Below are 124,077 nucleotides of genomic sequence, written 5' to 3' on the forward strand. Positions count from 1 at the left end.
TCCACCTTACAGTTTCCCTCCTCAAATCTTCTTTTCTCCCTCTCATTTATAATTATTGTTTCTATTTATAATTGTATTTCATTTATTGTATTCTATTTGTGATTGTATTTTATTTATTATAGTACCTATGCTTTCTGTGACTGTAAAGTGTCCTTGAAATTTTATTTTAAGCGCCTTTGAAAGGCACTTAAAATAAAATTTATTATTATTATTATTATTATTATTATTATTATTATTATTATTATTATTATGAGTCGACTGCTTGGCTGGAAGGAAGTTTCTGAAGTTGATGCTCCTGTCATCGTTTTATTTGTAGATTTATGATTTGCCACTAGCCAAATTAGATATGCCTCCTAATGTGTCTAATTCTGTCCGTTTGTAGTTTAGCAGAGCGGAATGCAGATCGACTTGAATCAAGCCGCTCTTAGATGAAAGGAAAGTCCCGATGACGTACATCATTGTGTAATAATACTGCTCTGGTGTGCACGTGAATGACTCGGAGCTGGAGTGAACTAGTACTGACCCCCCCACGGCTTCTTCAGACACCCTATTTTTTTTTTTTTACTCCAAAGCTTTTTAAATATAAAGCGAGTGTTTATGAATCTTTTATTGGTTCCTGTCTGATTGGGTATCTCGGGAGAACCCTTAAAAACACATCGCTCTTAAGAGATTCTCTTTGTTTTTTTTTTTTATATACCCCTCTTCACTTTCCGCCATTCCTGAAGTGACAAGACACAGAAAAGCAGACCGTTTAGCCGTGTCTGATTGTAGCTCGGCAAAGCGCGCAAATACTTTTTGATAACGTCAGTAATGCAGAAATACCCGAAAGGCTGTCATGTATCGTCAGTTTTGTTCTACTTTTGGTTGTCGAGACATGAAGCGTCACAATTTTAGCCATTCTGTTTCTCCACAAGTATTCTTTTCATTCATTTTACGGTTTTAATTGACTTCTATGTTGGCTTTCTTGTTTTGTTTTTGGAGCTGGGTAATTTAAAGGACAACTGACGTCTCCGGACAAGTTGTGTCCATAATTTGTAAAATGGCTTCAAATGACTTCTACTGAGCGTATTTTACAAAGATTCCACCACATATAGCTATATTTTACGTTTTAAGACTCACGCTGAATATTCAGGAAGTCTTGTTTTTGAGTTGGTGACTATTCCGTACGTGACGTCATTAAAGGAACGCACCACACCGAAAAAAAGACACATTGTAGCAGTGTATTATCTTATTTTAAAAGTAAACTTTGATTACAAGCGCCAAGAAATATAATTAATAAATATAAAATAGAAAAATAATTCAAAAAACAGTTCAGTAATTGCAAAATTGCTCCTTATTGTGAAGTTGAATTGAGTTTACAGCTTTCAGAGGAGTCACTCATCGCAAGGCACCAACGTATTCCATCTTTATTTTCATGTTATGACTTTTGTCTCATGATATTACTTTTTTGATCTCATGAATTCATATTATGTCATCCAGCAGATCATTTTTTTCACTCCCTCTTTGCTGTCAATTTAGTTCTTGCACTGCATCTTCCTTCTCTGATGCTTTTGCTCACTTCAGTCCAGTCAGCCCACATCCATTCGGCCCCCTCCTCCTTGTTTCAAGTCATATAGGAGAATTGAAATCAATAACGCATTAGTCTCGCCCGGAAACTCTTGTGGAATTAAATATGAATGACTGAGATTGCAGCTCTACCTGCTGCTCACAGAGATGCATGATGGCCCTCGGGAATATGGATGGATCACCCCCCCCCCCTCCTCCTCTTCCTCAACAGGCCATTTTGTGCTCTTCTTAGCTTCGCATGTTTGTTTAGGAATCAAACGGCAGACACTGTGTCGGGCTTGTCGGTGTGATTTGATGATGTCCACATATATCACAGTGTACACCCATCCAGCCACCCACTATCACTCCATTTTATTTGAAACATCTTGGTTATGAGCTATTCGTGGAGATCAGGACCATGCCAGTCCATAAATAGTCAAAATGCATCTACAGTTGAATCTGTCTATCCGTCCATCCATCGAGCTATCTGTCGAGCTATCTAACTTTATAGCTATCTATCGAGCTCTCTAGCTATTTAGCAAGATAGCTAGCTAGCTATAGATAGATATGGAGTGGAATAAAAATATAGGTCTGTCTCTATCTATCTATCTATCTATCTATCTATCTATCTATCTATCTATCTATCTATCTATCTATCTATCTATCTATCTATCTATCTATCTATCTATCTATCTATCTATCTATCTATCTATCTATCTATCTATCTATCGAGATCTCTAGCTATTTAGCAAGATAGCTAGCTAGCTAGCTATAGATAGATATGGAGTGGAATAAAAATATAGGTCTGTCTCTATCTATCTATCTATCTATCTATCTATCTATCTATCTATCTATCTATCTATCTATCTATCTATCTATCTATCTATCTATCTATCTATCTATCTATCTATCTATCTATCTATCTATCTATCTATCTAGATCTCTAGCTATTTAGCAAGATAGCTAGCTAGCTAGCTATAGATAGATATGGAGTGGAATAAAAATATAGGTCTGTCTCTATCTATCTATCTATCTATCTATCTATCTATCTATCTATCTATCTATCTATCTATCTATCTATCTATCTATCTATCTATCTATCTATCTATCTATCTATCTATCTATCTATCTATCTACCGTATAATGTAAATACAAAAAATAAAAATATATAGGTCTATCGATATAGATGGATGGATGTGTACATATCTATTTTTCATATCATATAATATTATTCATATCTATATATGTTTTCTTTTTTTTCTGTTTGGCGCCATTGCCACTTGTGGGGGAGAATCCAATCTATGTTGTTTAGCTCCAAGTGTGATTTGCAAGGCGGTTGGCGAGTTCTCGCTGGTGGGTGTACGGTAATACGATACGAGACGCCACTCGCTATACAGTCCCGCTTCTGGGACTTGCAGTAAGCTAATACGTGCAGATGATATCGAGGCGGATGTATTGGCGAGCTATATTTCATTTCGTCTGAGATGAAACGCGCTGTGACAGATGGAGTGATATTGTTGCTCCCGTCAGGCCCAAGAGCACGGCGGCCCCTCCTGCGTTCCCTCTCTGACAGATGTAGGGGGAGGACCGTAGTGCACTCTTCTTTCTTTCAATTGATTTGGGTGCTCGTGCCCTTAGGGACCAGAAAATGCTGGTGTGGTGGTTGCGATGGTGGGGTTGCGGGGAGCGGGGGAGTGGGGCAGATAAAGTGATTGAGAAGCAGGGGCCTTAGTCATTTCCTGCAGCCTAGGTGGCCTGCAAAATGTCCAGAGCGAGTACTGTCAAGACGTCATAAATACGTCATACGCAGACATCTGCACAGATTTATAACTTAAAGCACGCTAATACAGCGTGCCGTGCTCATTTAGCGGGATTTTACCTAAAATGTTGGTGAATGACTGAGAGTCTCAAATGTAATGCAGGCATGAAGTGCGGCTTGCTCACGTATAGTTTTTTTAAAGTTGTTATTAATTTGTAATAAATGATATTTGGCCGCTTGAAGATACTTATGGAGTTAATAATTCCTCACCGTTATTCTCAAGAATTTCATTAGATGGCAAACGGATGAAGAGGCCTATACCAAAACTCCAGTGGCGGGCCGTGGATCACTCCTAGGCCTTCAGTAGTGCTATGTCTGAATCAATCAGCTGTGAGTGTGGTGTTATATTACTACACATCCACTCGGGGGTGCCATTGGCCAAGAAATGACTTGTGAATTGAATTGACTTTAATACTGTCATTAAACTGTTCGAATTTTTGCAATGGACGTGTGGATTTATGATAACTTCATAAAATTGCAATATTATTTGCTATTTTTTTGAGTCCAACCTTAATGTTTGTCCATCTATTTTTGAAAAGTCTGTCTTAAAAATGGCTTTAACAGTATATCTGCAACCAAGTCCATTTCTTCTCCTCCTTCAGCCATTTTGGATTGACAAAACCACCAATAAATAATAATAATAATAATAATAATAATAATAATAATAATAATAATAATAATAATAATAATAATACATTTCATTTCTAAGCGCCTTTCAAAACAATAATATATTTGCTTATGCAGCTCGCTACAGATACAGTGTGCTAGCTCCGGCTAGTATGTTCTTCACTAGCGGCTAGTGATACTATGATTGGCTAGTTACTAGCCATTCATGTGACTAGTCAATCATAGTTTGCGAAAACTCTGGCGTTTCCAGCGCCTTCCAGCAGGCTTTGGGTTGCCAACTTGAACTCTGGACATATTTTTACAGATGTCTGGCAATGAGTTAGTTAATGACAATACTACCAACACACTAGTGGTGGAAGCATAAAGCATGTTATTGTCAATATCTTTTTAATAATGATAATAATAATAATAATAATAATAATAATATAATAATAATACATTTAATTCATAAGCACCTTGCGAAACTCTCAAGGACACTTTACGGTCAAGTATATTTTTTTCTGTGGGCGAGCAGCGGCAGCCACACACGCCAGCATTCACTCAACCCGGAAGTAACATAAAGTAAAAAAAACGAAAAAAATAATAATTTGTCCACTGCAGTGCCAGGGTTTTTGTCATTATCACTTGAATTCCAGGAGTCACAGAATATTAAGTTGTAGGACCACATGAACATTCAATACAGTGTTAGAAACCAATTGAATTCTTCAAAACTTTTTTTTATTTGGCCTTTAAACTCATTTGTACCTATTTTCTGATTCCAAAGCCGTCTTAAAAACCTGGAAGCAGTCCCTCAGTACAAAAAAAGGGGGGTCATGATTTTATTACTAGTAGTCCAGAGCGGAGTGAGATGGTGGGGGAGAGAAGTGGGGAGGGACCATGGGCGCGTGGCGGCTGAGCAGGTGGATGATGGGCAGCTGAGTAGTGGGCTTTCGGGGTGGATGGGGTCCATTTTTGGAGGACTCTTGGGGTTGAGAGAAACCGTGTTTCAAAAAAAAAAAAAAAAAAAGAAGAAGAAGGGAACCCCATCTGGAAGTGAGGCGGGGGCTGTGGACTGAAAGAGATCTAGTGGGTGTTGTCTGACACTCTCTCCTTTGTTCTTTGCTTGCACAGCAGTGGCGGCGGCCATGGTGGAAGGAGGGAGGAGGATGTCGAAGAGTGTTTGCACGGGGTGGGTAAGGGGGTTGTCATCGTTGTAGTGGGGGCTGGGCAATGGAACAATGGTGTCGGTTGAGGAATTGAAAAACGGCGAGGCAAGGAAGGTGCGGGTAGAAATGTGGAAAAAAAATGGAGGAGGCTGGCTCCGGGGAGGAGGTGGGGCATGCTACTCGTCAGGCGGGCAAGGACGCTGCAATGTCACACAAACATGGCAAGTCGCATTCAGATGCTGTAGAAACAGCATTAAAAGGTCGGGCAGGAACATCACAGCACAGCCAAGAATAGCCGCTGATGCTCAACATGACTTACCTTTGTCCTTGGAATTGTATTTATGCAGATTGAGCAAGATTTTTTTTGTGCTACCGTGCCAAAAAAAAAAGAGACAAAAACATATTTCAGATCAATCAATGTCCTTGAGAAGTAAAATAGTATTATCATGCTTTTTGGACCACTTCAATCTCTTTATCTGTTAGCAGCTCCATACAACATTTACAAGACCAATACATTTAACTGCATCTCCTGCATGCTATATATATCAGTGTCATTTTCTTTATTTTTTCATTTTACATACAGCACTTGCTTACCGCTGCTATCGCTAAAATGCAAAAATGCTAAAATATTCACTGATATTCAAAATTTTATTTGGGAATTGAAAATCATGACCTGGAGCGCCATTGCCGAATTTGTTCGGGTTTTGTTTTTAATTGCGAGGGGATGCATTTCAAGCTTCGGTCAGACCTCTGGCAATGTTTTTCCATAACTTTTGTACAGTCACCCCCATTTCGAGCTCAGATAACTCCAGACACAAATAACTTAGCAATTAACTCTTTTTTTCTGATGAATGTAGAGAGTCTAAGGTTTCTTACGCTGCATTGCATGTTTATGTTGTCCGAAAACTCAATATTCTTTGGGCCCCGCAATTTGAGTGAAAATGACAAAAACCCTGGCACTGGGTAGACGCCATTTGCACATCATCTGGCAGTGAATGAGTATATATATATATATATATATATATATATATATATATATATATATATATATATATATATATATATATATATATATATATATTTTTTTTTTTTTCTTTTCCCCAAAAAAGTTTTTCATTCAAAATGTTTCATTTTTTTAATTTTACACAAATGTTTTTTATTCAATATGTTCATAAATGGAACTGTATAGTGCCACTTAGCAGTTTTTTTTTTTTTTTTTTTTTTTGACAACGATACTAGTGCAGCGTGTTCTACCGGAAACAAATTCCTTGTGTGTTCTACATACTTGGCAATAAAGATGATTCTGATTCTGATTCTGATTCTGATAACAGGCATCAATTATGTACACATGTTTTCTGTACAGTAATCAGATGACATTAGCATAGTGCCAAATGTTAAACGTGGCTGTCCTGTCCTGCCAGCAGCCTGCCTCTGATCTGCTCCCATCGTGTTCCTTCCATCATGGAAAAAGGGCTTTAGAACGTGTAATTTTTTCATGATCATTTTTTTCCCCTCCTCGTCCTCTTTTACTACACCGTTCATGACAGCTTGGGTACCTGCAGACGCTCTCCAGGGTGCTGAATAGTGGGTTAGTAGGAAGATGGGGGGTGCTGCTGCAGCGTGGCTACATTCATTCTTAATAAGTAGCTCTTTGTGAGTGGTGGCGGATATGGAATGAGTTCATCTGGGGATGAGAGACCATTTCTTTTGTCACTGTTGTTCCTTATTTATATGAAAATACATATTTGTAAACTTAATTGCCAATAGGTTGGGATGTTTTTTGTACATATGTGCCATGTGATTCTTGGGTGACCAGTCCAGGGTGTGTAAAGCCTCTCACCAAAAGACAAATCAGATTTCCCAGCCTCCCAAATGAACACGATAGAAAATTGTTTTATTTTGAAATCTAAAGATGTAGTGCATCAATATCAGCCCAGCCATTCTGAAAGCACATTATTATTTTTTATTCTAATAAAAAATGCTTAATTGCAATGTATCTCCGTAAGAGGTCAAAGATGACAACCGTCAACTGCCCCCCCCCCCCACTACCCCGCCCTGGTTATGGTCTACAGCGCCGCCTGCAGGCATTGTCTCGATAAGGCATCCTACGATGACGTTGTCAGCTTCAATGTCGTCGATAGGTGTCGCTATTGAGGAGCCACACAGCGTGACGTGAAAATAAATTACTGTAAACTTGTCTTTTAAGATTTTATGGTTCTATACGGTTGCATCTTGCTCATTGTTTTATATTTATTTTTAAACACGTTTTTCAGGGCTGGAAATTACACGATATACTAATTATAGCATGCTTTCGACACATCCTTTGTGTGTGTGCGTGTATGTTTTGTGAGCGTGTACGTGTGCGCGTATATCAGAATTTATTAGAAATTGACAGGAAATTCCCAAGTGCTTCAAACCGGTCAGGTGAGTTGTTTTGGATATGCAGGTGCCGCGCGGCCGAGAAGGCTCATTCTAAATCGCGAGCAGGCCGGAAGTACAAGAAAATAACAGCTGAAGTACCTGGAGATTACACACAAATACCGTCACTCGTTCTTTGTTTGGATTTATGATTTCACCGGCGTCCCTTCTCAAATTATGCAGCGAATCCGAATAAGAAACCTAAAACGGTTTCGTTTATTCGCTAAATTAAAGGATAAGACGTTACATCGTGTGATTTTTTATTTTTATTTTCAAGCAATACCGGAACTGTATGTATCCACGGTGTGCTTGACTTTGGCTCGCCTCCGGGCCTCGAGGAGGAACAAGGGATCCCGGCCAGGTTCCCAGCGTGGACTCGGAGGAAGCGCTCGCGCTGGTTCTTTTTCCCTCCCCTTACTTACAAAAACACACAACACCGGACGGGACGGGAGTAAAAAGTACAAGAGTCCTCTCTGCTCGTCTTTGACGAGTTACTGTTACATGGGGACACGCCATGACGTCCACAACGAGCGAAAGGCGGGCGTTTGCTCACAAAATCAACCGGTGAGAAGTTATTGTTTGGTTGTGGTGTCTCCTTGTACTTCGTTTTTCTAGGCTGTAGTTCAGTTCAGTTCGCTTATTAACCTCACGAGTTCATTGAACGTTTGGATTTATAGCGTGTAATTAAAAGCTTGAATAGACCGTTTCAGTGTCGCGCGCGAGTGTCATCCTAACTGCACAACTAAAGCTAAGCCGCTAGTGTGACGTCATTTGCTAGTAGCTAATGATGACAGCATATTGTGTTTTTGCACTCGTTGCATCGACGGGCATGGCAACTAGCAATCTCGCTGTCAAAATAAAAATGACCACAGTAGCGTGATTTGAATTGTGTAAGCTATTTACTGCTTCAGTTTCCCATCTGCCAGCATGTGGTTAAGGGGGTTACCTGCAAATCACCTTATCTTCATTCTTAATTGAAGGCTTTGTTTACAGACTTCAGCTTAACCTTCCAGACTTTCCACACAACTAAACAGGAAGCGTCACAATTGATCTCACGACTCTTTGAGTGGTTATTATTCTGCCCTCCTCCTATCACATTAATGCACTTTGTCTAGCACTTCATAGCAGCACAGAGAGATGATCCAGTCAGTGTATTGTTTCCCTGAACCCCGTCTTTCCTTGGCTTGACTATTGTGTTGTTGCCGGATGCAGGAAAGGGTGGGAAGTTATGTACTGGCTATTGACCCTGTGGTCGATAGTGTTTCCTATTTCCTGTTTTAACATGGAGGTGCACAGACTTTTTTGACTATTTTAAGGCCTGTATTGTACACAACGGGCTGAGGGGGTGGCTCAGGAGTATTTATTCATGTCTTTGTGTACATGCCACAACAACAGAGCTCTTGTCTGGAGGTGTGGGAATCTCATATGTGGAGTCTGCATGTTCCAGTGAGCTTCCTTGTACTCCCCCAAAACATGCACGCTGGATTCACTAATGACTCTAAATAAGCTGTAGGTGCACATGTTAATGGTTGTTTGCACCCTGTAATTGTCAGAGGAGCGGTTCAGGTTTTATCCTGTGACCGTAAAGTGTCTTTGAGAGCTTTGAAAGGTGCTTATAAATGAAATGTATTATTATTATTATTATTATTATTATTATTATTATTATTATTATTATTATTATATTATTATTTATATTATTATTTTTACCACTCTCACCCAAAGTCACCTGGAATCAGCTTTAACTCAACTGTGGAATTCTAATGATCACAATCCTTGTTGAAAGTGAATAATTGAATAGTTTTCCGTCCAGGTAACAAAAAGTCAAGAAATGTCAATGTTGGGGGAAAGATTGGTTGACATATGAGCCATATCGGCAAAATTAGGAGGCAGCTGTTTGGTTACTTTCTGGTAACAGCTGCTTTCTGTTTCATTGAGAGGATTGTGATTCACGCACCCCCCCACCACCTCTCTCCCCATTAAAGCCTCTTATTTGTCGTTACTCCGTCAAGGAGACAAGACGGAGCTCTGGCTCCGTGCCCGTAAGCTGGCTTTCCTCGTTTTTTTTTGTGATGATGTGCCTGAATGTCCATAGAGAACATATGTTGGCTGAGCATCCTCTCGTCTAATTCGTAGAAAGATATCAGCAAAGTATGGAATGGCCTTCGAGTGCACGTTAGATAATCAACTTCACTTTTCTTTTCAATCTAAAAACAAAGTTTTGTTCCTTGGTTTTAACAGTTTATTTTTATTTCCAAGGAGTACTTTTGTTTCAGCTGCGTTTAAATTCTGTTAAGTTTTACCCCTCTTTCTTCTTTCTCAGGACCGTCGCTGCAGAGGTTCGGAAGCAAATGTCCCGAGAGTACGGCTCTCCCCTGATGTCCAAAAAGCGAGGAACACTGTACCATCCCGTGAGTCACCCCGTATTTAACTCATTCACTGCCATTCAGGAATTTATTCGGGAAGTGAAAATATGACGTATAACGCCATTCCCGAATTTGTTTGGGTTTTGGTATTTTCTTGCTTGGGTGCCGATAGAGCGCTGGCCAGACCTCTGGCAATGTTTTTTTCCTTCCACAAGGAGGCAGCCTTTCCCTTTTTTCCCCATGTTAGCGCTTTGTTACAGCTTCAGTTGTTGTTAAAGCGCTATACAAACCGATATGTAAGTATTGGATTGTATTTTGGATAGCTGCCCTCATTTCAAGCTCATATAACTCCGCTTTTTCTCATGGGAAAAAAAGAGTCTAAGGTTTCTTATGCTGCATTGAATGTTTATGCGGTCCTAAAACTCAATATTCTGTGGATCCTGGAATTTGAGTGACAGTGACAAAAACCATGGCCCTGGAGTGGACGCATTTTTGCACGTCTTGCAGTGAATGTGTTAACTTTGGTTTCCTGCCACTTGTAAGCTGCAATTAGCGAGTCAATAATGGTAATTTGTGAAACTACTTCAAAGAGATTGACTAAAAATGTGTTATGACTGTTTGTAGAGTCATCTCCCCCATGTTCTCCCCCCCTACACACTCAAGGGAGGATATGCCTGCACGAGTCTTGTTTGATAAGCTTTTTGCATGGACGGATGAACATGGGGATAAAACTGAATGAGGGTTCTTACATAAGACTTTTTTTTGTGAACTTAAATTCCTTGATGGAAGGAGCACAAATGTTTTAAACGAAGCTGACATTCATGGGTGAACACACCAGACATGGTTCGCAGAATAGACATGGTGTAGTCATCACGATCTACAAGGGATAATCAGATAACTCAGAACATCTTGAACCTGAACTGTACAGTAATCCCTCGTTTATCATGGTTAATGCAGACCGGGACCACCCGCGATAGACTCAAAGCCACGATGTAGCGAACCCTACATGCGACAGCAGCATAACTTTCCCTCAGTTTGTCAAGTAATTTTACTTTTTCACTCACTGTCATCATTTTCCTCTTCTTCTTGGGTTCACTGGATGATTTTGAAGGTGTGGGGCGATTGGGAGCCATTGTACCAATGAAAATACGAGAAATACGTACAGTACGTAATCTGAACTAGCGCGATGCGAGAACAGGAGATAACAGGGATAAGCATTCAGGTAGGTTGAATGCTGTCCCGTAGTGTCGTCTCTCGGCCGAGTCAGCACGTAAACAAATGAAAAAAGAAATTTCCAAGTTGATAGTGTGGCATCACATGAATGTAAACAAAGTCAAGATAATTAATTTACAGTAAGCAAAGTGATGAAACATTTCTTTACATTCACTCATTTACAGCCATTCGCAAATTTATTTGGGAATTGAAAATATAACAGAGAGCGGCATTCCCGAATTTGTTTGTGTTTTGGGTTTTCCATGCTTGGGTGCTGATAAAGCACTGGTCAGACCTCTGTCAATGTTTTTTTTTTCCTTTCCTTTTTTTTCCTTTTGCATTTGCCTTTTGTCCATGTTAGCGCTCTTTTCCAGCTTCAGCTGTTGTTCAAGCTCTATATAAACCAATATGTATGTATTGTATTTTGGACAGCCGCCCTCATTTCAAGCTCATATAACTCCAGACCCATATAATTTAGGAATTAACTTTTTTTTTCAGATGAAAGAAGGGACTCTAAGGTTTCTAACACTGTAATGAATCTTTATTTGTTTCTAAAACTCAATATTCTGTGGGTCCTGGATTTTAAGTGACATTGATAAAAACCCTGGCACTCGAATGGACACATTTAGTGTGCTCGCGCTGGCTAGCTGGTTAGCAGGCTAACAAACAGTTCACTAGCCTGTTAGCGCTAGCTTGCAAACTGATAGAATGCGAAAAAAATCCACGATGCATCAAACAAGGGCCGCAATATATTCAAGTGATTTTTCCACCTCTTGTCTCTTCTCCTCAACAGCTACCGCTCACAGAGGTAGTGGAGCCGGTGGATTTTGAGGAATATGTAAGCAGCCATCCTCCTGGGGTGGAGCTTGGCCCACTCAGACAGCTCATGGAGTTCCCCCAGGATGACCTGGAGCTCCACCACACGGACAAAGACTGTACCACGCTGGAGCCTCCGCTGCCTGAGGAGGAATAGTAAGCGCGTAGTCCTTCACACTGTAACATTTGTCACTTTAAGGGGCTATTTTTACTGTAGTCTTGTCAAATGTGACGTCCATTTTGGAACAAAGCATTTCTGTCTGAGACATTGAAGGAACACTCTTCTGAATTATTCATGTGGTTTCCTTACTCAGCTCCCTGGATCCCAGAGTGAGAGATGCCTTGGCTGTCTACACAGATGACTGGCTTGTCATTCAGAGAAAGTAAGGAACCAGTTGAATGCCGTGTTGTAAAATGCTTTTTTTTCCCACCCCTGTACAGTTGTCAGGGTAATCTTTGGGTCTACTCACCCTTTTAGGTATCAGTGCTACAGCACAATTCACAGGCCGCACAGCTCCGAGCGACAGCGGGAGAGACAGAGAGGCCTCCTCAAACAGAACTTTGAACTGGATGACGCCACGGCCGAGCGCCAAGAAGACCAGGTTGCTGATGATCACCCTTTTAGTTTACGCAGAGGCGGTGGCAATTATTGATCCACGTTTTTAATTTCCAATGTAATACTATGTCCTTGTCACACGATCTGACGTAAGTCCGCATGGTTAAATGAAATGAAACTGAGCCCAAGCGCATGGTTCATCTCATTTATCAACATCTGTAGAGAATTCTTGAGTAGAAACACATGATGTCACTTATATCAGGATGACACAAAGCGGCGGTCCGCCTCCATCGATGAGACACCACGGGGAAGCTGGGCATCCAGTATCTTCGACCTGAAGAATTCGGCTCCCGACTTGCTCCTGCCATCCGTGCTGGAGCGCACGGGGCCTGAAGATATGGACTGCCACAATACAGAGGCTCGTCTCCACGGACGCAATAGTGACCTGATGGGTCTCTACCCACCCCCTGATGAGGTATGTTATTGACGACATTAGGATCACTGATCTTGAGGAATAAAACAAGAACCTTGATGGCATTACCGTATTTTCCAGTGTATAGGCGCACCCAAAAGCCTTGATTTTCTTCATAAGATGACCCTGCACCTTACACAGGTGTGCCTTATATGCGGAGTCATATTGAGCCACGACAATGTCTCGCAACGACTGTCTGCAGCCACCGACTCAATTTCCCTCCCGTAGAAGTAGTGCGTAACCCCAGCCTGTACTGTAGCGTAGGTGTGTCAAAGTCATTTTTTGCCGCGGGCCACATTGTAGTTATGGTTTCCTCTCGAGGGCCGTTATGAATTTGGGGAACCCATTATAATGTTTAAATCCCTTCAAATATTACACACAGAGCACACAGCAAATTAATGAATAACTCGTTTTCAAATCTGAAGTCAAGAATAATGACTTTTATTGTGGTTGACATCCAAAAATATGAAATTTTGGCTCAGATTTTAGCAATCATCATGGAAGTTTGATTTGCTTTCACGGGCCGAAAAAAATGATGTGGCGGGCCGGATTTGGCCCGCGGGCCTTGACTTTGACACCTGTGCTGTAGCGCCTTATAATGTGGTGTGCCTTATATTTGGAAAACCTTTATTTATTTATATATTTGTAACACTTTTTTTCATTTATTTAAGGTGCGCCTTCTAGTCCAGTGTGCCTTATGTGTCGAAAAAGTTTGAAAATACACCATTCATTGGGGTGCGCCTTATACACCGGAAAATATGGTAACGTTTTTTTTGTGTTATTAATTTGTAATTAATAATATTCATAATGTGGTGTGCTTTATATTTGGACACTTTTATATATTTATATATTATCTTTGGAAAACATTTCCATTGATTAAAAGTGCGCCTTATATTCTGGTGCGCCTTATACACAGGAAAATACAGTAATCCTAAAACGGTGGTCTGGAAATTTGGTTTTCTCGTGCTGGAGCAAAAAACTTATTGATTTTGAAAGCAGTCCGATTGAAAGGGCAAACTGTTCCATGTCACTGTTTAATCCGTCAATCTTAGTCTACGCTTTTATATGGAGTTCGGCATCCAAGATCAAATCTATTGTTTGGAAGTGCAAATTAGCATGTCTTGGAAAGTTCCTGTGAAATGGAAATAAATGTTTCTAAAATTGGTCACGCCACATAGGTGAGAATTGGGAACAAACCTGCCAAATTTTAATGGTTCAAAAAAGGACAAGAACATAATTTGAAGCTTCAAAATAATGACATGTCATTTTTTTTTCAGGACGAAGCCGTTGAGCGATGCTCTGTCCCCGAAGTGCCCAAAGAACACTGCGGCCAAAGAATCATGGTTAAATGTCTCTCTCTCAAGTGAGCGACATTTGCAATCAGGCAACTTCAGCGTTGCCATTTATTAATTTAACTGTCATATTTACGTTTTCAGATTTGAAATTGAAATCGAACCGATATTTGGATCGCTTGCCCTGTATGATGTCAAAGAAAAGAAAAAGGTATAATCGTATTTTATCAGGGTAATTGCATTATTTTAAAAAACACTGAGCTCATGCTCGCCTGATTGAATTTAGCCCTGCCTTAAAATGCTCTAAGTGACCTTGTGGTTCAAATCAGAAGTCAATTACATCTCCTCAATGTGCATTTTCAATCTCGTTCTCCCATCTCTACCCCCCTACCTCTCGATCCCCCTTCTTTCCCTGACAGATTTCAGAAAATTTTTACTTCGATCTGAACTCTGATCAGATGAAAAGCCTTCTAAAGCCTCACACGCCTCACATCGCCATTTCCACTCTGGCACGCTCAGCCATTTTTTCTATCACATACCCGTCCGCTGATATCTTCTTGGTCATTAAGGTAAAATAGCCGGAAGGGCAATTAATTAACTAAAGCAGAAAATGTGAATATATGCTGACAGTTTTCATTGTCTCACCAATGACGCGTCTCTTCCGATGACGTTGGCTGTGTGTGCTGAATATGAATGCTTCTGCTCTTGCAGCTGGAAAAGGTGCTTCAGCAAGGAGACATCGGAGAGTGCTGTGAACCGTACATGGTCATGAAGGAATCCGACTCTTCTAAGGTAATGTATGCGTCGCAAAGGTCACGGGCTTTCGCCGGCATGCACGTGTGATGCTTTTACTGTCCCATTTGCGCAATTTTGTCTGTCTGGTTGCAATGTTTACCAACTGATTGACTTTCGTAAGAACTGTGGTCTTTTTTTGGCTCTCTTACAATTTTTCATGACGTAATGAACTCTCCTTTGTCGGCTCTACAGCATAAAGAGAAGTTAGAGAAACTGCGTCTGCAGGCAGAGCAATCTTGCCATCGTCTTGGCTGCTTCCGCATGCCTTTCGCATGGACGGCCATTCACCTCATCAACATCGTCAGTAGCGTGGGAAGCCTGGACCGCTTGGACCCCGACTCAGACTGTGGTACGGCACCTGCCATTGCGTGATAGGCACAAATATCCAAACACGCGCTTTCTTGCATCATCTGGCTTTTCTCTCCTCATGTCAGAGCGCAAAGGTCACGGCACATGGAACGAGAAGAAGAAGAGGGGATTTGAGCGGATGAGTGTCAGCGACGACACATGTAATTTTGCCACTTTCCGTCCAGCAACGCTGACCGTCACTAACTTCTTTAAACAGGTTCATTGATTATATTATTGAATACATATTGCTTTGGAACTGTCATGCTGGAGGACCTTTTACAGAGTACCCATAGTTTAAGACAGTTCAGACATTTTGAGGTTGCGAATGTCATGCAGTGCGTTTCCCCTAGAATAGGGGAAATAACAGTACAGCTCCTGTTCTCCATAGAACAGGAGCTGTGTCATATGTAGTAAAAAACTGTTAGCTGTGATAGTCATGGTGTTGGAATACAGTCAAATTAAATATAATACGTTACAAAAAAAATATTGGCGGGTTCTGCAGGGAATAGAGTTATTTTATGTGTTTGACTTCATTTCTACTATCTTTTCTTCAAAATGAAGTGCAGTAAAGTCTTTTGTGATTCCAATTTCCTTTTCTTTGGCAACCAACCAAATTTATACAACTGACTCGCAAGCAGTGCGGCAGCCACGCCGGACAATATTTGCCTCACTCACTGTTTCACAATATTTTATGTTGCATCATTTACATAAAATACAACAGAAATATATTCTAAAAAAAATAACTTTTTTGAGACTCTCGATCTCGAGTAACAGCCATTTTACATGATTGAATCATTGGTAAATCGCAAGCCATCAAAATGCTAAAAAAATTAATTTCTCAATAAATATAACCACATCAACATTAACTCATTCACTGCCATTCTCGAATTTATTCGGGAATTGAAAAGTGTGAGGTTGTGCGCCATTCCCGCATATGTTCGGGTTCGAGTTTTTCTTGCGGGCTGTGCCAATTAAGCGCTGGTCAGACCTCTGGCAATGTTTTTTCCCTTGCCTGTTGTCCAAGTTCGCGCTTTGTTACAGCTTTAGCAATCAATATGTATGCATTGTTGCAAATTGCAAATTTCCCCATTGTAGGAATATTAAACGCTTTCTGATATGGTATTTTGTACAGCCGCCTCGATTTCAACCTCAGATAACTCCAGAACTACATAACTTAGGAATTAACTCTTTTTCTGATGAAAGAAGAGAGTATGCGGTTTCTAACGCTGTATTGTTTAATGTTTATGCAGTCCTACAACTCTGTGCTGTGGGTCTTGCAATTTGAATGAAAATGACAAAAACCCTGGCACTGGAGTGGAATACATTTTTGAACGAGTTATGGTTGTTTCTTGTCATTGCTCCATGAGTCCCAACTGTGATGTTTTTGAAGGAAGGGGACAGGCTGAGTGACGAAGATTTATACAAGTTTCTGGCAGACATGCGGAGACCGTCCTCCGTCCTGCGGCGACTAAGGCCTGTCACAGGTGAACTTAAAAATAGCATTCATGCAATTATTGCATGAATTTCTGCAGTGAACAAAGTCTCATTTCACAATGTCTTTTTTTTCCTCCACACAGCTCAGTTAAAAATTGATATCTCACCGGCGCCGGACTCCCCACATTACTGCCTGTCACCCGAACTGCTCCACGTCAAGCCCTACCCAGACCTGCGGGTTCGTCCTACCAAAGAAGTGCTGGAATTTCCCGCTCGCTATGTATATACACCAAATACCTCCTATAGGTGAGCATTCCCAAAGAAATCACATTCACCACATTCACATTTTTATTGAACTTGTCAATCACTTTGTTGAAGTAGTTGATTATGGAAAGGGAAGAATATTCTCAATTTTTGACATTTTCATGAATCCGTTTATTATATCAATGAATAAAAAGGTATAACGTTTTTCATGATTGTCACTGGAGAGAAAGCAAAATGAATATTTTAGTTTTGCAACAGAAACCAATAACATTGATAGTGTGTTGAACTGGTGAAACGGAGTGCTGTCGGTGTTCAGTGCTGGCGATGTCGATCCTCTTTTTGGAAATGTCATAGCGCTTCACTCTGGAAATCAAGAACGAAAAACAAATTAACCCAACCGAAGACGACTGACAAATTCAATGCATCCCCCATAATTGTGTTGTGACTCACCATCCAATGCAGTTCCGAGAGCTGCTTGCCGTGCTTGTCAATCAGCTGCTTTTGAAAATGGGTCAAATGCTGCAGACCTTTCAAGATACTGCCATTAAAGGTAGCTCGCTCCTAAAATCAAGGAAGCCAACAAAAGATAAACCTCACAGTGAGTCCCGCCCCAATTAAAAAAAATAAAATTGCTCTCTGGCAAGTCTGACAGGAAAAGTTCACTTTACCTGCAGCTCTTTGATGATTGTGGGAATTGTGCTGTTCAGGTGGGCCTCTAATCTTTTCACCTTTGTCCAAAGCACCGCATCTTCCCGCTCAATGTCAGCAAGCTGACTCTCAATTATCTTGGTTTGAGTCTCTTGCTTGAATGTCTCATCCTATCAAAAGAGAATCTGCACATGTTATCTTCAATGTCTAACCATCATCCAAGCTGTCCACCGTATAAGGCGCACCAGAGTATAAGGCGCACCCCCAATGAATGGTGTACTTTCAAACATTTTCCAATTACAGTAAAGTCTCGTTATATCGATATTCAAGGGAGTCCGAAAAAATATCGATATAACCGGGACTATCGATATATCCGACCCTGTTTGCATGTAATTTTCTCCGTGCGTGCATAGAAATAGTATCGATATAACCGAGACTATCGATATATCCGATATCGATATAACGAGACTTTACTGTATTAGAATGATAGTAAAGTCACATACTTATGCCAGTTGTTCGATATACAAACTCTCCCCTACTTACATACTTTCGAGTTATGAACGACGGTACATGTGAACATTTTTGTAGTAACATATGTAGTATTCTCTACAGTTGTACATGTACATATCTTTATAGAGCATTGATTTTATTACCGTAAATGTTTATTTTTCAATACAAACCAATATAGGTTACTTATACAGGCCTTAAACATACTCATATAAACCTTAAAAAAAATGTTCTTTTTTTGATATGAAGTATCCTTGAGAGTTTTGAAAGTTGCTTAGAAATAACATTTATTATTATTATTATTATTATTATTATGAAACGTACTTATATAAGCCTTAAACATACATTCCTTACAAAATATAGCACTCAACTTACGAACAAATTCACCTTATGAACAACCGTTCGGAACATATCTTGTTCGTAAATTGCGGTGCATCTGTACATCTCCATCATCGGTTTTCATCCGTAGCGACATGCTGCTGTGCTTCGTCACAGGTGATAACTAGCATTTACTGAAACTGAGTGTGCACAAGCGTGTTTCTGCTTACCCGCAGCAGCTCTATCACGCTCTTAATCTGTTTCCCTATTTCGCCATCCTGCGCCGTCTGCTCCCTGAGCTGCCCCAGAGCACTTTCGTAGTCCTTCAGAGTCAGCAGAATGTTAGCCACCTTTCCCTCAGTGCTTTTGTACACATTGTTGAGGGACTCGCCCAACTGAATGACGCCATACAGGAGCACGTTGAGGTCCTCGCGCGTGGCGACACTGTCCGCGGTCTTGCCTAACTGCTTGACGGGGCCCGTGTGGACGAATCCGACCCCCCCGGTTAAATATAACAAGCACAGACTCCAGATCATCCCGTTTGAAAGAGATCGCTTGCAAATTATGTCGGTTAAAAGGTGATGACTTTTCTCCTGGCTATAATCCAACCACAATCGGATAATGTCTTGATTCCAAAGTAAGACAAGCAGCGCTATGAAAAAAAATCTCTCACTGGGATACCGCCTGGAAGTTGAAGCATGAGTGAAGCTGACGACCGACCCCTTATATTTGGTGTGTACATGCAAGAATTGGTAAATCATTAGCTCAGTTGTGGTTCAATCCCAGGTCTTGATCTTGGTCTTAGTGACCTTGCAAAGAATGCAACCTCTGAGATGGTTCACCAACAATTGTGTCACTGTTTTCATTTTCACATATCTAATTTTGACTCCCAATACATTTTCTTTACATATCCATTGTGGAATTAACGTAGAAATGGTGGCCGGGTAAATATTTCTTTGGTATGCCCTGAAGTTACCTCGAATGTTAAAACAGGCATAGCTTTGGGTCACGTTCACCAAGCCCAGTTAGTTCTAGGTCATGCTTCTGCGGGGTGTTATGCTGAATACTAGTATATGCATTCGATCAATGTTATTGAAATTCTTTGCGCAAAATTGTAATGATCAATTCAACCTTTGTCCTCTGCCTGTTAGGAACCTGCTTTACGTTTACCCGCAGAGTCTGAACTTTGGCAGCCGCCAGGGCTCGGTGAGAAATATCGCCGTGAAAGTCCAGTTCATGGCGGCAGAGGACCCCAGCCAAGCTTTGCCGGTGAGTCAACGCCATTCTCTGGGAAAAAACGTAATTCCCATCGCAAAAAAACAGCCACAATATTGCATTCGATTGGATTAGCATTTATTAGTCTCACAGTAGAGAAATTTATATTTCACAGCAGCAAAGTGATGAAAACAAGAGGAAGGCAAAGGAAGAAATAGAAAAACAAAATACAGGACCTGCTGTGAAGGCAGCCACTTTTGCAGAGCCATCTTGAAGTCAAAATTACAAAAAAACTCAATAACAAATAGCGTGACACAACACCCTCTTCGTTGTATGAAGCAGTTGTAGAGATAAAGGAGGAGACATCAAAACGTCCTTTTCACCAGTGGATCAGGGACGTCTTGGTGAAATGTGCACGGCTGCTACAGGCTAAATGTTGAATGAAACCAAACACGTAGCTGTAGCATCCATTGACGAAAGGAGACTGTCTCACATCTCAAGTCCCCCGTAAATCCGCTTCAATTCCAAGCTGCGACAGTTCCACATACGCATCTGCGCTCTGCGCTGACGTTCCTTTCTTCCTATCGCGGACTCCTCAAGCCATGCATCCATCCAGCTGTACGGTGGATGTGGAAACAGCTATGTGATATAGAAATCTTTTCCGGAAGATCTTTTTAGTGGTGAAAGAAATTGCGATGTAGGAAGGTTAAGTGATATTTGGTGAGCTTTGTGAACATTGATTAGTTAACTCTACACATAAATGTAAGTTTAGACCCCCCCCCCCCCCATACTTTGAAGAGGCGCTATGTCCGTCAGAAATATTATGTTGCCTTATGTGTGCAGTCTATTGATTGTATTCCACTGTTTTTGTGTTTTTGTGCAGGTCATCTTTGGGAAGTCCAGTTGTGCAGAGTTCACGAAAGAGGCATTCACCCCCATCATCTACCACAACAAGTAGGATTCCCTTTGTTTTTCTGTGCTATGAACTTCGCTCCTTCCAGACTGCTGAATTCCCTTCGGAATTTCTTGGCTAAGCACAATATTAAACTCTTACACCTCCCTTTTTAGATCTCCTGAGTTCTACGAGGAGATGAAGCTGAAAATCCCCGCCAACCTCACAGACAACCACCATCTTCTCTTTACCTTCTACCACATCAGCTGCCAAACCAAACAGAACACTCCTCTGGAGACTCCCGTGGGCTACACTGTGAGAAACCTCAACCCACACAATTTACGTAATGTTTGATATGTAACCTAGCCGTCAGGAAGACATAGATCTCCTTCTCAATCCGCCCACAGTGGATCCCTCTAATGCAGCACGGCCGACTACGCACGGGGTCCTTCAGTTTGCCCGTCTCCGTCGAGAAGCCCCCGCCCAGCTACTCGGTGCTCACTCCCGACGTGAGTGGGTTTCACTACAATAACAAATAGTGCCAGAAAAGCCCACGCTTTGACTGAGATAATTGGGCCGCGTGTTATCCAAACAGGTTCAGCTGCCAGGTATGAAGTGGGTGGATAATCACAAAGGCGTGTTCAACGTGGAGTTGACAGCGGCGTCCTCAGTGCACACACAGGTAGGCCGACATCTCTGATAATGGACCTTCAGTCTTGCTTATTTTACTCTTCTGGTTCTGTTTTGACTTGGCCTGTGAGCAAGAAACGTGCATGGGATTTCTATTCAACACTTGGGAAGTTGGCAGTAGAATTGAGTGTGACTCAACTTTGAAATCTTGAAGTTATGACAAATACTATTTGCCAGTAAATGAGCGTGGGTGTCACAATTTCCGCTGGTTTATTAAAAATGGATCAAAAGGAGGATTTGCATTTGGAATCGTAATCCTCATTTTTATTTATTTTTTTTTGTTCTTCCCGCTTGTTGCCTCCTACGTGAAATGTTAAATGATTAGGTTGAATTGCAATTGCCACATAAAGTACACATAAAGCATCTAAAAATGGCCCATTTATGGGACTATTAATGGCTTTCTGATTCTTTCTGATTATAAATCACCATAATACATTTGTATATTGCACATCACACATTCAACTTTATAACTTAATCATGATTTGCTCTGTGATATGACTCGATTCTCATGGATGAAACCACTGTTGTTGAGTGCTATTGCTCTCTCTAAAGTGGAGAATGTAGTCCCTTCCCGAAATAACCCACAAGATGATTTGATCAAGGCTGCCATTCATTTCTAAATAGCAAGTAGAGGACTTGTTGAGGAAAAAAAAAGTTCTGGCAGTTTTGGGCAACTTTAAGTCATTTTTATTGGTGTTTTGCGTTTAACTAAAAATATCAGCCTATGTGTTTTGGGTATTTTAGATGCTATAAAACGTTTTTCTTGTGTCAGTTAGGAAACAAAAAATGGTGTTGGTTGTCCTGCAGCGTTAGAAATCTTAGACTCTCTTCTTTCATAAAAAAAAAAAATAGTTCATTCCTAAGTTAAATGGGTCTGGAGTTATCTGAGCTTGAAATGCGGTCGGCTGTATAAAATACACTACATACATGTTGATTTAACAACGCTTTAACAACAGCTGAAGCAGCACCAAAGCGCTAACATGGACAAAAGGCAAATCCTGCCCTCTTGTGGAAGGGACAAAAACATTGCCAGATGTCTGACCAGCGATTTTATCGGCAGCTCCCGCAAGAAAAACCAAAACCCAAATAAATTCGGAAATGGCGCTCCACGTCACAATTTTTAATTTCCGAATAAATTCTGGAATGGCAGCGAATGAGTTAATGTGCCATTCCAAACGAATTGTTAAACATAAAAATGACCTCGAATGATTATTATTCTCAAATTAATGAGTTTGATTGAGAGCTGTACGATTGAAAAGTGTGTCCTCTAAAAAAATATCTAAAGATTAATACCGCCTCTCAGGACCCCCATCTGGACAAGTTCTTTACTTTAGTATACGTGCTGGAAGAGTGCTCCTTCCCTTTCCGCCTGAAAGACGTGATCATTACTGAGGCCAACATGGAGGGTGAGCTGAAGGCCAGCATGGCTGCACTGAGGGGGGCTCTGCTGGAGACCTGCGTCAGGTTCCTCCACCAGTTGCTCAACAAATTCATCCAGCTCATCGTCTACCCTCCAGTCATCGCTGGTCAAATTGGTGAGCATGTGTTAACACTGAACTGTGTTTCCACAAAAGTCGGTTTCAGGCATTTATCCTTCCGCCATGTTAAATATTGTTCTTGGCTCGTCCGCAGTAAATCTTGGCCGTGCTGCTTTCGAAGCCATGGCTCTTTTGGTCAACCAGATCCACAAAAATCTGGAGGGCAACCAGGACCAGCATGGGCGCAACAACCTGCTGGCGTCCTACATCCATTATTGCTTCCGACTGCCAACTGCTGAGCCAGCAATGCCGCCGCCAAGTAAGCTGTTAAATCCAAGGAAGAAAAAAAAGCGTCATATCGAGCTTCTTATTCGTTCTCATTTTTTCCCTCCCTTTTCCACGAGCAGCTGGCACGCTCTCCTATGAGATGCCGCTGCAGTACGCCACCTTTTCCAGAGCCACGGGACGTCCGACTAGCCTGAATTTGGCTCGCTCCAAAAGTATTAGCAACTCTGACCCCGATTTGGCGAGCACTCCGGTTTCTCCTGATGAAGAAGTGCAAAGAATCATCGGCAGCAAGGTACCTCACTTTTATTTAGTCAATTGAAGCTCATTTTTAATACTTATTCCATTTTTATTTGATGTCCCATAGTTTGTTTTGTCCCATGACTCGCTTCTTGGTTGTCACAATATATTTGTTTATCTATTTAACTCATTCACTGCCAGACAATGTGCCAAAATGTGTAAACTCCAGTTCCATTTTTTTTTTGTCATTTTCACTAAAACTGGAGGACCCACAGAATATTGAGGTTTAGGACTGCATAAAATTTCAATACAGCGTTAGAAACCTTAGATTCTCTTCTTTCATCAAAAAATAGTTAATTCCTAAATTATATGGATCTGTAGTTATCTGAGCTTGAAATGGGGGAGACTGTACAAAATACAATGCAATACATACCTATTGGTTTATATCGCGCTTTAACAACAGCTGAAGCTGTAACAAAATGCTAACATGGACCAAAGGCAAATGCTGCCCCCTCATGGCAGGGAAAAACATTGCCAGAGGTCTGACCAGCGCTTTATCAGCAACCCCCGCAAGAAAAAATCAAAACACCGAACACATTCGGGAATGGTGCTCCACGTCACACTTTTCAATTCCAGGATACATTCGGCAATGGCGGCGAATGAGTTAAAAGGAAAGAAAGATACATTTTATATTTGTGCCATGTTTTCAGTGTCTATTTAGTCGAATTATTCGTCTGTGATGCTGCAATTACTTTTCTGTTTTGCCTCAGTTCTTTCCAGCAGAGTCAATTAGCAATTATCTTGGATTGTGTCATTTAATGCCCTTTACGCTTTGTGCTTCTCTGCTTTTGTATAGCTCTAGTCTTTGTTTTCCCATTCCTTACTTTCGTTTGCTTACGTATCCCCCCCCCCCTGAACCCCCCCCCCCCCCCCTTCTAATTTTTGCTATTACAGCAATTATCAAACAATTATTCACTGTGCCCTTGCCTTCCCGCCACTCTATCTGCGTGTGTCTGCGCGTGTGTATTCTCGTCAGGGCATTGATCGCTCCCACTCCTGGGTAAACTCTGCTTGTGCCCCCGGGGGCTCCAGATCTGTGCTACGCCGGAACCCCAACTCCAGCAGTGAGCTCAAGCAGGTGCAGAAGCCCTCTCAGCGTTCCCACCCGCTTCCATCGCGGTTCAGAGCTGCACGACTCAGGGGTTTTAAAATCATGCTTTATAACACGGAACCACATGACCAATGGTTGTATGGCGTGTTCACATCCAACATTAATGTTCCCCAATGTCCTCCCCTTTAGCCATTTGTTGGCGTATCTAAGAAGAGGATTTAGAGGTGCTAACTCTCTCGGTTATACAGCTTGACAAAACAAAACGATTTATTTGAATATTTCGTGCAGCCCTTAATCGGGTGGATTATCTCTCAGCAGTCCTTTCCTATCTCTCTGTGCTCCACAGGTTGCTTCTAATTCTGCATGCTGCATCCCACCCTCCTTTCTTGTCAGTTCTATCATTTCCCGCACCGCTCATTGAGTTCATGCATGGCGCACATGTAGTTCCACTTGTCACGCACGTTGTCCTCATCTGTATGTGTATGTGTGTATACATATATGTGTTGTGTGTGTGCATGTTTGTGTGTGTGTATGTTTGTTCACCTCACCATCATGCCGAGTTAGACAAACGACCGCAGCAACAATCGCATGTCTGCCTTTTTGGACAGCGTGGCCTCATATTCAGTCCCTCCGAGGCAGATGACAAAAAAGGTAAAACACGTCTCCCAAACTAATTCATCAAGTCTTTGTGTTTCATCAACTCTCGTTGTGATTTATAATCCACATTGTCATTCATGAACACGCTTATTAATTTATTTCATGGCATGAATTTGATCTCATGGAGTTTCACTTTCTATGATCTAAAACTTGCTGTGTTTTCGAACCGCGTCTAGCTGCTTCATGAAGAGCTAGCTCTGCAGTGGGTGGTCAGCACTAGCAACGTGCGAGAAGCGGCGTTGCAACAAGCCTGGTTCTTCTTCCAGCTCATGGTCTGCAAACATTTGGGATGGCGTTCTTCCCATAAAAAGGGAAGATTACATGATCATCAAGCTGCTTTTGTTGTTTGCAGGTCAAAAGCATGGCTCAACATTTGTTCCTCAGTTCCAAATTAGACGTTCCTCGACGTCAGCGCTTTCCGGACCGATTTGTGGATGACATTGCTGCGCTTGTTTGTGCCATCAGTGCAGATATTGCAAGCAGATATCACAAGGTAGATGGAACAGATGATCTCTAGACAAACAAATTTACATTTTTTTTTCTTTCTTTTTCTTTATGATCTGTCTACCCTTTTATACATTTAGGATGTGGAGCTGGTGGAGAGGTTAAATAGCAGTCTGGCCTTCTTCCTCAATGATCTTTTATCTCTTACGGACAGAGGCTTCGTGTTCAACCTGATCCGCACCTACTACAAACAGGTAACTCCCCTTCATTGCGCTTCGTGTTTATATTTCATTTTTTTTTTTTTTAAACAAACCTTGTGTCTCAGATCGGCAACAAGTTCCACATGACTCCGAACCCAAGCTCTCTGAATGCTCTGCGGATGGACTTCATCCGGATTGTTTGCAGTCATGAGCACTATGTCGTCCTCAACTTGCCTTGCTCTACTCTCAGTCCTCCGGCATCGCCTTCCCCTTCCACGTCCTCCACCACCTCACAGGTATTCAAATAAATAAAATTGAATTAAAATCTCAGTGTTGGGAGACACTTTCCAAATTCCACCGTTCTGAACTCAACAAGAACACCTCAGAATTGTGAGGCAGATGTGCAAACCGCTGTTCTTGGCTATAATAAACGGAATGCTGTACAAGAGCTATTCTTTTCAAGCTATAAATGTCTCTGCCGAGTGTGTAATGTCAGAAGTACTCATTCACTGCCAGATATGCGCAAGTATGTGTTCACTCCAGTGCCAGGGTTTTTGTCATTTTCACTCAAATTTCAGGACCCACAGTATTTTGACTTTTAGGACTAAATAAACATTCGATGCAGCATAAGAAACCTTAGACTATTTTCTTTCGTCAGACGAAAATAGTTGATTCCTCAGTTATATGGGCCTGGAGATATCTGACCTTTAAATGGGGGTGGCTGTACAAAATACAATACATCAATATTGATTTTTATAAGCACTTAAACAACAGCTGAAGCTGCAAAGGCAAATGCTGCCCTGTGGTGAAAGGGATAAAACATTGCCATAAGTCTGGCCAGCGCTTTATTGGCACCTCAGCGTGAAAAAAAAACTAAATCCAAACAAATTCGGGAATAGCGCTCCAAATCCTATTTTCAAATCCCGAATATTTTATACTTGCACTATGTACAGTTCTTTCTATGAAACGGTTTTGCGCATTTATACATTTCAGTCTTCTGACATTTCTATTATGCATAGAATACTTCGTTTTTAATTTTTCACCCCCCATCCACCCCTTTCAATTTTGCTGCTGTAGATTGCAAATTTCCCCATTTGTGGCACTATTAAAGGCTTGCTGATTCTGATTCTGAAATTTGGGAATGGCAGTGAAGGAGTTAACAATCATCCATTGCATTTTCTCTTTTCTCCTTGTGTAGAGTTCAGCATTTTCCAGCGTGGCACTAGACCAGGGCGTGGCGACTATGTTTGAGCTCTCCGTCCCATTTCGACATCAGCACTTCTTATCCGGCCTGCTCCTCACCGAGCTGACACTTGTACTTGATCCTGAAGGAGAAGGGTACCATCTGACAGTGATTATTAGTGATGTTGAATCTTCTGTAGCTTGAATCTTATGTACATTGTTTTTTTCTTTCTCTCTCCTGCAGAGTTTTTTTCCTCCATAAAAAAGCAATCAGCGCACTTCACTCCCTGCTGTGCAGCCACGATTCCGATGCGCGTTATAGTGACCCTCAAGTCCGAGCCCACGTCGCTCAGCTGTACTTGCCCCTGCTCCCCATCGTCACGGAGGCCCTGTATCAGCTTCATGACTTTTCAGGTCAGCAATCCCTTTCTGCCGATCTGTTGAAAATGTCCACCTCCTCAAGGTTCACAAGCTTTATTATCAGCACGGCGGCACCTGCGAGAGCATCTCTTATTTCTTTTCAGACTCCACGCCGTCTCGAGTCCGCCATGCTCACGCCGACAACGCTGACCTAGACGGCAGCAGCACTATCAGTCAGTCTGTTGCCATGGCGATTGCCGGTTCCCCGTTGCCACATGCCAAGGTTAACCCATTTGCAATTCCCACAGTGGTGAGGCTACACGACAGACATCACTCGTAAAGCCACAAATTGCAAATCTGTTCTTTTCACTTGCTGCTTTGTTGACGTCTTTATTCCCATTTGCATGTCCTCGCCAGGCCGGGCGCCAGGGCAGCTCCCTGTCAGCTGAGTGCAGCCGAACTCTGCTGGTGTGCTTCCTTTGGGTGCTGAAGAATGCTGATGCTTCACTTCTGGAGCGCTGGGTGTCCGATCTATCAGTTCAGCAAATCAACCGCCTGTTGGATCTCTTACATCTCTGCATATCCTGCTTTGAATACAAGGTTGTAAAAGGCAGACCTCAACGGACAAAGCACCCACGTGTCTAATTTCTCCGATGACCTTTGTGTGCAGGGTAAAAAGGCTCTGGAGAGGATCAACAGCTTGACGTTTAAGAAGTCTCAGGACATGAAGGCCCGTTTGGAGGAGGCCATTCTCGGGACCATTGGCGCTCGTCAGGAGATGGTGCGCCGTTGCCGAGGTAATAAGATAAGCATGCATAATTGTCAGGCGCGTTTATGAAGTGCGTTCATGGAAATTGCAATATGTCTAGAGAGGAGTCCCTATGGCAGCCAGGAGAATGTGAGGTGGAGAAAGAACGTCACTCACTGGAGACAAAATGTAGACAGGATCGACAAGTACGTTTGTTCTTCACATACATTCATGACAAATTAGAGGCATCCGCATAGATGTAGTTTGGCATTTGTATGTTTGTAAAAAATTGTGAGAGAACCTGTTTTCTTTTGTTTTTGAGCTTAGGGCTAATCAATAAAAGGGTGTCACCTCTTGGGATGCTGTTAAGTTTAGTGTATTGGGGTATTTTATTTATGTTTGAATCGGTTGATCGGCTTTTGTCACGGCTGGTTTGCCGTGACAATAGTAGCAATCCGCGACAGCATTGTCGTTGGCTACCAGCATTTGAGATGAACTGGATTTGAGCCAAAATGGTCTTTGTAAGATCAGTTCACAATTTTTATTTCCCCCGTATAAATGTTGTATCACGCTGTACATCATTTGAAATTTAAAAAAAATGTATAAAATACGGGTAAGTTGACAGGTATGCTTTTTGTTGACACGCAGTCAAAATACGTTTTTATTTTATTTTTATTTTTTGCTTCACTCCCACAGAATCTACTCATAGTTTTAGCAATGACAAATATGTGCAGCTTTTCACTATTCACACTATATTTCTGTCCCTATCCGAAGCGAATGGCGGTCCACGAAATACATTTTCCGAGGACTAATCATTTGCTTACGTGCAACTAGGACGAAGGCTGAAGTGGAGCAGGAGTCTGTAGTAGATGGAAACCTTTCTACCGAGGCGTCTCTGGTCGTATTGGATACACTGGAGATAGTAGTCAAGGTAAAGTGACCTGATATCACCCTTTAATTCTACATCATAGGATTGTGTTCATGTTTTTTTTTCCTTTTATAGACTGTGGTGGCATCGGAGTTGAAGGAAAGCGTGTTAGGCGGTGTGCTAAGAGTTCTTCTCCACAGCATGGCGGGCAACCAAAGCGCCCTCTTCCTGCAACACTGCTTCACGACTCAGAGAGCTCTTGTCTTTAAGGTACCTTTTTTGTTAAAAAAGCAAATATTTCATTTTAACTGCATCTCTGGTCATAAAGAATACAATAGATAAGAGACCATAGCAAAATACTTCATTTATAGTTTTTTTTGGTTTATATGTTTAGTTCCCAGAGATGCTGTTTGAAGAGGACACAGAGCTTTGTGCCGACTTGTGCCTTCGTCTGCTGCGCCACTGCAGCAGTAGCATCGCCTCGGTCAGAAGTCACGCCTCAGCTTCGCTTTACTTGCTCATGAGGCAAAACTTTGAGATAGGAAATGTGAGTACATATGCTGACGATCCAAAGTCCGTACGGGAAGAAGCAAACATTTATGCAGAGATTATGTTTGGCAAGTTGGAATCACAGTGTGTGTCTTTTCTGTCATTGGAGCAGAATTTTGCCCGGGTTAAGATGCAAGTCACAATGTCGCTGTCCTCACTGGTGGGAACTTCACAAACCTTTAATGAGGAACATCTCCGCCGGTCTCTCAAGACCATCTTGACTTACGCCGAGGAGGATGTGGAATTGCGTGACACCCCCTTCCCAGAGCAGGTATGTATAGAAAGTGCTACTTGGTGACATCCCCTGATGTAGAAAACCTCACAATGCTCCTTTTTGCAGGTTCAGGATCTGGTGTTCAACCTACACATGATACTCACAGACACTGTGAAGATGAAGGAGCATCAGCAGGATCCTGAAATGCTCATTGATCTGATGTACAGGTAATGTGATATTCAGAGATGTTTGTTCACACACTGTGAACAAAGGCTCGAACACAGGAAGATAGTCTTTTACTGCCGGGCAGGGGACGCAGCCAATCATGACCGACACCCAATGTCTGCAGCCCTCTGCCAAGCTATTTATTGAGAGTATATGCAAATTTAAGCAATATATTAGTAAAACACAGTCTTCTTGATTTAAATACCACACCCTTGGACATCCTATGTTACAATCACCAACATCCATAAACCAACAGAACTTAGACGTTTTAATGGGTTGTCTTTCCCTGAACTGATAGATTTGTAACTTGTCTAATGAGATCTTTTTTGTGAAGGAGTTTACAAAGTCCTAAATTTCACCCAAGGCCAGATCTCCCAGATTGACCCCAGATTTTCTGTGCTTCTATTGCACCAGAATCGCAAAGGGCTACCAAAACTCCCCAGACCTCCGGCTCACGTGGCTTCAAAACATGGCGGGAAAGCACTCTGAGAGGGGAAACCATGCCGAGGCGGCTCACTGTCTTGTCCACAGCGCTGCGTTGGTCGCAGAATACCTCAACATGTTGGAGGATTGCCGTTACCTGCCTATCGGCTGTGTCACCTTTCAAGTCAGTGCTGAGAACTGTGCCTCCCAAGAACAAAGCTCATTCTAATTTCATGTCTCCCGCTCCACACCACGCACAGAATATTTCCTCTAACGTCCTGGAGGAGTCGGCTGTATCAGATGATGTCCTATCACCAGAGGAGGAGGGTATTTGTGCTGGAAAATACTTCAGTGAATCTGGCCTGGTGGGCCTCCTGGAGCAAGCAGCTGCCTCTTTCAACATGGTGCGATCAGCATTCTACAAGGACAGGCTGGTCGGCCAGGCTGTGTGTTAACACAACACAGCCGGCCGCATTAATATGGCCAAAGGGCAGCATGTGTGCAACTGTGATCTTCCTTTTGTTCTTCCATACAGGCCGCCATGTACGAGGCCATAAATGAAGTGTACAAGATACTTCTGCCCATCCATGAAGCCAACCGAGACTTCAAAAAGCTGGCGACGGTACATGGGAAACTGCAGGATGCCTTCAACAAAGTCTACAACCAAGTAAGCTGCTGAAAAAAAGAGAAATACAAAAAAAAACACGAAGAAAAATAGCCTTCCTCTAATGTGAACTTTTTTTCTCTTTTGATCTATTGCAGAGTTCCGGATGGGAGGTAATGGCTTAATTTTAAATCTCATTGCATATAAAATATATCTAAATAATCTAAGATGAATATGAGTCATTTTTACATCAAAATAAGTGATCTTTTCATTTATTTCTGTCTTTCTCATTTCTTGATCTCGTTGCACCAACTGCATGATTGATGGGTGAGTGACATAAGATGCTTTCACATTCATTATTTTGTTCATAATATGCAGAATCCATAATATATATTCTATATCACAAATAAATATAACTCTTTGTCCTATCAACACCGCCAGTGTTCAGCGAATGTTTGGCACCTACTTCCGGGTGGGTTTCTATGGCTCTCGATTTGGGGACTTGGATGAACAGGAATTTGTCTACAAGGAACCCTCAATTACAAAGCTGGCTGAGATCTCCCATCGACTTGAGGCATGTCCATCGATCATGAATGAATCCAATCAAAATAACGCACAGACACTTACCATTAATTTCTTTTGATGCACAGGAGTTCTACTCTGAGAGATATGGGGACGAAGTGGTTGAAATAATTAAAGACTCCAACCCGGTGGACAAAAACAAACTGGACGCTAACAAGGTAAAATGGGCTGCCGAATTTAATATTGGTAGAATATTCTAGCATCAAGAAATCTGTCCTGCGTGTAAATTACGGTGCCCTAACATTGCCAGTCTGAAGTCAATCAAAAATGTTGTCATACTCATAGTACTGAATGCAAAATTGTCTCTGAAGCTTTTTCTGGGTCAATGAGTTAGAGTTGATCAATCCTTGCGTTTTCTATACGGCTTATCCTTACTGGGGTCAAAGGTGAGCTTGCGGCCATCCTGTCTGACTTTTGGACAAAAAGCAATGTACACAGACGGAGATTCAGACAATAAATAGCAGGGCACACATAGACAAATATACATTCATACACCATATGCACCCAGGGTGAGTTTATGTCTTTTCCGCAATGTGCAAGTATAAGTGGAATGTATGTGACTTTATGACCATTTCACTATTAAATAGGGAACATTTCCCTCTTATTAGCTTGAACTTGTACAGTTACACATGCGACCAATCACTGTCTTCCCATTCAGGCCTATCTCCAGATCACCTACGTCGAGCCTTTCTTCGACACCTACGAGCTGAAGGAAAGAATCACTTACTTTGACAAGAACTACAACCTCCGTACTTTCATGTACTGCACGCCTTTTACATTGGACGGCCGTGCTCACGGGGACCTGCATGAACAGTATAAACGCAAAACCATCCTGACAGCGTCAAATGCATTCCCGTACATCAAGACACGTGTCAACGTGGCTCACAAAGAGGAGGTAGGAGCCATAGAGTAAAATCTACAGCACCGGTCTCCTAACGATTGATCTTTTTTTACAATGAATGTGCCATTGAACTTTTGCATTAATTTCTAATTTCTGCGGTGAATATAATTGTGAAAAATAACTTTTTTCGCAAATACTGCACTGTTAAAAAAAATTCAAGCACCTCTATATACATTTTACCAGTGGCGGGGTGTGCATATCACTCCTAGGCCATCAGTAGTACAAATAGCTTCAAGTGTGGTGTGATATTATTACACGTCCACTAGATGGTGACGCTGGCTAGGAGATACTTGTGACTTGCAGAAATTCAAATACTGTCATTGAACTGTTCGAATGTTTACTATAAACGTTTGGATTCATGATAACCTCATAAAATTGCAATATTAGTTGCTATTTTTGCTAGCTTCTGAGCTGTCCAACCTTAATGAAGTCTTTTATTCTTGAAAACTTCGTATTGAAATGGCTTTAACAATATATATGCAACCAAATCCATTTCTTCTCCTTCAGCCATTGTGGGTTGACAAAACCATTATTAAATCAACACAACAATATGCAGCTCGCTACAAATACAGTGCGCTAGCTCTGGCCAGTATGCACTTATCACTAGCGGCTAGTGAAACTATAATTGGCTAATGACTAGCCAATCATGTGACTGGCCTATCAATAGTTTGTGAAAACTCTGATGTTTCCATCGCCTTCCAGCAGGTCTTGGGTTGCCAACTCGAACTCTGATTGGTTAAAGCAACTGCTTCTTCGCCATTGATTTTTATGCTCCAGAGTCTGTAGAACTGATTGTGAAGGAGTCCAGGTAGATTTCTGACCCTGGTAACAAATGAGGTCTGAAATGTGATTGGTTAAATAAGAATAAGAACTCATGGACAAAATATAATTCACATTAGTCTGTGTATCAGATATTTTTAGGCCAGCAGAGAAGGCCTTGCAGGCCCTGACAGGCCACCATTGCATTTTACGACTTCTAAAAATTGTATAATCACCAAGGACATGCTACATATTGACCACTTTGAAACATAAAATGTCAAAAACATTTCGGGAGCTAAAAAAAAGAAACTCAATTTCCTGTAATCTTTTAGTTGCCTACCAAACTCGCACACTTGTTGCTCACGTTTGTGACACAAAATACCACTTTAAGGCCATCGTTCTGCCTTTTGATTGACAGCAATTTGGAAAAATACAACCCATGATTTTCATTTAAGAATGACAATCCATTGAAAGCTGTTGTATTTTTGACACCCTCCCAATATTTTGCTTCTCCAGATCATCCTGGTCCCCATCGAGGTTGCAATTGAGGACATGCAGAAGAAAACGCAGGAGCTCGCTTTCGCCACCAACCAGGACCCGGCTGACTCCAAAATGCTGCAGATGGTGCTGCAGGGTTGCGTGGGCACCACCGTCAACCAGGTAAGCCAAATGGCCTCCATCTCCATGCAATGTAAATCCCTCCCTTCTCCATGTGGGGCTTTAAATCTGGCTCTCGGCGTTTACATTCCTCAGCCTATATGTAACCACCCCACCCCCCTCCCTTTTCTTTCACAGGGCCCCCTGGAGGTGGCTCAGGTCTTTCTTACTGAAATCCCCGACGACCCCAAGCTTTTTCGGCATCACAACAAATTACGACTATGCTTTAAAGACTTCGCAAAGAGGTGATGACGTGTTTCGCATCCCGTGTTACGGGTCTTGTAAAACACACCTCTTCTTCTCCTATGCATGCAGGTGCGAGGATGCCCTGAGAAAGAACAAGGCTCTGATTGGACCCGATCAGAGGGAGTATCACAGAGAACTGGAGAGGAACTACACTAAACTTAAAGAAGCGCTTGGTCCTCTCATCAACCGCAAGATCCCGCAGCTGTACAGGACCCTGCCGATTCCGGCTACACAAACACAGCGGTAACATGAGACGCGAAACCCGCGGGCACACTGTGACAACGCCTCCGCACTCACACACACAGAAAATAAGCTCTCACTGCTTTTCCAACACTATCAAATCAACATTTGAGAAGGTTGGGCCGAGTGTCTAAACTCCAGGAAATTAAAACATGATTCAATGATGTTCCAAAAAGTCCCAGGAATAGTTGGAGCTTCTACAGACGCTCCCCAACTTACAAACATTCAAGTTACATAAAATGGTACATATGAACATTTTTTGCGGGTATGTCGAAAAAGTGTTTGGACAGAGATGCCGTGAGTTAGATTTTGTATTGCATGCCTTTTTCCGGCAGAGTTCGCTTACGATTGGCTGCGTCGAGTATGTGGGCTGGGAGGAAATCCCTCTTCCCAGAGGACGCGATGCATAACAAAAAGTAATGGCTGCTGGCATGTCATTCAGTAATGACGTGCCAGCAGCTTCAGTTGTGGCTTACTGAAGGCCAAAGGATAGATGTCGTCGTACTACAGTAAGTGTGAATTTATTTTATGACTGTTAGAGCGTCTGTGTTTTATACTTCCCCGTTCAGAGTTTGACTTACATTCCAAGCAAAATATAGCACTGAAGCAACTTACAAACAAATTCAACTTACAAACGACCGCTTGGAATGTATCTCGTTCGTCAGGTGGAGAGCGTCTGTACAAGTCTTAATCATACTCATATAAGCCTTAAACATACATTCCATACAAAATATAGCACTGAAGCAACTTACAAACAAATTCAACTTACAAACGACCGCTTGGAATGTATCTCGTTCGTCAGGTGGAGAGCGTCTGTACAAGCCTTAATCATACTCATATAAGACTTAAACATACATTCCATACAAAATATAGCAACTTACGAACAAATTCACCTTACACAGGACCGCTCGGAACGTATCTCGTTCGTAAGGTGGGGATCGTCTGTATTTCACTTTTGGAAAGTACCGTCATGTCTTTGTTTGTTTTTTTTTTGTATGTTTATTCCTTCCGCTTTCATCAGCCTGTTTTTTTTTTTTTTACTTGATAAGAAAGCGACACTGAGCAATACCTTTGAAACAACACTACACTTTATATTCTGCTATCAGGCGCAAAATGTTCATGTCTCATACACATTCCGCAGGCAGCACTGACTGATGACGTGATGCTATGGCGCTTTAATCCTCGTCGCGGTTTGAAAGTTGATATGCATTCGGCGCCTAACTGCGGCAACATTACTATTCGTGTAAGGCCGCTTTCACTGCCTGCATCAGATCGCTCTTTCTCGTGCCAGTTACTCTTGTTCTTTACAATCACAGGCCAATTATCTCCTATTTACACAACCACAGTGCAAACCACATAGCAGGGGGCCCTTTTACTTGCACAATTGAGAATACTTCATCTTCACAGGATATCTAACAGGCAAAAATTGACACCCTCAAATAAAAATATGTCTCTCCTGTCAACTCTCCTGTCTTTCAGGAACTCCTACAATCGCTCCAGCCTCCGTAGAGTCGAGGGGTGAGGCCAACCTCACGGCTTTGTCACCTGCCCTGGCCAACAGCAATTGTGTGTTTTTTTTTTTATCTACACACCTGCTGACACCATCTCGTTCTTTAATCACATCATTATCATCACTCTCCCACACACACAGACATCACTCTCCACCTCCCCTCGCCTTCTACTCTCACACCTCCGCTGTTTATACTGGAAGGTTATCTGCACTGCAAACATTTTTTTTTAAAGAGGCCTTGAGTGACTGCATCATTACTAGCACACATTATGAGCCAGCGCAGAGACAAAAATGATGAGTAGCAAAATGCTTTGGACAAATTCTGGAGAAAAAAATATCTTTGGATGGAAGAAAAGTGTTTGTACTCCGAACTGGTTGAGTTTCACTTTTGCTTTATTTTCACCCCCATGATGAAACTTTGCGGAGGTCATCGTCTTTCAATTCAAACCTTCCCAGGATTTTCTCTTGCTAGTCAACCTACCAAATACTGTCATTGACAATCTGCCATCTTCACCCCGATTGCAGGAATTAAATTTGCACTGCAGATCGGAGTTAAGGTTGCTTCGGGCATCAGGTCCCCTTCACTCGTCCTGCTGCAATGAATGACGTCCAAAGTCTGATCCCTTGTTATGAAATGTATTGTCTCAAAAAAAAAAAATCTGTGACTTTGACCAGTTCACTGCGCCCACTCAAGATGAGCTCTGAGATGTTGCGTAAGTGATTTTAAATGAATTTGTGACGGGTGACACTGTTCTGACTACTGTCCCAATTATCTTGCACTATTGTAAACTAACACTGTTGCAGCAATATTACTGCTTTTCTTCTTTTACCAAGACCCTACCGTTTTTTTTGTTTCACCTCTTTGATAACTTTTATTTATTTACGTGATTTTTTATACTGCTGCCTTCTATTGAATTACTTTTCCTACAACTTCAGGACTTTTATTTCTGATGTATTGTTACCTAGCTAGTTAGATTTGCTTTTCTTTTTGCTTTTTTTATATTTGGGTTTATTTATAGTGCTCGTTCTTTCTCAAAATAAACGTTTTACACTGGCTTCAATGCACGTATACCAAGTTAACTATCCCGTCGAGTAATGAAAACACTCTTGTAAAATAAAGAATCCCAGGTGGGAGAGGTGATAAACAGGCTCATCTCATTCATGTTTATCCAGCAGGGATTCCTCTATAAAGTGTAATTTATTTTCTTGGGGTAGAAAAGCGCATCTGGAAAAAAAAAATAAACATAGCAGCTTCCACATTGACTATGTAAACCTAACAACTGATGTTTTATGTAATGAAGATAACACTGAACTGTATTCGCCTAATTGACCCCCTCATGTTGTTTTCAGGTCCACAATCATGCCACAAGATTATTGTATTTTAAATGTCAAATGAAACATATAATCATTCTCTCCCATATAATTAAATAAGTCACGGTAAGTCCTTTTAGTCAGAGATTGAGGTGCTGACTTGACCCTTCAATGAAAACCCAAACCTTTGGGAGTCAGGAGGATCATCATAAAGGGCTCCTGAGGTCCCTTGCACCCCAAACGGCCTTTGAGGCAAGGCCCCCTACTGTTGTTATTGTTCAAATAAAAGTTGGTCTCCTTTTTAGAATGGAAACAAGATTGGTTTCTCCTTCCCTAACTCCACTGAGGTCCATTGAATCATGCAGATGTCATATGACATCTCAGTCCGGAGTGCCTGCTTTCTAGTCATTGAGGTGTGTACGGCCTTAATCCTACCTTTTATTTCCTCATGTTTGTACTGCGGCACTATTTAGCTCAGCAACACTTTTTTCAAAATGTCTCCATTTTGTTCAGATTTTAATTTTAACTTGTTCTTACCACGTATGACCAAAAAAAAAGACCTAGTGTGTAACCCACTGATTTTTCCAGACTATTGCTCTCCAAGATGTGGAAAGCATGCTCTATTCGGTCAAAGTCTGGTAATTTGCCAGTCCACTTTTTCTACCTAAAGACGTTCCGGTACTTTTAGTGGGTACTTTGCAGTCTGAAATGTGCTTTTAGCATACCTGTCAACCTTGGCTAACACCTGCCCTTATAAATGATTACAATTCCCGTATAAAGGTTGTAGTACACTTTATAATTATTTGAAATGGTTTTAAAAAATGCTAACACAAGCGGAAATGCAGACAGTTTACTGTGCATGTTATGCTAGTAACAATACTACAATACGCAGTAATTAAAAAAAGGTTCGATTGAGGATTACTTTTGCTGGTTTGCCAAAATGGTCTTTGTATGATCGGTTCACAATAAAAAATAAATCCCCTATAAAAGTTGTAGTATGCCGTACATCATTTGATATGATTAAAAAAACGTATAAAATACAGGACAACGTATAGGTTGAAAGGTATGCTAGTGTTTAACCCACTGTTTTTGCCACACTATTGCTCTCTAAGAGGTGGAAAACATGCTCTGGTCCACTTTTCCTACCTAAAGAAGTTCGGTACTTTTAGTGGGGACTTTACAGTCTGAAATGTGCTTTTAGGAGCGTGAAATGAGAGCTGCTGGCCCTTTAAGAGGAGCAGGAGGTGGCGCGCCGAGCATCCTGGCTGCGGTGTTTTTGTCTGTCTGTCAGTGAGCGCTCCCGGGGCCGAAGCGGCTGGAAGGATTTATCAAAACGGGGGGCAGGTAGGAACATACTTTTAAGTTTCATTTTATTTGTTGTTTTACAAAGAAAGGTGGGGGGGAAACCCTTGTTATTTTTCATTGGGTCGAATTGGCACGTGCCGTGCGTGAGCTGCTAGCTTACTTAGAAGCCCCCCATTCCCATCGAAGCAGTCAGTCCAATTTGCTAATTTTTGTCCTATCAAAAGTAACGCCGAATATAAAGCCCAAAAATTCACATCACCTTTTACTCGACTGATTTAAAATAGGTCCGTTTTACCCCCTTTTGCCATGTGATGAATGAGACTCGTGGTCTACTCAAACCAGCGACGTTTTCAATTTTCGCCTTTATTGCCTACAAAAATCAAAATCGCGTGCATGTTAATTCTCACGATTTGGTCGGGAGACTCCCAATTTTGACCACAATACTCACAATAATTTGTAAGGTAAAACAAAAAAGAACATGTAAAAATGGAATCTACAAATAAACAATGAAAGCATTTGTGTTTTATTTACTTCTAATGTACACTTTTGTTACACTCACATTATTTTGACCTGCACCGGAGAGTCGTGAGTACGAAAACCTCCCGATTTATGATTTCTGAAACTTAACGTGAATGAAATCGTTGTCGATAGAATATTGTTTTTATTGTCTCGTTCAAATGTATACCGGTACCGGTACAAAATCACTGCTGTGCAGTCAATGCGTATTGTTCTGAAGATGGTGATCTCAAGTGTGCATTCATGTGTGTGTGTTTGTTTGTGACAAATGGTTGCTAATTACATGGTTGAAGAAGTGTCAGCATTACAGCATAACGTGTGACGCCCCCACCTGGACCCGAACTCGCTATGTCGAAAACCAATCATTTTTTTCCCCACTTTTTACATGAATGTCCATGCAGCTGCTCAGGGGAGAGGGTGGGTCCACTCTCTTTGCTGCTTCTCATTATTTCCAGATGTTGGACTACTTTTTTTCACTCTCACACTCAAAATGTGCTAGTCTGGTTGGGTTGGAGCTTTCCGACGCCCCCCCGCCTCTGAAGGTGTGCCGGCGCTCCTCAAAAGATGGATGAGGGGTGACTGACTTGCAGCGGGGAAACAAAGATCCTTTTGGATGCAATTTCCTTTCGCAAAGTGTAGCGGTCTAACTTGAATTGATGATTCCATCGATTAAATGACTAGTGGATGAAAAAGACTCAACATTAGCAGTCCCCCCCCCACTGATTCTTCTTTATTCGCCGATTACTAACTGTTGTGTTCGGTTGGCCTATAAAAGCGTATTGCCGACATACAAATTTATAAAACTGAAAAACAAGTTGAAGTTGCCCATAATTATTTATGGACAATTTTTTTGGTGGCACATTATTTCATAATAAGCTCAGTTGTTGATGACTGATGTCAGATGTTGCTCCGATGATAGTTGATTGGACCGTGGCGGGATATATCGTCACAGGACTGGCTGGCACGCAATGTGTATCCGTCCTGTGTACAATACGGCACTGTTGCCGCTGGTGTGCAGCCGGCCGTACTCAACGCCAGCGGTCGGCTTTTTGGATGGTCTCCGTCCCAGAGTGGTGTGTGGCTCCTCTGTTTGTGTTACACTCCGTGAAGTGAGTGGACCCAACCACCCAATGGAACCATTTTGTAACAGAGGTAACATTACCCTTTGCTGAATCGCGATCAAACAGATTTTTTTTTTCCGGAGTCCTGGGAATCACGCAGAATCCCATTGCTGGAATGTAATGCATCAACGTTTGCCCCCCCCCCCCCTTTAGTTTGGGGGGTGTGATGGAATGCAGTGTTCTAGACCCTATATGTGTACACCGGCCCACACGCCGACAGGACTAATGAAATTACACCCCGGAACCTGCATGACATTGTCGACTGTCTACTGATTAGCTGCCGAGTGCACGGCTGGATAATGAAGCATCTGTTCTTGTTCAACAATGCACTGTGTGACTCGAATGTGGAAATTTTTAGGATGAAAGGGTGCCTTTTTCCGTTGTTTTATATGCAATCAAAGTGCCTTCAGAGCATTCATCGTGGAGGAAATACTTCTAAATGGACCTTAGCTGATGACTGAAACAGAATAGAGTAAATCCTCAAAGACTCATTTTTAAACCAGTCCGTGGCTGGATGGATGCATGGCTTGAGGAGCCTGCGATGAGAAGAAGGGAGCGTCAGCGCACAGCCCCGATGCGTATGTGGAACTGTCACGGCTTGGAATTGAAGCGGATTTACGTGGGATCAGGAGATTTGAGACACTTTCATTTCGTCAATGGATGCAACAGCTTCATGTTTGCTTTCAAAACTTAGCTTGTAGCATCCGTGCACATTCCACCATGAGGACCTTGGTCCACTGGTCGAAGGGAGGCTTTGATCGTTTTCTTTTTCATCTAGAACCGCTTCATGCAACAAGTTCTTAAGAGTGAATGACTGTCTGTGTCTTTTGTGTTGTCACATTATTTGATATTTACATTTTTGTTGTTGTTTTGACTTCAAGATGGCGCCGCGAAAGTAACTGCCTATAAAGCAGGTCCTGTATTTTGTTTTTTTCTACTTCTTCCTTTCCTTTCCTCTCACTTTCATCACTTTGCTGCTGTGAAATGTAAATTTCTCCACTGTGAGACTAATGAAGGCAAATCCAATCCATCCAATGATGGTTTTTTTTCGAGTCTTCCAAAAACAAAAAATGCAAAACATAGATGTAAATATTAATTTTTCCCCCAAAAACCGCTACAAAAGAATTAGATGGATGGATGTTTTTCTTTTCTACTGTCGAACCTCCCCTCTTGTAAAATGTATTTCCCAACCAAAGCATGATAGCATCTGATTGATGACGCACCCACAAAATAGTGTCTCCCTTTAAATCAAAGTTGGAGGATCTAAGTAAAAGCTTTATTAAGTTCCAAAAAAAGATACAAAAGGTGCACACACCCAACAGGAGCAGCCAGAAGACAACGAGCGTAATGCTTTCCAAGGACCGCTCCAATCCAGGATAGCAGCAACAGAAACATGACCGCTAATAGAGACGCTGCGTTCAGGCATTTGCCTCGCCTCGCCGCTTTTGGCCAGCACACTTGCTTTTTTGAGTTGGCTGCTAAGGCCGATCCCAACTGAAATACCCTCGCAAAGGTCCGCTGAGGAAAAAGTGTGTGTTCTCGCCAGAGTCTAAACAAATATACTTACCTAGCACAAAAACATAGGCAGATACTGTGTACACTTGTGACATACTAAAGTTGGAGTGGGCATATGGTCTAATCTCGATAAAGACTAATAATCCTACTTTAGCTTCCTTGGTACAATAATCACCCTGGAATCCTGAAAAGTATTGTTCCATAATTGCTTTTGCGCTTTCATGCAGTAATAATAATAATAATAATCAGAGCATTGTCATCAAATGGTGAAAATAGTTTTGCTTTTTTTGGTTGTTGTTGTGCTGATGACCATTTTGTGTTTGGGAGCCTTTTACTGAGCGAGGTGCTTGTTCTGTAGCCACAAAGGGACACAAGTCTTCTTGTGCCGGTCCCAAGCCTGGATAAATACGGAGGGTTCTGTCAGGAAGGGCATCCGACGTAAAAGCTTGGCCAAAACAAACATGCGTATCATACCTCTGAAGATGGAGGTTACTGATTGAAGGAAAAAGCCGAAAGGAAAAGAAGATGCAGTGACATAGCATTAGGGGACCACCAAAATGATTTGTGTGGTGGCGTTCGCACACCACAGATCGGCAAAAGATACAAGCTTACATTCTTATAACGTTGCCTTCTTAAAACCATCGACTACGTTATTTTTTCCTCCAGAAAAACTGAACTAATTCTATATTAAACACTATTATTTGTAATAAATCATTTAATTTCAGGCTTAGAATTGAATTATCTCTTTAACTACAATATTTAACTCATTTACTGCCAGATGTGCAAAAATGTGTCCACTCCAGTGCCAGGGTTTTTGTCATTTTCACTCAAATTGCAGGACCCATAGAATATTGAGTTTCAGGACTACATAAATATTCAATACAGCATTAGAAACCATAGACTCTCTTTTTTTCATCAGAAACAAATGAGTTAATACTTAAGCTATATTTGTCTGGAGTTATCTGAGCTTGAAATGGGGTCGGCTGTACAAAATACAATACATAAATATTGATATATATCGCGCTTTAACAGCAGCTGAAACTGGAACAAAGTGCTAATATGGACAAAAGGCAAATGCTGCCTCCTGGTGGAAGTGAAGTGAAGGTCTGACCAGCACTTTATTGCTACCCCACGCAACAAAAACCAAAACCCGAACACATTCGGGACTGGCGCTCCACGTCACACTTTTCAATTACCGAATAAATTCGGGAATGGCAGCGAATTGAGTTAAATTAACCCTCATATTATGTTACGGGTCAAATTGACCCTTTTCCATTTTTGTATTGACTAAAGCACTGGATATCCTTTCTTTTTCCTTTCTTTAAAACCGTCCTAAAATATCCCAATGGGATAGACAATATGATGTGTCTCTTTTCAAGTATGTTTATGAAACAGTTGTTGCAAGAATCCAAACTAGGGCTCAGAAAATCCCACTGGACCATCCGCACCCTGCCCACCACCTTTTCCAGCTACTCCACTCAGGCAGGCGCTACCGATCCATGCGCACCAAATCCAGCAGACATTTAAACAGCTTCTTCCCCCAAGCCATTAACTCTTTGAACTCTTTCAACAGTAGCCCAAATGGAACTGTATAGTGCCACTTAGCAATTTTTTGATGATGATAGTAGTGCAGCGTGTTCTACCGGAAACAAATTCCTTGTGTGTTCTACATACTTGGCAATAAAGATGATTCTGATTCTAATGTCACCTATTATTTGACTGTTTTGTGTGGATTTTTACATACGGGTAAAAATGACCCACAACATAATATGAGGGTTGAATATTATTATTATTATTCACCAAAGTACAAGCTTTGCCGATCCAGCACATTTCCTAAACCTTCAGAGTTACAAAACAACATTTAAAGGCAACTTCAGCCCATTCAGCAGTTAATATTGTGAGCGTGGTTAACTTTCTCGCGGCTCCGTATTCATGTTATCAAGTTACATTGCGCTGTGAGTGCGTAGAGCGGCATTTGTTTACGAGTCACTTTGAGAGTTCGGAGATGCGTTTTGCCATTTTCAATGTGTTTTTTTTTGTAACTTGCTTCTTTATTATTTAAAACATATAAGACCGTTTGAAATTCAACATTTGAATACAGAATGCCTTGTGGTCTATTTGTAAAGCAACATCCTTTTGTAGCTGGAAATTATTCAACAAGGAAAACAACCCATCAACAAAAACAGAACAAAACAATAACAATAAAAGAAAAAAACGTGATCAACAGTGACAAGTTACCCATACAGTGAGTGATACCTCAGCTCACGAACTTAATTGGTTCCCAGAAAGTGTGTGTAAGGCGAAATGTTTGTCTGCCGAATATTTATTTCCCATAAGAAGCCATTAAAAATGAGAATAATCCGTTCCCAGGTCGCCATAAAACATAATTTCCTACTAAATAAGCCTTAAAACTACACAAAATATAGCTTACTTTTTGTATAATACATGTGCTATTGGATTGTAATTAAAGAAATAAACCCTTAGCCACACGTAGCAATGATCGACTTAGCGACTGGGACGCTAAGTCACACAAACGCACACCTCGTTCGTGTTTTTCGATGATCTCCTTCTTCTGCTCGAATTTAGTTTTGTGTCCTCTTCTGCTGAACACTAGCCTATGGTGGGTTTTTTTTCTGTCCCATAATAGCAAAACTACTACACGATAATAAACCAGGTCTGCACTCAAAGAAAGGAGGTGTGGAAACTAGTCCGCCAGCCACCGTGGCGCTGTTTGACCGTGTGGTTTGGTGTTCATCCGCCGAAAACTAGTCCGCCACCCACTGTGGCACTGTGTGGTTTGGTTTGTCCACCGAAAAGTAATTCGTATGCCAAGATTATATTCTCGCGAATTTAATGTTCGTAAGGCGAAAAGTTCCTGAGCTAAAGCGTTCGTAAACCGAGGTGTCACTGTACTCATCTCTCCTTTGCACGTTTTCTTGATTTACGTTCGTTAGATACATCACCAAGTCTGTGTTTGGTATTTCGTAGCCAATTCTCTTCTTCAGTTTCCTTCAAACTTCTTTCCAATAACCTACATTTAACACAAAATATGTGTGCGTGATCTACATTTCTTTCCTGTCGACATAGCCGCCAGCACTCGTTCTGTCCTGGTCCTGGCACTGGTCACCATCGGGCATCTACGATCGTGATTTTTACATTTATTTTTGTATCGACGTTGGTATCGCTGCAGGCTTATTCAACGGGGAAACAAACCGACAAGATCTGTTACTGGACTAAAATGACTTCCCGTGCTGTGACGTCCAATCTCGAACCTCGATCTTGCAACCCCATCCCTTCTTTGAACAAGCATCTTCCTTCCGCCTGGTCTTCATCTTCCTCCCTCCAGCATCGCCCCCCTCCATCTCTCTCCAAGAAGCCATTTTCTCTCAAATACCCCACCCCTTGCCTATTTTTTTCTTCGTTTTTTGTGTGTTGTTTCTTTCCGGCGCCTCTCCCTCAGTTTCCTGTCGGGATGACCCAATCGCCGGATCGCCGGGCGTTTGACTTTGCTGAAGGAGTAATGTGAGCACTCCCTTTTAAGGCCAGCGCCAGAACGCTCAGCACGTCGCCATCCATATACTCCGCTCGTCCATCCCACCTCATTTTTTTTAATGCGAAGAGCAGGGATTTTTCCAAAAGGGCACAGCAGTCACGGCGGTGACGTCTCCGTTGGCTCGCAGCGGCTTCACCGTGCCGCTATACGCCAGCTCATCAGATTCCTGAACACTAAAGTCTCCTTAATGTTAACAATCCGTTTGTTGTACTGTATATGTTTTGTTGACGTATTATACCGTGAACTGAAAGAAGCCATCTGTTTTCCACATGGAGCAAAGAGGCAGACAGACGCAAGACGTCTCAGCGGATACGCACGTTCCCCGACGTTGTGTAACCGCTTCGTGTAAGATTTTGTGGCCCCTGAGGAAAGAAAGTCTTGACCATAAATGAGCTTTGGGCCGGAGAGATAAAATGCTGCCTCTGCTCCTTATGAGTGCGCTCTTTTGTCTACCGGTATTTTTAGATGTGGAATGCAGAAATCATAGTTATCATCGGGGCGAAGACATTTTAAATGATATTTTGAGAACTGTGCGGGATCTCGTTGGACTGTACGATTGAGCATCTGGGACTTGACTACATCCTGGATTTGCTGCAATTCCCACTAAAGCTTCCGTTGAAAAACGTTTCACTTTTCTTTCACCTCATTCCTTTTCGTTTTGATATATTTTTTGCCCAAGTTGGGCGGAAGTGACTGGGTTGTTACCAAGGTCCTTGGGGATTTTCTCCCTTTCCTGTAAACCCCCCTCATACCCCCTTCCTCTGAGCTCAACGCATTAATGCCACTTAGCCGGGGAAATGTCATGGTGAACGTTGCTCCTGACTCATTTGAAGGCTTGTTTTTGCTTCGTTGGAGTGGGACCTTTAAACGGCACATCTTTTGCTGTCTTTTAGTTTCTTGGCTTTGAGTTTCGACGAATTAAGAGTCAAAGAATTGAGCTGTGCATCCCTTGGAAATCGAGACATAAAAGTAAATATCAATGCGTGGGTCCCAAACAACACTTCAGAAGCTATTTGTTTATTTTGTGCTGGACGACTTGCCAAACGCGCACATGCTTGTCTGTTCCCTCTATTTAAAGTAGAACCAGCTGTGAAACGGTGAGCCTTTGCATGAATGGCTCTTTGTGATTTGCTACGTTTTGTTCCTACACACTCCACCCTCTGAAGTCAGCGGCTATGACGTCAATAATGAGCAACAACAACAACAATGAGACTTGTTATGATTTTTCAAAAAGGTCACTCAAATCAGACACGGGAGGGGGCGATGAATTTTGACAATCAGCAGACGCAGTCACGTTACTTACACACTCACACGCTCTACACAGCTAAGGAATGTAAAGCCCTGATAGAAGCAAACTGTACATTTGGTTTCACTTTGGTAAGATCCATTTTGTGCACTTTGACGCGCTAAAATTAGCATAGAGTAGCCAGAGTGATAGTAATTAAAACAAAGGTGTCAAACTCATTTTTTGCCCCGGGCCACATTGTAGTTATGGTTTCCTGTCAGGGGGCGCTTTCCAATATTCATATATAGAGCGTACAACAAATTAATGAATAACTAGTTTTCAATTTTGAACTAAAAAATAATAACTGTTATTGTGGTTTACATACAACAATTAGAAATTTTTGTTCGGCTTTACCAAGCATCATGAATATTTAAGTTTGATTTGCTTTCGCGGGCCGAATAAAATAATGTGGTGGACCAGATTTGGCCCCCGGGGCCTTGCCTTTGACACCTGTGACTCAAAATAACGAGTATTTAGACAGCATACTTTTTTGTCCCTGTAATTTGTTAAAAATCATTTGACTGTGTTACCAATTTATTTTTGAGCTGTTCTTTCAGTTTAAGTTGGAAGCGGAATTTTGCTAGTTGAATAAATAGTTTTAAAATCATTGAATAATATTAATGTTTTTGATTTTAACTTATTCACTGCCATTCACAAATTGATTCGGGAATTGAAAATATGGCAGAGCGCCATTCCCAAATTTGTTTGGGTTTTGTTTTTTTCATGCTTGGGTGCCGATAAAGCACTGGCCGTGTCCTCTGGCAATGTTTTTTTCTTTTCCACAAGGGAGCAGCATGTCCCTTTTTTCCATGTTAGCGCTTTGTTCCAGCTTCAGCTGTTGTTAAAGCGCTTTAAACCTATATGTACGTAATGCATTGTATTTTGGACAGCTGCCCTCATTTCAAGCTCATATAACTCCAGATCCATATAATTAAGAATTAACTTTTTTTCTGATGAAAGAAGTGAGTCTAAGGTTTCTAACGCTGCATTGAATGCTTATGTAGTCGTAAAACTCAATATTCTCTTGAGTCCTGGAATTTGAGTGACAATGACAAAAACCCAACACGTCTGGCAGTGAATGAGGTAATTAATATCATCCAAAATACTCTCAATTGATATTATTACGCATTTTTTTTTATTATCACATACATTTTAGCTGCAATAATTATTTTAGTAGTGCTGAAACCTGTCCAACTGTACCATCTTTTTACATGTTTGCTTTAAAAGGCCAGGCCTGGTCAGGTGAGTGATGTGGGTGTCAGCAAGTGAAAACCCAAAGTCAGATTTATATGGTAAACGGAACTACGCTAGTCTGCCGTCACATGGTTTGCGGCTCACGGTTCTTAGCCTGGCGTTTTGAGGGTGACCCGTGCAGCTGTCCAAAGAAAACATTTCACAATCGTCTCCCACCCTGAGAAGATGCTGGTCGGCTACGCCGCAAGCAGGTCAAACTGTGATCGGTGTCTCGCTGAGGCTTTATTGTTCACATCCGCGGTGTCTCCGAGAACGACTGGAATGTTTTGGCTGGCGTTGCAAGTGCTGTTTAAAGCGTTGCGGGGGCCGGCCTCTCGCACCCTGACATAAGTCTGTTTTTATCTCTGTGTCAACAACTTTGAATGGCGTTGCGAACGATGCCTTTGACGTCCACTGGCCACAACCCACTAGCTTCTTTCTTGAATTTGACATTTTTGTTTCCCCCTTTGGGTAAAGATTGTCGGCTAAGCCTTATTGCTTGTTGTTTTTCCTTTCAGGTGGTGGCCGAAAACAAAACTGTGAAAGGAGGACGGTCGTTGAAGGAGACCGGCGACGAGTGAGCCCCCGTCGTTGCTGGTATGAACTGGAAAATACAGTAGGGTCTTTTCTCCATAATTTAAAAACCATACCTCGGTTTGGGAACGGCAGTGGAAAAACTGGTCTTTGAAAGTCTGACTTTGCATCATCGCAATGTAATCCTTTGCAATGGCAACAGCAGTAAGGTGACTCGGTTTGAGTGGAAGCCAACCTAGAGAGAATCTGCAAAAGACTCTTCGGGGTGGTCCCTGAGCTTTTCAAGTGACTCGCTGTAGATACCGTGAAACACATCTTCTCGATAGCACCGCGTGGGAATCGCCGCCGTGGAAGCTCAAACGTATAATGCGGTTAAAAACCTCTTGCAGGGACATTCCACAGATGCGCCTTCGCCACACACTGACCTGCATTTTAAACATGCGAGGCTTTTAATCTTAAAGGCTAGCCCGGGGAGGCGTTAACCTCCATTAACATTGCACGCAGATGCACTGGGGATCAACGCGAAAAATGGGGGTGGAGATGCACTTTTGTTCTGCTTGAGGTTTGTTAGGAGAAAGTCATCGGAAATCAGGAGAATGGCAGATGTGTGCTGGGGATTACCTTTGCTAGATAGATTGGTACTCGTAAGCATATACAGTAAAGTCTCGTTATATCGATATTCAAGGGAGTCCGAAAAAATATCGATATAACCGGGACTATCGATATATCCGACCCTGTTTGCATGTAATTTTCTCCGTGCGTGCATAGAAATAGTATCGATATAACCGGGACTATCAATATATCCGATATTGATATAACGAGACTTTACTGTAACTCATACTCCACCCCTTCATTTCATTTGGGGGTGTATGCGGCTTTGCTGGCAACCGTTTCATAATGGCCCAAAGTCAACTGAGAATCTAATTGATAATTTTAATAATAATAATAATAATACATTTAATTTATACGCGCCTTTCAAAATTATCATGGTCACTTTACAGTCACAGGATAAGTTTTTATTTTTCTGTGGGTGAGCAGTGGCAGCCACACTCAACCCCGCAATAACTCTAATAGATAGAAAGCTATCTAGATAGCTAAGGGATGCATAGCTAATAGATAGATGGCTCGATAGCTAATAGATAGATGGCTAGAGAGCTAATAGATAATTAGCTACATAGCTAATAGATAGCTATCTAGCTAGATAGCTAATAGATAACTATCTACCTAGACAGCTAATAGATAGCTATCTAGCTAGATAGCTAATAGATAGCTATCTAGCTAGATAGCTAATAGATAGCTATCTAGCTAGATATCCAGATAGATAGTTAATAGACAGTAAATAGATAGCAAATACCATCAAGCTAACAAGAATTATTCATGTTGACTTGCGATTAAAAAACAAATACAAATTCTGTGCATGACGCAGCGGGAGTGACGATGACGTCAGGCGGGTGTTGAGAAGGGGTTGCTCGGAATTGGGGCGGTGCCCATCTCTGCCCTATGTGTATGTTGCAGTTGCTAATGTTCCACACCTGTCCCATAGTGGTGCTAGTGTGGATTTGAAAGTGAAAGAGGTGATAATTGCCACCGCACTTTCCACCAGTAGGCCTTTTATGCTTTTTCAAAGAACGAGCTTCAGTAGAATTTAGTCAGAAGAGCCAACATGAGCACAAAGGGTTTTATTTGACCGTAGACGACTCCATTTTTTTAATACAAAGGCTTAGAAAATGAGTGCAAACACAGTGTCTCTGTTCATTTGTCATCTCAATGGAACTCTCAGTGTGGAACAGGCACACGGGGGAGTTGTGTTCCTGCCAGCGAAACAGATGCGGAGGGGAGGCTTGCTGCTGTGGGCGTTACCCCCCGCCACCCCCTGTCTTTATTTTTTCATGCGCCGTTGTGGGAAAAAGAGATGAAAAGTTTTTGTGTCTCCAAGTTGAACTGAGACTCGGCCACGAGTCGGCCGGTTTGAGGATGTTTGGTGGCGTATCTGCACGTTCTAATTATATCTCATCAACTGTCCCGTGGCAGTGCCGCCCCTCTACACGCACACACTGTCGCGCTCTGTACAACACGAAACATCAATGTGACACTTTCATCTTACACTGGGGTGAAACGATGCCAATACCACTTCGCTTTCATTCCCGATTGCAATCATTCCACATCGCTTTTTGTTTTCCTTGTATTTCCCGACATCCATTTTCCCCTTTCTGTATATCCCACGGTTGTGAAACATCATCCCGAACTGCTGTAAAAGACAAATTCCTCTCGGAAAGTTTCCTTCACGACACTTGTGGCTAAGTTATCAAACCTTTCAAATTAAATACAGGAACATTTTAGATGTGAAAAGGGTTGTGCGACGCCCCAGTGTCCAAAAGGTCGTGCTTGTATATATGAACGTGTGTGTTTGTGGAGGCGAGTGATGAAGGCTGCAGATAAGAAGAGAAATCGCAGCGACACATTAAACTGACTCTGGGACTTCAAACATACCAAGCGCATTTAGTCAGCGTTTCCAAGCGCCCTACTTTTTTTACCAGCCAGCTTGCGAGCGAGCAGTAGAGTCACAAAATAGAGAACGATGCTAACTTGAAAACTGATGCCACACACACCCAACCACACTGTCACACTCATAATTATAAGTCATAATTATAAAATCCCCCACCCCCCCAAAAAAAGATACCAATCGGTCACATGTAATCCGTTCCATAAAACTATTTTTGGGCATTTTAACTCATTCACATGTGTAAAAATGTTGTCCACTCCAGTGCCAGGGTTTTTGTCATTGTCACTCAAATTCCAGGACCCACAGAATATTGAGTTTTAGGACTACATAAACATTCAATGCAGTGTAAGAAACTTTCGAATTTCTTCCTTCATCAGAAAAAAAACAATTCCTAAATGATATGAGTCTGGAGTTATATGAGCTTGAAATGAAGGTGGCTGTCCAAAATACAATGCAATCCATACAGATTGGTTTATATGGAAAGGAAGTAACATTGCATGGCCAGCACCCAAGCACAAAAAAACAAATCCTGAACAAATTCAGTAATGGCGCTCTCTTTCAATTCCTGAATAAATTGAATAAAGGGCAGTGGTGGAGTTAAGGTAATAGTTTGACATAACTTGAATCGATCAACGAAACACAATGCCAAATCAATTACAAACTTTTGAAAGAACAATTGGGACTTTTGGCCGTACTCATAAAATGGAATTGATTATGAAGCCGTCCATGTTTTCAATTTCTGATCCTGGTAACAAATAATGGCTGAAATGTGATTGGTTAAATGCTTGAATACGAAAACACAAGTTGCACAACAGGGGGAAAAGCAATGAAAGGAAGCTGAAAGACAATTTGGAATTATTTAATAAGAATTCATGGATTAAGTATAATTAACATCCATCTGTGATTCAGATATTTTTAGGCCAGCAGAGAAGGCTTTGCAGGCCTTGACGGTCCACCACTGCTATATGTCGTTTTAGGTACGTATACATCTAAAATATGATTCACATCAGTCAGGCTTATCCAGTCATTTTCTTTCCTTTAATCAATCCCATTTAAGCAACGTTGGAACTCATGTGTTCGATCTGGGTTAAATATTGACCGAGGAAGTTAATTTGTGTCCGAATGGACCGACTGGGGATTGCGGGAATGAGCTGGTTGGCTTCGTGGGAAGGAACAAGCAGTCATGTGTTAGAGGAAAATATATTACGGTCTGGCGCAATTACAAAAAGAGCGCAGGGAGGCCAGCTGAGAACTCCTGATCGTCAGCTGACGTTTGGTGAAAAGGGTGGAGAAAGACAGCTGAAAGTCAAGAGAAAAACAGAAAAGAGCGAGAGTGAGAGAGAGAAAAATTGCATATGTGCGTGTGGAAACCCCGATTTTGCCCGGTAGAACTTTGCGTGTTCAGACGATTCCTAATAAGGCTGCAAGTCTCGAACCAGAGGTCCTGGAATTGGCTGCCAGGAAACTTTTCCCTCCCGTAACTCCTCTTTTGCACAGATGACGAAGAGAAACAGACAGGCGACTGTGACCCGCCACGCTCAGAAAAAATGGATGGATAAAATTAGATGAAGGTGGAGCGGGCACTGTGGGGGTGAGGCAAACTGGAGTTGCGCAATAATCGCGATGCGCCGAAAAGGCGAAAGTGAGGACTCATATGTCTGTGTGTGTGTGTGTGTGTGTGTGTGTGTGTGTACGTGTCCACACATCTGAAATCTATAGAAGTTGAACTCCATCATAAAAAAGTCAATTAACTCAATAACTGCAAGACACGGGCAAAAATGTGTCCACTCCAGTGCCAGAGGGTTTTTGTCATTCTCCCTCAAATTGCAGGACCCACAAGTATTGAGTTTTAGGACTACGTAAACATTCAATACAGTGTTAGAACATGTAGACTCTCTTCTTTCATCAGAAAAAAAAGTTAATTCCTAAATTATATGGGTCTGGAGTTATATGAGCTTGAAACGGGGACGACTGTCCAAAATACAATACATACATATTGCTGAAGGAAAAAAACATTGCCAGAGGTCTGACCAGCGCTTTATTGGCAGCTCGTGCAAGAAAAACCAAAATCAGAACACTCACACTTTTCAATTCCTGAATAAATTCGGGAATGGCAGCGAATGAGTTAATGTGCCATTCCAACGATTTGTTAAACATAAAAATGACCTCGACTGAGTATTATTCTAAAATAAATTAGTTTGATTGAGATCTGTAAGATATAAATGTGTGTCCTCTAAAAAAATATCTAAAGATGAATACCCCCTTACAAGACTGATGTATGTGACCTCGACTGATTATTTGAAAATAAATGAGTTTGATTAAGATCTGTAAGTTATCTGACCTTGAAATGAGGGTGGATGTCCCAAATACAATGTAATACATATAAACCACTATGGTTCATATAGCAGTTTAACAACAGCTGAAGCTGGAACAAAACACTAACATGGAAAAAAGGGAAATGCTGCCCCCTCGTGGAAAGGAAAAAAAAAAACATTGCCAGAGGCCATGACCAGCGCTTTCGGCACCCAAGCATGAAAAAAAACAAAACCCGAATAAATTCGAAAATGGCGCTCAATGACATATTTTCAATTCTTGAATACATTCGGGAATGGCAATGAATGAGTTAAGTAATCCAGGGTTGCCATGGTAACACCACACATGGAAGCGATAAAATGTCACTCTTGAGCAATTTTCCAAACTTCAGCTAACTGTTTAAGTCAATTCTAATGTGTTTTACCCCCCAGGTGTGCGTAACTGCGAGCAGCCTCCTTCCGAAAATGGCTCAAGTGTTGCATATGGACCCCGGCTTCCCAGGTAGTTTCTGAGTTGATCTCAATTCCATTCAGAATGATTATTCGGCCGTGATTCGTGAAAACAATTGTGATGACATCATTTGAAAGGAGAGGGGATAAGGGGGGGTCCTCGTTGTCCATCCTGCGTCCACAAATAACCCAGCGGCCCAAAGTTGATCCCGTTTTCTAAAGTCTGAGCCCAAGATTAGACGCAGATTTCCGTTTGTTTCAAGTCGATTTCCTTCCGCTCATAGGGAAGCTCAGCTCTCCTGCCCCCTCCTCCTTGCTCGGCAAAGAACAGGAGGCGCCCTACTCAGTGGAGACCCCCTACGGTTACCGTCTGGACCTGGACTTCCTCAAATATGTCAACGACATTGAAAAAGGCAACACCATCAAAAGGATCCCCGTTCAACGGCGGCCGCGCTACGGCTCGCTGCCTCGCGGGGGCTACGGTTACGCCGGCTCCTGGTGGACCTCCACCGAGTCTCTGTGCTCCAACGCCAGCGTGGACAGCCGCCATTCTTCGTTCTCGTACTGCGCTCCGGGCTACCATGCCACCCACAGGCCCAACTTCAGCACCGCCCGTGTGGAGAAGACCTTGTTGGACGCCCGACGGAAGCTGGAGGAGGAGAAAGACGGAAGGCGCTTCTCCAACCTGGGCAGCATGAACAACAGCGTGGTGGGTTCCAACACCTCCATCAGCAGCGCCCACAGCTACAACCGAGCTCACGGGGTAGGCGGCGGCGGCGGAGGAACATTTACTCCCATGAACTCTGGACTGTCCACCCCGGTGACGCCCACTCCGGCCCACCTGCAGCACGTCCGCGAGCAGATGGCGGCCGCCCTCAGGAAGATACGAGACCTGGAGGAGCAGGTGAAGACCATACCCGTGCTCCAGGTGAAGATTTCCGTGCTGCAGGAAGAGAAACGGCAGCTCAGCGTCCAACTGAAGAGTCAGAAGTTTCTGGGCCACACCATGAGCTTCAACCGAGGTCGCGGCCGAGGGGAGCTCTACATCGACATTCCTGAAGAAGACGTCAGCGGAGGAGCCAAGGAGCCAACGATGTCTCCCGAAGCTACCAAACAAGACTCGGGATGCGAGATCGAGGACACCGTTCTCGTGGCCGGCGCAAGACCAGATGCCAAACGGGAGCTGCGCACCATCGGCGTAGGGCCGGAGGGCGAGAAGACATGTCGCCAGGTCGGGGTGGGCGTTCGGGAAGTGGATCTGGGGCTCCTCCCCGAGGCCGAGGCTCTGAAGAACCAAGTGGTTCATTTGGAGGCTCAGCTCAAAAGAATGATGGAGGAGCTCCGCGCCGCGCAGCTGCAAGCCACGTCGGCCCGCGAGGACGATGGTCCTCGGGCCGAGCGTCCAGTGAAGGCCACCACCGTGGGTTGGCACGAGCTGCAGGATGGCAACCTGCAGACGGTGGTCAGCTTCGCGCAGCAGTCGGCGCAGAGGCAACAGAGGACCGTCGGCATCCAAGTGTACACGCTGGAGCAGCCCACCGTGGTAGAGGTGGGCACTCTGCTCCGGGCGGTCCGTTGCGGCTCCCCCTTGCCACTGTTGACGAGCCACCACGGAGGACAACCTGATGACTCGGCAGGTACGGAAATCACTGTTCCATCAACGACTTAAAAATGTCAGTTGTATACGCCGGTTGAGCTGAACATTCATGTTGTCATTTTTTGTTATGTATCGTATTGTCCGGTATATCAGGCGCACCCAAAAGATGACCCTGCACCCTAATACGCAAGTGCGCCTTATATGTGAAGTATATTGAGCCACAACAAGTCTTGCAATGACTGTCAGCCCCAACCGACTCCTTTTCCCCCTGTAGAAGAAGTAGTGCAGAATCCCAGCCTCTACTGTAGCGCCTTATAACGTGGTGTGCCTTATAATTTGAAAACTCTTATTTATATATTATATATATATATATATATATTTTTTTTTTTCATTCATTGAAGGTGCGCCTTATAGTCCGGTGCGACTTATATATGGAAGAAGTTTGAAAATACTCCATTCATTCGGGGTGTGCCTTATACTCCGGTGCGCCTCATACACCGGAAAATACAGTAACTAGTTGTCAAACTTGACTCAATAATGTTGGTCGTATTCGGCGGTTGAGCCAAATATTCATCTTGTCATTTTTAAATTTTAATTTACCATATTTTCAGGTGTATAGGGTGCACACAAAAGCATTGATTTTCCTTAAAAGATGACACTGTGCCTTATACGCAGGTTCACCTTATATGTGAAATAATATTGAGCTGTCAGCAGCCACCAGCTCCATTTCGCCCAGTAGAAAAGGTAGTACGGAACCCAGCCACTACTGTAGCGCCTTATAATATGGTGTACCTTATATATGGAAAACGTAAACATATTTATTTTTGAAAAACGTATTTCATTCAATGAAGGTGCGCCTTACAGTCCAGTGCGCCTTATACAGGTAACATCCGATTTACGACCGAGTTCCGTTCCAACCAAACGGTCGTAAGTCAAAATGGTCGTAAGTCGAAATCCATTCAAATTGTTGAATAGAGACTCGGAGGCTAAATGACTCGTGAACTAAACCCTCTGGTGCCATCGATTGCTGGGCAAAATATCCGTACGCGTTGCCGACCTTCTAGAGCGTTGCGGTGCCAGGCGTAGAATTAAAATTTATAAAATAGGATCTGGAGGTCGTGGTCGTAAGGACGGGTGGTCGTAAGTCGAGCCGGTCGTAAGTTGGATGTTACTTATATATGGAAAATGTTTGAAAATGCATCATTCATCGAGGGTGCACCTTATACTCCGGTGCTCTTTATACACCGGAAAATACGGTAACTAGTTGTTAAATTTGAAGTCAAGAATAATGACTGATGAATAATAATGAGTGGTATACATACATCAATTTGAAATTTTGGTTCAGACTTGAAATTTCACAAGTTTGATTTGCTCTCGTGGGCCAAATATAATGCTGGGCGGGCCAGATTTGTCCCCCGGGCCTTGACTTTGACACCTGTGATTTAATTGATTTTTATTTTTTGATTAATATTCTAACAAGGCGTTTCCTTCGCTAGAAGCTGTCCCGGGCTTTCCGATTGCAGTCAGCTCCAAACAAGTGCGTGACGTTCTCAAGAGTGAGTTGTCCACATCCACGCCCGTTTCCAACCCCGCCGTCGTCATCGGCAGCACGGCCGCCAATCAGATTGCTGCCGTGTTCTTCCAAGAGGGCGAGACTCACCCAGAAACTGCCGCCGAGACGAGACAGGACCCCCACGGCAACGCGGCCGGTAAGCTCTTGCGCAAGTGACTACTCCCCGCCGCCGTTGTCCTGCTGTGCTTCAAAAGACTCATTTGAACATTTTCCGTAGCCTTGTCTCCCCAATCGTCTCTGAGGTCCATCATGAAAAGGAAAGCGGAGGGGGAACCAGGCTCTCCGTCGACAAAGAAAAACCTTCAGTTCATTGGCGTTAATGGCGGGTATGTGTCAGTTATTCTTTTTCTTTTATTCTTAGTATTTTTTTTAATTTATTATTTTATTTATTATATTTTTTATTCATTATTATTTTGTATTTATTTTATTTTTTACTTGCCATTTGTTTATTTGTTTATATTTTATGAACTGATTTGCATTTTATTGTTTTATTTATTTACTATATTTTATTAATTAGTTTTTATTCTGTTTTATTTATTTATGTATTTATTTATCTATGTATGTATGTATTTATTTATTTTTACTCTAATTCTAAACTATTTCATGCACCCTGTGACCCGATAACTAGTCACCGCTGTTCCCAAAAGGGTTAAACACGAAATAGGGTCAAAGATATGGATGATAGCCAATCCCAACGATTTTATATGTACCGTATTTTCTGGTGTATAAGGCGCACCCAAAAGCCTTCATTTTCTTCAAAGGATGACCCTGCGCCGTATAATCCAGCACGCCTTATACATATAAGTAATGAAGTAGTGTAATGAAGAAGTAATTTTGGATCGGGCACATTTCCCCCCTCTTGTAAAAGAAGTATTGCATGGTTCATGCTGGTATATATAAAACAGCATTTCATTTCATGAATCTCTTACACTTAAAATGCGAGGCGGAATTATTTTTCTCGATTTCGCCGTTTTTGGCACAATGATTAGAAATGGAAAATTTGCCGTTGTTTTTTTGTTGTTGTTTTGTTTCTTTCTTTTTTTTTTTTTTTTAATTTAAAAAATAAATTAAATTAAAAATTTATTTTTGGGATACACGTTTTTCACTTTACACACTGTCTGGGTACCAATTAAGTTCGTAAGCCGAGATATCACTGTAATTTACAATTTTTGGCACAATGATTAAAAATGGAAATTTTGCCATTTTGTTTTGCTTGTTTTTATATTTATTTATACGAAAAATGTTTTTTCATTTATTTCTGAAAAATTTGAAACCAAAACATTCCATGATAACCCCTACTTAACATAACAATGTTAAAGAAAAAAATGAAAGTTCTATTTATTATTGTATTATGAGAAACTGTGACAAAACCCTGCAATATTTTTGAGCTCATAAAATGCATAACGCAGTGTGCCCTATACTGTATATAGAACATGTTTTTTAAATGTGTCATTCATTAATAATAATCCGGTGCACCTTATAGTGCAAAAAATACAGTAAAATGCCTTTTTCAAACTCGTGTCGGGATACACCAGTGTCGAATGTTAAACCTTTAAAACGTAACAAATTTTGTGTGTAAATTATGAATTTGGATTTTTTTCTGTAATTACAAGCACCTAACAGGAATTTTGCATCACAAAGTGTGTTGATTTATTTATTCATTTATTTGTTTTTTACTCCCAGTTACGAGTCCACGTCATCCGAAGACAGCAGCAGCTCAGATGAGGAGAGCGACTCCAGCGAGTATCACGAAGCCCGTGAAAAACTACCAGAGTGCCCCGCTGACCACCAGCAATTCCCCCGATCTCTACGTCAGCAGTCGCCCATCCATTTGGTGGTCGGGCGTTCTGACTCTTCGCCATCCGACGCTGATAAATCTCAACCGTCACTGGTGACCGAGGCTCCGGAATGTTGCACCCAGACATCCGCGGCCAGCGAAAACGCGACATCGGCCGCCAGCACTGAATCAACGTCGTCCGTTACCTCCTCAGCAGCCACTCAAAGTTCAGAGATCGCCAGGCAGCAGGCGGACCCCGGCGACCCATCCGACCAATCAGGATCTGAGCCTGCGTCTGTGAGCGTACCCGTAAAACAAGTCAGGTAAGATCCCGAAGGGATTTGTGGACCGGCAAATTGCCACACGGACAAACCGTCAGGAGCCTACGTTGTCGTCATTCCAGGTTGGAACTAAGTGACAGCCTGAAATCGGCTCTTTGTGACCTTCAAAAGGCCCTTGGAGGACCAGACGCTTTCAGCCAGCAAGGCGCGGTATGGCTCATCTTCATCCTCATAAAAAAAAAACACAAAATTTATTCGGTCTGAACAATTAACTCATTCACTGCCATTTACAAATTTATTCGGAATTGAAAACATGACGTAGAGCGCCATTCCCGAATTTGTTCAGCTTTTGTGTTTTCATTCTTGGGTGCTGATAAAGCGCTGGCCATGACCTCTGGCAATGTTCCAGCGCTTTGTTCCAGCGTCAGCTCTTGTTAGAGCGCTATATAAACCAATATGTATGTATTGCATTGTATTTGGGAGAGCCGCCCTCATTTCAAGCGCATATAACTCCAGACCCTTATCATTTAGGAATTAACTGTTTTTTTCTCCAACATTTCTTACGTATTGAATGTTTATGTAGTCATAAAACTCAATATTCTGTTGGTCCTTGAATTCCAGTGACAATGACAGAAACCCTGGCACTGGAGTGGACACATTTATTGCGGCTAGCAAGCTAACGAACAGTTTACTAGCCTGTTAACGCTAGCTAGAAAACTGATAGGGCATTTATTTGGTCTAATAAATAATGTCGACATATAATGTTAATGATACTTGGACAAACAGTCTGCTAGCCTGTTCGCGCTGGCTAGCAAACTGATCGGACATGTCTGGCAGTGAATGAGTTAATCAAATTTCCAATTTCCAAATGGCACAGGCGACAATGTTTGCTTTATTTTGCCCGTTTGGTTGACTTGATATCCATATTTGAAAATGGCTTGCTTTACAGCAGCTCCTGTACTTTTTTTTTACTTACTTCCTTTCATTACTTTGCCGCCGTGAATTGAGAATTTCTCCTTTCTGAGACACTTGTAAATGTTCTTAATTCATTTTTTTATTTAATATAGTGCCTCGATACATTCACTGCTTTAGAGTACAGTCAAAGGTGTTTCCAATTCATGAAAAGTCGACGATAAAGCCACAAATGAGTTGAAAATGATTTTCGTCGTCATCATATATGTTTTTGTCCCGATGGTGTCTCCACCTAGAGGGAGGCGTACACCAGCGTACTGCAGGAGTGGTTGCGCGTGTCGTGCCACAAGGCGGCGGACGTGGCGGCCGTCCGGGCCTACATGGAGGCGTTCGCCGCCATCTCGCCTCAGTTGCTCCAGTTTGTCATCAACATGGCGGACGGCAACGGCAACACGGCGCTTCATTATACCGTCTCGCACTCCAACTTCCCGGTGGTCAAACTGTTGCTCGACACCGGTGAGTCGTACAGATTTCATGTGGATCACAGGTGTCAAAGTCATGGCCCGGGGGCCAAATCTGGCCCGCCACAGCATTTTATTCGGCCCGTGAGAGCAAATCAAACTTGTGTAATGTCATGATGCTTGCTAAAGTCCGAACCAAAATTTCAAATTGTCATATGTACACCACAATAATAGTCATTATTCTTGACTTCAAATTTGACAACTAGTTACTGTATTCTCCGGTGTATAAGGTGCATCGGAGAATAAGGCGCACCCCCAATGAATGGTCTATTTTTTAACATTTTCCTATCTGTAATTCCAACCCCCCCCCCCCCCCTCCGACAGGTTTGTGTAATGCCAACAAGCAGAACAAGGCGGGCTACACAGCCATCATGCTAACCGCTCTGGCTGCCTGCCACTCGGACGCTGACCTTCAAGCTGTCCTGCAGCTGCTACGCACTGGGGACGTCAACGCCAAGGCTAGCCAGGTGTGCCCCCCGGTGCCCGTATGTTGTTACTGCAAGACCTTGCCGGGATTTTAATAATAATAATACATGTAATTTCTCAGCGCCTTTCAAAACTCTCAAGGACACTTTGCAATGTCCTTTACTTTGCACAACAATAAACAAGATCCATAAGTGGTCGCCGCTTGAAAAAATAAGAAATGCGAGAGAAGCCAGCCCCACTTGTTGACAGTTGGTACGATCACACCCTCTATAGACCAGCGTGGAAAATTCCACAAGGTGCCTGAATGCCTCTTTTTGAATGTTTATTGAAAACAAGGGAAAAAATACATAATTATGTATGTATGTGTGTGTGTATATATATATATATGTGTGTGTGTGTGTGTATATGAATATGTAAATATGTAAATATGTGTGTATGTATCTCGAGCCAGAGCTACCAGCAAATTTGAGTTTGCTGACAAAGCTTGCGAAACGTCCAACACCTGGAGATGAAGACTTTTCATTGTATTTTTTTTTAAACGCAGTCTATTATCGTCCTTTTTTGAAGAACATATATCGTGTTTTGTTTTTTTGAGTAAATATATATATATATATATATATATATATATATATATATATATATATATATATATATATATATATATATATATATATATATATATATATATATATATATATATATATACACACACACACACACACACACACACACACACACACACACACACACACACACAGTAAAGTCTCGTTATATCGATATCGGGTATATCGATAGTCCCGGTTATATCGATATTTTTCGGACTCCCTTGAATATCGATATAACGAGACTTTACTGTATATATATGTGCTTCCTTATGTATAATATATTGACATAATATGTATACTCTTACTTGAATCCAGTTGTGTTTTTGAAATTCACCCCATGGAAACTGCATTTTGTACCCTTCTTAAACGTTCTCAAATTTAAATTACATCATAACACAACCCTCAACTTCTTCTTACGAGTGTAAATCAAATGTATTATTATTATTATTAAAAACAAGTTTCCGTTTGTCTGTTTTGTCTCCCAGGCGGGTCAGACGGCACTGATGCTGGCGGTGAGCCATGGGCGGGGGGACATGGTGCGGGCCCTCTTGTCCTGCGGGGCCCAAGTCAACATCCGCGACGAAGACGGCTCCACGGCGCTCATGTGCGCCTGCGAGCACGGTCACGTGGACATCGTGCGACAGCTACTGTCCGTACCCGGCTGCGACGCCACCCTCACTGATAATGTGAGTGGCATATATGTCCGATAAGAAAATAACATTTGCCTGGATCGCTTTTTTTATCGAGCTAATTGTTTGTATACATTAATTGAAATATATCGATTTTTAAGTCCGTTGCCCCGTTTGACGTCCGTGTTCTGCTAACATGTTTCAGGACGGCAGTACTGCGCTCTCCATCGCTCTGGAGGCCAGCCAGAACGACATTGCCGTGCTTCTCTACGCTCACCTCAACTTTGCCAAGCCCCCTTCCCCTGTAAGTCAACAGAGATCTTCTCCGCTCAACCGTCCGTCTTTGACAGTTCAAGGTTACCTCAGCGTATTTTTTTATACACCCTGTAACCTGATTATAATAATAATAATAATAATAATACATTTTATTTCTAAGCGCCTTTCAAAACTCTCAAGGACACTTTACAGTCATGATACCTTGTCCACTGTCAGAACATTCAAAGTTAGAAATGATGTTTTATGAAGATGAATCCTTAACTCATTCACTGCCGGACAATATACAAAAATGTGTCCACTCCAGTGCCAGGGTTTTTGTCATTTTCACTCAAATTGAAGGACCCACAGAATATTGAGTTTTAGGACGACATAAACATTCAATGCACTGTAAGAAATTTTAGACTCTCTTCTTTCATGAGAAATAAGAGTTAATTCCTAAATTATATAGGTCTAGAGTTATATGAGCTTGAAATGGTGCAGACGTACAAAATGCAATGCTAAACATACATATTGATTTATGTAGCGCTTTATCAACAGCTGAAGCTGGAATAAAGCCCTAACAAAGCTGTTGTTAAAGTGCGATATAAATCAATATATATTGTACAGTAATACGAATGTTAAATTTATGAACATTTTACCTTGCCATACAAACTGTTTTTCGGGATACACAATGAGTGATGTGTCGTTCGCGAACGAGCCCGTTCTCCTAACAAGAAAATGGCAGCCGACTTGTTTTGGTCCTCTATTCCCCGCCCCAGTCGTCGGTTAAAGCCATGTGATTGGTCAAGAACGCAGCAGTGAGGGCAGGTGATTTAAACATTAAAGAGACAGGCAGACAGAGAGAGAGAATCAGAAAATGGATCGGAAAACAGTGACATTTGGACTCATTTCAACTTTGATAGTTCAGAATCAGAGTGTAGACTGCAAGGTTAAAATATCCCATCAATCATGCTCCACAAATAACCCGCACAAGCCATCTGCACACTTGATGCAAAAAGCTATCAGCCCAGCTAAACAGAACACAATTGATGAGGAACAAGGTAAAATTATAACAAAGAAAGCACCTACAAGGGGTCATTCCTTAAGATGGTGAAAGAAGAAGGCTACGTTCCTCATCAAGTGTTTAATGCTGATGAAACCGGTCACTCCATTCCATCAAGCCATCAACGACCATCACAATGGTAAATAAAACCACTTTATTATACAGTACAGTTTATTTATTTAAATATAATACCATAGCACATTTATTATACATAAAATAAGGTATATTTTGTGTAGTTTTAAGGTGTAGAAAATATGTTTTATGGGGACCTGGGAACGGATTGTTCTCATTTTAATGGTTTCCTATGGAAAATTAATTTTTGGGATACACACTTCACCTTACACACTGTCTGGGAACCAATTAAGATCGTAAGCCAAGGTATCACGGTATATATAGCCACTGCCAAAAGCATATTTTAACCTTTGCTCAATAGCTTCAGTACATAAGAAGTGCAGCCCACATGCAAAAAAAAAAGAACATTTGTTGTGATTTTTGCCACAGATTGCCTCTAAAAGCACATTTTGCTCATTTTCTTCCATCTTTTAGGTTTCTCCCAAATCTCCTCTGCTGGGCTCCTCTCCTCCTGCCAGTGAAACAAAATAGAACATCTTGTTATTGAAAGCACATGATGATCAAGTGATGCTTTTTTGTGTGTGACTCCTTTATCAGCTGCTGCTCTCTCAGCCTTTTTTTTTTATCGTGAGCAACTGAGCTCCGTTTAAATTGAAAACTAACACGAGTGTCAGCCATGTGGAATAACTCGCCGCTCACCCTCTCAAGTGTCCTTGATCGGTTGCGCTCACTTTTTCACCACCGCAACATATTTATACACTAAATGTTATGTACTATCTCTATTTTTGATAGTGTTTTTTTTCCCTTAAATCTGATTTACCTCAGGATCTTAGCGGATGACTATTTTTATTATTGTTTTTTTATTCACACCAGCTGATAAAAATGAATACATTTGATGAAGGTACGACTGTGTTTGTTTTCGTCCATAAAAGGTTGAAGAAGAGTTAAACTGTAATTGCACGTGTTCAGCGGGACGAAGCAAGACGCTGATCTGCTGCGCTTTCAAATGAAGGAATAGAAACGAAAAGTGGCTGAGGAGGATAAATAATATATGTCCCGTTCAACTGGGAGCTATCACGCCCTAATTCAAAGCGCTTTGGAGCTTGATGTCAACTTTTCAATGCCTTTTTTTTTTTTTAGTCACACTAAACTTTCATATTCACTTTTGGAGCAAGACAATGTTTTATAAAAAGATGTTTCATAGAAGCATCTTATTTTTTGATGATTGTTTCAATTGTTTTTTTTTTTTTTTGTTTATTTTCATACACTTTGGTTTTTAAACTCACACCCATTGTATGTAATCGCACACCTCTGAAGCCATTCTCAATTCTAATGAAGGTTTGTCTGCAATTTTTGGACTGTTTATCTTGTGCATTTTTTCGGGGTGGGGGTGGAACTCATAATAAATACGGACCTCACTGTTCCTGGTGGGTCTTTGATACTGCTCGTGTTGCAATTGTTTGTTTGGGGGGTGGTATTTGTTCAGACTACTACAGAGCATGCAAACTACCGTGTATGTGTGTGTGTGTGAGAGAGAGCGACACTTTTTGTGGTGTCATGTTGGGAGTGTCCACAAGAGGTCACCGGAGAGCAGATTGAAATGCGAAGTGGGTCATTGCCCTTTTTTTTTTAATGTGGTCACTGCCACTTTGACAGTAGTGTGAAGTGGGCTGCTTTACACTTAACCCCCCGCCAAAAAAAGGGGCCATGCCCCCTCCACCCCCCAAAAATAAGAAAAAGCCAGAAAAAAAACAGGTCATTTTTTTCGGGCTACTATATATATATTTCGCCTTACTATACATGGTCTTTTTATTTGGGCTAAAAATGACTTACTATACATGGTCGTTGTTTTGGGCTAAAAACGCCTTACTATACATGGTCGTTTTTTTCGGCTTAAAAACGCCTTACTATACAAAAAACGCCTTACTATACATGGTCGTTTTTTCGGGCTAAAAACGCCTTACTATACATGGTCGTTTTTTCGGGCTAAAAACGCCTTACTATACATGGTCGTTTTTTTCGGTCTAAAAACGCCTTACTATAGTAAGCCGTTTTTTTGTCGTTTTTTTCGGGCTAAAAACGCCTTACTATAGTAAGCCGTTTTTTTGTCGTTTTTTTCGGGCTAAAAACACCTTACTATACATGGTCGTTTTTTGGGACTGAAAATGCCTTACTATACATAGTCATTTTTTTGCACTAAAAACGCCTTACTATACATGGTCGTTTTTTCGGGCTAAAAACGCCTTACTATACATGGTCGTTTTTTTTCGGGCTAAAAACGCCTTACTATACATGGTCGTTTTTTGGGGCTAAAAACGCCTTACTATACATGGTCGTTTTTTGGGGCTAATAACGCCTTACTATACATGGTCGTTTTTTTCAGGCTAAAAACGCCTTACTGTACATGGTCGTTTTTTTTCGGGCTAAAAACGCCTTACTATACATGGTCGTTTTTTCGGGCTAAAAACGCCTTACTATACATGGTCGTTTTTTTGGGACTAAAAATGCCTTACTATACATAGTCATTTTTTTTGCGCTAAAAACGCCTTACTATAGTAAGCCGTTTTTTTGTCGTTTTTTTTCGGGCTAAAAACGCCTTACTATAGTAAGCCGTTTTTTTGTCGTTTTTTTCGGGCTAAAAACGCCTTACTATACATGGTTGTGTTTTTCAGGCTTAAAAACGCCTTACAATACATGGTCGTTTTTTTGCACTAAAAACGCCTTACTATACATGGTCGTTTTTTCGGGCTAAAAACGCCTTACTATACATGGTCGTTTTTTTTCGGGCTAAAAACGCCTTACTATACATGGTCGTTTTTTGGGGCTAAAAACGCCTTACTATACATGGTCGTTTTTTTGCGCTAAAAACGCCTTACTATACATGGTCGTTTTTTTCGGGCTAAAAACGCCTTACTATACATGGTTGTGTTTTTCAGGCTTAAAAACACCTTACTATATATGGTCGTTTTTTTCAGGCTAAAAACGCCTTACTATACATGGTCGTTTTTTCGGGCTAAAAACGCCTTACTATACATGATCGTTTTTTTCGGGCTAAAAACGCCTTACTATATATGGTCGTTTTTTTCAGGCTAAAAACACCTTACTATACATGGTCGTTTTTTCGGGCTAAAAACGCCTTACTATACATGATCGTTTTTTTCGGGCTAAAAACGCCTTACTATACATGGTCGTTTTTTCGGGCTAAAAACGCCTTACTATACATGGTCGTGTTTTTGGGACTAAAAATGCCTTACTATACATAGTCATTTTTTTTGCGCTAAAAACGCCTTACTATATACATGGTCGTTTTTTTTCGGGCTAAAAACGCCTTACTAGAGTAAGCCGTTTTTTTGTCGTTTTTTTCGGGCTAAAAACGCCTTACTATAGTAAGCCGTTTTTTTGTCGTTTTTTTCGGGCTAAAAACACCTTACTATACATGGTCGTTTTTTGGGACTAAAAATGCCTTACTATACATAGTCATTTTTTTTGCACTAAAAACGCCTTACTATACATGGTCGTTTTTTTCGGGCTAAAAACGCCTTAGTATACATGGTCGTTTTTTCGGGCTAAAAACGCCTTACTATACATGGTCGTTTTTTTGGGCTAAAAAACGCCTTACTATACATGGTCGTTTTTTTGGGCTAAAAACGCCTTACTATACATGGTCGTTTTTTTCGGGCTAAAAACGCCTTACTATAGTAAGCCGTTTTTTTGTCGTTTTTTTCGGGCTAAAAACGCCTTACTATACATGGTCGTTTTTTTGGGACTAAAAATGCCTTACTATACATAGTCATTTTTTTTGCGCTAAAAACGCCTTACATGGTCGTTTTTTTCGGGCTAAAAACGCCTTACTATAGTAAGCCGTTTTATTGTCGTTTTTTTCGGGCTAAAAACGCCTTACTATACATGGTCGTTTTTTTTTGGGCTAAAAACGCCTTACTATACATGGTCGTTTTTTTTGGGCTAAAAACGCCTTACTATACATGGTCGTTTTTTTGGGCTAAAAACGCCTTACTATACATGGTCGTTTTTTTCGGCCTAAAAACGCCTTACTATACATGGTCGTTTTTTTCGGGCTAAAAACGCCTTACTATACATGGTCGTTTTTTCGGGCTAAAAAACGCCTTACTATACATGGTCGTTTTTTTCGGGCTAAAAACGCCTTACTATACATGGTCGTTTTTTTGGGCTAAAAAACGCCTTACTATACATGGTCGTTTTTTTGGGCTAAAAACGCCTTACTATACATGGTCGTTTTTTTCGGGCTAAAAACGCCTTACTATACATGGTCGTTTTTTTGGGCTAAAAACGCCTTACTATACATGGTTGTTTTTTCGGGCTAAAAATGCCTTACTATACATAGTCATTTTTTTTTGCGCTAAAAACGCCTTACTATACATGGTCGTTTTTTTCGGGCTAAAAACGCCTTACTATACATGGTCGTTTTTTTCTAAAAACGCCTTACTATACATGGTCGTTTTTTTCGGGCTACTATACATGGTCGTTTTTTTCGGGCTAAAAACGCCTTACTATACATGGTCGTGTTTTTTTACTATACATGGTCGTTTTTTTGGGCTAAAAACGCCTTACTATACATGGTCGTTTTTTTTCGGCTAAAAACGCCTTACTATACATGGTCATTTTTTTCAGGCTTTTACTATACATGGGTTTTTTTCGGGCTAAAAACGCCTTACTATACATGGTCGTGTTTTTCAGGCTTAAAAACGCCTTACTATACATGGTCGTTTTTTTGGGCTAAAAACGCCTTACTATACATGGTCGTTTTTTTCGGGCTAAAAACGCCTTACTATACATGGTCATTTTTTTCAGGCTTAAAAACGCCTTACTATACATGGGCGTTTTTTTCGGGCTAAAAACGCCTTACTATAACATGGTCGTGTTTTTCAGGCTTAAAAACGCCTTACTATACATGGTCGTTTTTTTGGGCTAAAAACGCCTTACTATACATGGTCGTGTTTTTCAGGCTTAAAACGCCTTACTATACATGGTCGTTTTTTTGGGCTAAAAACGCCTTACTATACATGGTCGTTTTTTTCGGGCTAAAAACGCCTTACTATACATGGTCATTTTTTTCAGGCTTAAAAACGCCTTACTATACATGGTGGTTTTTTTCGGGCTAAAAACGCCTTACTATACATGGTCGTGTTTTTCAGGCTTAAAAACGCCTTACTATACATGGTCGTTTTTTTGGGCTAAAAACGCCTTACTATACATGGTCGTTTTTTTCGGGCTAAAAACGCCTTACTATACATGGTCATTTTTTTCAGGCTTAAAAACGCCTTACTATACATGGGCGTTTTTTTCGGGCTAAAAACGCCTTACTATACATGGTCGTTTTTTTGGGACTAAAAACGCCTTACTATACATGGTCATTTTTTTCAGGCTAAAAAACGCCTTACTATACATGGTCGTTTTTTTCTGGCTAAAAACGCCTTACTATACATGGTCGTTTTTTTCTGGCTAAAAACGCCTTACTATACATGGTCGTTTTTTTCGAGCTAAAAACGCCTTACTATACATGGTCGTTTTTTTCAGGCTAAAAACGCCTTACTATACATGGTCGTTTTTTTGGGCTAAAAACGCCTTACTATACATGGTTGTTTTTTTGGGCTAAAAACGCCTTACTATACATGGTCGTTTTTTTCGGGCTAAAAACGCCTTACTATACATGGTCGTTGTTTTGGGCTAAAAACGCCTTACTATACATGGTTGTTTTTTTCGGGCTAAAAACGCCTTACTATAGTAAGGCGTTTTTTGGTAGTTTTTCTCGGGCTAAAAACGCCTTACTATACATGGTCGTTTTTTTGGGCTAAAAACGTCTTACTATACATGGTCGTTTTTTGGGGCTAAAAACGCCTTACTATACATGGTCGTTTTTTTCGGGCTAAAAACGTCTTACTATACATGGTCGTTTTTTGGGGCTAAAAACGCCTTACTATACATGGTTGTGTTTTTCAGGCTTAAAAACGCCTTACTATACATGGTCGTTTTTTTGGGACTAAAAACGCCTTACTATACATGGTCATTTTTTTCAGGCTTAAAAACGCCTTACTATACATGGTCATTTTTTTCAGGCTTAAAAACGCCTTACTATACATGGTCGTTTTTTTCGGGCTAAAAACGCCTTACTATACATGGTCGTTTTTTCGGGCTAAAAACGCCTTACTATACATGGTCGTTTTTTCGGGCTAAAAACGCCTTACTATACATGGTCGTTTTTTTCGGTCTAAAAACGGCTTACTATAGTAAGCCGTTTTTTTGTCGTTTTTTTCGGGCTAAAAACGCCTTACTATAGTAAGCCGTTTTTTTGTCGTTTTTTTCGGGCTAAAAACACCTTACTATACATGGTCGTTTTTTGGGACTAAAAATGCCTTACTATACATGGTCGTTTTTTCGGGCTAAAAACGCCTTACTATACATGGTCGTTTTTTTTCGGGCTAAAAATGCCTTACTATACATGGTCGTTTTTTGGGGCTAAAAACGCCTTACTATACATGGTCGTTTTTTGGGGCTAATAACGCCTTACTATACATGGTCGTTTTTTTCAGGCTAAAAACGCCTTACTGTACATGGTCGTTTTTTTTCGGGCTAAAAACGCCTTACTATACATGGTCGTTTTTTCGGGCTAAAAACGCCTTACTATACATGGTCGTTTTTTTGGGACTAAAAATGCCTTACTATACATAGTCATTTTTTTTGCGCTAAAAACGCCTTACTATACATGGTCGTTTTTTTCGGGCTAAAAACGCCTTACTATAGTAAGCCGTTTTTTTGTCGTTTTTTTTCGGGCTAAAAACGCCTTACTATACATGGTTGTGTTTTTCAGGCTTAAAAACGCCTTACTATACATGGTCGTTTTTTTGCACTAAAAACGCCTTACTATACATGGTCGTTTTTTCGGGCTAAAAACGCCTTACTATACATGGTCGTTTTTTTTCGGGCTAAAAACGCCTTACTATACATGGTCGTTTTTTGGGGCTAAAAACGCCTTACTATACATGGTCGTTTTTTTGCGCTAAAAACGCCTTACTATACATGGTCGTTTTTTTCGGGCTAAAAACGCCTTACTATACATGGTTGTGTTTTTCAGGCTTAAAAACGCCTTACTATACATGGTCGTTTTTTCGGGATAAAAACGCCTTACTATATATGGTCGTTTTTTCAGGCTAAAAACGCCTTACTATACATGGTCGTTTTTTCGGGCTAAAAACGCCTTACTATACATGATCGTTTTTTTCGGGCTAAAAACGCCTTACTATACATGGTCGTTTTTTTGGGCTAAAAAACGCCTTACTATACATGGTCGTTTTTTCGGGCTAAAAACGCCTTACTATACATGGTCGTGTTTTTGGGACTAAAAATGCCTTACTATACATAGTCATTTTTTTTGCGCTAAAAACGCCTTACTATATACATGGTCGTTTTTTTTCGGGCAAAAAACGCCTTACTAGAGTAAGCCGTTTTTTTGTCGTTTTTTTCGGGCTAAAAACGCCTTACTATAGTAAGCCGTTTTTTTGTCGTTTTTTTCGGGCTAAAAACACCTTACTATACATGGTCGTTTTTTGGGACTAAAAATGCCTTACTATACATAGTCATTTTTTTTGCACTAAAAACGCCTTACTATACATGGTCGTTTTTTTCGGGCTAAAAACGCCTTACTATACATGGTCGTTTTTTCGGGCTAAAAACGCCTTACTATACATGATCGTTTTTTTCGGGCTAAAAACGCCTTACTATACATGGTCGTTTTTTTGGGCTAAAAAACGCCTTACTATACATGGTCGTTTTTTTGGGCTAAAAACGCCTTACTATACATGGTCGTTTTTTTCGGGCTAAAAACGCCTTACTATAGTAAGCCGTTTTTTTGTCGTTTTTTTCGGGCTAAAAACGCCTTACTATACATGGTCGTTTTTTTGGGACTAAAAATGCCTTACGATACATAGTCATTTTTTTTGCGCTAAAAACGCCTTACTATACATGGTCGTTTTTTTCGGGCTAAAAACGCCTTACTATAGTAAGCCGTTTTATTGTCGTTTTTTTCGGGCTAAAAACGCCTTACTATACATGGTCGTTTTTTTTTGGGCTAAAAACGCCTTACTATACATGGTCGTTTTTTTTGGGCTAAAAACGCCTTACTATACATGGTCGTTTTTTTGGGCTAAAAACGCCTTACTATACATGGTCGTTTTTTTCGGCCTAAAAACACCTTACTATACATGGTCGTTTTTTTCGGGCTAAAAACGCCTTACTATACATGGTCGTTTTTTCGGGCTAAAAAACGCCTTACTATACATGATCGTTTTTTTCGGGCTAAAAACGCCTTACTATACATGGTCGTTTTTTTGGGCTAAAAAACGCCTTACTATACATGGTCGTTTTTTTGGGCTAAAAACGCCTTACTATACATGGTCGTTTTTTTCGGGCTAAAAACGCCTTACTATAGTAAGCCGTTTTTTTGTCGTTTTTTTCGGGCTAAAAACGCCTTACTATACATGGTCGTTTTTTTGGGACTAAAAATGCCTTACGATACATAGTCATTTTTTTTGCGCTAAAAACGCCTTACTATACATGGTCGTTTTTTTCGGGCTAAAAACGCCTTACTATAGTAAGCCGTTTTATTGTCGTTTTTTTCGGGCTAAAAACGCCTTACTATACATGGTCGTTTTTTTTTGGGCTAAAAACGCCTTACTATACATGGTCGTTTTTTTTGGGCTAAAAACGCCTTACTATACATGGTCTAAAAACGCCTTACTATACATGGTCGTTTTTTTCGGCCTAAAAACACCTTACTATACATGGTCGTTTTTTTCGGGCTAAAAACGCCTTACTATACATGGTAGTTTTTTTTGGGCTAAAAACGCCTTACTATACATGGTCGTTTTTTTCGGCCTAAAAACACCTTACTATACATAGTCATTTTTTTTGCGCTAAAAACGCCTTACTATACATGGTCGTTTTTTTCGGGCTAAAAACGCCTTACTATTCATGGTCGTTTTTTTTGGGCTAAAAACGCCTTACAATACATGGTCGTTTTTTTTGGGCTAAAAACGCCTTACTATACATGGTCGTTTTTTTCGGGCTAAAAACGCCTTACTATACACGGTCGTTTTTTCCGGGCTAAAAACGCCTTACAATACATGGTCGTTTTTTTTGGGCTAAAAACGCCTTACTATACATGGTTGTGTTTTTCAGGCTTAAAAACGCCTTACTATACATGGTAGTTTTTTTGCACTAAAAACGCCTTACTATACATGGTCGTTTTTTCGGGCTAAAAACGCCTTACTATACATGGTCGTTTTTTTTCGGGCTAAAAACGCCTTACTATACATGGTCGTTTTTTGGGGCTAAAAACGCCTTACTATACATGGTCGTTTTTTTCGGCCTAAAAACACCTTACTATACATGGTCGTTTTTTTCGGGCTAAAAACGCCTTACTATACATGGTCGTTTTTTTCGGGCTAAAAACGCCTTACTATTCATGGTCGTTTTTTTTGGGCTAAAAACGCCTTACAATACATGGTCGTTTTTTTGGGCTAAAAACGCCTTACTATACATGGTCGTTTTTTTCGGTCTAAAAACGCCTTACTATACACGGTCGTTTTTTCCGGGCTAAAAACGCCTTACAATACATGGTCGTTTTTTTCGGGCTAAAAACGCCTTACTATACATGATGGTTTTTTGGGGGTTAAAAACCCCCGGTCAAAAACTATTAAAACACATTTTTGGTGTCAATGAACACGGTTCGATCCCACACTGCCTGGACCTACAGCCAGTGAATATACCACTACACTACCAGGTACTACAGCTTGCCACTCGTCATATTTGACACCAACTCTTGTGGTTTCCTAATAAAAAGTAAGTGTTCAATTTTGAAGTTGCAGAGTCACTGAGTGGGGCTTGATCCCAGGTTGCCTGTACCAACTGCCAGTGAGTGTACCACTACACTACCGGCGACCGTCACTTGTTCTGTATTGTTTTTCTGACACCAACGATGTATTGTTCAAAGGGTAAAAAAAGACAAGGTTTGAAGCTAAAAACGCCTTACGGATACAGTCATTGTTTTCGGCATGTATAGTAAGGCATTTTGACCTGAAAAATATCGACAATGTATGGTAAGGCGTTTTTGACACGAAAAAAACGACCATGAATAGTAAGGCGTTTTTAGCCCGAAACAACAACCATGTGTAGTAAGGGGTTTTTAGCCTGACAAAAAAGACCATATATAGTAAGGCGTTTTTAGTCCGAAAAAAACGACCATGTAAAGTAAGGCGTTTTTAGCCTGACAAAAACGACCATGTGTAGCAAGGCGTTTTTAGGCCCAAAAAACGACCATGTATAGTAAGGCGTTTTTAGCCCGAAAAAAAAGACCATGTATAGTAAGGCGTTTTTAGCCCGAAAAAAAATATTATGTATAGTAAGGCGTTTTTAGCCAGAAAAAAAAAGATTAGATATAGTAAAGCGTTTTTAGCCCGAAAAAAATGACGTATAGTCAGGCGTTTTTAGTCCAAAGAAAACGACCATGTATCGTAAGGCGATTTTAGCCCCAAAAAAGACCATATAAAGTAAGGCGTTTTTAGCCTGACAAAAACGACCATGTGTAGCAAGGCGTTTTTAGCGCAAAAAAAACGACCATGTGTAGTAAGGCGTTTTTAGTCCGAAAAAATGACCATGTATAGTAAGGCGTTTTTAGCCCCCCAAAAAATGACCATGTAAAGTAAGGCGTTTTTAGCCCAAAAAAAACGACCATGTATAGTAAGGCGTTTTTAGCCCCCCAAAAAATGGCCATGTATAGTAAGGCGTTTTTAGTCCGAAAAAAAACGACCATGTATAGTAAGGCGTTTTTAGCCCCCCAAAAAATGGCCATGTATAGTAAGGCGTTTTTAGTCCGAAAAAAACGACCATGTATAGTAAGCCGTTTTTAGCCCCCCAAAAAATGACCATGTAAAGTAAGGCGTTTTTAGCCCAAAAAAACGACCATGTATAGTAAGGCGATTTTAGCCCAAAAAAAGACCATGTAAAGTAAGGCGTTTTAGCCCCAAAAAAACCGACCATGTATAGTAAGCCGTTTTTAGTGCAAAAAAACGACCATTATAGTAAGGCGTTTTTAGCCCCAAAAAAACGACCATGTATAGTAAGGTGTTTTTCACCCGAAAAAACAACCATGTATAGTAAGGCGTTTTTAGCACGAAAAAACGATAATGTATAGTAAGGCGTTTTTCGCCCGAAAAAAAAAAGATTATGTATAGTAAGGCGTTTTTAGCCCCAAAAAAAGACCATGTATAGTAAGGTGTTTTTCACCCGAAAAAACAACCATGTAAGGCGTTTTTAGCCGGAAAAAAAAGATTATGTATAGTAAGGCGTTTTTCGCCCGAAAAAAAAAAAGATTATGTATAGTAAGGCATTTTTAGCCCGAAAAAAAGCACCATGTATAGTAAGGCGTTTTTAGCCCGAAAAAAAAAGATTATATATAGTAAGGCGTTTTTAGCCAGAAAAAAAAAAGATTATATATAGTAAGGCGTTTTTAGCCCAAAAAAACGACCATGTATAGTAAGGTGTTTTTAGCCCGAAAAAACGACCATGTACAGTAAGGCGTTTTTAGCCCGAAAAAAGCACCATGTATAGTAAGGCGTTTTTAGCCCGAAAAAAAAAAAAAGATTATGTATAGTAAGGCGTTTTTAGCCCAAAAAAACGACCATGTATAGTAAGGTGTTGTTAACCTAAAAAACAACCATGTATAGTAAGGCGTTTTTACTTTAAAAAAATGGTCATGTATAGTAGGGCGTTTTTAGCACCCCTCCCAGAAAAAACGACCACAAATAGTAAGGCGTTTTTAGCCCGAAAAAAACGACCATGTATAGTAAGGCGTTTTTAGGCTAAAAAAAACCCACCATGTATAGTGCCGCGTTTTTGACACGAAAAAAATGACCATGTATACTAAGGCGTTTTTAGCCGAAAAAAAAAAAATCAAAAACATGTATCGTAAGGCGTTTTTAGCCCTAAAAAAACGACCTTGTATAGTAAGGTGTTTTTAACCTAAAAAAACGACCATGTATAGTGAGGCGTTTTTACTGAAAAAAAGCACCATGTATAGTAAGGCATTTTTAGCCGAAAGACAGACCATGTATAGTAAGTTGGTTTTAGCCCGAAAAAAAAAAAAAACCAACAAACATGTATAGTCAGGCATTTTCGCTGGAAAAAGAAGACGGGAAAAAAGGTGTTTTTACTGAAAAAAAGGGCTATGTATAGAAAGGCGTTTTTAGCCGAAAAAAAACGACCATGTATAGTAAGGCGTTTTTACTGAAAAAAAAATGGCCATGTATAGTAAGGCTGTAGTAAAGTAAGCTGTTTTTGACACGAAAAAAAAAACAATCAAAATGTCAAAAACGCCTTTCTATCCACGGTCGCTTTTTTAGGGCTAACTGCATACTATAAATGGTTGGGTTTTTTTTCGGTCTAAAAAAGTCTTACTGTACTTTTTTTCCGGATAAAAACACCTTACTTAATACACACTATTTGTTTAAAAAAGAAAACGCCTTACTCTACATGTTTTTTTTAATTCAATGAAAGACCCAAAGTGCAATTTTGACAACCTTTCCAATGATGCCCACTTTCTGTGACTCTTGCTATCTCTGTCACAATCTGCTGATGACCTTTAGAGCAGCTGGTAAGCGTCCAGGAAGTCTGCCGAGAAGACGCTCTCAGCCGCCGATACGCTGAGATCCAGCCAGTCCATGCCATGGAGGTCGGACTCTGCGTCCATGTTGTCGTCCAGTCCCATCTCCATGGCGATCAGGGGTAGAGGAAGCTCCTCGGCAGGCATGGGTGCCATCTGGACGCAGGGCGGAGGGCGTGACAGGACGGTGTTGACAGGGAGGAGGGTGACGCTGGGCGTGACGGCCACACGCTTGTTGGCGTCAGGAGGGTCCGGTTTGACGAAGGGAGACATTTCTGAGTGGAGAAATTGAAGAAATGGGTAATGATGTGAACATGATGTGGTTTTTCAGAAAGCGTCCTCGTAAATTTGCGTCACTACGGTGCTAATTTTTGTTCCACAGAGTGAAATTATTGGTCACCTTTTTGTTATGCATTACTAACCAGTTAGTTCAAAGCCTTGAAAATAATTCGAATGCAACTTTGTTTAAACCACGGGTGCCACCGTGCAGTTTTTTTAAATGAATGATTTTTTTTAAGGGGGGATTGATTAACTCATTCACTGCCATTCCCGAATTTAATCCAGAATTGAAATTATGACGTGGAGCGCCATTCCAGAATTTCCCTGGTTTTGTTTTTTCTTGCAGGGTGTGCTGATAAAGCGCTGGTCAGACCTCTGGCCATGTTCTTCCCTTCCACGAGGGGGCAGCATTTCCCTTTTTCCAATATTAGTGCTTTGTTCCAGCTTCAGTTGTTGTTAAAGCGCTATATAAATAAATATTATGTATTGTATTTTATTTTGGAGAGCCGCCCACATTTTAAGGTCAGATAACTCCAGACCCATATCACTTAGGAATTAACTTTTTTTCTGACGAAAGAAGAAAGTGTAAGGTTTCATATGCTGAATTGAATAATAATAATAATAATAATAATACATTTTATTTATAAGCGCCTTTAATGTTTATGTACCGTATTTATTCAAGTATAACGTGGACATGTATAAGGGGAACCCTAATTTTGCATTAAAAATCGGTATAAAATGTTTCACTTTTTCTCTGCTGAGACCATGCATTGTAAGTGACAACATGCATCCATGATAAAAATCATTTATTGACAATGTAAACTTTCACACTTTCTTGTGAGTCTGAATTCGACAACAGGTCGTCTTCTGTGCCGTCCATTTAATGCTGATGCCCGTCTTTAAAAAAACTCTTGATGGTAATCAACAATCAAAAAAAAAAGGAATCGAAAATGAAGGGCACTCTAACAACAGCTGCACGACTATGGAGACTAGCAATGGAAATGCTGCCCCCTCCTGGAAGTGATAAAGCACTAAATATATATAAGAATTTTTGTAATGCAATTTTTTGCAATGTATGTTTCAATGAAACATTGTTTCATTTTGCCCGTTTGGTTGACTTGATATCAATATTTGAAAATGGCTCGCTTTACAGCAGCTCTTCTGTACTTTCTTCTGTTCTTTCTTCCTTTCCTAAATTTGCTTCTTTGAATTGAGAATTCGTCCTTTGTGAGACACATGAAGGTTTTCTGAAGAAAGCGACTCTGAGCTTTTTAATGCTGAATTGAATGTTTATGTAGTCCTAAAAACTCAATATTCTGTGGGTCCTGGATTTTGAGTGAAAATGACAAAAACCCTGGCACTGGGGTGGACACACGTTTGCACATGTCTGGCAGTAAATGAGTTAAATTAAGGATGAAACCTTTTAGAGTGGTGCTGTGTTACTGTTTCGGTGTCACCCACGCGTGTTTGAGACGAGATCGATTGCAACAAAGGGTTCAACCTTACCACCACTTTCGATGAGGATGTCAAACAGGTCGTCCATCTGCTGGCTGGCTGCGCACAAACCCTGGAGGAAAATATTTAAGTGACATTTTGGAAATGTTTGGAAACTGTGATGGACAAGAAGGTCTTTTTTTTGTCACCTGAATAGCAGGCAGCATGCGCGCGTGTTTGACGGCGTCTTCATAGCGAGGAGGTTCTCGGAGGAATTTACATTTTAGTGGTGAGAAGGACGGAGCGTCGCCATGATTGACAGTCTAGTGGGGGACGAACAAAAAGAATAATCTACACATGCTTGAGGATGTCAAAAATAATAAGAAAAATTATCATAATACAGTGATACCTCAGTTTACGAACGTTTTAGCTCACAAACTTTTTGCCTTACGAACATTATATTCGCGAGAATATAATCTTGGCATCCGAACTACTTTTCGGCGGACGAATCAAACCACACAGCGCCATGGTGGCTGGCGGACTAGTTTTTGGCGGATGAACACCAAACCACATGGTCGAACAGGGCCACAGTGGCTGGCGGACTAGTTTTCCACATACACTTTCTTTGAGTGCACTCAGTGCGGACGTGGTTTGTTATCAAGTGGAGTACTTTTGCTATTATGGGACCAAAAAAGACCCCACCACAGGCTAGTGTTAAAGAGGACACAAAAGAAAATTATGGTCGAGCAGAAGAAGGAGATCATCAAAAAACACCAACGACGTGTGCGTTTGTGTAATTTAGCATCCCAGTACCAGTATGCTAAGTCGACCATTGCTACGTGTGGCTAGGGGTGTTTCTGTGTTGTGTAAGCAACGGTCTGAGGCAATAGGAGAGATTGAAAAACTTCTGTTGATTTGGATTAACGAAAAGCAGCTAGCAGGGGACAGTGTGAGTGAGGGTATTATCGCCGAGAAAGCACGGCAACTACAACAACGACCACCATAAAGGGAAATAAAATGACTTTATCATACAGTACAGTTTATTTCTTTCATTATAATACAATATCACATTTATTATACATAATATAAGGTATATTTTGTGTAGTTTTAAGGCTTATTTAGTAGAAAATTATGTTTTATGGGGACCTGGGAACGGATTATTCTCATTTTTAATGGTTTCTTATGGGAAATAAATGTTTGGCAGATGAACTTTTCACCTGACACACTGTGGGAACCACTTAAGTTCGTAAGGTGAGGTATCACTGTAATGACAATCGCATGCTCGACCTCACGCATGGGAGCTTTAGTGACACTTGACAGGAGAACACTTTGGGCTGTCCTCTGCCCCGCCCATGTCTGCAAACAAAAATAAAGAAACCCAAATCTGACTAAATAATGAATTACATATAAATGATAGGAAAAAGATAACGCTTTATTGATCGCTTTTTGTTTTTTGGTGTGATGTCTACAGATTACTCAATCAATCTTGTGATTTTCCAATGTGATTTTCTTTTCCTCCTCACCTTGCTCAGATGTTCTGTGTTCTCCACTTTTGCGGCAAGAGGCGGTGAGGGGCTGCTCGTCTCCGTGTTTTTTTCCTGTTTGATGTTCACAGGCTCCTCCTTGAGGGGCGACGGAGGACCGAGACCGGACGGAGGGGACTCTCCCAGCTGCTGACTTTTCTTCTCCACTTCCAGCTGCAGCTTGAGAGCCTCCACCAGCCTCTGCTCATGCTCGAGCCGCCTTTTCAGCTCCTCGATCTGAAGCTCCTTCTCATGGAGACGTCGGTCCTTCTCGTGGGACCCGATATGACCAGGAGGGGGCGCCGCGAGACTGTCCGTTGAACGGTTGTCCAGAAAGCCAATGGGAGACACTTTAAGGGACAATCCTGGGGTGTTTTCGGACACTTTTGTCTCCAGTCCGGCGACAGTTTCGTGATACAACTTCAGTCGCTCGATTAGATCCATCTTGGTTCCGGAAACGGGAAGCGAGCGCAGTTTGAGTTCGACTTTCAGCTCGGCTACCTGGAAGCGCACATACACAATAATACCCCAGTCAGTTTTTTTTCATTTTGAGGCAGGTGAAGGACTTGACTGGATTGGACCAGCAGATGGCTTCAATAGGCTTTGGCACTTTTGCCCCACAAATTATGCCTAGCAACAATGCACTTCACAATAAAATACAATCGAATAGATTTAGAGGTAGCTTGCAGGTATATATCAGAATCAGAAAGCCTTTATTCGTCCCACAATGGGGAAATTTGCATACAGTCAAACCAGAGTTTTTGACCATAACCCGTTTCAGAAAGCTATTCAAAGACCATTTTGATTCGAAACCAAAACATTTCCCATTTTTATCAATGTAATCAATGTCTGAATTTTTTTGATTAGAAAATACAAACACACCGGTCACAATGAAACGCTATACGAGGATAATATGTCGATCACACGACACAAGGAAGTGACATAAAAGGAAGCGGAGGGGAGTCGGGTGGTGCATTCACGTGCACACAGTTTGATCAAGAACCGATTTTTGGTTGTAAACTGAGGCATAAAAAAAATCCGAAATTTTCGAATCGAGACGTTCCACTATATGATAATAAATTCAAATGTTTGTATTTATTTTTGGGACTGTACCTTCATTTCGTCCACATTGGCCGGTAACTGATCTGGCTTGCAGTTTTCGTTCGAGAGCTTGGCAGAGGAGCTGCTTTGGAAATTGCCTGTTGAACTGATGGGGGAGGAGAGGAAAAGGAAAGAGAGTCAGAGTAGAAGCGAAGCATTGTATAAGAAACATGGAAGATCAGAGCCAAAATTTAGTGTCACCCGCTGGTGGTCAAAATGCACCTATTTGCGTTCCTACTTGCACGTTTCCCGGGAAAATTTAGTTGCATGATTTTGTTTTGTGATAAATCTTACAATGGCTGCACAAAAAACCCACACGATTTGTTCTTGGACAGGCTTGAGGGCACAAATGATTCTGCCCCACAAAGTCTGCCTAGCAACAAACATTCATGCAAACAATGCAATAGGAAATAGGAAATAGGAAAAAAAACAACTTCCGTACTTGACCGCCGCCTGTTGGTGATCAAAACGCTGCTGGCTAAGAATTTGCAGCTGTAGAAAGTGCTGCTGCTGTTGCAGGATGCGGACGTAAGCGGCATCCACGCTTGCCGCCGCGGCAGCCGGCGAGGGCTTCAATTCGTGCTTCTGCTGGTCCGGGGGAACGTACTGATGATACTTGAGCTTGCGTATCCTGGGCTTGGCCTCTCTGCTTTTTTTGCTGCGGCTTTTCTCGCCCGCCGGCTTTGGCGAGCTCTGCTGCGGAGTGGAACACACACGCGCGCACATACACACACGCGTGCACATACACACACAGGACAGCATATGTGAAAAGAGATATTTGGTTGAATGCCACTGGAGACACGCTTGATGAGAATCTTTAGTGGATGAAGAAAGAGGAAATGGAAATAGGACCCTCATGTTTTTAACACCTGCTGGAAGTGAATGGCGAGCGAGTGATGAAAACTGGGATTTACGTGTTTGAAAGGCCACCATTTTTAACTACTACTGTAGTTGGCTGGAAGGAAGAAAAAATACAAACTCCACTTCAGCCATGACCTACAAACGGTGACGCGGACCCGCTGACCACTCGCATACCACGGCGCCGGGTTGGTATTTGTGGAATGTATTTATTTGAGTGTGAAAAGGCGAGGCTCACCTTTGTGATCGTAGCAGTGATTGGTTGAGATGAAGTTGTAGGTTGCTCGCTGGTGGAGGATAAATCGGATGAGGGGTTAGACGGTGAGGGCTGAGTGGAGAAGAGCAATAATGTTACGTGTGGACATTTTTTTATATTCTTTTTTCATTCATTTATTTCAACCCCGACTTTATTTCAACCTTACCCGCACGGAGGTGTCGGAACAGGAAAGAAATGTGGCCTCGGTCGATGTGGGCGAGACCGAGTCGGTGCTCGGAGATGTTTGGCAACAAGTGTGCAGCGATAAAATGTCATGGTCACCCTCGTCGAAAGTGTACACATCGATTTCCTCGCTCGGGTTCGGACTATCACCTGGAAGACAAACATATTCAAAATTGCTATCAGAACTAGTCCAGATTCTGTACATTGCTTTCATGTCACAATTTTGCTTTCTATAAATCTATCTTGCTATCTCATTAGCTATCTCGCTATTTCGTTAGCTTGCTATCTACCTCGTTAGCTAGCTTGCTATCTCGTTAGCTATCTAGCTATGTCTTTAGCTAGCTTGATAAGCTAGCTATCTATGTCTTTAGCTAGCTTGCTGTCTCATTAGCTAGCGAGATATTTTGTTAGCTAGCCATCTATCTGGTTAGCTAGCTGGCTATCTCGTTCGCTAGCTAGCTATGTTGTTAGCTGTCTATCTAGCTCGCTGTCTATTTATCTAGCTAGCTATCTATATTTGTATACATTATATATCTAGAGTATATATATATATAGATATCTAATTATTATTTATTTCAAAGTCAAAGTCAGCTTTATTGTCAAATATGCTAATATGCATGACATACAGCACAGACAAAATTACTGTCCTCTCGGACACAGCGTGCAAGGCACTTATAATGACTTTAACAAACATAATAAACGTATAATTCGCCCATTATATCATATTTATTTCTATATATTAGATATATATTTTAATACATTTTTATAGATCTATATATGTCTTATATTTTATTTTTTTGTTTCCTACTGCAACGAAATATCTTCTTTTTCGTGGGCAATAACGTGAATTTGTTTTGGTTGCTTTCCTCAAACGATGAACTCCCCCGAGGTGAAAGTTAAACAAAAAAAATAACAATAAAGATAAGGAATACAGAAGGAATGTTTTTTCACGCATCTATTTTAGTATGATCGCAACATGGAGTCAACACAGTTCAAGAACTGTTGCTATCCAATAATATTTTTTTGTTTTTTTATTTGACAGGTCAAGAAAAGCCGTCATTTTTGTTTCGACACTGACATCCTGTTTACGTTTTAGCTGGAGTATGACACTGATGTAATTGGACTGTGTTCCCTTTACAGTGACAACTTGACATTTTAGGCTGAATGTTTTTTTTACAAGGAGCTGCAAAGCAGACAGACTTCTGTGGGTAGTTGACGTCAAGTTAGTCACAGATCACCGCAGCAAAGTCAGATCTGCTCGAGCCCTACCCACCACAATCGTGAAAAAAATAAACATCTACCGTCATGGTCTTTGTTACCACCCCGGTCCACAGGAAGGATGTTCTTCTGAACCAGCTCAATGGGTCCGGGCCTGTGGGCAATCTTCTGGTTGAGATCATCGGCCAGTCGGGCCCTCTTCAGCTTCATCTGAGCGGCTTGCACGGAGGCGTCAGCTTTGCTTTCTGCGTAAAAAAAAAGTCGGTGTCAGCTTCTTTTACCGTCACGCGGGAACCGAGAGGGCAACCAGGCTTTTCGCACCTTGCAGGATGTGCATGCGGACCAGCTCGGAGCGAGTTGGTCGGCGGCAAAGTTTGTGCTTCAGTATGTTCCCCGTCTGATAAGAGAGACAAAAAAATGGCTGGATGGATTAATGACAAAATGATTGATTAGCTGCAGATTTAGATGATTTCTTTTACCATTTCCCTGTCCAGACTGCGAATCCGCTCATGCAGTGCTGCAGGTGCTTTAAGAACTGAAAGAAATGGAATCCTTAAAATGGATTTTCAAATTTGTATATATTCAGCATGAGAAGGCTCCTTATCAAGGAAGCTGTTCTGTATTGTATTGTATTCCTTTTAGTGCATCTCTATCTATTGCACAGGTGTCAAAGCCAAGGATAGGGGGCCAAATCTGGCCCGCCACGTCATTTTATTTAGCCCGCAAAGGCAAATCAAGCATCTCAAGTGCCACGATGCTTGCTAAAGTCCGAACTAAAATTTCAAATTGTAAACCACAATAATTCATCAAGTCATTATTTTTTACTTCAAATTTGAAAACTAGTTATTCATTAATTTGTTGTGCGCCTTAAATGTAATATGTGGAAGGGATTAACCATTCTAAAGGCTTCCTCAAATTCAAAACGGCCCGTGAAAGGAAACCTTAACTATGTGTTCTGCGGCAAAAAAATGACTTCATCTGGATGAATAACCGCAGCAACTATTGTAGTTTCTATTGTACACAATCCATAATGCGGTGCGCCCTCTGTAGGAAAACCGTTTATATGTAAAAAAAAAAAATAATACATACATTTAAAAAGCCTATTTAATGAAGGATGCATGGAAAATAAAGTATGCAAGAAATAGTCTCTGGAGCGCCATCCCATCCATGTGTGAAAATGCAATTGAGGTGCTTTCATGGCCGTTCTTAAAAAAATACATAACTATTTAAAAAAGTGAAGAAAAAAAATTCCTATTCTTTCTTCACATTCAAATTAACATTTATTTCTTTCATTGAGTTGTTGTCATGTTCATATGACAAGAAAACAAGTCTCACGCTACCTGGGTGGTGTTCACTGAGCACGCAGTTGATTTAATGGCCACACGAGGCGGAAGGAAACCAAAAACAGTCATGACAAAGCCAGGCCGCATACCTACAGTACCAAAGAAGACGGTTAGGCGCTCACTGGAGACCGGCCTGGGGGAGGTTTTGTTCGAGTCCAAAGGGGTGAGTGACCTCCAGCAAAGGCCCAGCCTGTGACTCATGAAGCTATGCGGAGCCAGGGAGGAGCTCACTCAGTGGGGGTGTGGGGTGGTAAGAGGACTTCTAGTTCTCCGCAGAGAGAGCAAAAAATAAATACGATTTCATCAGCAAGACGACAACGGTCGTAAAAGGAAAAAAAGAACATGATGCATTTGATGGTCGATACTTGTAAAATGGTGTCAATACTTCACATCGATATCAAAAGGGGGGAGCAAAATGGCAAGATGCGAGATAATAGAGGCTAAAAAAGGTCAAAGGTCATTTTGCCAAAGGTAGTCAACAAAGAAGACAGGAATGAGCTCAAAATATTGCGCTAGCCATTTTCATCCCTATTTATTTTATTTATTTTCTGAGGGCTACATTCGGGTCCAGACGGCTCAAAGTGATACGGACGGACTTCTTTAATTGATTGCAAACATTTATGCTTTCCTCTTCAGAACTATTTGAATCATATTCATAACTGGATGAGTAACAAGAAAGCATCTTCTCTGCATCTGAACTCTCTGAAGCCATTGTTTTGGACAACTTTAAGTTGTCCTTGAATCTTCCTTTTATAACTTTGCTGCTGTGAAAATGTACATTTCTCCACTGTGAGACTAATAAAGGTAAATCCAATCCAATCCATACTGATGGGTAATGCCACAGGCGTCAAGATGCTAACACCCAAATTTTTTTTTGTGTCCAATGTCATATTTAGTGATAAACGCCAAAGTACAATTCACTTCCTGCGCTCGGCCAGAAAAGAAGCGTGGGGGAGAAACCGCACGTGGGACTTGAAGCGGCGATGGTGCTGAACAAGCCATGTTGGCCAAAGTAAACAGCCCGAGAGAAGAAAATTCTAACTCCGCTATGAAGCTTGTTAATGAGTAAAGCCGCAGTCAGACGGGACACTGGCGAGAGCACCGTTGAGTCATGTCTGCTCCACGAGTTCAACGTCACTTTTCAAAGTGAGTTGACAAAAGTATTGGGACACCCGAACTGGTTGTATTTCGCCAGGAAGATTTTTGACAAGATGTCAACATTGCAAATGTTATTGTTATTTTTTGGCGCTAAGTTCGCATTAGCCCTTGACTGATTGTGTATTTTATGGAGGGGCGTCTTTAATAGTACGACTGATGGTCTGAAGCTTAAACGGCACCCTTTGTGAGCCCCCTTTGCATCTGTTTTAAACATCAAAATGCTCATGGCAAGACAAAAAGGAAGCAAAAATTAACATGAATGAAAATATTATGGGAAAGCTTTTTAACTCATTCGCTGCCATTTCCGGATTTATTCAGGAATTGAAAAATGTGACGTGGACCGCCATTCCCGAATGTGTTTGGGTTTTGGTTTTTCTTGTGCCGATAAAGCATTGGTCAGACATCTGGTAATGTTTTTTCCATTCAACGAGGGGGCAGCATTTCCCTTTTTTCCATGTTCACGCTTTGTTTACAGCTTCAGCTGTTGTTTAAGCGCTAAATACTCTCTCAACAGTAGCCAAAATGGACGATACTAGTGCAGCGTGTTCTACCGGAAACAAATTCCTTGTGTGTTCTACATACTTGGCAATAAAGATGATTTTGATTCTGATTCTGATGTATTGTATTTTTGTACAGCCGCCGCAATTTCAAGGTCATATAACTCCAGACCCATATAACTTAGGAAGTAACTTTTTTCTGATTAAAGAAGAGAGTATACTCTGATGAAAGAGGAAGTACACGCCGAAACATGTCAGGTAATTGAACCACCTAAAACGCCACTGTCTGTAATAAAAGAATCCGTTATAAATTAGATAATAAGGAGACAGTATGAACTTAACACTTAGAGAGAACGTAACACTTAAAGAGGTTTCTAACACTGCATTGAATGTTTATGTAGTCCTAAAACTCAATATTCTGTGGGTCCTTCAATTTGAGTAGAAATGATACAAACCCTGGCACTGGAGTGAAGACATTTTTGCACGTCTGGCAGTGAATGAGTTAATGCACTCTTTCTATTGGTTTCCACGGTTGTCTATCAAACTCTTGTTTTAGGTAAATCGAAAATTATTTTCAGGCAAAGCGGGCGTGAAAGATGAAGTTGATGGCGACGGTGAATGATGCCCGCATGGTCACCTATGCAACGTTGTGACTCTTTCTTCGTTGCCTGTACAGAGCAGCTCGCAGGAAGTAAATATTCCCCATTCGCACACACTCACACACACACACACACACCATACACACACAAGGCAGACCTGCACGGCTCTCCCGGGAAATGCGTTGAACAGGGCCCTCTGACTCAAGCAAGCAAAAATAAACGGGGCAGCTGTGAGAACAAGGCCTGGGAACCGTGACATGTCGGGTGTAGTTTGAAGGGGGCGTGTTTACAGAATTACACCACTCGATTAAATCGGAAAAATGGCAAAGTGGGGTCCCGGAGATCAAGCTAATGAAAGAACTCGCAAAAAGGTGTCACAACTTTCTTATTAAGAGACTCGATAAGCAGATGTAGAGATTCGGTAAAGCGGCCTTGAAAGTGTTTATAGTCATCGTGACCTGGAAAGAATGCCGCGAGCAATAAAATATGCCAGACTCTATCAATAAACATTTAATATAAAGGGGATGCAATTCGCGCCCTGGGGTGCTCCTGACAGTTTGCGCTGAACTTTGGCTAACCTCCCCCGTCATGTCAAACGCCTCGAAATATAATCAGAGGTTGCCCACGTGCGACGTCATCTCAAATCTCTGAGCCACATCGTCCCAACGGCAAAGCTCCGCGCCTGATACCCATTTGATTTGATTCTTTGAGCAGCAGAACGAATAAGTATGCACTGGGATTTCGAGCTACGATGTCCTTGCTCGCATCCTATCGAGTCACTTTGTGTTATAACAAACATTTGAAAACGGCAGCGCTTTCCGACACATTTCTTGTACACTTAGATGGTAACACATCCATTTGACGTCAAGTTACGTTTTTTTTGGCACTCCGAATTGCGGAACATTTTTCACCAATTATATTTAATTTGGGCAACATGGTGCAAGAGCGGTTTAAACGTCTGTCTCACCATCCAGGGCGGCGGTTATCACGCATTTACACCAAGTAGCACCTTAAAAAAATACTTAGCTCTCCAAGCATAACCTCAAAAGAAACACTCGGCTCTAGCAAGTGTCACTGTCGTGAGCAAAACGAAAACACAGCAGCGCAGCAGGCCTAACTGTTCATCAAAAGTGAGACAGAGGATCTTGTTCAAGTAAACCATGATATCATCGGCGCACTTTCAAAAGTATTTAAACACTACGCGTACGAAGGTCATACAATTGTATCATAGCCTTTAAACAGATGATTCAACATAAACGGACGTTTGTACAAATTTAGTGGATAATAAATATCCAAGTTAAAAAAAAGGCCACTGCTGTTTAAGATTAAAGTTCAACAAAACTGAACTGTACGCAGCCAGCGATTCTTTCATGAACAAAAAAAAACCTGCTCAAGTCCTGTTTGGAGTTGAAATCAAAGGTCAAGGGGTGAATCGGAACTTCTGCAAAGATGTGAGTGCGAGTGTCAATAGTTGCTCGTCTATATTGGACCTGTGATAGGCTGGCCGCGAGTCCAGGGTGTACTCTGATTCTTACTCAAAATTCGACTGGGTTAGGCTCCATCTAACCCATGACCCCAATGGGGACAAACATTTCAGTAAGAATAGGTGGATATTCACACACAATTTATAATTAACACCAAATCTTCAAAGCAATGGATTTTAAACCAAATTCTGCGAAAAATTACAAAGGGGGTGAAATGTGGCATCATGTTTAGGCCACAAACCGGCGAGTGTCATCAAAGGATTATGGGACTTTGAGGGATACGCTGCAATATGAGACATAATCAGGATTTTTAATAATACTAATAATGATGATGATAATAATAATAATAATAATAATAATAATAATAATAATAATAATAATAAATTTTTTATTTCTAAACGCCTCTCAAAACTCTCAAGGACAATTTTACAGTTACTGGATATTTTTTTTTCTGGGGGTGAGCAATGGCTTAACTTCTTTTTACACTTGTGTGCCCATTCTGAAACAATCTGCAAATTACAGTTTACCTTTTATCCAATAGGTCACAGGTGTCAAAGTCAAGGCTCGGGGGCCAAATCTGGCCTGCCTCATCATTTTATCCGGCCCGCGAAAGCAAATCAAACTTGTGAAATTCCATGATGCTTGCTAAACTCTGATCCAAAATTTCTAATTGTCGTATGTAAACCACAATAAGTCATTATTTTTTACTTCAAATTTGAAAACTAGTTATTAATTATTTATTTTGTGCGCTCGATACGTAATATGTGGAGAGGATGAAACAATATAAAAGTTTCCCAAATTCATAATGCCCCTCGAGAGGAAATCGTAACTCCAATGTAACCCGTGGCTAAAAATGAGTTTGACACCCCTGCAATAGGAAGTTAAGTGACCACCGTTTACCACATGCCAAAGCAAAGACATCAGAGCGAGCAACAAGTTAGTCGCAGAACTTACCCGATTTGAATTTGCCCGTGCAGATCGAGGGGGTCTCCACATGGAGGCAGGCCATCATGGAGGGTACTGTGTTGGGGGGCCACCTCTGGCGTCCCATGGAGCGACGACGACAACGACTCTCCGGGATAGATGAGTCTCAGCTCTGAGCCTACGACAACGGGGTCTAGCGGCGACCCCCCCACCCTCCTTATCCTCCTCTGTGGCTCAGCTGACAAAGTGTGTGTTCACAGTGTGTGTGCGTGTTAAGATCAGTAGGAGGGAATCGGCGCTGTTCGTGTTTAACCCTCTCAAGGCTGCTTTGCAACTCTAAGATATAAACATGAGTCATGTTAAATGAGGCATTGGGTGGTCATGAATAGATTTGGGCTTTTTGAAGCAAAAATATCAAATGAAAAGACTACGAATGAACACGGAGCATAATTTTTGGTTAGAATATTGGGGATTTTTTTTTTCATTGTTAGTTTTTATTTCCGGTTGACTTCAATTTGTTTTGTATTCATTTGAATTGATTCTTAGATTAGATTTATTGGGGGCAGAAAGAGACAAAGGCTCGATGACAGAATGCAATCAATGTATTGATCGCGATGACGAACAGACACCCGTTTAAATTTAGAAATTTCACCTGGTGTGTCGTGGACAACACATTCCGGGCTGAGGCCGACCGCAATTTTCATCACGAATGACGTCGGCTTTCAGGAAACGTGGTCGTCACGCAGCGGGACAGTCGGCCAAGTCAACGGGATTAGAGGAAGTATGAGCAGTCCCTATTGACATGAAATAATGGTTAACAACCCGAGCGCTGTGGGGGGTAATTAGGAATGTGGGGAGAGGCAGGGGGATACATCCTATTAATCAGTACAGAGAACAAAACTCCCTGTTACCTGGAGAGAATTTGACAATACAGTGGTACCTCTACTTACGAGCGTTTCTACATACATTTTCAAGTTACGAAACGCCTCAACATGAAAATATTCTTATACTCTTATTATGACAGTTGGCAACAAGATGGCTGTGTAAGCTCTCAGTCGTACAGGAGTGGTCCATTGATGAAAAGATTTCTTCAGCCGTCATCTGTACTTCTTTGAAGGGTCGAAAGTTTCGCTCCTCATCTGAAAAGCTTCGTCAGCGAACTAAAGTTCTGCTGGTAGCCCTGGACCTATACATTATATATCCCTAATGGACATAGGTCCCTGCTCTAAGGTTGGGGGGGAGCAGTGGACTACTCCCTGAAGCAAATCTGATTACTTCTTTTGTAAATTGTGATTATGTACTGTGACTGCCTCTGATTGCCCCATTCGCTCTGGAATCTAATACCGGAGCAAACGGGGGGACACCTTCAAAGACGTACAGATGATGGCTGAAGAAACCTTTTCATCCTTGTTATGAAAGGTAAAAATACAGTACAATAGCTGCTCTCCCATGGGCTATTACCTCGCATCATCCGAGCATCCCATTGGCCAAGAGGGACATCTACCATGTGTGTGTAGATAGAGATGTGTCTATGTAGCTCACTACACTGATGCTTGCCTGGGATATTTTTAAAGGATTGTTAAAAGCCGACAAAAAGCCAACGTCCTTGGATCAGTTCTTGACAAGACGCCAGGCAATAACCACTTCTGGGAGAGAACATGGACTGAGGGCAAAAAAACAGACGAGGACGCAGTCAAAAGTTAAATGACCATTATTTTTCTGAAATTTATTCATGATCTTTATTCAAGTTTTTTATATTTTGCACAACTCTCCTTTATTGTGCAATAATTAATATTTGTTATATATTTGATGCATTCTTTACAAAACATTTATGTTTGATTTTCGGGGGGCTTGGAACGGATTAGGGCATTTACATGGAAAACGCGTCTCTACTTGAAATGTTATAGTTCAGAAATGTCATCAAGAAAATATTAATTTCATAAGGAGAGGTACCACTGTACAGACGCTCCCCAACTTACGAACGAGATACTTTCCAAACGGTCGTTCAATTGTCGTTGAATGTGTTCGTAAGTTGCTTCAGTGCTATATTTTGTATGGAATGTATGTTGAAGGCTTGTATAAGTATGTTTCAGGCTTGTAAAAGTAACCTGTATTGGTTTAAACTGAAAAATAAACATTTAATATGCTTGATAAAGACGTGTACATGTACAACTGGGGAGAATACTACATATGTTACTACAACAATGTTTGTATGTACCGTTGTCCGTAACTCGAATGTTGGTAAGTAGGGGGGTGTCTGTATATAGAAACATAGAGATGTCTGTAGAAGCCTTGCCTTTGTCATGCCAATTCTCTCCTTTTGTGAAAAATTCAATGGCATTACTTGCTTGAATTAACTTTGTAACGTACTAAATACCCAACCAATAAACGAGAGAACAAAGCGCTGCCATCACGGTGACGTGACAAAATTTGAATCTATGACCGCCACAAGTCATTGTGGATCGTTTGATGATTACAACACTCATTAACGGATGATTGCCTCCATCTGCAGTCCTACAAGCTGGCTGTTTTCACTAAGGCACAATTTTTGCAGCAGTGAAAGCACTCACAGATGTGCAACGGTGCTAATGGTCTGCGGTTTCACAACAAACAAAGATATTTAAGTGTCCTTAACTAGTCTTCTGTCTGATCAAGTCCAAACATGACATCAGCTATGAGGAGTTGAGTGTCGCTCACACAGCCGACTGTTGCGAGAATGAAATATTCTCGAAACTGTAACATCTGTTTGATAATTAGCTTTGTAGCTAACTACCTATGTAGCTATCTATGTGGCTAGATAACTAGATAGATAGCTAGATAGGTAGATAGATTGATAGCTAGCTAGGTCGATAGATATCTAGGTAGATTGATTGATAGGTAGATAGATAACTATGTAGCTATAGGGGGGGAAGAAACCTTCTCATCGATGGACCACTCCTGTACGACTGAGAGCTTACACAGACGTATGTAGCTAGATAGCTAGATACAGAGATGGATTGTGATGATGAGATACATCTTGTTTTGATACAAACGGCGGCTGAGTTAGTGGGAAGACGTCGCACGGTGCGGTTTCTTATCCGCAATGCACAACGTCCCCTCCTTCTTGCCGTGAAGATGCCAGAAAAGCAATTCTTCTAGAAGAGAATAGGAGTAGAACTTTAAGAGCTCTTTAAAGCCAGCGTTTAAACGCTTTAACCGCGCTCCTGCCGGGTTTCTGATGGTGCCTGATGACTGGCATGCGGTAATCTTATACAGGTGGGACGTAATGAAAGAGTCAGTCCACGAGGCACTCTTAAGCTCATTTTTAAAATAAAAGCCAGATTGCCCAAATTCCTTCTGCATTTTTTGTGTTGTTTTTTTTTTTTGACTGTGGTCATTCCAAGGTGGATTGTTGAGAAGTTTTGGAAGATTCACATTCATTGCGGGAGCATCAGTCTTGGTCCAACGTGTTAGCGAAGCCGATGGTTGTGTAATTTGCTCAAGAAATTTTAGTGTTCACTTTGGCTTTTGCCTACTCGACTGACGGGTTATAAAAGATGACCTGTAATGTTTCAATGCAGTTATTCTAAGAGTAATAAAAATGTCTGGGTCATATCAATGGGATTGGATGCATCATAAAGCACCTGGATGGAATTTTGGTTGAAGATAAGGAACTTAAAAACGTTTACGTGGAAAACTCATTATGTTGCATTTCTTATCAAAGTGAAGGTTGACACTTTGTTGGTTTTCTATTTCCATGAGTTCCTATGAGGGGGGAAACAGTTTGGGATTAAAACATGTCAGAGTTCAAATGCTTCATGTTCTTCAATGAGGGTTCCATTGATGTTTTTTATGACAAAAGATGAAATGTATGAAAAAAGCAAGGCCACCAAACAACTATTAAAAGACGTGAGGGGAGTCGTATGCGTGCAACTTTTGAGTCTTCGCACTCAACTCCCATTGCATCTCATATAAAGCCTTGCAAATGCTGGGAAAGCCAGAGGAAAATCCTCGTGGGGCGTTCAGCGTTCTTTGAAGTGAAGGCGCCACACAGCTGCCTCACTATTAACCAAACTTTAGATGAGATATCGCAACTTCACACGTAAAAGCCATTTAACACAAACTACTGCAGCTCGGTTAGAGCGAGGGTTGCGTTTCCCAAATGTTGCAATGGCTACCAGATAATACGCATTTGTACTTTGAGGCATCCAAGGAAAGTTTTTAACTTTGAAGTCATCTTCAAATATTCATTTCCCAGATGTGCAAGTGCCAAAGCAGAGCCGCTTTGACAGACAGAAGCTTGAGCACGACCTGATCCGAAGGTTCAAATGGGCTTTAACTGCTGTATGGAAAAAACAGAGACCAGGCCGCCCTCGTGGCTTTCCATGTTCGATGAATGGCGAAATGCTTCATCTGTCATCAAAAGACCAAAGACAGGAAATTGTTACAGTCAATCAACATTGGAGGCCACTGTGAGTAGCTCGCATGGAAGAGCGTTAAACAAGTCAAGGGGGAAAAAGATGGGGTGAGGGCAGTTTGTCAATGAGATATATACAATTGGAAAATGCGCAATACAGACGGTCCCCGCCTTACGAACAAGATACGTTCCGAATGGTTGTTCCTAAGGTGAATTTGTTTATAAGTTTCTTCAGTGCTATATTTTGGATGGAATGTATGTTTAAGTCAAACACTGAACGAGGAAGTATATAACACAGACGCTCTAACAGTCGTAAAATAAATTCACACCTACTGCCGTACGGCGACATGTATCCTTGGGTCTTCAGTAAGCCATGACTGAACCTGCTGGTACATCATTACAGCCGTTACTTTTTGTTATACATCGCGTCCTCCTGGACCGTCAACTGGGAAGAGGGATTTCCTCCCCGTCCACATACTCTATGCAGACAATTGTAAGCAAGCTCGGCGGATCAGGGCCTGAACTCGTTGGCAACATTTCAGCAATTCCAGGCACTGATTGGTCAGCTTGGTGTCTGTTGCAATCCCTTGAAACCTCTAATGTGTCCGTGTACGTGCGTGTGCGTGAAGAACAGTACAGAGCCAATCAGAATCAGAATCATCTTCATTGCCAAGTATGTAGAACGCACAAGGACTTTGTCTCCATTAGAACACGCTGCACTAGTATCATCATAAAAATTGCATATTGCATAATATAGACTATACAGTTATATTTTGGTTACTGTTTGGAGAGTTAACGACTTGGGGGAACAAATGTCTGGCACGCAATATAAAATCTAACGTACAGCATCTCTGTACGAACATTTTTCGACATACATTACCTGCAAAAATGTTCGTATGTACCATTTTTCGTAACTCGAACGTTTGTAAGTTGGGGAGCGTCTGTATCGCGAGTGGACAAAAGGTGAACTACAAAATGCCAACTGTATTCAAACTAAATATTTTTTTCCATTACGTTATGTTGCCATGAGCAAAATAAGACCACAAAGCTAAAAATAGTCATTTCATAGCTGTAAGAAAAAGAGCTTTTGTTTGTGCCTGCTATGCAATACGTCCACAAATGAAACGATGATGGCGACGCCAAAAGGTGAGTGACTCCCTTCACACTTTTCCAACATTCCCAGATTGCAACATACTCCAGCTTTCCCATAGCCCTAATTAACGCTAGAGTAGCCTTGACTCACAAACTTGCAAACAAACAAAAGATGAAAATAACCTCATGTGCTTTCGCAGGCACGGCGTACAAATTATTACCGCCGTTGTTCTTTGTCGCCGGGTAAAGGTCTTCGGGCAAAATCAAGAGTGAAGAAAAAAAGATAGAAATGCCAAGTGAACTTTTTAAACGGCCAAGCAGTTTTCAACTTGACGTAAAAGATATTATAATAACCAACATGCGATTCTGCTGACTCAAGGGGAAGGTTTACATAAGGCAAGGCGGAGTTCTGACGTTACATTAGATGTACTCGTATGTGTTTTGCCATTTTTGAGGTTTGAATAAAAATGTCAATGACTGTTTTCCAGGCGAGTACACTAAAGGTCCATTTTATTTTTCAAGCTCACAAATTTTAATGGATATATAATTATAGTGTAAGAAAGCTGTTGGAGCGTATAATTAGGGGCTCTTTTTTTTCAAACCCATCGTTGTATTTTGGCAGAGGAAAGAGATGGTATCGCCATTAACTAAACAACATCAATCCAGTGAGTAATAATCATCACTCCAAATGAGCACGTCTTGCCTAGGATAAACTGACAGCGGACGACAAAATGATGGATTGTAAATTGATTTGGAAGCGTCCACAATGATTCCTTTGCGAATGATCGCAACTGTAGAATGAAAATTATTACACATGTACTGACAAACTGGCCCAAATTTGAGCATTTTAGCTCATTTGAGATAAAAGTTAGCAATGGCTCGATTATCACGTCGATGAAACAATTTCCGGACCAATTATATTGCGGTGTGGGATGTGTGTGGAGTGAATTTTGTTTTTCTCATACTAGCTTTCCTTCTGTGTATTTTTTGGCAGTCTGGGTGCCTTATAACACAGTTCAGCACTACATATTCGCAATTCCCGAATTCACCTATTTGCAGACTTTTGAGGGAACAAAAAGCATGACAACCCCCCCCCCCCAAAATGTCTTGATTTTTTTCAGAGGCGTAATAATGAAAACAAAAAAAAAAATGCATTTTTTGCATTGTCGCATCTCTAATTGGCAACCATAAAAAATAAACACATGAAAAAAAATGTTGATTGTTTGCAGATTTTAATGGCCTCTTAACCAAATTTTGTTTTTCGTGCCGTTGGAACTTTGTCTTGCCTTCTTTTCCCGGCTAGCAAATCTAATTACGAATTTAACATTAGTTAGGTTAAATTTGTGATTAACTCATTCACTGCCATTCAAATATTTATTCAATAATTGAAAATACGACATACAATGCCATTCCCGAATATGTTCGGGTTTTGTTTTTTCATGCTTGGGTGCTGATAAAGCGCTGGCTATGGCCTCTGGCTAGGTTTTTATTTTATTTTCCACAAGCGGGCAGCGTTTCCCTTTTTTCCACATTAGTTCGTTGTTCCAGCTTCAGCGGTTGTTAAATATAGACCAATATGTATGTATTGCATTGCATTTTGTCAGTCGCCCTCATTTCAAGCTCATATAACTCCAGAACCATATAATTTAGGAATTAACTCATTTTCAGATTCCAGAAGAGAGTGTAAGGGTTCTAATGAAAGTAGAGAGTCTAACGTTTCTAATGCTGTATTAAATGTTTATGTAGTCCTAAAACTCAATATTCTGTGGGTCCTGGAATTCGAGTGACAACGACAAAAATCCTGGCACCTGGGTGGACACACTTTTGCACATGTCTGGCAGTGAATGAGTTAACGGTCATCGGGAGTCAAGGTCTGATAAGACTCCAGGTCTGTTGTAACTCACAATATTTTTGCAAACTGAAACTAGTATCCTTGAGAGTTTTGAAAGGCACTTATAAATAAAAATTATTATTATGCACAAAACCGGGTTAGATGGAAACTGATTCGCTGTGGCAACCCCTGAAGGGAAAATCCGAAGGGAAAAGAAGATGTATTATCATTATCATGATGATGATGATGATTATTATTATTATTATTATTATTATTATTATTATTATTATAAACACAGCTTCGAAACCAGTAGAATTGTCAGCTCGACTGTGAAATGAACACAATAGACTTGTCTTGCCTCATCGTGTGCGGGGCGGGGCATCTCTTATTTTAAAAATCGGTATTGCTATTTTCAATATAGCATCCTTTCGGATACTACGGGGATATCAGTTTAACGGTGTTCCTCAGGGCAGTCATCTCGGACCAGTATCGTTTGAGTTCTAATAAAAGCTGTGAAATAGCACGCCAGGATTCCAACATCGCTGACCACAACACATTCTTGGCATGTTTTGTATGCTGGGGGAATGATAATTTGCTTCTTTGGAAGGCGGGCTAGTACATAACTTGATGGACTGAGGAGAGATGTTTAGAACCCCCACATGGGACCTTCTCCATTGCACTAAAAATCTCACATTAGAAAAGTAGAAATCGAATATCTTTCGGGGGGATCCAGGCGAGAAATTAAATATGTGAAAAGGGCTTATCAATAGCCACTTTTAAGACGTTGTCATCACTCAGCTGCCTAGTCACTCTCTGAGCCAGCTATGGGAACTCGTCAATGTTCCCCTGATTACAGACATTTCCTTCCTGTGCCATATGCAGCCATGCCAGGAATGGTTGCACTATTTACTCAGGCCCGAGGCAAGTGGAGTCCAGATCCCACACCCACATGGCATTTACATCACGGCATGCAAAGGCCACAGGCTTTCCTTAGGGTGGGGGGGGCATGCCCTCCCTGTCTACACACAAAAGGAAAAAAAATCTGTCATTCATATTCGCGATGCATTTAGATAACTCAAGCAGCTTGTGTCATATGACTTGGAGAACAGTGATCATCTAAAACACAGGCGTCAAGCCTGGAGGCCAAATCTGGCCCGCCACATCATTTTATTCGGCCCACGAAAGCAAATCTAACTTGTGAAATTCGATGATGCTTGCTTGCTGAAGTCCAAACCAAAATTTCAAATTGTCCCATATAAGCCACCATAACAGTCATTATTTTTACTTCAAATTTGAAAAATAGTTATTCATTACACTTTTGTGTGCTCTATATGTAATATGTGGAGGGGATCAAATATTTAACATTTCGCTTTCAACATTTAACTTGTAGCAGTGCGTATGTGGAACTGTCGCGGCTTGGAATTGAAGCGGATTTACGTGGGGCAGGAGATGTGAGACAGTCTCTTTTCCTCAATGGATGCTACAGCTTCATGCTTGATTTCAACATTTAGCTTGTACCAGACGTGCACATTCCACAATGACGTCCCTGATCTATTGGTGAAAAGGACGCTTTGATCCTCTCCTCTTTCATCAAGAACTGCTACATGCAACAGAGGGTGCAGAAAGTGCTTAAGATTGAATGACTGTGTGTCTTTTAATAATAATAATAATAATAATGCATTTCATTTATTAGCGCCTTTCAAAACTCTCAAGGACACTTTTCAGTCACAGGATATTTTTTCTGCGGGTGAGCAGCGGAAGCCACACGCACAGCGTTCACTCAAGTCTTTTGTGTTGTGTCACCTTATTTGTTATTTTGTTTTTGTTGTTGTTTTGACCTCAAGATGGCTGCTTTTACAGCAGCTGCTGTATTTTTTAACTTCCTTTCCTTTCGTCTTACGGTCATCCCTTTGCTGCTGTGAAATGTAAATTTCTCCACTGTGATACAAATAAAAGTTCATCTAATCTAATCGAATCTAAATATTCGAATGGCTTCCCCAAGTTCATCACGGGCCTCCGAGAGGAAACCGTAACTACAACGTGGCCCGTGGAAAAAAAATGAGTTTGACACCCTTGATCTAGAATTTTCTAATTATTATCTGATTATTTCATTGGAAACATTGGGGAATTGAAACCAAACATGGGAGGTTTGAAAACTGTTTTGGATCTAATGGAAGCATTTTATTTTGTTTTCATAAGTCACAATATGATTTTTTTTAAAGACAAGAACCTTCTAATGTGGTTTATAATATGTAAAAAAATCGGATACATTTATTTTGGGGGTTGTGGGAGCACTAAATAAATAAATAAATAAATAAATACAGAGCAAAATACATAAATAAATAAATAAATGAATATGTGGCCAAGAAGATAAAATCCACCAAAACTTCCATCACGGTGGAGGTCTGATAAAATGTCTTTCTGAATAATCTGCTGCTTTTCATCTGACCAGACAAGATAAATGAGCAGACCACTACTGCCCTCTACTGTGACACAAACAGTACGTGCAGTTTTAGACACAGGATTCATTTCTACCTCAAATTCATTTGAAGATATGGACCTTTGGAAAATTGTATTTCTGGAAAGTGAAGCAAAGTTCCCAGAATGTACTGAATAAAAATAACTACTCTTCAGCATTGACGTCTTGGGGAACTCGAGCCAATCCGTTTCCTTTGCTGTGTGATTACGTGTGGTTAAATGACATCTGAGTCAATCCCTTTTATTACCCCTTTTTTCTGTCGCCGAGTATAAAAAAGCTTTTTGTGAAGCCATCAGCGCCAGATAATTTGATTTTACCCGGCAATTGTCAAAAGTGAAATTATCAAGATATTGTAAAATCTCGAACCACGGTATGAGAAAGGGCCATAATAAAGAGTGCCTCATTATAAATTCATATATGTGATAATTGTGAAAGGCGGGAGACATGAAAGTTGATACTAGAGTGAGTGATTAGGAAGCATGGGCACTTTTTGAATCTGTGCAAAAGTCTGCTTTTATGAAGCAAATAATGCATACTTTTATTATTATCCAAAGAGATTATGTAAATTAAATGTGTGTGTAGTTGGGGTTGGCGCCGTGCTGCATCAACAAAGGTGTTTAATGCGCTATTATGGGGAAATGGGGATGACGGCAACAACAAAAATGGAAAATAGTTGTTTTTTTTTTTTTTTTACTTAAAGGACAACCGATGTCACTTCTTTGTTTCCTAACTGACACCAGAAAAACATTTTATAGCATCTAAAATACCCAAAACACGCAGTATGATATTTTTAGTCAAATGCAAAACACCAATAAAAATGAGTTAAAGTGTCCGAAATATGCAAAAAATTGAGCTGCGAATTGGGTATTTTTAGAATGTCTCACCCCCAGTTCGTGACGTCACGCCAAGACGTCTTGCATTGCTGGAGAATCAAAACAATGGTTTCAGATTCGGAGAATATGCTTTCTTGTTACACATCCAGTTATGAATATGATTCAAATAGTTCTGAAGAAGAAAGCATACAAGTTTGCAATCGATTAAAGAATTTATTCTGTGTCATTTTGAGGCACCCGGGGTGGGAAATGTCGCACGCAAGGCAGAAAATGGCGACAAAGCCATATAGGGAATTAGTCAGCCCGTTTCCACAGGCTGATAAATTCCTTCCATGGAGCTTGGTCGCCCTGTTCTGGCGGCTTTTTGGTGCAACACGAGGTTTTCAGACCAAACAAGTACAGCCAAATACATTGACGCGACGGAAGGACTGCTACAATGTGTCTTTTTTTTCGGTCAGGGGCGTTCCTTTAGTGACGCCACGTACGGACTCGTCACCAACTCAAAAATAAGACTTCCTGAATATTCAGCGTGAGTCTTAAAACGTAAAATATAGCTATATGCGGTGGAATCTTTGTAAAATACGCTCAATAGAAGTCATTTGAAGCCATTTTACAAATTATGGACACAACTTGTCCAGAGACGTCGGTTGTCCTTTATGTTCTATACTGCATTATATAAACACTGAGATGCACGATTATTTTGCTGTCTCGTAAAATGAAATGTGTTATTCATTTCTGGTTTTCAAGGCATACCTGTGTGTGTGTGTGTGTGTGTGTGTGTGTGTGTGTGTGTGTGTGTGTGTGTGTGTGTGTGTGTGTGTGTGTGTGTGTGTGTGTGTGTGTGTGTGTGTGTGTATGTGTTTGGAACAAGCTCCCTATTGCAAATTAAATGTGTTCATTGGGCAGCCCATGTATCTGCATGTTTTCCTATTCCATTTGGGGGTGATGATGAAAACCCCTGGGACTAGGCCCCCCCACCCCCGTCCTCATTTCGCCATTATACGTGTCTGCGTGTGCGTGGATATGTGTGTACTAAAATTGGGCTCCCGTGTTTATCAGACAGATCAGCTTTGCCGCAGTTGAAGAAAAAAAAATGTGGTCTGAAAATAGGCCTGATCGAAGCGATACTCGCGATATCTGAGAGACCTCACCCGGTGTCCTCTGTCACTATGGGGGCACTACTTTGATAAAGATGACACTATTTGAGGTCAAGTCACAATGACGTCTCTTGGTGTGGATGAGGGCTTTGTTAGTGAAGATTTCAAGACATTAAACAAAAAAAAAACTTGTGTGGTTTATGTTTTAGAAAAGTCCTACTTTTTTATATTGATGTGGGGACAGGATAAGATTAACATTTTCAGATTAAGAAGTCATATTTTCAAGAAAAAGATCATATTTTCCAGACATAATGTCCTACATTTTTCAGAACAAAGTGTATTTTCAAGATTAAATGTGGTACGTTTCTCAAATCAAATTTCACCAGAGTAAAAACAAAATCAGTATTTGGGCATGTCAACAACCAAATTATAAACAGGGAAGCACTGAAGGGCTTGCGTGATAGTATTGCCTTTTTAAATTGACATGATATTATTTTTAATGCTCCTATTTTGCAATATGTCTACACTATTAACATATTTATTCAAGTGTACCCAATTTATTTGATGAAATGGTCTTTTCAAATTCAAATATCATCGATGGGATTCAGCCTACTCTGTCGAAAAATCTCCCGTCAACAAATGTGTTCAAATAATTACATAGTATGAAAATTTAATTAAAGGAGAAATTAAATGTGTGCCTGGCAAATCCATCTGTGCCCTTTCAAACCATACCTTTCAGCCTGCCTCCGCGAGCTGCCCATCTCATCGTGCACAGCTGCGATAGCAGATCGCCAAGGATCAGGCGCCGCACATCGGCTCTGGCGGTCATCGCGGCTGATTCTTCTGTTACATGACACCTGCACTCCACCTTCGTTGATTGCGTGCCCGCTGAAGAGGAAGGAAGACAAAATGTCAGAGCGTGTAGTGTCGCCATATTTCACGATCACTTCTCATCGATCTGTCATCGTCTTTCAACGTTACTTTAACGTGAATGAGGACATGGAAAATGTTGTTTTGGATGTAAAAGTGGAGTCTCTGAAGTGCCCGTTTAGCCATCAAGAGTGAAATTAACAACCGAGTGCATGGCTGTCAAACTCATTTTTAGCTGCAGGCCACATTGTTGTTACGGTTTCCTCTTGGTGGCTGCTATGAATTTGGGGAAGACATTGGAATGTTTAATCCCCTCCACGTATTACATATATGGTGCACAAAAAATAAACGAATAACTAGTTTTCAAATTTGAAGTAAAAAATAATGACTGTTAGTGTGGTGACATGTGACAATTTGAAATTTTAGTTCGGACTTTAGAAACGTTTGATTTGCTTTCGTGGGCCGAATAAAATGATGTGGTGGGCCAGATTTGGCCCCCAGGCCTTGACTTTGACACCTGTGGCATTGTGGGTTGCATAAATGTCTTGATCAGTCCCGTGGCGATCTGCTAACACTCAACGACTGGAGCCTGGTGAAAAAGTGTTATAAGGGGTCAGAAAAAAACTCATCAAGTCGGGAACACAGTCTTCCTATGTCCCAGTGACCGAAATCCGCCCAGAGTTGTCATGGGAACAAAAACTGGATTTTTCATTTCCAATTTTGCAAAACTAAATGATACCAAGCAGTCTGACGAAAAGTATGTACAAATAAAAAAAACAGATATTATGTCTACTTTTGTGAAATCAAATACAAACAAGTAGCAGCAGCTTATTTAAGCAAGCAAGCAGCTCGCATAAAGGAATAAGGCAGTTATTTAGGGAACGGGTATGTATCATACTTCCTATTGTGACCCTATTCTGTAAATTAACACTTCTGAAGTCCAACTTCCTGTCAACCTTTTCCTCCACTCCCGATATTTAAAAGCGTCCGCTTTCAAAGAACAGATAAATATAGCGGTCCAAATGAGCCGAATTAGATTAAACTGACTTTGAACAGAAGCAGACTTCAGCGCCAATCACAGAAAGTTATGAATATTCCGCGTGTCAACGGCGGCATCTCAGCCTTTTGGAGCGTGGAGGATGTCATGTAAAAATTCGCCGGACACCACTCATTGGGGACTGTAATTTAAATTAACTTAGGATCCACAGAATATTGATTTTTAGGACTACATAAACATTTAATACAGCGTAAGAAACCTTAGACTTTGTTCTTTCATCAGAAAAAGACAGTTAATTCCTAAACTAGATGGGTCTGGTGTTATATGAGCTTGAAATGAGGGTAGCTGTACAAAATACAATACAACATACATGTTGGTTTATATAGCGCTTTAACAACAGTTGAAGCTGGAACAAAGCGCTAACATGGAAAAAAAGGGAGATGCTGCCCCCTTGTGGAAGAGAAAAACATTGCCAGAGGCCATGGCCAGCACTTTGTCGTCACCGTAGCTTGAAAAAACAAAACTCGAACAAATTCGGGAATGACGTGTACATCATATTTTCAATTCCCGAATAAATTCGTGAATGCCAGTAAATGAGTTAATAATATATTTGAACAATATTTGTGTGTGCAAAAGATGAAGGTTCGGTGTTATTACACAAAAATCCTTGCATATTTCATTACACCCTGCCCCCCATCCCATCCTGCCCCCCTTTCATGCAAAATTACAGCATGTCAAACGGCCCACCTGATCCCACCTGAAAGGACGGCACAGCAGGCGCATTTCATTTAGCTGTCATGTGCTCACTGCATTTTATTTTTTGGATGAAAAAAAAAGTTTAGGGTATGATGTAACCCAAATTAGCATGTTATTTGGAGCACGCCATGGTCTCATGAAATGATTCACTAGGCTATTGCAACAGCAAAATGACAGTAAATACCATTTTTGGGGAGTGTGTGGGGGGGGGGGATTTTTATACAGCCGAACTGCAATTGATTTCCAGTTCAACAAAACATGTCTGTTTGTGATTCAGTAAGTTCAAGCGGCCAACCTCATTCCTTATTGTCAACGACGAAAAACATCCCTACGGAGGTAATTGGGGTGTTAAACCAACCTCCATGCTTCATATTCCCAAAAATAAAGCCCCTCCCCCGCCAACGTGAGCATCGCAGACTCAAAAAGTGCCAGTAATGTTCACTTGAGCGTTCATACGATCGAGTTTAATCTTATTTGACCAGGTGGTCTTTTCACAGTGGGGTGTGGTCCTTACGAGTGAAGCCGGCGCTCTTCACACTTGAAAAGCTAATCTAAAAAAAGTTTCCTCCTTGAGGGACTACAATTATTTATAGATGAAACAAGCCAAAAGTCCCCCGGTGGCCAATTGTAAATAAAAGTAGCCTCCCACCGAGAGGATGATTCAACATCAAATAATGCAAAAAAAAAAAAAAAGATTTCTCAAGTGGCAGATGGCAAGCATCATTTCTCCAATCAGGAAAAAAATCCTCTAAAAATAAACTACCGCCCTTTTTTTTCTTCTACTTTGCTTTTTTTTTAAGCAGAAGTGTGATTGTCAGATGCCTTTTGCTCTGAAAGATCACACCAGCGACATTATGAGACATGACAAATATTCAATGCCAGGAAAGGCATAGGACAACATGAGTAGTTTCCCAGTACGATGCTCTGAAGTGTCCAACATTAATTCATTCACTGAAATTCCCGAATTTATTTGGGAATTGCAAATATGAAGTGGGGCGCCATTCCAGCATTTGGGGTGCCGATAAAGTGCTGGTAAGACCTCTAGCAAGGTCTTTTTCCCTTCCACGAGGGGGCAGTGTTTGCCTTTTGTACAGCCACCCCCATTTCCAGCTCAGATAACTCCAGACCCATATAACTTAGGAATTAAGTCTTTTTTTTCTGATGAAAGATGAAAGTCTAAGGTTTCGTATGCTGCACTTAATGTTTATGAAATCCTAAAACTCAATACAGACGCTCCCCAAATGATGAACGAGATATTTTACGAATGGTCGTTCGTAATGATAACATAATGGAAAAAAAAATAATTCGTTTGAATAAAGTTGGCATTTTGTAGTTCACCTGTTGTCCACTCTCACCATATTGCGCATTTTCCAGTTGTCTATATAGACGCTTAAGGCTTGGATAAGTAAGCTGTATTGGTTTGTACTAAAAAAATAAACATTTCATAAAATATATGGTCTATAAAAATATGTACCTGTACAACTGGAGAGAATACTACATATGTTACTACAAAAATGTTTGTAGATACCATTGTTCATAACTCAAATGTTCGTAGGTAGGGGAGCGTCTGTATTCTGTGGGTCCTGGAATTTGAATGAAAATGACAAAAACCCTGGCACTGAAGTGGACACATTTTTGCACACCGTTTGGCAGTAAATGAGTTAAAGAATGAAAACGTGAAGTCAACTTTTTGGAATCGGGGCATCTGCAGGTTGAAGCAAAAGACAAATGGAAAATGTATCATCTTTTCTGGAATATAAGGCACACCTTCAACGAATGACATATTTAAAAACCGTTTCCATACTTAAGGTGCACGGCATTATATGGGGCATCTTCAATGAATGACAGATTTTGAAACGTTTTCCATACATAAGGCGCACCGGATTACGAGGCGTATGGTCAGCTTTTGAAAAAATATTTTCTTTTAGGTGCGCCTTATAGTGCCAAAAATACAGCACTTTCAATTGAGATCTTTTTTTGGTTCTGTAAACAAGCCCTTGACTCAAAACAATCAGATATTATCTTTTGACGTGGACATTGACAATGGATTTGTTGATCCGGGTCAGCCAAAGATACATTTGGTAAGCATGTCAACACCTTGAATTTAAAATGAACAATTTTTCAAGGACACTAAAATTCTCATGAGTAAATTAAAGGAGAAATTAAATGAAATTAATCGACAAGTTGCCATTCAAACTCGTACTGCCATTCAAACTCAACTAAAAGATGCAGAAAATAGCAACCAATAGACATAGAATAGAAAGATTCAAACGTGTGAGCTCTCAACTGCGAGGCACGGGTGCTTACGACTAGCGTACTGTTCTGAAAACAAACATCCACTAGATAAGGAAGACGCGCAATTGAAAATTCCATCTACAATTTGGCTTTGAATGAAGTGGACATTTTTGATTGTCTTTTTGTTAAAAATCTCACACATGCTCGCATAAGCTCCGCCTCTCTCCTGTGCATCTTCCCTCACCCGACTTGTATTGTCTGCCACCACTCAGTGCTGGAAAGGATCAGCCCGGAGGAGGCTGACGATCTCCGTCCCGCTTCGTCACAACCGAGCCGGAAACAAATAGACGACGATTGGATAAAAGAGTACCAATGCACGCAGGATGCTTTTGTTTAGCGCATGGCAAGTCGCATCCACACCACTTTTACGCACGTCCCTCCATGCGGAGGATGTGAGCGCATCCACGTGTGTGTAAGAGGGGATCGAAATAAACCCAAAGTGAGCGAAGATGCGCGGCGCTGAGATGCTGCTGGCTTACGTCCTCACCGAAGTGACCGTGCGCCACGCGGAATGCCAAGGGGAGCGCCCGACGGATGATTTGGTGCTGTTGACCGGATACAACGACTCCGCCGAGTCCGTGACGAGCGGCGTGACGGAAAGCCCGCACACGGAGGACAAATGTCGCGGCTATTACGACGTGATGGGCCAGTGGGATCCGCCGTTTGTGTGCCAGACAGGAAACTACCTGTACTGTTGCGGCACGTGCGGATTCAGGTTCTGCTGCGCCTTCCGCAGCTCCCGGCTGGACCAGACTACCTGTAAGAACTACGACACGCCGCCGTGGATGATGACAGGCAGACCGCCGTCTAAGGTGGATGTGGCGCAGGACTCGGCTAAGGACAAGACCAACATGATCGTGTATGTCATCTGCGGGCTGGTGGCCATCATGGCACTGATTGGCATCTTCACCAAGTTGGGGCTGGAGAAGACGCAGCGGCCGAACCAAGAAAATAGGCCACAGTATGACTTGATATCCAACTTATTTCTATAGCTACTCCATTAACATTTCTCCAAAATGCATTCACAGGCTAATTCCATTTCAGGAGCATCATAGTCAAATTTGAAATAAAGGTATGAAAAACACTTTTGAATAGCAACAAGAAGGTGCGCATAGTTAATGATTACATTAATAAAATTAATAAATCCTTATTTACTTTACTCAAAATATTTTGCCGAACTTGTGCACCTAGTATAGTATCCCTAACTTTGTGTATGCCATCAGTTTTACGTTAACTCAATTTGACACAAAAACACAAGTATCCAAAGATGTAGGATTTCAAAGTACATGGTTCTATTACACAAATGTCAAAGTCGAGGCCCGAGGGCCAAATCTGGCCCGACACATTATTTTATTCGGTCCGTGAAAGCAAATCAAACTTATGCAATTCCACGATGCTTGCTGAAGCCCAACCCAAAATTTCAAATTGTCCCATGTAAAACCACAAAAACTGTAATTATTTTTTACTTTAAATGTGAAAACTAGTTATGCATTCATTGTTAATGCGCTGTATTTGTAATATGTGGAAAGGATTAAACATTCTAATGCATGGGTGCTTAGGGTTTGTCAGCATGGGAGCTACTTTTCAAATGACCAATTCAAAATGATCTACCCATTATATTTAGTGTATTTTCCGGTGTATAAGGCGCACCCAAAAGCCTTGATTTTCTTCAAAAGATAGCCCTGCGCCTTATATGTGAAGTAAAATTGAGCCGCAACAGGTTTCGTAACAACTGTCAGCAGCCAACGACTCCATTCCCCCCCTTGTTAAAGACTTGCATAATCCCAGCGTCTACTGTAGCGCCTTATAATGTGGTGTGCCTTATATTTGGAAAACTTATGTATTCATATATTATATTTGGAAAACTGTTTTCATTCACTGGGGGTGCACCTTATATTCTGCTGCGCCTGATATATGGAAAAAGTTTGAAAATACACCATTCATTAGGGGTGTGCCTTACACTCCAGTGTGCCTTATACACCGGAAAAAATAGTACTCAACTTTATTTGTATAGCCTCAGTTCATGACAATGTCACATCACCTTGTCATCCGATCTACCAATAGTACCTTGGAGATCAACTGATAAATCGCGATTTACGTATCGAGCACCCCTGTTCTAATGGTTTCCCTAAATTCATAACGGCTCCCGAAAGGAAACCGTAACTAACTGGCACGTGGCAAAAAATGAATTTGACACTCTTGCTCAACTATAACTCGGTCACAATTACCTCCACAACACGAAAAAAACTTTTCTCCACACAAAAATGCCTGCCAAAACTGCGAAGTGCATGCCAAGGCAACAGGTGGCGCTATTGCCCCAAATGTTGCTTCACCAAAACGCTTCACAAAAAGTCAATTCCAAAAATTCAATAAGCACAGTGTTCATTTTTCCGTTATGGATGATTTCAAATATGTTTGGATATTTGGACGATATCTACAGTATTTGTCTTTGCAGAGCTTTGGCACATGTGACCCGCCATCCTGCCTCAGAGCATCCAGACGAGATGAGCTTGGGCCTGCACTATGATAACATGCAGACCAGAGTCGCAATAAACAGTCTACGTAAGTGTCAGGAGCGAGCGACGCACTTATTAATCTTCGGACTAGGAAAATAGTTTTGGCATTGCATAAAATACTGCAATATTACTTAAAAAATGCATCAACGTGTATGGGTTGCACTAGCTGATTAAAAAATAAATTAAAAAACGATATTTACCAATTCTCTCAAACCAGATGTTTCTTGCAGTACTAAGACTGACCTACAGGGGGCCCTAAGGCACCACATGGAATCTAGATTGCCGAAAATACAAATAAGAAAGAGAATTTGCAATAGTCAGGGGAGTGTAATCAGTGGCATTGCGTTTCACTCACATCTGTTTTGGCTGAACTTGTCACTGACCGCACATAAAAATTTAGGATATCAAACCCTTAACTCATTCACTGCCAGACATGTGCAAAAATGTGTCCACTCCAGTGCCAGGGTTTTTGTCATTGTCCCTTGAATTCCAGGATCTACAGAATATTTAGTTTTAGGACTACATCAACATTCAATACAGCATTAGAAACCTTAGACTCTCTTATTTCATCAGAAAAAAAGTGTTAATTCCCAAGTTATATGGTTCTGGAGTTATATGAGCATGAAATGAGGGTGACTGTCCAAAATGCAATGCAACACTAATCTATATTTAACAACAGCTGACTGAAGCTGAAACAAAGTGCTAACATGGAAAAAGGTAAATGCTGCCCCCTTGTGGAAAAGTAAAAAAAAAAACATTGTCAGAGGCCATGAACAGCGCTTTATCAGCACACAAGCCTGAAATAACAAAACCCGAACAAATTCGGGAATGGTCATATTTTCAATTCCCAAATAAATTTGCGATTGGCAGTGAATGAGTTCATCACAAATTTAACCTAACGAATGTTGGATTGGATATTGGATATGCCTTTATTAGTCTCACAGTGGAGAAATTTACATTTCACAGCAGCAAAGTGATGAAAGGAATGAAAGTAGAAAAACAAAAATACATGTTAAAGACAATTGTGATTGTTTTTAACGTGTTTATGATTGATGGTTGCCAATTAGAGATGCAACATACAAAAAAAGCCAAATATTTTTTGGACATTATTGCCATATTGCCGAATAAAGTTTTGAAAAGCGAAATAAAATATATTATTATTATTATAAATGTGTGAATGGCAGTGAATGAGTTAATAACCTATCCAGTCGTCCGCATGGACTATTTTTTTAAGAGCAGATCAAGGAGAAAAAAATGATTTGGCACATCTGGCACCACAAAATAATTGCCTTGGGTAAAATAAGATGAAAAAAGTGACAGCTGATCATCAGCACTTTGTTAGCTCTAATCACAAGTGGAGAGTAAGGCGAGAAATCCATTCTGATTTTCTGTATATGTTTACCACATTTAAGTTAACATTTGGTTGAAAGTGAGCAGTGCCGCTTAATTATGCTGACAACAGCAGTTGTTCCCATGACGACAGTCGTGGCGAGTTTCTTCATGGTGGGTGAAGCGATATTTTTGTCCCATGGATCTGTCAGGTTGGTTTTCGCTGCAGCCGTGCTAAGCAACAGTTGTGCCAAACGTGTTCAAATGGGATGCTTCTCTCTCCGAGATGTCATGAGGCAGGTTTTTCAACAATTTCAGGGCAAATGGATGACACCAGAAACTTGGTGAGCAAGTTGGAAAAAGTCTCAAAAATGCGAGGAGAGTCAGTGTGTACAGTCTGCCTACGTCATCATTAGCGGTTTTGTCGCTAATACTGTAAATAGCCAGCAGCCTCCGGATAAAAGCAATAATTAATCGTGCCGTGGAAGCTAGCAAACGTGATTTAATGCACATGCCCATCTTACGTATGGTTGTGTCGAAAACTTGGGGCAGCACACCCAAGAAAAATTGTCACGATGCGCTACACATAAATTCGGAACTGAAAGAAAATTTGTCATCGGGACGATGAGCCAAGTTTGGTAGACACAATTTGAGTTGCGGCTAGTTTATAGCTTAGCCTCCACATCTGTTAGCGTCACACATAAGAAAATAGTTGGACCTTGAAACACTTAAGAGAAGAAAACAAAGCCTAGTGTCAAACGTTTTACGAGTCCTGTGGGACGTGTCTATCAGCGAAAACAAGCTTCTTTCACCTCGCAAGGCAACAGCGGCCTACTTTTTGACACTCTTGACAAACGTGTTCAAAGAAGACAAACAACTCGACGTGGAGTTCAGCATTCTGGGAATAGAAAACATGCGTCATGTGTTTATGAAAGTCCCTGTCGTTTTTATATCAATCCATTGGCAGTTGCTTCGACACAAAATTAGTTCTCCAAACTTAAAGAGGCAGTCTGTCATGAAACCCTGACCATTGAGACTCCTCAGAATTGCTCAACTCTAATACTGATGTTTAAAATCGGTTGTGTGATCAAGGTTTTAGAAGACAAAAATGGAAGTCAAGTTATGTGCGTGGCAGCAGAATACAGAAAATGACTTTGGCCCACTTAGGCTTTAATTTGTATGAAAGTAAAGCAGGTCAACAAGTGGAAAGGATTTGCATGACAAAGCAAAGTTGGTTCAACCCATGACGGCGCAGTGACTGGTTTGGTCACTGATAGAGAATAGACAGAATAGAAGGCCCACAATGGAAGCACAGAAAATCTGGGGTCAATCTGAGGTGAACTGACACAGCCTATTAAAATGTCATCTTCATGTAGGAGATCCGGCCTTGAACTAATTTACGACTTGGCAGTCGTCCTTCCTTCACAGGAAGAGCTCATTAGCCAGGTTACAAGTTTATCAGTTTATGGAAAGGACAACCAATTAAAACGCCTATGTTCTGTCTATGTTTTTATAGTTGTTGGTGCTTGGGACGTATAGGGGGTGGTATTCAACTCAGGAAGACTATGTTTTACTAATGTATCACTTAAATTAGCATATACTCTCAATAAATAGCTTGGCAGAGAGATGCAGAAGTTGGGCGTCGGTCGTGAATGGCTGTGTCCCCTGCCGAGAGTAAAAGACAATCTTCCTGTGTTCGAGCCTTTGTTCTCACAGTGTCCGACAGAAAATCTCTGACAGTCACCCCCCCTTCCCCCCCGTCTCCCAAGTGTATCTTGAATTCTGTGATACATGTCTTTTTTTGGCCTGTGGCTATATATGCTAGTTGTTTCCCCAGTCTCATTGGAAGTCAACTGTCAGTGTTTGTAAACAATCATGGGATTTGTATTTTGTTTCGGAAGATGTGGTATCAATCCTCGTTGTTGTAGAGAACAGGTGTCAAAGTCAAGGCCCGAGTGCAAAATCTGGTCCACCACATATTTGTATTCGGTCCGTGAAACCAAATCAAACTCCATGATGCTTTCTGAAGGCGGAACCAAAATTTTAAATTGTCCCATGTAAACCACAATAACATACGTTATTTCTTACATCAAATTTGAAAACTAGTCATTCATTAATTAGTTGTGTACTCTGTATGTAATATGTGGAGGGGATGAAACATTCTAATGGCTTCCCCAAATTCATAACAGCCCCCGAGAGGAAATCGTACCTACAATGTGGCCTAGGGCAAACATTTTGAGAATTTAGACGCGTTGAAGTCAAACCAGTCGTCAAACCCAACGTCTGCATCATAAGGCGAGACGGTGTCGGCGTTGAGAGACACTTTCCGCATTAATTAGCACAGTCTCTTGCTGACCAATGGGGAATATGAGCCTCATTAACCTCATTCTGGATTAATGATCTGTTTTTCCACAGGAATTCTAGAGAAACGAATGGACGACACATGTTGCTAAATCTCTCCCAATGGGATTGAATGTTAATCTTGAAACGGGCAGCGATGCAGGCTGGATTGATTACATTCACGAGTCAATGACGACGAATGGTTCATCAAACCATTATTGATCATCTCGCATCTGATTTTAGCACTTTTTTTAGGATCACAATAAAAATGACACATTCTTATGCACCATACGGATACAAACCTCTACTTACAAACCTTTGAGTTACGAACAACGGTACATACGAACGTATGAAACGTCATAATATTCCCTCTACCGATGTCTTACAATTATGCTTATCTGCAATTGCTACAATTTTGCCGATCACAACTTTTACTTTTTCAGACAGCCCTCGGATGAACAACGCCACACATGCCTTGCCTCTGCTCACCGAGCCGTATGCACTGTTAGATCCCATCATCAGCCCCTACGAGCCGCAGACATTGGTCAAGGACCTCAACAAGTATGCCACCCTCAAGGCTGTCGGTAAGAATGCAAACTTTAAAGGACAACCGATGTCTCCGGACAAGTTGTGTCCACAATTTGTAAAATGGCTTCAAACAAAAAATGGCGACCTCTTGTAGACATGACAGTGTATTGCGTTTCCACAGGCTGATAAATTCCTTATATGGAGCTTGGACGCCCTCTTCTGGCGCAACACTAGGTTTTCAGACCAAACAAGCATTGACGTGATGGAAGGACTGCTACAATGTGTCCTTTTTTTCGGTCAGGGGCGTTCCTTCAGTGACGTCACGTACGGACTCGTCCCCAACTCAAAAACAAGACTTCCTGAATATTCAGCGCGAGTCTTAAAACGTATAATATAGCTATATGCAGTGGAATCTTTGTAAAATACGCTCAGTAGAAGTCATTTGAAGCGATTTTACAAATTATGGACACAACTTTTCCGGAGGCGTCGGTTGTCCTTTAGGTGCATTGTATTTTGGACATCCGCCCTCATTTCAAGCTCGTATAACTCCAGAACCATATAATTTAGGAATTATCTCTTTTTTGGATTAAAAGAAGTGAGTACAAGGTTTCTTACGCTGCATTAGATGTTTATGTCATCCTAAAACTCAATTTTCTGTGGGTCCTGGAATTCGAGTGACAATGACAAAAACCCTGGCACTGCAGTGGACATTTTTGCATGTCTGACAGTGAATGAGTTGACAGCATAATCTTGTTTTTCTAGTTGCTCCAAATATCTAGAAACCATCCTTCCCTCACATTTAATCAATAGGCCATCAAGGTCCGGGAGGAAGCTGAATGAATGTTTAGAATGTGTTTGTTGATCGTCTTAAGTGGCCATTTTGGATCAGACCCGGCATACGTCGGCATTTAAAACAAACGTGAGAAAGCCGCCGAAACATGAAAGCAGACTGAAAATACAAGCGCTAAAAAAATTAATAAATACAAATAAAGGATGTTAAAAACAAGTTCGGAAACAAGACGTCAATATCGATCCGCATCCCGGAGTGTAAAACATGCCTTTTTGAACACTCTCTCCAGGCAAGCGTTTTGAACAACGCAGCTGAAGCTCCCTCTGACTCCGCGGAAGTGTGCATTGAGCAAACAGATAATTAGGGATGCTCAAAAATAGAGCAGATCTTCGCTAATGAGCTTGAGGGCAGGAGGCAATCAAGAGAACCCAAAACGCAAATGACTCATGGCGAGTGGATGCAACACCAGAACAGTGCCAAGCCACCTGGACAACGTGGGGATGTAGTTGTTGTTCAGGATGCACAGCGGAACCTCTCATACCATCAAATTACGGATTTGGAATTAATGACACCCGAAGGGATCCATTTCAATGTAAAAAGTGTAAAAATAAGTTAACCACCGCTATATAATGAATTGCGTACTCACCCGAATCTTTAATGGAGTCATAAAGCCACACGCCCGCTGACATTGCGGTGTCTGATGGGTTCTTTGTCTTTATTGTTGACATCCGGCGCCCTAGAGGAAAAACTACACAATTTTGCACACATTTGCACGCAGGGAAACAGTTCGACCTGATGGTTACTTTCTAAAAAGCGTCTGGCTGTTTCTCCTCGGGCGAAGTCGCATAGATGCCTATCGACAGGCGGTTATCATCTGCCGCATGTAAATGTCGCTCTCTTATATACAGATAAATTTATTTGTCTCACACAAAATCACGGTTGTTTCGGTCAAATTATTCACGAAAACCTTTCATCCAAGTGGGAATAGAAAAAGAAAGAATAAATGTTTGTTGCCATACTTATTGTGTTTGGCACAAAGGTGTTTTTCATACAAATACAGTATCTAAAATGTTAGCTTGACTAATGCGCAAGAGTAGTTTTTCTTTTTTTTCCGATCGACCACAACAGGTTACAACTTTTGTACAGATTCGATTCTGTCGCCGGCGGAGGCACGGAACTCCATCACCCACAACGTCCCTGGAACAAAATTTCTGAGAACCCCTTCGGTCAGTGGCGGAAGGGGATTTCATCGCAAGGCCTTCAGTAGTGCTATGTCTGAATCAATCCTGAGTTAAATAAATGGGGTGTGATTGACTACGAGTCCTCTAGAGGGTACCATTAGGCGGGAAATAACTGACTGATCTTTCTTAATGATGTCCATTTTTTCTTGAAGAGTCTTTTACAGTAAATCTGCCAAATGTATTTCTTCTCCTCCTTCAGCCATTGTGGGTTGACAAAACTGCTATTAAATCAACACAATATATTTTCTTATGCAGCTCGCTACCAATACAGTGTGCTAGCTCTGGCCAGTATGCCCTTGTCATGAGTGGCTAGTAATAAGAGCAGTTTTCACAAAGTATGATTGGATAGTGACTAGCCAATCATAGTTTACAAAAACTGACATTGACAAGCACCTTCAAGAAGGCCTTGGTACAGATTTCGGGTTGCCAACTCAAAATCTGATTGGTTAGAGCAACAGTTTGATCGACACATTTAATGCGACAGCGCCTGCAGAACTGATTGTGAAGGTATCCAGGTAGATTACTGACCCTGCTAACAAATGGTGGTTGATATGCGATTGGTTAGATGCTTAAATATGAAAATACATTTGGAAGCAGTGCAACAGGTAAAAGTAAAGAAAGGAACCTGAAAGCAAAATTGGAATTATTTCATAAGACTTCATGGACAAAATATGATTAACATCAGTCCGTGATTCATATATTTTTAGGCCAGCAAAAAAGGCTTTTGCAGGCCTTGACGGTCCGCAACTGCCTTTAGTTCATGGCTCTTTTCTCTACATGTCAGCAGAAAAAGCTAACGACGGCCTCTACACCAACCGCCGCCAAGTATTGAGCGGAAAAACAACGATGGGAAGCCTTCCAATGGAGCCTGTGGACACAGAACCGGAACCCAGCAACCCCTACAGCCCACCCAGACAGATGTCAAGCATGCAGCGCGTACGCAAGCACAAAACCCCGCGAAGCTACAGCTCCCAGTCGCTATCCTTTGGCTCCTTTTCCACCCCGGCCACGCCGAGACCTTGGGAGAGCAAAGACGTTCTGGGGCTAAGGCAGTGTTACGAGTCCACCGACTTCTGCGTCACGGGGAGGGAACTTCAGAATGTTCGTTTCCTGCCCCCGCAGCCTTATTTGGTCACCAACAGCAAGACGGAAGTGACGGTATGAAGTCAAGAACATGTTAAGTGCAGGAAGCGCTTGTGTAAAATACGACTGTGGACTGTTTCAATGTACAGTTGTGTAGATGTCACGGAGAGCGTTCAGGACAAAGGGTTCAATTCAAATGAGGGATATCTAACAATGACTTCATATAAATAAATAAAATACCCTCCAACGCGAACATAGACCACCTAGGCCAAACTACAGTGGTGCCCTGATACTAGGGATGAACAATTTATCGTTTTCAGATTCAAATCTGAGCAAATGATTTGATGATCGTCAAACCCGGATTCTTATAATCGTGTTTTTAACTCACCCCCGAGCACAGTAATCATAAGCAAGCCATAAATTGTGGACAGGTCACACTTACCAAGAATCTCCATTCTGGGTTTAAAAGTCGACCACGTCCACGTCACGGAATCGCCTGTCCTCAACAGTTTTTGCCGCATGATTGGTTTCGATTCAACGAATATTGTGCTGCTCCTTGTGGTGCGCATGTCTTCTCCACCATGCAGTAGTTTTCTACAAAGACACACATAGACATGATGAATCCACAGTAAATGTCAGTAATATTCATCATTCTTTGCAGAGGATAAACAATACCTGCAAGTAGTGTGATATTATCGTTCTGCGTGTTTTTCTCCACTGCTTGTCTTCAAATATCTGCGTTCAAACCGCAACATTGATGCACCTGTTTGTTTTAAGCTGACTTGTTTTGTCGATCAAAAAGATTGAAGCTATCTGTAAGGTTATAAGGTTCATTGTGTTTACCTCCACTATACAGTGCTCATACCTCACATTTTTGCTGGAAAATCAGAGCAAAAAAATATATATAAATGACACTGACTGTTATGTTTATTGCGTCACAAGTAAGCATATATATATATACAGTAAAGTCTCGTTATATCGATATTCTCGGGAGTCCGAAAAATATCGATATAACCGGGACTATCGATATATCCGACCCTGCGCGCATGTAATTTTCTCCTTGCGTGCATAGAAATAGTATCGTAATAAGCGGGACTATCGATATAACGAGACTTTACTGTATATACGTTCACTAAATGATCCAAATGAATTATTCAAATTTGAGGTCATATTTTCACACTTTGTCACACTTCCACCTCCCTCCTCCAGATTGTTGAATATTGTCAGTTTGTGTTTCACTGTGTTGCAGTGTCATGATTTATTCATTTTGCTATTAAAATATCTTTTAATAGCATAGTGTCGTGCGTCCATGAAGCAATTTTGTAAAACCTAATTTGTTGTGCAATGAACATGTAAACATGTTACATATTCAGTGCACAACAAATTGGGGGATAACTCGCTTTCAAATCAGAAGTCAAGAATCATGGTTGGTTATTATGACAGATTACATATGACAATTTGAAATTTTGGTAAAGCATCGTGAGAAATTGACATGGATGATATGCTCTCAAGGGCCACACAAAATGATAAAGCTGACCAGATCTGGCCCCCGGGCCTGGAGTTTGACGCCAGTGTCCCAGCCAGCCAAACATAATATTGAATAACACTTGTTTGCGTGAGTTATAGAAAAAAAAAAAATTTCTCAAATGGTATTTATTGTTTACGTTCTCCAGTCGCTCCGTTTGTGGGGGTTTGCGAGTGGAGCAGACACGACGAAACGCTAGCCATCCGCTGGGTATTCCAACTGCGGAGTTCAAGGGTAGACTGAGAGAAAGTCAAGATGTCTGTGGAAGATGGAAGAAAGGAATCCTTAAAACAGTGAGCAGCTGTGTTTGTGCTCATATGTTGGGACGCAGACTGACATCTTGCTAGGATGTCAAGCCGAAAATATCCACAACCATACTTAAGATTCTTGTTGTTGTTATATCGTCTTGACACTTTGGTGAACGAGTCAAACAACAAAATCAAGATCCTGATGATATCTGCAATTGGATTATTTATATTATTATATTGTTACGGTAGTGGGCACCAGCGGTCAAGTGGTCAGCGCGTCCGTCCGTTCATCCATCTATTTATCTACCTAGCTGGCGAGCTATCTACCTAGCTGACCATCTACCTATCTTGTTAGCCAGGTATCGACCTACCTAGCTATCTCTCTATATAGCTAGCTATCTAGCTATTTCCCAAGCCAGCTACCTAGCTATCTACCTAGCAAGCTAGATATCTACCTAGCTAGCTAGCCATCTACCTAGCTAGCTATCTACCTACCTAGCTAGCTATCTACCTAGCTATCTCGTTAGCTAGGTATTGACCTACCTAGCTATCTCTCTATGTAGCTAGCTAGCTAGCCATTTACCAAGCTATCTACCTAGCTGGCTACCTAGCTAGCAATTAGTTGGTAGTTATTCTGTGACATATTTCTTTTCATTCTTAAAAATATTTGGGTTAGTTTACCCTCCCTCTATCTTCCTTTTTTATTGACCTACACCTTTGTCTATATTTATTCACTCCAGTACCCTCAATGTGGAACAGGAGCCCTGGGCAACTGACTGTTAACACTCATCATAATATTCTCATCCCATTGCAATGACATACTTTTTTCCTCACCTGGTCATTTTGGGAGTCTTGTGTCAACGTCAAGTACATCCTTGTGTAGTTGTAGGATATCATGAAATACAGTCAATGGTTAGAGGTAACTATTCAGGCATCGACGGGAATATAGCAGGACCGGTACAAATGGTACAGTTGCACTACCTAGTTGTGATGCTGGAGAATTACATGTTGAAACACGTTAAAAAGAAAAAAAACATCTGTATTATATCATAAAATGGCTCAATGTAGAATTATGGTTCATGGAGAATGCCATGGATGAAGTTAGCCTTGCATTATTCATTGTTTTGGAAATCAGGGTGTGGGTTATAAAACGTGCTCATCAATGTGGATAATGGACACTTTAGGCTTATTTGAAAACAAAACAAACTCATTTTCCATTTTTAGGACAAACAGTACTAATACTAGAATTTAACAAGAAAAATGCACAATTATGACCCCAACAATTTGATGTGAAGTTGCCACTCACTTTTATGGACTTCGCGTGGCCGCGGATGAAAAACTACTAGCCGCGGTTCTGTAAGTTTCAATTCAACGTGAACGCTAAAGTCTTCAAACATTTTTTTAAGCAGTAAGCATAACATCGCCTAAACGAACTGAGTGCTGAAGAGGAGACTTTTTTTACACTCGGACCCACGCAGAAGTCTGAGTACTGTTCGTCTGCTGGACATTTCGCTGTCACGGAAGGTTAGCTATGTGAACCACTATGCTAGCAAACCGCGACACGTTGCCCATCGCTGATGGCTTAAAGAGGAAGTGGCAGTGGTCCGATTGGTACAATTCGATCTCGTCACACGGGTCATGATCAATGAATGAAGCGTGACGGATTTGTGAGTGTGAAGTGACCTTGAGAGTTTAGAAAGGCGCCTATAAATGAAATGTATTATTATTATAAGAGCAAGTTTCGGATACTATTAATAGTCCCCCGGGAAGGTCCGCGGGCATGCTTGGCTGTCAAAGGCTTTGAGTCGGCATCATATAGAAGAACAATGAGCACACCTGCACGGGGTGAAAGGCCGCTTAGCCCATCTGCCAAACTACGTACGCTCCAGTTAACTGTGACAGATAATCCCGCAATTAGCCGATTATTGGCAGTGGTGGCTGTAATTTGAGATCGAACCCAACTGACTTGACTGAGGTTTTGCGATTACAGTTGGGTGGATTAATTCACCCAAAAATGTCTCCGTCATCCATCTATCGAGCAAATTAGTTATCTATCTCGCAAATGAGCGATCTATCTATCTATCTATCTATCTATCTATCTATCTCTCAGTGGTTCTTAACCTGGGTTCGATCGAAACCTAGGGGTTCGGTGAGTCGGTCACAGGGGTTTGGTGGATCCTCCACCACAGAGGTCCACCCCTCAGTCTAGTCTGCAGTTAGTAGGAACAGTCATTGGAAGAAGGGTTCGGTGAATGAGTATATGAAACTGGTGGGGTTCGGTGCCTCCAACAAGATTAAGAACCACGGATCTAGCTAATTAGCTATCAATCAATCAATCTATCTATCTATCTATCTAGCTAATTAGCTTTCGATATAAATAGCCATTTATCTATTTAGCTAGCTAATTAGCGATCTATATAACTATCTACATTGCTATATTGCTACATAGATAGCTAGATAGATAGAAGTTTGTTCCATTGCGTGTACCGTCAGCGCATGGTTGTACAGTGTATTTTTACGGTAAATGGGAAATGTTGGTAGGTTTCAAAGGTTATTTAGCTCCTGAGCACCATGTACTTGGATAACAGCCTAAGCTCATAAATACCAAACAAACAAAGAGAGAACGAACTGTCAGGAGCCTGTTTTCGGCCTAAAATGGAAAACTCGCGCAAGAACTGCCATTTGGATAAAACGTTTAGTACTTGATTCCTTTCTGTACACTATTTTCAAAGTACTTCCCCAATAAATTTTCCAAATGTGAATTTTTTTTCACAATGACTTTGACTCATGACCGCTTGCATCAATGTGGCAAAATCCTCTTCCTGGTGTGAATCAGTCAATCAATGAAATTTATGCGCCACACACACATACACTCATGCCGCCTGTTATGTAAATTTGGTTTTCTTGTCCTGGAGAGCATTGGCGGTTCACGGCTGTCTAAAACAAGGCCAAATACTGAGGAAAAAAGCAAACAAAAAGTTAGCCATTATGATCGCAGATTAGGAAACGCCCCCCCTGGAACGCCACTGACATGGAGTCTCTTGTACAAAGGAGAAAATATATATCGAGAAAATATTGTTGGCATTATGAATCAAACGTCACTGTGACGGTTTTTGTGGGGGGGGGGGGGGGTGAATGGACAATGTATATAACATTGTTGGAGTTCGTCTCCTGTCACAAAAGATGCCTTCACGCGATGAGATGGACAAAGATGGCATTTTATATCAATGATCAACAAAAATTGCATCAACAACTCTGTTTGAAGAGAAGTGAAGCGTTTGGGAGATTTGGTCATTCAGACCAAATAGAATGAACTGGGTTAACTCAAAGAAAAAAAAAATCGGTCGGGGCATGCCTTTGCAGTCATTCAGTATACAAACGATTGCATAAGTTTGAGTCATTCCGTTACAGTCTGACAGGAGAGACGTTCCTGGTTTTAAGGTAAGCCATTCGCGTGGACTCTTTTCACGACGGCTTTCCCCCATGCTGCATTTAACCAGATCGTCATTCCGCAGCTGGGATGCAAACTCTTGCGTTGTTCTCATTTTGGGTGCTGGGAACATCAGCGGTGTTGCCCGAACCTAACCCGACGACGGAAGAACCGATCCCATGTTCCAAAGGATGCGCTTGCCTGCACGATGACTATAGCCTGGAACTCAACGTGTACTGCAGCGTCCGGAATTTTACCAGAGTCCCGACGGATATTCCTAGAACGACGCATTCTCTCTGGCTGGACGGCAATCTTTTCACGGTGTTGCCGGCGGCGTTTTTCAACGATCTCAGCACTCTGGATTTTTTGAATTTGCAGAGCGGCCAGCTGGAGACGGTGGACGCTCAAGCTTTTAGAGGACTTCGGTCGTTGGCTCACGTTCACCTTGAGCGTAATCGCCTGCGTACGTTACCAGGTACCGTCTTCCAGAACACGCCGAACCTCGCTTCCATCAGTTTGCACAACAACCAGCTGACTCGTCTTGAGGAGAGGCTCTTTTCCGGACTTTCGCACATGTGGCTTCTAAACATGGGCTGGAACTCGATAGCCGTCTTGCCCGAGAACATTTTCCAAGACCTGCAGGGTCTCCGAGAACTGGTCCTGGCGGGGAACAGACTCGCCTATCTACAGCCGCAGCTTTTCCAAAATCTCGGCGAGCTTAAAGAATTGGATCTTACGGGAAATTTCCTCAAAGTCATCAAGGCAAACGTGTTTGTCAAGCTTGTGAAACTGCGGAAGCTTTATCTGGCACGGAATCAAATTGTCACCGTGGCGCCGAGGGCCTTTGTAGGCATGAGAGCTCTCAGGTGGTTGGACTTCAACAACAACAAACTAACCACCCTCCACGATGACACCTTCTTGGGCTTGCACAATCTCCTCGTGCTACGTCTTTCCAACAATTCCATCACCGCAATTAGGCCCAGGACGTTCCGTGATCTGCAGTTCTTAGAGGAACTGCGTCTGAGTCACAACAGAATCCGTGCCCTCGGCGAAAGGATTTTTGAAGGCCTTGGACATCTGGAGGTTCTGGAACTCGAACACAACCAAGTTCAGGAGGCGCAAGCGGGGAGCTTTGCGGGACTCTCGCATGTGGCCGTCATAAATCTGTCGGGAAGCTGCTTCCAGAGTCTACCCAATCAAATTTTCAAAGGTCTGTCAAAGCTGCACAGCCTTCATCTGGACAAAGGCTGCCTGACAAAAGTGACGAGTCAAGCATTCACAGGGCTGTCAAGTCTACGCAGGCTTTTCTTGCAGCACAACAACATTTCCATTGTGGAACGACAAAGCTTTGCAAACCTGGTGGGCTTATTGGGATTGGATTTGAGTTTCAACAAATTAGACGTTGTCACCAGCCACACATTTTCCGGTCTGAAGAATCTGGAGTACTTGCTGCTATCCAACAACGAATGCCGTCAATTTCCGCATAACGGCACCAAGCATCTCCTTCCAAGGCTGCGCTACCTCGACCTGAGAGAAAACGCCTTGACTAGCTTTGTCCCGGATTTCTCCGAAAACTTGGAGAAGCTTCTGTTGTCGGGAAACCACTGGAAATGCGACTGTGGCGCCAGTTCACTGAGGACCTACATCTTCAGTCATCCCAACGTGGTTCCTCGACGAGTAGAGACCCACGCCGAGGGTGAAGAGCCTGACAGCACCATCACCATATATAACAACATAACGTGTGCCAGTCCTGCACATCTCGCGGGTCAGGACCTGCGAGATATTGACGTTGAACTCTTCCAAACATGCAGAGCAGCCATACATTGATGCAAGTAGCCATGGTGGTTCCAAATAATGAGCCAAATAACTTTTGGGGGGGGGGGGGTCACAAGATTTGTTTAGTCATCTTCATGATGGCCCCATAGACAAAAAAATGTCGTATTCTAGTAGATATGGATGGAAATGTGTTCATGTTAAAATAGTTTGCCCTGTATAAAAAATTGAGTGTGCAATAAACGCATTCAAACCTGCACCCCCTGCCATTTTTTGAGAGCACCACTGCCAACAACACGATTACAGTCAACCAACAATGTTAGTACTTTGTTACAGCTTCAGCTGTTGTTAAATCACTATATAAACCAAAATATATGTATTGCATTGAATTTTGGACAGCCATCCTCATTTCAAGCTCATATAACTCCAGAACCATCTAATTTATGAATTAACTTTTTTTCTGGTGAAAGAAGAGAGTCCAGGGTTTCTTACACTGCATTGAATGTTTATTTAGTTCTAAAACTCAATATTATCATCATAATAATGCATTTTATGTTCAAGCACCTTTCAAAGCTCTCAAGGACACTTCACAGTCACAGACGAGCAAAGAAAAAAACAGATACAATAATAAATAAAATACAATTGTAAATAGAAATGAGAGATAAAGCTACACCGAAAATGAAATTTTAAATATGTGGGTTTTGAGATTATTGGGGTATTCCGTGGGTCCTGGAATTTGAGTGAAAATGACATCGTTTTGGCAGTGAGTTAAGGTACATAGACTTTTGACTTTTTGTAATGAAGGTCATTTCAACAGTTTTGTACTTTTACACAATTCAACGGGGCTATATTGGTACTTTTACCGGTTGTTATTGTTGTGTTTTTTTGTTTTGTTTTTTTTACATTTGGCCCTTGTTTATACTTCTAATCATGCATGCTTTTGTCACCCCTGCCGAAAAGTTGCAGCGCCCCGAAATACGTACAAATACCATCGATCCGCTTATCAAACATTTAATTTGCAATTTGGACACTTTTATGAAGATATGACTTTAAAGTAAACATTTACGACCGTGAGAATAGTTTGTCAAAACGGGGGGAGCCGCTGTTTCTCACATTTTCCAATACAATAGCTTGTGTATACTTTTAAGCTAACATGTGGCTTAATGAGCTAACATGTCGCTTCATGAGCTGAGTAAGATAATTGACGTTGCAGGTTAATAACATGACTCGCAGGGGTGATGTGATGTTATATAGTTTGTGTTTGTGTGGGCTACCTTGCTCACGTCTTTCTGCTTCAAACTCGAGCCGTTGCATAAGTTTGAAGAAACAAAAAGAAAGAACAGGTCTTCGAAAATCGTCATTGAATGTCCACTTTACCTTTTCCCCTTTCATACTGCTGCGTTCAGGTAATCTTGATTTTTGAATACAGGTGTTGTAGGTAACGCTGTAAAACAATCACGTCACATCAGCATATTCCTTTGAAGTTTTATGTGCAGATTTCATCGATAAGGTAAGGCTTTTTGAAATGAATAATATGCCAACAAAAATAATGAACGCTAATTTTCGGAAATTAACCGAATTTGTTTCCCCGGAGGTCATTGAAGGTATCACAAAAGAAAGCCGTTGAGACATGATCAGCATGATTACTGTCTTTAACCTCTTTCAATTGGCAAAAATGCGAATTGATATGAAAATAAAAGTATTTCAAATTGATAATACTACGTTAGTTTTTAAGAAATGAAGTGCTGAACAGTGACTTTTAAAGGACTTGCTTTTATTTAGGCACAGTATGGTTATGCTGCCATCTGGTGGTCAGATGGAGAACTGCACTTATCATGGGAAATTTATTCGTGGTTTGTTTGGGTGGGG

The 124,077-nt window shown here is 41.3% G+C and overlaps 6 protein-coding genes across 13 annotated transcripts; 4 read left to right on the forward strand and 2 right to left on the reverse strand.

The window, feature by feature from the left end:
• The first annotated feature begins 7,875 nt into the window (after nucleotides 1–7,875).
• Nucleotides 7,876–37,122, forward strand: dock6 (dedicator of cytokinesis 6). 3 transcript variants are annotated; one of them, XM_089018116.1, is made up of 50 exons: nucleotides 7,876–8,118; nucleotides 9,875–9,962; nucleotides 11,923–12,101; nucleotides 12,260–12,328; nucleotides 12,424–12,547; nucleotides 12,764–12,976; nucleotides 14,251–14,336; nucleotides 14,410–14,476; nucleotides 14,685–14,834; nucleotides 14,977–15,057; nucleotides 15,253–15,409; nucleotides 15,495–15,625; nucleotides 16,799–16,892; nucleotides 16,986–17,148; nucleotides 19,731–19,848; nucleotides 20,678–20,748; nucleotides 20,863–21,001; nucleotides 21,094–21,195; nucleotides 21,282–21,368; nucleotides 22,680–22,911; nucleotides 23,009–23,173; nucleotides 23,262–23,434; nucleotides 24,416–24,517; nucleotides 25,055–25,141; nucleotides 25,324–25,419; nucleotides 25,500–25,640; nucleotides 25,732–25,845; nucleotides 25,917–26,087; nucleotides 26,990–27,129; nucleotides 27,218–27,387; nucleotides 27,498–27,643; nucleotides 27,751–27,933; nucleotides 28,004–28,130; nucleotides 28,203–28,287; nucleotides 28,916–29,012; nucleotides 29,085–29,219; nucleotides 29,344–29,496; nucleotides 29,611–29,769; nucleotides 29,839–29,939; nucleotides 30,352–30,544; nucleotides 30,621–30,764; nucleotides 30,896–31,027; nucleotides 31,123–31,137; nucleotides 31,413–31,538; nucleotides 31,615–31,704; nucleotides 32,205–32,441; nucleotides 33,723–33,866; nucleotides 34,002–34,108; nucleotides 34,179–34,352; nucleotides 35,829–37,122. In XM_089018116.1, exons 1-50 carry the CDS (start codon nucleotides 8,069–8,071, stop codon nucleotides 35,869–35,871), a joined length of 6,351 nt encoding a protein of 2,116 aa, XP_088874242.1. In that variant the 5' UTR covers nucleotides 7,876–8,068; the 3' UTR covers nucleotides 35,872–37,122. The 3 variants fall into 3 exon arrangements, with proteins under 3 accessions (XP_088874242.1, XP_088874240.1, XP_088874241.1); XM_089018114.1 differs by lacking the exon at nucleotides 25,055–25,141; XM_089018115.1 differs by lacking the exon at nucleotides 24,416–24,517.
• On the reverse strand, nucleotides 17,182–19,257 carry angptl8 (angiopoietin like 8). The gene is made up of 4 exons (XM_089018993.1): nucleotides 18,810–19,257; nucleotides 17,775–17,924; nucleotides 17,557–17,667; nucleotides 17,182–17,469 (listed from the first exon to the last, which is right to left on the reverse strand). The coding sequence occupies exons 1-4, from the start codon at nucleotides 19,113–19,115 to the stop codon at nucleotides 17,455–17,457; spliced, it is 582 nt and encodes a 193-aa protein (XP_088875119.1). The 5' UTR covers nucleotides 19,116–19,257; the 3' UTR covers nucleotides 17,182–17,454.
• A 1,306-nt stretch (nucleotides 37,123–38,428) lies between the features above and the next one.
• Nucleotides 38,429–64,652, forward strand: kank2 (KN motif and ankyrin repeat domains 2). Of its 3 annotated transcripts, XM_089018260.1 has the most exons (14): nucleotides 38,429–38,514; nucleotides 48,217–48,295; nucleotides 51,645–51,712; nucleotides 53,480–53,549; nucleotides 53,782–55,134; nucleotides 56,591–56,803; nucleotides 56,885–56,993; nucleotides 58,351–58,767; nucleotides 58,848–58,935; nucleotides 59,934–60,153; nucleotides 60,483–60,625; nucleotides 61,675–61,875; nucleotides 62,024–62,122; nucleotides 63,683–64,652. In XM_089018260.1, the coding sequence occupies exons 4-14, from the start codon at nucleotides 53,513–53,515 to the stop codon at nucleotides 63,737–63,739; spliced, it is 2,937 nt and encodes a 978-aa protein (XP_088874386.1). In that variant the 5' UTR covers nucleotides 38,429–38,514; nucleotides 48,217–48,295; nucleotides 51,645–51,712; nucleotides 53,480–53,512; the 3' UTR covers nucleotides 63,740–64,652. The 3 variants fall into 3 exon arrangements, with proteins under 3 accessions (XP_088874386.1, XP_088874385.1, XP_088874387.1); XM_089018259.1 differs by lacking the exon at nucleotides 51,645–51,712; XM_089018261.1 differs by lacking the exon at nucleotides 51,645–51,712 and having other exon boundaries at nucleotides 56,594–56,803.
• Nucleotides 58,832–89,551, reverse strand: mrtfbb (myocardin related transcription factor Bb). Of its 2 annotated transcripts, XM_089018266.1 has the most exons (16): nucleotides 89,412–89,551; nucleotides 88,790–88,997; nucleotides 83,234–83,289; nucleotides 83,076–83,151; nucleotides 82,838–82,999; nucleotides 81,520–81,686; nucleotides 81,336–81,425; nucleotides 80,682–80,935; nucleotides 80,252–80,345; nucleotides 79,139–79,639; nucleotides 78,903–78,971; nucleotides 77,825–77,938; nucleotides 77,688–77,748; nucleotides 75,820–76,177; nucleotides 62,733–63,719; nucleotides 58,832–58,953 (listed from the first exon to the last, which is right to left on the reverse strand). In XM_089018266.1, exons 2-14 carry the CDS (start codon nucleotides 88,884–88,886, stop codon nucleotides 75,882–75,884), a joined length of 2,037 nt encoding a protein of 678 aa, XP_088874392.1. In that variant the 5' UTR covers nucleotides 88,887–88,997; nucleotides 89,412–89,551; the 3' UTR covers nucleotides 58,832–58,953; nucleotides 62,733–63,719; nucleotides 75,820–75,881. The 2 variants fall into 2 exon arrangements, with proteins under 2 accessions (XP_088874392.1, XP_088874391.1); XM_089018265.1 differs by lacking the exons at nucleotides 88,790–88,997; nucleotides 89,412–89,551 and adding an exon at nucleotides 84,187–84,997.
• A 16,081-nt stretch (nucleotides 89,552–105,632) lies between these two features.
• On the forward strand, nucleotides 105,633–115,675 carry shisa9b (shisa family member 9b). Of its 3 annotated transcripts, none has more exons than XM_089018268.1 (4): nucleotides 105,633–106,366; nucleotides 107,861–107,967; nucleotides 112,034–112,174; nucleotides 114,934–115,675. In XM_089018268.1, the coding sequence occupies exons 1-4, from the start codon at nucleotides 105,855–105,857 to the stop codon at nucleotides 115,311–115,313; spliced, it is 1,140 nt and encodes a 379-aa protein (XP_088874394.1). In that variant the 5' UTR covers nucleotides 105,633–105,854; the 3' UTR covers nucleotides 115,314–115,675. The 3 variants fall into 3 exon arrangements, with proteins under 3 accessions (XP_088874394.1, XP_088874396.1, XP_088874397.1); XM_089018270.1 differs by having other exon boundaries at nucleotides 114,937–115,675; XM_089018271.1 differs by having other exon boundaries at nucleotides 105,633–106,264.
• Nucleotides 115,676–120,185: 4,510 nt separating this feature from the next.
• Nucleotides 120,186–122,491, forward strand: igfals (insulin-like growth factor binding protein, acid labile subunit). The gene is made up of 2 exons (XM_089018267.1): nucleotides 120,186–120,446; nucleotides 120,521–122,491. The coding sequence occupies exon 2, from the start codon at nucleotides 120,526–120,528 to the stop codon at nucleotides 122,260–122,262; it is 1,737 nt and encodes a 578-aa protein (XP_088874393.1). The 5' UTR covers nucleotides 120,186–120,446; nucleotides 120,521–120,525; the 3' UTR covers nucleotides 122,263–122,491.
• The last annotated feature ends 1,586 nt before the right edge of the window (nucleotides 122,492–124,077 follow it).

The sequence above is a fragment of the Hippocampus bargibanti genome, linkage group LG17 (genome assembly GCF_051943395.1).
Source record: "Hippocampus bargibanti isolate YZ-2025 linkage group LG17, ASM5194339v1, whole genome shotgun sequence".
Lineage (NCBI taxonomy): Eukaryota > Metazoa > Chordata > Actinopteri > Syngnathiformes > Syngnathidae > Hippocampus > Hippocampus bargibanti.

Excerpts from the sequence above, each read along its gene's own strand:
- dock6 (XM_089018116.1), top strand. The coding sequence starts at position 8,069 with ATGACGTCCACAACGAGCGAAAGGCGGGCGTTTGCTCACAAAATCAAC. Across the intron at positions 23,435-24,415 it reads AAAGAATCATCGGCAGCAAG|GGCATTGATCGCTCCCACTC; the intron begins GTACCTCACTTT and ends TATTCTCGTCAG. Across the intron at positions 30,545-30,620 it reads TCGGCTGTGTCACCTTTCAA|AATATTTCCTCTAACGTCCT; the intron begins GTCAGTGCTGAG and ends CACCACGCACAG.
- angptl8 (XM_089018993.1), bottom strand. The coding sequence starts at position 19,115 with ATGATCTGGAGTCTGTGCTTGTTATATTTAACCGGGGGGGTCGGATTC. Across the intron at positions 17,925-18,809 it reads GCGTGATAGAGCTGCTGCGG|GATGAGACATTCAAGCAAGA; the intron begins GTAAGCAGAAAC and ends CTCTTTTGATAG. Across the intron at positions 17,668-17,774 it reads CAATCATCAAAGAGCTGCAG|GAGCGAGCTACCTTTAATGG; the intron begins GTAAAGTGAACT and ends CCTTGATTTTAG.
- kank2 (XM_089018260.1), top strand. The coding sequence starts at position 53,513 with ATGGCTCAAGTGTTGCATATGGACCCCGGCTTCCCAG. Across the intron at positions 58,768-58,847 it reads GTACCCGTAAAACAAGTCAG|GTTGGAACTAAGTGACAGCC; the intron begins GTAAGATCCCGA and ends TCGTCATTCCAG. Across the intron at positions 62,123-63,682 it reads TTGCCAAGCCCCCTTCCCCT|GTTTCTCCCAAATCTCCTCT; the intron begins GTAAGTCAACAG and ends TCCATCTTTTAG.
- mrtfbb (XM_089018265.1), bottom strand. The coding sequence starts at position 84,298 with ATGAGTCACAGGCTGGGCCTTTGCTGGAGGTCACTCACCCCTTTGGAC. Across the intron at positions 83,152-83,233 it reads GCAGTCTGGACAGGGAAATG|ACGGGGAACATACTGAAGCA; the intron begins GTAAAAGAAATC and ends CTCTCTTATCAG. Across the intron at positions 81,426-81,519 it reads GTTCCGACACCTCCGTGCGG|CCCTCACCGTCTAACCCCTC; the intron begins GTAAGGTTGAAA and ends TTCTCCACTCAG.
- shisa9b (XM_089018268.1), top strand. The coding sequence starts at position 105,855 with ATGCGCGGCGCTGAGATGCTGCTGGCTTACGTCCTCACCGAAGTGACC. Across the intron at positions 107,968-112,033 it reads AGTCGCAATAAACAGTCTAC|ACAGCCCTCGGATGAACAAC; the intron begins GTAAGTGTCAGG and ends TTACTTTTTCAG. Across the intron at positions 112,175-114,933 it reads TGCCACCCTCAAGGCTGTCG|CAGAAAAAGCTAACGACGGC; the intron begins GTAAGAATGCAA and ends TCTACATGTCAG.
- igfals (XM_089018267.1), top strand. The coding sequence starts at position 120,526 with ATGCAAACTCTTGCGTTGTTCTCATTTTGGGTGCTGGGAACATCAGCG.